Genomic DNA, 131,820 nt, shown 5'->3' on the forward strand with positions numbered 1-131,820 from the left:
CCCCACTGAGACACTTATCTTTGTTCTCTGCTCTTCTACCGAGAGACAAGGGACCAGAGCGAGTGACCTCTGAGCAGCAGGGGAGCGAGAGGAGGACAAAAACACTCAGGGAGAAAGACAGAGGAGACTGAAGAGTTAAAAGACAGAGAAAGAAAAGCAGATAAGTGAAACAATGGGAGACAGAAAGAGAAGCAGAAGTGATTTAAGTGATATTAAAACCTCCACACACACTTACACACCCACACACACTCCTCCTCTGCCCTGGCTCCGACTATCAAACACACCAGACTGGCCTGTCAACTTGTTTCCCCCACCTGTTTAATAAATGACTTGGGCCTCCCCCTACTGTAACAAAGGCATATTTTAAGCCAACAGCCACAATTAGAAACAGATCCAGGTGGTGACCTACTGAACAAACAAAGAGTCCAGGTCACACTGGGGTGACCTTTGACCTGCACTGGCAAATAGGTTTAAGATTTTCTCCCTGGGCTGCATAAGGTCTTTTCTTCTTCAGATTGAGCATGTGTGTTTGGGGCTACTGTCATGGCTCATTTAACAAAATTTACCCTCCATTTACGGCTACTGTTAACCTCTTGTCTAGTGGTGTTAAACCTCAGCTGTGAACTGTGACGAGTTGCCAAACATGAACAGTGAAGGAAGAGGAAATTTGGGAATTTGGAGGGAACTGTCACACCATTGGTGACTGTACCTCTTTTAGGACTCCCTGTATATTTTAAGGCTACGTCAACACAATTATGCTTTCGTTTTAAAACGCATCTCTTTTGCTATTTTTTCGTAGAGTTTTCAAGCACCTAAAACAGACACTTTAGGAGATGTTGGTGACCGTTTTAGTTTGAAAACTCTCAGTTCGCACTGTAGTCTTCAAATTAAAAATAATGTTTTTTAAATTGCCTGTTAATTGCCTGTCACTGCACTTTGTAAAGCCTGTTTTTAAATGTGCTATACCAATAATGTTATTATTATGATTCTTGAGATGAAACAATGGGCATGACCACTGCACATGAATGGTGATATGTGTATGTGTTTTCAGGTGTGTTAGTATGGACAGAGATACTTTTCATTTTATAATAGTAGTGTGGACGTAGCCACACTAGCTATTCTGATCAATATTTTTATGTTTGTTAATGGAGCCAATGGTAGTTATCTAACCAGCAGTTAGCTAACTTAGCTTTTTTCAGTATGTTTTGTAGCTTGTTATCACAGAGTGTGGGAGAACTAACTTCAGTTGGTTGTTATCAGAATAAACCAGTAGTTAGAGCCAAATATGTTGGTTGTTTTGTTTAGCTAGAGAAGCTACACAACTGCTGCACTAACACTTTTGCTATATCAACTTTATAAAGCAATAATGTGTCAGTGTTGTGAGATATAATAAACAACAAGTGGCCAAAACATCAATTAATGCAGCATTAAGCAACATCATATAAGTAGTAAAAATACACAGACACTGGCTGCTGTAAGTAGAAAACCATGGACAGACAAAAATGAAAAATGTTAATATTGAGCATAAAAGGTCAGTTTATTTGGGTTCAGGTTAAAAATATTTCAAAGACAGACAGAGAGAAGCAGACAATATTAAGAGTGAAAAAAAAACCAACATGAAAAGAGACAAGAACAAAAGAAACAAGACAATTCCCCCATGTTTCTGTTTTTCCCCTCTTTATTCTTCAGTCTGTGCTAAAATTGTTGTTGTGCTCTCAAGTGGTCTGGCAGGGAATGCTGGGAATTTTGATCTACAACACAGTATAAGCAGCTCCATCTGAATTTTCTGCACACTCCAGCCTCAGAAACTCCTCCACAGTGTCAGTCACCGCTCTGTGTTTTGTTTTTACATATAATCATGTTTCCAATTAACCAGTTCTGTAACATCTTATACCTCATTTTATCAGCCAAAATCAACCCACACTGCTTTTCATGCATGGACTGAACGATTTCATTTCACTTTAGCCATATGATTTGAATTAATTGTGCTTCTATAGCTGGTGGCTTAATGGCACATGTCAACCTATAATGTCAAAGTACAAAAAACATAAGATATTGTTTCATAATGTTGAAGTCTATCCAGGTCTTACCTGATTTTGGCTCCTGTGCAAAACTACACAGAGAACAGATGTTAAATAGTATTGTAATGGACTGGGTGACATGTTAATGTAGCCGGTGTGTTTAGTGTTACTGTGTTAAGACTGTTTGTTCAGTTGAGGTACTGCAGGTTCTGAATTTTCCAGGTTCTCAGTGAATCTATGTTATGCTTAGTGGCTGTGAAAGCTGTCGGTCGTTGCAGCTACCTATGGCAGTGAATTGTGTGAGATACCATACCTGTGACGGGCAGAGAGCGAGGGGGACAGTTGTTGTTGTTCCTTCCTTGTCAATAGTAGGAGTTGTTCGTAGCGCTGATTAAACCAGTTTGGTTTATTGTTTTGGCACTGGCTATGGCGCACAGTATCCAGTGTTCAGTTGATGAATAAAGACCCACTAAAACAAGCTAACGAGCCCTAGCTTCATGTTGAAGGACGCTACAGTATTACAGAAGAGCATAAATAATAAAATATAGACAGGTGCTACAAATTACAACTTCAAATATAGGTTCATACTGTCCCAGTCGCCAAAGGCAATCAAAATTTTTGGCATCTCATGACAAGATGGTCACTCATGACCGTAACGATATTATATGATGACAGGAAAGACAATAAACCGTCTCAGTGGCAACTGACTGAGTTTTGCTGAACTCTGTAATTCATAGGAATTAAGTAAAGAAGAGTCTGAACAGACCATCCTGCATTAGTTCAGGCCATTCACTGGTCTGAAACACAGATGTGTGCTTGAGGAAAAGTGGATTCCCCCCTCTGATCCTAAGGCCTGTCGGCTGACCACCACACTCTCGTAAACCAGAGCCAGGCCTCCACCGCGCCTTTGATCACCTTACACCTTGAAGAAGGGCTTCCCATTTATCACCACTTTAAAGGGGGCGCACAGAGATCTGATGATCCGCTGCATTCCTTGTTTGTTCCATCATCGTGTTTTCTTAGAAGGAGTCTGTATTTCTTAGCATTCCCTCACAAACACAACACAAAGTATTATATTATTACTGTCTTATTATTGGTTAGTATTGCAGTTTCAGCATTACCTTCTTAAAAAATATCACATCTTAAAGCTGCACTATTCAATATTTTTATATTAGAAAATAGATCAAATAACAATGTGTGATGTGAAAGTTTCTAACCCACACTGGATTATGACTTCAGTCTGTAGTTCCCTGAAGCTCTGGAGCGTTTTACTCTTTCAGATCATTTTTTTTTAAATGTTGTATAAGGTTACTGTCTTCCTTTACTCTCACTTCTCTGCTCAGCTTCCTTTTCAGTTGCCAGCAGCTCTTTTCTCTGACAAGTGCACTGTACGCTACCATACCACCACCGCACAAACTAGCAGCTCCCAGGTTGAACACAGTGAAGCATTTAGTAGAATAAGATGCAGATATTTCCCTGAGCAGTTGGGATGGACCATAATATAACTACAAGGAGGGTCGATATTGTGCCAGGTAGACAGACACAGAATGAATCCTTTAGTTAGTCTGTATCAGCTGGATGTATATTTAGGAAATGGTTTGCTAATATCATATCATCTCTGTAGTCACAATATGTCAGTGACTTTGTTTCCACCCACATGATTTCTGCACATTTTCATGCAGGTTTTATGCTTGGCTGAGGTGGAAAAGTTGACGAATCAATAAAAGCAAAATTGGACAAAGTGCAATGGAAACAGACTTAGCAAATAAATCATGACCCACATGAAGCAAGTGACTTCTTTAAGATCCTGTTTCACTGAGGAGATTGAAAATTAAATTAGATTGAAACTTCAAATCTGTGTGGACCAATAAAGAGACTCTAATTCCTAATATTCTTCTAACTGTAGTGGATGCGCTTTAACTTATATTTCCTTTTGTTGATTTTCTTGAATTGCAGTTAAGATTTGTACTAAATTTGGATGGAAATCTCAGTGATGTTGTGTTTATAGTTTTTTTTCCCAAAAAATTTAATAAATGCAGGTATAAATAAGTAGAAAGCTCAAGATGATCATTCCACTATTTTACTTTCATGACTGAAACAAACCACAATTAAGTGAACACCATTCAACTTGTGCAGTAAGAGTACATTTAAAAAGAATGACCCCACTTTGGCTTTCTCTGTAAAAACCCCTGGTGTGTGTCTCTTAACATCTCTGATCTTACCTTCACAGGTCCCGCCTGGCGTTTCCTCAGCGGTATCATTTAGAAGCAGGAAGGATGGAGGCATTCTTCCACCCAGGGCCTCCTGTTCTCTCTGTTCCTGTCCTCTTTCGACTCCTGCTCTAAATCACAGCGGCAGGACCTGCAGGGGGCAGAGGGGAACATAAAATATGCAGCTCTGACATGCATGAAAGACTTTGACGGTGCTGCTCAGTGCAGGGGCTGAGGCGGGACAGATACAGATGAATAAATGGATAAGGGTTGGATGGATGGATACCCTGAACTAATGTCCACCCCCTCTGAGTTGGACACGTGTAGGGGGACAAGGGGAAATGTGAGGACGCCTGTTAGTCTTCCTTTCAAATAATGCTTCACCTACATCTCTAGAGTTTCAGTAAAGCTATATGGCATTTGGACGTCTGGAAAGTTCAAGTAATTGTTTCAGATTTGAAAGTAGTTCAACAGATGGAGCGTGGATAGCTCCTGCAGATATTTTTTAGCCTTATTATAATCCAGAATAATGGAGTTTACCAGATATGAGGATACAATAAGTTCCAGAAAGCGTTTCAAAATAATGTGATTGATAATTAACCTGATATAATCTGAATTGTTCTGATAAACCTTCTCATCTGTTTCTCTGCAGAGCACAAGAAAAACCGCTGAAAGTTATTGGCAAATGCTGTTTGACGCCAATCTGGTTTGAATCACCTTCAAAAACACATCACCTCTTCCAGGAGCTTCGCGGAGGCTTATCATAAGTGCCTCGCTGCTTTTGTTTTTAAAGGCCGATAACGGCATTTTCACTTGCTGCCTCCTTTCACCAGGCAGTAAAACATCCCGGGACAGATTGGGCGATCATTTAGGACAGGAGCAACACTTCAGATAGCACATTGTGTGTGTGTGAGAGGGCGAAGAATGAGGCTTTACATTAAGGCTAAGACACCTGGTATATTGTGAGAGAGAGATAAGCACACAGACATGAAACAACACTGACAGGTTTATATTGGTTCAGTCTAACCTCAAAGCCACTGCAGCACAGAGGATTTGAGCAAGGTGACGAGCATTTTAAAGAATAACTAACCCAAACTGGCCATAAAGACAATATCAGATACTAGGTCAAACTATTATTGTGATGTATGTACAATAATATTTTACAGACCATTGTGTGTTTTTAATGGGTTAGTTACTTTAGCTCTGTTTGTAATGTTGCCCACTGCACCACTTTGGTTCACCTGAAATGTCTCAACAACCGTTGAGGGATTAGCCACATGGTCCCCAGAGAACGCATCCTAAAGACTTCTGTAATCCTTTGACTTTTCATCAAACTTCGCCATTAGGGTTGACATTTTTGGTTTTGTGTGAAATATCTCAACAAGAGCTGGATGGATTGCCATGAAATCCGATACAGATACTTAAAGGTCTCCAGATGATGTATTGTACTGACATTGGTTGTTCCACCTGAAGCCATCGAAAGGTCAAAATCTAAATGTGTTTAATACTTTGGTTTATGACCAAATACCTACAAAACTACAGATATTCCCATCAGCAAAAACTCACTAAAGCTGGATTTATACTTGAAGCAAGGAATCCTGCTGTAGATACATATGGAGTAGGTTTTGATATATAGTTGAGCATTTCCAGCATCGATAACAACACTGCATAGGTGACTGAAATGTACAGGGCCATGCTAACATTGTATGATTGACTATAACTGTGCTGTACTGTTTCATTCACTTTAATATAGAGCTAAGACATATTTATAGGACTGGAGTTTCATCCTGGTGCCATTGTTTTATCTTGATTCATTACTGAGTAAGAGCTCACTCCTGTGCTGTTGCTGTCTTTATGTTATTTCACTCGCCGTGATAAGAGACTGTTGATTGAGTTTAGGTGTGCAGCAGAGATGTCTCTGGTGTGGGCGTCAGGGACAGTTGAAGCCCAGGCAACTTTATGGTAATGAGCTATGATGCAGTTCGGCAACAATCGAAAGGGACTTTAAGCAGCGTCGGTTCAACGTACGACTTCCTACCGTTGCAGCCCAACTGTCCTCTACAGGGGAAGGACTGGTAACCGTGTAAACTGTTGTTCTCAAGCACAATGGAGGAGAAATTTGTAGGTGACATCATAGGTGTTGCAGGTGAGTTAATGAAGTGTAGACTATAATATTTTTTGTGAAAATAGGACGGAGTTGCATGTTAATTGTGCAATAGCATGCAAAACAGTGTTGCATGTCAACTTGATGCAAATAAGTTAGTTAATGTCGCTAATTTATAAGATTTCTTGCTGTCTTAAACCCTACTTATGGTCAGTTGGCACAAAGCTTCCAGTTGACATACCTGTTTTCTTTGTGGGCCCTTGAAAAACTGTTTGCAAGACCAGGCATTTTGAACAAACTTGCTAACTGTTTATTTAATTTACGTCATGTGTGTCAGAGCACCCACGAACTTCAACGAATTTTGCAGCTCTCGCTCTGAATGTACAGTTAGACATACATTACTAGAAAGGGGACATTTACTGAGTTGTCCAACTTCCCTTATGTTGTCTTTGTTGTCAACATTGCCCACATTTACATTGGAAAGTTGCAGAAAACACAAGCAGCCAAAGCCGACCAATCACAGTTCTTGTGTTCCCCATGGGAATTATCTGTTGGTACATTTTTGAGGAGTAGCTCCGTAGCTTTGGCACAACCGCTAAATGTGCAACTATGAATTCAGCTAAAGATACAAATATAATAATTATATCATATCAGAATGTTCACATTGTAATTGAGTATGCTAGCATGCTGATCTTAGCATTTAGCTTAAAGCACCCATGTACAGTTTCACAGAGCTGCTATAGCATGCCTGTAGACTCTTAGTCTTGTTTGTCACTTCATGACAGTCACAGTTATTACACTGATCTCTGTGATCTCACCATGTGCAATAAGCTTTAAAGATTAGCTCCTCCCTCAGTGCTCCATCAAAACAGCTTTGAAGAAGGAAGCCATCTCGAGCAGTTACAGAAAAGCATAAAATATCAGTCGGACTTCTTCACAGTGCTTATACAGTGGCACACAAAGCTGACTCACAAAGACCAGTATCTTGGTCACGTTTCACTGCCTGAAGCACACAACTGACTGAGCATTAAGGAATAATCATCTAAGTAAAGTTCACATTAACTCTTTGGACCACAGTGGGATTGTTTGCACACAAAACACATGAACTAAGTCAGGAAGAAGCTAGTAGAAGTAGATTTCCAGTATAAAATGGAGAAATAAACTTTACCTTGCTCTTCATGACTTACAAATGAAGTCACCATGATTTGATTTTTAAAATATGCATCCTCACCAGCTAATGAACCCGTCATCCAGCCTTGCTTGAGGTGCACACCATGTCTGATTTCTGTATATAGTGTTGCTCCGTATTTAATTACGTAGTAAAGGTCAAAATGCACCAACTGAGAAGAAATGAAGTTGCTTCATTTGGCAGCATAGAGAAAGACAGGAAACACGGGAAGACGCAGAGAGAGAGCACAGTATGAATGCAACAAAGGTCAACAGCCAGAGTCAAACCAGAGGTGCTGCAGTTTTGTGGTATGTGCTTTAACCATCAGACAAATATCTGAAAAGAACCTTTTAAAAAGGTCTCTAGTACTTTATCTTGATGAAGTCTGAACTACATGTGGCACATGGTAGCTAAAGACAACGCTTCTGTTCCTGGACCCTGAAAAAGTGAGTTATTGGAGATTCAAGGTTTTCACCTGACAGCGACCGTAACTATCAAGTGACCATTGCCCCAAAAAACAGGAATAGGACTGTTTTTCAAACTGTCACCATGGCAGCTCAGAGGAAGTGTGGAGTGATTATACTGCACTACAGGGAGTGAGCGTCAAGCTCTGGGTTTTTTACTGGGGAGGACAGAGTGCAAAATGTGTTGGCGTGTGTGTGTGTGTTCGACGTGTGTATTAAAGTGTGTGTTACATTGTCTGTCAGGTCTGTTATTTCAGGACTGGGTAAGCTATGCTTTGTTGGCTGTCTGTGTGTGTGTGTGTGTGTGTGTGTGTGTGTGTGTGTGTGTGTGTGTGTGTGTGTGTGTGTGTGGCAAATTAACTTCTGTCTCTTTCCATTTAGTCTTGGGCCTAAACGTACATGACAGCCCCTCACTGTTGCTGCTGACCCCCTCAGCCAACAGCCTTCAGCTTGTGATCCCCGACCAGCAGGACTCCTCTTCTCAGCGCAGCAGGGAGAAGCAGCTACTGAAGCTGCAGTCACACACTTTAATGGCCAAACTGAGCTTGAAGGCCTGAAGTGAGGAGCTTCTGTTTCTCTGTTGTTCCAAGTTTTAAAGTTAAATTGTCACACACTGTGACAATGCAACCTTATTCCCTTTATTTCTTCCAATTCTGTCATCAATAATAATTGTTTTAGGATAAATTTCTTCTTAGCATCAAGTTCCTCTCCAGACATCTTTTAAATTATAAAACTATGCTATAATATATTATACCCCCCACCCAGTGTTCAGGGACACTGGTCTGAGACACTGGCCTAAGGTCCAGGGTCTGACAGCATCATCCCCGAAACAACCCCGAAAAACAGGCTCGAAGCACATCTATGCTTACTTCCTCAGGCCTTATGCCCCACCCACCACCACCACTTGCACGAAGTTGACAGGTGAAACAGCAGAGACTATCAAGATGATTAGTGGAGGAGTTAGTGTTAGCGGTTGTGCTAATGCAAACTCTCGCTCTCGTACTGACAGGGCTTCAGGGTTTATTTTGCCCAACCGCCCACCTGTACTGCAGGGTGACAGGAGTCTGTCTGTCTGAATTTGATTTTCTGAGATTGTCACTGGTTCATTATTTCACTCATGATATGTCTTATAGACACATCAGATGGACATATTAATAAGGTTAAAAATTATATTTCTATCAGAGGGGGTTTTAAAACACAAAATGCTATCGCAGCATATATAGCTGGAGCACAACACTACATCACAGTCCTCACAATGCAGCCACCTCATATCAGCACATCAGTGCTTGTTTGTGGCTGTACACATCACTCAATCAATTTAACACATTTATGAGCGTTTGGTTTATTTTAACATTATCCAGGTGTGTAACATTGTATTTCCTTCTTCTTCCTTCTGTTTAGACACATTGCTACATACAGTGTGTGTAGTGTCTGTTACTTTATTGTAACTTGTGGTTCAATGTTCAGTGTAAATGTATCTTAGGTCACTAGTCCTGTCAAACTGTCGCTGTACTGTTTTGTTTAAATCCAAACTGAAAGAGAAAAAAAACAGTATTTCTTAACAAATATTGCACCAGTGTGTGTACTTTATACCAGACCATCTCACACAGTTATAGTCATACTGAATATCTGTGTTGAGAGAGGCTGATACATGCAGAAATATGATTGAATGTTTGAATGAATGCTGAATAGATAGATACATAGATGGATAAATACTGTAGATGGACAGATAGATAAATCAAAGGCCTCTTTAGTTCCCTTTTTGGTTCATGGTCGCCTCTTTGGTGATTGTCCAGGTGTTCCTGCAGAGCCTCTCTGTTCTGCAGGGTCTGTTTCTGCTTCTCCTCCACCTCACAGTTCTGTTTACTCAGGATCTTGATCTGCTGGTGAAAGGTCTCTCTCTCCTTGTTCCAGCCCTCAAACTTCATCTTTCCCTCCTTGGCAATGGCATCCATTTTCTGCTGCAGTGCTTCCTTGTCGCTCCTTCTTTTCAACCTCAGACATCTGTTTTGTGAGGACAACCAATCATCTCCTTCTTCAGTTGCACCTTCTGTGCCTCTTAGGCCTCTTTCTCTTGCAGAAAGAGATTGTAGGCATTCTCCTTGTCTTGCCACATGCACAAAGTCTGGGTTCCCATTTCATGTGCTTTAGGGAGTGTCAACTTCTCTTTCTTTGTCTGTGTCCCATGTCCTTCCCCAACTTCTCCTTTTCCAGCCAGAACCTGTGACTCTGCCTGTAACTCTCACTAAGCTCTGTGCCTGTTCTTATTTCAGACACACTGCTGGGCTGCATCTGTTTATGAATATTTCCTCAGAGCCTCTAGGTCTTTAAAGACTGTGATTTTTTTTCGTACAGGACAATGTTTTTGTGGATGAGGACCTGGTTGTCCTGGCGGAAGGACTCAGTCTGCAGTGGTGGTGATTTGCTCATGGAAATCTGTCTCGTCTGTGTTCCTCATTTCAGGGACACTGCTGGAGCCCTGGTGGCCCTTCAGGTCATTCAGGTTTTTCTGCGAAGCCTCCTTCTTTGCAGTTAGGTCTTGTTTTCACATGGGATGACCCCTATTAGTTTTGCAAATTGATTCAAAGTCATCGCATGCTGTGTTGTTTTCCTAGGACTCTGTTTTGTAACTGTTTTGGGTCAAAATTTTATTTTCAGCTGGTTTTGTGAAAACTTCAACTCTGTCCTTCCCAAATTTCTCCTTTTCCAGTCAGAACTTGTGGCTCTGCCTGTAACTCTCACTGAGCTCTGTGCCTGTTGTTATTTCAGACACACTGCTGGTGGGCTGCGTCTGTTCATCAGTTATTTTTCTCGGGAGCTTCAGAGATTTTGTTATTTTTTGTTGGGTTGCTCTCCTGGGACTCTGTTTTGTAACAGTCAAAATGTTATCCTCAGTTGGTTTTGTAAAAACACTGTCAGAATGTATTTGTGTGTCAGATGTGCCTGTTGCTGTGTCCCAAATCAGGGGCCACATCCTTTGGAGGATATTATCTTCAAAGGTGTAGCCCTTCGTATCCACCGCAGACCACGAAGGCTGAACTGAAATGAGGCGGTCTGTCCTACGGAGAATTTTTCCTTGGCGTCACCAGCTGTCCCCACCCTTACTGTTGCGTCATAAAGCACTTACGGCTTCCTAGCAACCTTCACAATACAAAACCCATTTTTCACTAAAAGTTGGTTTTAAGGCCCTTGGTTTCAACCATTGTTGAAATGAGCTTAAACCCAATACTTATATTTAAGAGTGTAACTCTCTCTCTGACTGTGTTGTTTGCTTTCATTTCCTGTGTGCAATGAATCTTGGGATAAGTTGGGCTACAAAGGATCCACCTGTTGGATCCTTCGTTGTTCAGGAAAAGAAGGCTACATTTCTTGGCTGCATTTGAAGGAGTGGGACAGCCTGGTTGCACTGTTGTGAAGCAAACGGTTAAAATCTTGTTTAATCTTGTTTAGAAGAACCTTTAAAATACAAGTAAAACTAATGTATAAAATAAGTAAAACACAAGGAAAGCATATTAAATATACTCTATATAGAAACATATAAATATGTCACCTTTTAGTTATAGTCATGATCGTGGAGCATACCATTTTTATATGTAACATGTTGCAGCTGCATATATTAACAATATATATTAAATTTACACAAGTAAATGTAAGTTTATTAAAAGAACATAAATATACAATCATATATGCTTATAATATATATTTTTCTTTTTGGTCCCGTCTCCTCTCAGAACCCACTGGATATTATATCAACATATATTGACAGGCTTTGGGACGGATATAACAAATACATAAATGTACATATTTGTATTGGCTAGACATGTATGTGAATATATGAAACTGTTCCAATTTTTAACTGGGTTCATATACAATCTTTCTTATATGTTTTTATTTAATATGTACATATAGTATTTCATAAATGTAAAGTCATCATTACATATATTGCATTTGCGTATGGGACTTCACAACTATCACTTTAGCCATCAGCTGACACAGCTATCAACTGTCTCCATCTGTCCCCCTCCGTGTTTCTTGGCTGCGATCACGATGTAAGTCAGTGAAACCGTTCACAGCAGCCGAGGACTTGGATGAAGACTGAGCTGGAAACCACGGCTCATCTGCTGTGAGCAGCCCCAGAAGACAACACAATGACAAAGAGTCTGACAGCAGCGCCACAAACAGTTGTTAAACATTACAGTCAGTTTGTAAATGAGCCCCTTCCAGAGCCATGATAAAGTCAGAGTGGATGATCGGAGATGCTGCACAGGAGTAAACTGCCCGCAGCTGAAGCATCAGAGACTTGTTATAAAGACAAAACGTAGACATAACATAGTGACCCACAGAGAAAAAAACAGTATGAGGTGTCTGCTGTGATGGCTGGGTTGCTGTCACTGTGCCTGCAGGTACGTGTACTTCAAATAGATAAAGCAGCACGGTGGATTTTTCCAGACAAAGTGGTTGTGAGTTACTCACGGGTAGAAACACTCCTAGAAGAGGCTAACAGCAAAATGGACAGCAGGGAATGGAGCTGAATTGAAAACGAAGCTAGTTATTAAAGCTGCTCTATATTAACAACTGATTTAATGACCACTCATAGTCACTCATAGCGACAAACAGCAGTTCATTACAGGATGACTGTGTTAAGCATTAGTTCAGATGCACTTGAAACAGATTCAAACGGACGTATTTGTGGGCCGCTCTGGACAATAAAGGTTTGATGTGTTACCTGCTCTCGCCACAACTTTCTCATAGCTTCATCCATGTTGGCTGGCTTGACCATATTATAGGACCCCAAATATTCCCAAACAGGGAGTCCTGTACCCCCATGTTTCTCAGCTCAGCTGCCTGTTCTGCCTATATCGTCAAAGTTGTGGACCACAATACGTCACATTAACGGAGCGTCTCTGTGTTAGCTTAACAGAAAAGCAAGGCTTGTTTTTCAGATATTGAAAATCAGCTTTGGGATTTATAAAAACCTGAGCCTTCAACACACTGTATTCTACCTGCACCAAACAACAGCATCTAGCTGGTGAACATGGTGGAGCATTTAGCAGCTTAATACTTTCTCTGGAGTTGGTAGAGACCCAAAGTTATCTAAAGGGAGGGACTGGTGGCCTTATATTCATTACCTGGCCAGAAAATATGACTACAAATGAATGCTAATGTTGCTCAGAGTCTACAAGATGTGTAAATAAGCCACTGTTTGGTGGCGCAACATTATAATGTGACAATAAATAAAATAAAAGATCCCTTATTTCTTCACATAGAAGTTGGCAACCCTAAACAACGCTGACTCAAAATGATTGTGCACTTAGCCAACAACAAAAATGTTTGACTGACTACTGATCTAATCCTACGGCTTGAGTTTGAACATTTATTGAGTAGTAAGAAAAATCCATTTACTAGCTTTTTCTAGATCTTTCAGCTGCATTTCACGGTCATCATTAGTGAATGAAGTTTGCTAACTTGTCCCGGAAGATTTTTTTTTCAGCTGTTGCAGTCGAGGACTCTGTGATACCACTCTCCAACTTATTTCACCATTACATACACTCAAAGTTGAACGCTGAATACCGTAGAAGACACCACTTCTTATGATGCAAAATGAGCTTGAGAGACAACGATGGTGGCAGAAGTTAATAACGCTCTTGTGCAGATTAAATTCCTGTGTAAACATTCTCAGGTCATGAGCAACTGAAGGCAGGCCAAGGTCAAGTAAACAAGTTAGCTCGATTGCTTCAGCTCCCCAAGTAGTCGTTGGCCACCTGCTGCCTGTCTGCACGGCTACTGGGCCTCTGGAACCATAATAGTGTTTCTGTTACTGACACTATGTATGCAAAACACATTTTATTCACGTGGACCTGCTAACAGAAATCCACATCGTGCATAATTTGTTAAACTTGTTTTTGGTTATTTGTTGCCTTATTAATCTTTAGTATAAAGTAAGTTATAAAAAGATGTTTCCCAAATGTTTGGACACTACGGCATACATCTCTTCCACACTTACATAGACCTACACACACACACACACTCACACACACACACACACTTGCTCCAGCCTTGGCAGACACATTCATTAGACGGCCCTGGGGCTGCTGTCTGTGAAAAGGGAGATTCCCAAAGTACAGTGTGAAATTAAATAGAAGAAATAAGGTAATGTCCAAGGAATGTTTTACCATAACATTCGGCCCGTGGAAGGAGGTGATGACTCAGTGTGTATATTTCCCATAATCCAGTGAAGCATAAAGATAATTTAAGAGCCTGACGGTGATGGACAAATTAAGGCACAGAAGTTAAAGGGGAAACACAGTTACACTGCATTAATGAATCGTTTACAATGTCTTGAACCACTGAGCCATTTTTATTCCTTCACTTGAACCCTGTCAGACAAATGTATTTGAAATGCATCCAGTGTTTGGTGATTCAAAGGTGGTGATGTTATGAGAACAGTCAAACCACTCTGCCTGCCAGTTCTCAGAGATGAAAGGAAACTGTGTTCACAGATCATTGAACCCTGACTATCTCTGACTTGTTGCAGAGGTCAAGGTGGCTTTCAGGCCGACTCCCACACAGCTGGCACACACACAGTTATCTGCACTGGACACTACAGGAAACTTCTGGTACTTTTCTTTATTTTTCTCGGTCACAACAGCATATGAAACAGCAAAATAAGGCAAAATCAATTCAAATTCTGCAATTTGTGGATTCACTAACAAAGTAAAATCTACACAAGCTTCTTTGTGTTGGATTCAGTTTTTGTGTACGTTGACCTGCAAACTTGTATTGTTAATTAATAGCAAATTACTGATGATCTTTCAGGAAACAGAGAACTGGAGAGTCCAAAATGGAGGAAGCTGTTTAACCTCCTCTGTAACAAACTGACAATTAGCAAGGCTGTTAGCTTGTGGAGATGTATTTCCTCTCTTCAACAATTCTTCAATGAATTAAATGATGTATACTCTTGAAAATAAAAATAACAGGGGGTAATAAACTTTCCAATACATACTAGCAATACCCTGACTTGTTAGCGAGTAGCTTGCTAGCTGCAGTAGTTCACCAACTAGCTTCTAGAGTGAAATATTTTGCAAAGATGAGCAGATTATTATTATTTATTTTTGTTATTCTGATTAATTAAACATAATGTTTAAATAATTTGAAACCCTTGTCTCCAAATCCAAATAAGAAGAAACAGAAACTACACAGGCAGGTATTATATTATGAGGCAACCAGCTAACAGCTAGCTGTTTGGTTAGCCTAGTCATGGACATTTTTCTTTTCTTTTTTGGTAAATTTTTTGGGCATTTATGCCTTTATTGCAAAGGTTGGTAGTGAAGACAGACAGGAAATGAGAGAAGGGGAATGACACGCAGTGAATGGTCGGGTCAGGTGGGAGTTGAACCAGGGACTGAATGCTCCGGGCAAATCGCTATCAACAAGTCACAGTCTCTGCAGGATAGTTTTCCTCCTCAGTAAACTGAGGCAACCAGTGACCACAGGAGCACCATCACTTAAATGTGGTGATACGCTGCTGCTATTCCACCTCTACCTCCACACTTTGTCTTACTGTGATTTAGCTCCTTGTGTGTGTTCAGCTTGAATTCGACAATTCAAGTGAAAAGCCTCAACATCAGTAATAATATGCCACTAGATGACGAGCCGGCTGGGTGGTCAGCTGGCAAGCTGCCCCAGAAGTCGACCCAGTTAGTAGCAGTTAGCTCTGAGGGCTGATAGGGCTATTTTTAGTTTAGTTTAAACTCAGAGACAAATATTTAAATTAATTTTATGTTTATTGAGAAGCTTTCAGAGACCACTGCTTAGTATTTCTGCTGTAGTTCTGACATGGCAAGTACAAAGTTAGCATGACTTGGCCATAATTGTGAGAAAGAGTTAAAAATAAAGGGATTTCCCTGTAAATCTGCTATAAGCTGCTGGACTTTTTTCAAAGCGCTTCATTCAAAGCGATAAAGAGGCTGAAGAGGTCATTGGCTGAAAGTGGACTGTGTGCAAGAGGCTGGATTCTTGCTTACATTTGATATATGGTACATATCATCATCCTTTAAGTGGCTTCCCACTCAAGAGAGCTTCAGGAATGGGCACTGAAAACCACAAGTATAAATAACTGTCTCAAACCAAAACCCACAGACAGTTTTCACACAGTTCTTTACAGTATAAACACCTTTTTTTGATCCATTGGATGTACTGGAGTAGCTGTTACACCTTTGCTTTTCTTAATAATTAAAAGTGGTGGAGCTTGAAACACTGGTGTGTTGTTCTCAACACACAGCCCTTCAGACTTAAATGCTCAAAACGGTGTGTCGAGGGTACTATTCATTCAGTACTATTTGTGTTTTTCCTTTCCATGAAGTATCAGCTCTACGTCTCTCTCCATCCTGTTGGCTGCTGCTTTCTGTATGCTGTCAGAGCCGTGGGCGTTGAGGACGGTGGACCAACGTATGAATGCTGGGCTTTGTATGCTGGCACCTCTAGTGTTACCATTTAGGTGGAGGCTTGAGAGGGGAAAAACATAGGGTTCTCCCTTCTACTCCCATATAAAAACCTTACTTTTAATAGGAAATTCCAGTCTGGTGCTTATGATTTTTAAAACTGAAATGAATTTGTTGAGGTCATTCATTTCAAGGCGCAGGGAGGAGCTGGGAAAGTTGTAGCTTAAATAAAAAATAAGTTGTTGTAATTTGAGGTAGAAGCAGTAGCAGCAATTTACATCTCACCAGTCAAAGCCTTGGGCCTCTTGCTTGGAGGGAAAAATTGCAGGAAGGGAGGTGGAGGAGGAGGGTGGGGAGCATAGAAAGGTCTTATTGGCAGGTCTTTGAGGACCAATAACTAACTTTGCTACTAATCATCAGCGTGCATATTCAGGTGGCAGTATCTGTTTCAGCTAAACAACCCACCTGGGTCAGTTTTAAGTGAGGGTGAACTCCCACGTGCCTCGCCAGATCAATGCACGTCAGCTGGGACAAAGAGCGCCTTTTAGAAAACAAAAATTCCAAGTAGCGGGAATCCAAAGTGAAACAGAGGTAGTGCGGTGTTTGCTTTGGATGGGGTTTCACTGTTACACTGCGTCCTGTGCGGCTGAACTTGCCACTAAAGGCAACGGGAGGTGTAGGTGGCGGTTTATAGGATGGTCTCCTCCTACAAACACAAACATCCACACATAGAAAGAATCAATACATTTAAACATACTTTTCTCTCCCTTTTTCTCTCTGTCTCTCACACTCGTACTACACACACCCTCATAAAGGAGGGCTTTCTTCACTCAAGGCTTTTGCTTTTTTAACTCTTACTCTCATTAAAGCTCCTGCTGATGCTGCTGCTGCAGCCGAGCTCCCTGGTACATGAGGGAATCAGTTGAGCGGTCAGGTTGGTCCCAGTGCAGTCAAGCACAAATTTGGCCCCAGAAGACCCTAAATTCTCGAGGTTGGACATTCCCTTCTAGGGAGTTTGGAAGCAAAGCCAGCGGGGGTTTGGGATCAGTGCCGTATTAAATTTTGACATTTTAAAATGGGATTATGCCAGATTATTTCACTTTGGTGACATTTTTGTAAGAGGATCATCTCTGGGGTGTGTTCACACTGTGAACCTGCATATTTTGCTCTCTCCATTTTTATTATTATTTTTTTTTTCAGCTACCGTAGCCATAACAACTATCATTTCCCTGTCAAATTACCACTGTTGTTGCTGTTGGAAACATAAAACATATGACTTCCTGTGGGGATTTCTCCACTGAGGGACCCACCTGACACCAGATTTTGGAGAGTGTAAATGTTTTCATGAACTCGATATAGGTAGAATCACAGCTGCGTTATTTGAAAATGTCACACATATCAGTTTATTAATAACTACTTATAATAGAAATGATTTTTGCAGGAAGCAGACTCAGCACTCCTGACCTTCTGCTCTGACCCAGGGGCTTGCAGAGGTGCCTGTCCGTTGTGGTCCCGAATCATTTCTGTGAGACATCTGGTTGAGGAACAAGCTCTAAGTCTGTGCCATCCTCATCTTGTGTCAGGCAAATGCAAAACTTGGAGACGGGATAACAAGCCTTATCTCTTATTTCTTGTTCCGCACCCAAACATTTGACCTTCCTTCTCCATTTATCTGCACAACACACAAAGCACAAATAAGCACTGAGCCTTTGGTAAGTAGCGTGCAGTGTAAATGTCAGAACAGGCTGTTATTCAGCCAAGATCTTGCTGTTGTTCTGAGTTCAGACTAGTGTTTTCCCAGGAGTACTAGCCTCCGAGTAAAAGTTCAAATGCACTGAAAAAGCATCAAAATGGATAAAGTAAGCAGAGTTCAGATAAAAAAGACTACTTAGTTTCAAACAAGAGTAAGGCTTAGGTTTTTTTCCCATGGGAGAGCAATGCAAGAACAGCCACCGCAAAATGTGTGCAATTGCTGCAGACACATGGTAAACATTAAGTAGCAAGTGGAACATTTATAAGTGGAGAAATTGTGCAAATCTATTGTTTTAATTTACTTATTTTAACCATGTGTGCATTACGGTGTTGAACTTCTGGTTTATGTTCAGGGTTACAGCTTTGCAGATGGGTTCCTCACTGTTCTCTTCCTTTCAGTCTGTCTTTGTGTGTCTGTTTCTTGCTCCCCATCTGGCGTCCCCTGCAGATAGTGTGAGAAAATGACTTTTACAGCTCAGTTGCAGAGCACACTGAAATTACAAACAAAACACGCTAAGGTTATTTTACTGGACATAAAAGTGGTGTTGGTGAAGTTTAGCTTGGTAGTGGTTTCTACTTTTACTGGACTTTAACTGTGTGAGTCTGCAGGATGCACAACCCCAGAAGGTCTAGTGTTGCATGGTGTGTGTATCTGTATACATATGTGATTGCACGTGCATATATATGTGTGTCTGTGTGTGTGTGTGTGTGTGTGTGTGTGTGTGTGTGTGTGTGAGTGGCAAGGGTCCCGGTGCTTAAACCCCTGCGGTTCCTAATTCATTCTACCTCACATCCCCATAAACATCCTGCTGCAACTCCCTCGTGGTTTGTTTATGAGCCAAGTCTCTTCAAACAAAGCCCACACAGGAGGTCGGTTCCATCTTGTATGACGACAAAAAGCATCACATCATTCACACAGTGAGCCATCACTGGCAGCTATTAAGTAGTTTACAAAGTGCAATGAAATAAAAGAAACAAAACACATCAGCAATTACCTAAAATAGAAGAATGGTGCTAAATAATGCTAAAACCTTCATAGCACATGCAGAATGACTGCTTTCACAGAGATATGTGGCACTCAGGAGTAAAGTGGAAGCTTATACCCTGCAGCTACTTTCCATTCTCACTGCATGATTTCCCTCATAATACTAATAATGATAATAATCCCCTGTCTTCTTTTATGGTAGGACAAGATGACACAATTTGTATGAGTTGTGAAGCAGGGCACTTTGAAGGGCTGCCTTATGCAGTGAAAGTTTCAGAGACTGAACGCATCCACTGCATCTTCATCAGGAATAGTAGCATCATCCTCACAAGAACTGCAAACGCAGAACTTCTTGGACAAACATCCGTGATGATAAGGGCTGGGGGTAATGACTATAATGATAGAGAAATTGCTTCCCTTTCACCCCACTGGGACACCAGTTTCAACAGAACAGAATAGATAGAAAGAGCCAAAACCCTGGTCTGGGTATTTATTTCCTCATGTGATAGTGATGAGACATTATCTTGAGAAAACAAACTGAAGCGTGCCGGTGAGGGTTGGAGGGTATCACATTTGAAAAACTTTAAAAATAAAAGTACGACTCTTTTCTTGGATGTTGAGTTTGTAGATTGTAAAATTTGCAATCTGTTTTGAATCTGGCCTATTATTTTTTAATAATAACAATCAGTTAAATGACTGTGTGTAATGTGACAGACTCTGTAGTCTCCTCAGCTTTACAGAGCTCTTTAGCATCATTACGCTCATTGTTTTGCTTTTATGGCCACAACTTTACTGTTTTGTTTCAGTTTTACTGCTCTCATTGGCGCTGTTTCCAGCCACAACACACATCTGCCTCCAGCAAAAAAAGATCTGATAAACCCTCTGTATGCTACCTGTCTGGCATCAACACGCTGAGTTAGCAATTAGCTGGTAAACATAATTAATTACTGAAATTACAAGGAACTGTAATTAGGTAAGTTGCCAGATGTTGGCCTCCAAGTTGTGATTCCACTTCAGAGATATTGGAAATGTATGACAGATACAATAGCTTCATTTCATGAAAAGAAAACCAGATGTGTTAGCAAACCTAGAAAAATGGATGCAAAACCACCATCACTGGCAATTAGCCTACATCAAAAAAAAGAAAAAAGAAAAACAAAACCAGCAGAAGTAGTTTATTTAGGTATTTGCAATGGTGTGGCTACAAGGCAGGCGTTGGGGTGATGGGACAACAGCATTAGCAGCCAAAGAGCCACGTTTCCCACAAATTAAGAAACCAAAACAGGGGTATAATAAAATCAAATATTGGACTTTATCAGTTCATCTAAAGCATGTCTGTAAATGAATCCTGATGTTGATATTTGTCTGCTCTACATGTAAAAAGTAAAAGTACCACACATTCATGTACATCTATTCGCTTATGCCTGCACCATAGGTGTTTTCATTGGGATGGGAGACAGTTATTTTGGTGCTTAGCACACCCACTGAGCCCACCTTTCAGGACCATGAATGCAGGATTTTCATTGGTTCATTGAAGCCTCCTGGAGCTCTTTAGAAAAGACAGACTGTCACGACCTGATAGCTGAATGGTTAGGGCGCATACCATGTGACGCAGTGAGTCCCTGCGTCCACTCCCAGCTGGTCAGACTTTTTGCTGCCTGTCATTCCAACTCTCTCTGTCTCTCTACACTGTCCTATCATATAAAGATGTAAAATAGCCTCCCCCCAATCCTGGACAGACTGGGATGTCTGGTCACCATGTACTAGCAAGTTGGTCGTATCAACTTTATTAGGTGTTAATATGCTATTTTGTGTTCAAAGCTTGTTGCACCGCCCCCAAGTGGCTGAACAGTTCACTGTTGAGGTCTTTAGAAGTTCCAAATTGCTCTGAGCAGAGTAAGATATGATGTAAGTATAGTGGTAAATTTTTTGCAAATGGTGGTAATCTGATTTAGCAGGGCTGGTCATTTGTTTTACTGCTAAGTGTTACCGCAAAATGTTTGACCACCACAGCTGAATTCAGCAGGATTATAGAAATGAAACATTGCATTCATCATCCTAATAGAGCTGTAATGCCTTGATCATGGTCCAAGAACACAGCACACATTATGGATTGTTAATGTGGGACATAAGTCATGCTCCCATTATCCTCCATGTCCCGGCATCATAAAGAAGTGAACCAGTGGAGCCCCAGAGTTTCTCACAACAGAGGTTTATGAACTTGTGTCACTGCAAGATTGAATGTATTTACATTACCTTTTGTGGAATATGAACATGCCATTGCTAATTGTTTTCTATGAAACTGAAGCTTTTGACTCATTATTGTAACTCAACACAGTCACCTTTAATCTTATGTGTTGTTTTTCTCCGTCGGACAGGGAGCGGACTTTAGACTGTGGTAATTATAAAAGACTTGAGATATGTTTCAGAAACAGTGGCTCCTGCAGTCTGTGTAAAGTCTGAAAAAACATGACGCCACTTTGTGTGTAAGGGACCTGAGTTTGCTTAGGACTACTGTATGTTTGCTGCACACACACCACAGTGTGACGTTTGCTGTCTCAGTAGTACATGTGGTCCGGGCACCTAAAGCCTCAAAAAGGAAAAAAAAGTCAGTCAGTTGAGTCCAGAGCTTGATGGAGGCCTAACAGAAATACACTCATAAGACACCTCCCCCGAGGCTCCGGTCTTTTTGGTGCAGCGGAGCACAGCACACCAGCAGAGGCATTTTAAAGGTTCCTCTAAAGTGCGAAATAACAACTGGGGGTCTCCCGTAATAGTTAAAGCAAACAAAACACCCTGACCTGCACAAATGTGAAATGCAGGCCAAGCCTTTAAGAATGTCAACATGGCAGCCACAAAGCATTGGAAACATGCGCCGGTCAAACACCACACACACACAAAGTCTAGATAAAGCAGTGGAGGAAGCAGTGGGAGTAGACAGAAAAGAAATGGGGTACAATAGAAACAATAGACGGCAAAGAATACAAGTTTTCAAAGTACACAGCATTCAGACTTGTATACTAACTGTTTAGAGGAATTGTGCCCTTATCAACTCATATTGTATGTTGCTACAACAGAAATCCTTGTTTGTTTTGTTGTGTATGGCCTTATCCTTACTATTTATTATGGCAGAGATACAGTGGTCCCCCCGCAGGAATGTTAATCTGCCCAAGGGCTTTGGTCAAGAGTCCAGTGGCGCAGCCAGCGAACGCCACACAGTTGACAGGGTCGATCCAAGTACATCCCAACACAAGCTGGCTCTTTAAGGAAGATGCAATTAATCTAAAGCCACAGGAAAGGAAAGAAATGCTATCCAGTTGCATTTTTTACAGATAGCCTCATGGTGCAACCGCATAGGCCGACAAATGCGCCAGATTCCAGTGAAACGAAGCTAACTGTGAGGAAGGAAAGCAGAAGAGACTCATCAGCAAGTTTCTCCCCTGCAGCATCTGCAGCAGAAAATAAAAGTTGATAGCACATGAAGTGAAATAAACAGCCTGTCAAATGGTGTAGAGCTCCCTCTGGACAGGGGCTCTGGGGTATCTTTACCATAAATTTTACCCTGATTCAGGGAGGGTCCGACTGTGTGGGCCCTGAGCGACATGAGGTGAAAGTGTAGCACAGACATGAGGATACTTTAGGAGAAAGTTTTATATGTCTTGTTGTTGTTAGCCATGCAAGTGTGGATCTAGATGGAAAACAGTTGAATTGCCATTAAACTTGGTGTATTCATGGTGCCCAGAGGATGCATCCAAACTACTTTGACTTTTCCTTCAGTGCCGCCTTGTGGCTTTGAGTGAAAAGTTTTAACGAACATTAAATATACGGTCATGAAATTTGATAAACACATTCATGCTCCCTTCAGGATGAACTGAAATACACCTGTGACCTTTAACCTTTCATCCAGTGCTGTCATCAGGTCAAAGTTGTAATTTCAGCCTCAGTTATACTTTGTGTTTAGTAACAAATGTTAGCGTGTTAACACACTAACCTACGATGGTGCAAACATGTCATTATGTGGACTAACTTGAAGCATCTGTGTGGCCAAGTTCACCCTCCTGTGTAGACACCCAAACAGAGAGTGAGCAGAACACAATCACTGTAGTTACGTGCGTGAATGGGAGGAAAATAGACTTGAAGCATAAAAATATGTTTTCTGTGTTTATAGGCGTATAGCACGAGTAAAACGCGAGCCATTACACGCCCAGTGTAGTCAGCTGATATTGATTAAAACAGAATCGCATCTGTTCCATGAGATGCACGAGAAGGACGACTGACAAACAGGGCAGCCGGAGACATGGCATAGTCCTGTTAGCTGTGCAGCACTTTGAATGATAGTTAAGTGATTCAGCTTCCACGCAAGCAAACCTGTTATAGAATCATTATCTTCCTCTTTCATGGTAAAGGGAATTGAAAATAGCTTCAGAAAATCCTCCAAAATGTGGAAATACATTATGCTGTGAACAACACACAAAGTCGAACACCCCTCACTTTATTTGAAACGTGCAGTAGATCTACCGCTGAGGCCTGTCGCTATCGCAAACAAGCTGATAACGCCTTTAAATTCCAACTAATTTCCACATGTGATTCTGGAAATGTTACAGATTAATCTTCGCACGCTTTGGCTTCAGAGAAGGAAGTAATTTAGGGAAAGAATTTAACTGAAATTGAACAGGGTGTGACTGTGTCTATGTGTATCTGTCTAGATTAATTGCTGTTTTAAGATTTATAGTTAACAAAGAGGAGATGTGGGTGATATTTGTGCGTTCCAACATGATGAATGCCATCCTCCTCCAAAGCCCTCACCGGTTCTTTCAACTCCTCTTATATCTGGTTTGTGTCACGCATCACATGGTTTGTGAGGCCGCTCTCATTCATTCTCAGCCTTATCGCCAGCACCTCACACTAACCACAGTCCATTTGAAAGGTATAGGAGCCAACTTGCAGCCTGCAGCTACAGTTAATGAGCCATAAGAAAAAGTACAGTGAGCCTCCAATCACCAAACAGAGGTCATCACTCCCCAATCTGCTTAACATGTTCCAACTTCTGCTGGCAAGCATGTTAATGCTTTGTTTTGCATGGACCCAAGAAGTTCAGAGGTCTGTGTGCTTTAGCTGCCAAATACTCTGACTCTTTAAACTTTCAACTACATTAACTGTATATTGATGCTTAGGTGCATAAAAACCCAGACAAACGTAGCATTCATGGAACAAATGTGCCACTATTTTCCTGGCACTGTGTCTGCAGGTAACATACAATTTATTTAATGCATGTCCTGGTCGGTACGGATGATGTATACTGGGATTAGATACCATGTTACCAGGTGCCTGTTCTACATCATGCATGTACAAGTAGTGGCTGTATGTTTCTATTATCGTCTCATCCTCCTCAGTATGCCTGGCTACGCTCTCAGTAGGGAGTCACAGAGTCGGTGACAGAGCAGCTGGGAGAGCTGATCTCATTAGTGGGCTGATGGGAGGATTGCAGAGTTGGGCATTCCTCTGTGTCAGCAGTGGAAGAGATGCACGGCTTTCACTGAGTAAAAAAAAAAAACAAAAAAACTTGGAGAACAACAGAACAGTATGAAAAGTAAATAACCTCCTCCGAAAGTTCTCACAAAAGTTGATCATGAGGAAAAAGAAAGTTTGTCTTTCTGTTTGCATTTGCCCCACAGAAAACCCTCCAAAAAGTACAGTCTCATTGGTGCTCAGAAAATGTGCCTAGATGTGGTCTGTGATATTGTATCTCATCCGCTGACAATTAACTGTAATTATATGAGAGTTAAACTGACGTTTATTCCAGTACAGCATCTCTGACTGAACTGCTGAGATTGCAGAGGTCTATTTTTAACTTTTTGGCATGTTCGCTAAATTTGGATACAGATAATGGCTGGAAAGAGGTAGAAGGGGAAATGAAGTGCAATGTAAATCATGGCATGGAGTCAAAACTCCCTCTTGGCTCCGACAGTACAAGAGCATTAATCACACCTCGAGAGCAGCCCCTTTATCCAGCAGATATGGAGCTGCTACTACGTGCTCTGTGTGTGCAGCCTGTGTGTGTGTCTTTCCTTTGGGTCCGGTTGTTCGGTGTCATCCACTTCTCAGACTGAAATCTGCCATTCTGATCAAAAGGGCAGACAGGCCTGGACTCACATGCACGCTGAATGTAATGACGTTGCTGCTCAACCTGTGCACTTAAAGGGATTTTATTTTTATCTTCGCTTAATGATTAACAAATGCAAAGCTTCAGCCTCTCACCCACCCTCACTCAAGTCTTCTTTAAGGTCCTCTCATCTATGTTAGCTTAAAAACAGACTCCTCACTCTTGTCTTTGGGAAAAGTATGAGAAAAAATCTTTTGTTTTTTACTTTTAAGAGAGGAAACAACATCATTTCCTTGTTGAATTCAGTAGCAATAAAATACACCTATGCTCAGTTCAATGAACTCAGGGGTTTTGCTGTTATCGACTAACTTGGTCTGGTGTGACCAGAAGCTTATGTTGGCTAACGTAGCTAGTGTTAGCTAACTTTATGTAGATATTCCTTGTCTATAACTGACATTACTGAGCCAGTTCACTATAATTACATAACATTTTAGCCCAGCAAAGTTGCCTATTGATGATGTTGACAACAGGCTTCAGCCATTGTTGTGTTTACAATACACAAGGTTATAATTCGCCCTGTGAGCAGCGCTACAGTGAGTCGCTATCTGAAAGTGACGACATATGCAGCTAGCTGGTTAGCATGCTAACTTCAGCAGAAGAAAAGACATGACAGCGAGGCAACATTGGAGACAGCTCTTGCTGAGTAAAGGATGTTTCCTCGAGACTGGTAATTAAACAGCTGTTAATGCTAATGTAAGCTATGTAGCAATAGCAAAACTTAGAAATGGCTCCTAACAGCATTAATAAGAAATAGCATCTAAATCAAGAATGTTAAGAAATTAGAGGAAATTCAATGCACCGTTATCCAGTTGCCAGTTTAGCAAAAGTTACAAAGTCTCTTAAACTAACGTGGGCAACAAAACAAAACTTTGGTGTGTTCTCAAAAACAGAGATTTGAACATCTTCTGTGACAAACTCCGTCTGCGTGGGAAGAGCCTGTGATGAGACTGAGATCTCCAGAAGAGCTACATGGACCTGACGGTGCGACGGTTTCGTTTAGACGTGACAGGCCAGGTGTTGGTCAAGAAGCTGTTCAAATGTATGGATATAGATGGACAGCTATTCATTAAAAGTCAACTTCTGGATATAACATTTGTGTTTTTACTGTCATATTCTTTAATTCGTTCCTTTAATAAAACATTTCTGATGATCTTGAAAATCTTGAATGTGGAAAAAATATGTCATTGATATAAAGAAGCTCTAGCAGTAAGATATGTATAGGCGTAGTTTACCATCACATGAGGGCTGTTGGGGGAAAGAAAGCCCAGTCACTGCAGACACATGGCTGACTGTATATCATATGCTCTAATTTTAAACATTTTCTCCGTCCATTAAAAGTGGCACCTGTTTTTGAACTTTATGATGGGGGGGCTTTAAAGTTCCTTGGAGCTTGCTTGTTTTTCTTGGACTGTCTTCTGCAACTTTGTTGTTTTGACATAAAATTGCTTTGGCGAGGTCAAAAATGTCTTCCTGAAGCAGTTTCAGGTGAACTGAAGTGAAAGGGGTCGAGTCTCAAAGAGAAACAGAGAAAATGGTGGAGGGGAGAGGGTCTATCCATATGTACACAGAGAGAGAGAGAGAGAGAGAGAGAGAGAGAGAGAGAGAGACCCTGAGCTGGCACGCCGGCTCTTGGAGCCCCTGCAGGAAACTTTCTTCCTGTTGCTCGGCTCCTCGGCGGCAGGCAGAGCCCGCCGCTCCCTCAGCTCCAGACCACCGTCTGAAATGCACTTGACTGGACACCGCGGGGGTAGTGGGACTTTCTCGCGCTGTGAAGTCATGGCTCTCCATCCTCATTCACGTCACTGAAGATAAACACGGGAGACCGACTCTGGGACAAACTTTGGGACGAACTTATTTTCTCTTGAGCCGCACTCGGCTTGATGATGGAGACCTTATTTTACCTGCTTGCCTTCATGTTGACCCGGGTCTGCTGGGGTCTCGGATACGCGGAGTCCAGTGTTCAGACCGGACAGAGAGCGGCCAGCAGACACAGGTAAGGTCCACATGAAGCGTCACCAACCTGCGGCTCATTCAGACTGCGATGGTTCTGCAGCAGGGAGCCGCAGTTCAAAACCTTCATTGGAAAAATGCTAATTTAAGGTTTTCGACGATGGTGCGGGTCACCCACTACACTGCTGCTGCTTCTGGTGGGTCATCCCCGGCAAAGATAACACATTAGGCAATTAATTGATTAGTCGATTGATTGCTGGTTTCAGCCTCTTTTTTCTCGATAACTATGAAATATTAATATGTTTTGGACTGTGGACAAAATCACATTTGAAGACTTCACCTTGAGTTCTGTAAAACTGTGATGGGATTTTTCAAGATTTTATGACATTTTATAGGTTAAATGATTTAATGATAAGATAAAAATAATAATCGACAAGTTAATTGATAGGCTAATGAAAATAATTGTTAGTTGCAGCCCTAAATTAACTGAAATAACAAAATTTAACTACATTATTAATTAACGTGAGAATGACAAAGTTATCTTTTCCTGTGGGTTACAACTGGACAAAATCAATTTCATGGGATTGTTTCCCTGATTAAAGTCTTTTTTATGTCCACACTGTCAAAACATCTTCTTAGACGTAAACATGGTGTATTTTGTATTTTCAGAGGAAATGTCTTATTTGTGAGTATGTCTGTTAGTCAGCAGGGGCCCTCCCTGAATGGGGTGGGGGTGGAGGAAGATGTGGTTGTGATGATTCAAGGGCCCCAGAGCTGTACAGGGCTTACAGGGATTATAGATATTTACTGTTTCAGGGCCTCAAGTGTAAAGTTTTCAGGGGGCCCAGAATCTCAAGCAGTGCCTCCAGTGTCAGCCTTGTTGGGGGGGGGGTTATCATTCTTGCTGTCAGGCAGAGGTGAATGGGCTGCTGAGTTGCAAGGACAGTGAACTTTGTTTGAACATCACTTATCCAGAAGATGGATAATGTATAAAAGGAACTTTTTCCACTAAATTTCGTCTCGAAATTTCCACTTGAGTGATTCAGATTTATCACCAACTTGCCCTCTTTTATGGCACAGTAAGGAAATCATTTACATCTTAGCAACTGTTGATTAATAGTCACTCATAAATCAGTGATGGCTGCTTGGGTCCCCACTCATAAAGCTGTTCATATTGTAAGTGAGCCAACACATGTATGTTTTTATTGTGCTGTTGCAGCCGCATAGTGTGTTATTAGCATGTAATTGAACTTATGCCTGAGGGGAACGTGTGTGGAGGACCCCCTCACCTCAGTGGACAGATGTGTGTGTGTGTGTGTGTGAGAGAGACTTGTTTTTGGCAATTTGAATGACTGTGTGTGTGCAAGTGTATGAATACAACAGAATGTCTGACTGAGTGAATGTCAGAGCTCTCTCATATGGTGTGTATCTGCCTGCATGCCTGCATGTGTTTGTACTTAGTGTGTGTGTGTGTGTGTGTGTGTGTGTGCAAGGCAGGCCAGGCTTCTGGAAGCTGAGCTCCTGCAATATGAGCTTCAGTCAAGTTTGTCTCCACATCACAGCTGCACTGCTGCTGCTGCTGCTGCTGCTGTGGCTGCCTGAGCGATGAGATATGGATGGTTGGCCTCTCTGTCGGTGGATGTTGAAGCTGAACTGTTGGCTACTGTGAATGAGAGACGGAGGGAGGCACACAGAGAGGAGGACACAGGGCGGCAGACAGAAAAAGAGAAGAAAAATTTCAATTGATGAAGCAGAAGTGAGAGATAAGAAATCAAGAGAGGGATAGATGAATAGAAGAGAGGGAAATAGATAAACTATCTGGTTCAGAGAGAGCAAGATAAGTGAGCCGAAGATAACACAGAAAAGGGAAGAAAAAAGACGGCGGAAACTGGCAAGAGAAGAAAAAAGAGGGTAAAGGAAACAGATGATCTGGAGAGAAGAGAGAGAACTCGGGCAGGCGAGACAAGAGGGGATGAAAGAGTGAGTAAAGACTGAGAGCAGTGACCCAATGAGAGAAAAGACAGACTGTCAGGAGCAGAGAAAAGGGCCTGGGTCCTTATATGCCTCACTCCTGCTGAAACCAGTAGGCTATGAAGGAGTCAGCATGGCTGGGCTGTGGCATACACACACACATACAAACCACACACACACTCAGAGTGACGCAACAGGGAGAAGAATGCGCTGGCCTGGTGCAATGCGGTTTGCCCCTTTGACATCTGTTTGAACTCTATCGATCTGTTTTGACAGATGTGTGAAGTATTCCATAAGTGGTAAAGGGTGTTGAATGAACTGAAGACATCCAGCAGGGGTCTTATGGGGGGTGGGGGTGGACAGGAGGACCCGGAGTTGTCTGACACATCTTCTGCCAAAATGTCAGAGCTACACGTCATCCTCTCTGCTCCAGACAGAGGCAGAGGGAGGAGCTGGTGCATCCATGCAGGTGCAGGTGGGCTGCAGCTTAAAGGACAGAACATCAGATCACCACCGGAGGGAAGCAAGGAGCAGATACAGAGTATCATCATCATCATCTTCATCATCATCATCTCTGTGTCTGACTAATCATACTCATCTTCCCCTGCACTTTGTTACATGAGGGTGCTCACTGCAGGGGCCATAAAGGCAGACAAATGCACTGTACTGTTATTCAGCCTCTGGATGTCCAGATGTTGTGTTGACATGAATTTAGATAACAAAAAATAAACTTTATGATATGAGGCATTTAAAGGCCCAGTAATGCAATTGCACTGAAGGTAATAAGACAACCTACATATTTATTTTTTCATGATCTGAGCTATTTCATGAACAAATCCTATACACTACAGGATATAATCATAGATAATGCCTCCTTTGTAGCCTTTTCCAGTTTCAATATGACAGTACCCCTTGTGCTCAAAGCCAAGTCCATGCAGACATGATTTTCCCAGTTGGGTGTGGAAGAACTTGGCAGACCCTATCCAACCCTATCCAACGCCCAAAATCAGAGCCAGGCTATTCCTGATGGCCGTACGTATCATGGTCCCGCCTGGATATCTGCTGCATCTTTTAAGTCACAAATTCATTCATAACATTTATAACAGAAAGAATGTGGCAAATACAAAGTCACCAGATGGTAGAAAATCGTCTTAGAGATCGTCAAGCTTGTAAAGGATGTCATCAGGTGACTGTGAAGTAATGAAAACATGACTGAGAAAGGAGGAGGAGCTCTTCCATTAAAGACAATACAAGCCATGTAAAATCAAAGATGGTGCAGGACTCCATGCTCACTCACTGACTGAAGATAGAGGATTGAGTCCATTGATTGTGTTGGCCTCAGAAGAGATCGTTTCTGTCAGATATAATACTGTTTTTGTTACTTTACAAATCCATGATTTAGCCGTTTTTCCCGGCTTCAAACTGACTAAGATTTCCTGTCATCCAGTGACTTTATATTTTCAACACAGAGTCTACACAGAGCCCTGTGAGTTCTGTAAGTTATCCATGCAGGACTGTGATAGGTGATATATGGTCCCAGCTCAGGCCTGTGCCCTCACTCAATAATGCTCCCATTACACAGGAGCATTATTGAGTGATCCCTGCAGCCAGGTTTTGCAGCCAGGTTTCAACATACTGTGGAAAACCTCCTCAGGAGGGTGGAGGCTGCTACAGCAGCAGATTAATGGCCATGGTTTGAGAGCGAGACAGTCAGATATGATGCAAGTGCACATACTGTGTTAGGGTGTCCAAATACATTTAGCCATATAGTGTAAGTACTACATATTAAGCTTCTACAGCTCATCCATTAGGACGTGCATTGAATGTCATTTGAGCTGAAAGTCAGTGGAGAATTTTTTTAGCTGTAAAGAAAAAAACTTTTGTTGTTTACTGTTGTGTATTTTGTATTCCTGTGGATAATCGTAAACAACAAACAAACAAACTCTCAGTTCCTCAGAATGAAAGAACATGGGCTTCTCTGTGCTGCTGCCATTTGGCACCAACATTTAAGAATCACAAGGAGAAATCAATCAAAACAGAGGCACAGATAACAGTAGCCACATTAGACCAAGGTTTATCTCTGTCTACATAAAGTACAGGACCAGTGCCATTTAGTTTGCGCTTCTTCTGTTGTGGAAAGGAAATCTTGGGAAATGTAAAAGGTCATAATAAAATAACCAATAAAACATCAGTAATTCATACTCTATTAGTTATACGATCTAAGGACTGGAATTGAAAAAAAAAGTCAGTTTGGACTCAGAGAGAGAATAATTGTCAGTAATTTAGCTTCTTTTAATAATTGCCCCAGAGCAGACCAATCACCCCGGTGCCTCCAGTGCAGCAGAAATCGACTGTGGTTGAACTCTCTTCTGTTGTGGTTGCTCAGAATTTTGCTTGCATGCAAAATCTAATGTTGGTAAATTACAGAACCTTTATTATTAAGTCGTTGTTTAATTTGCCTCGTGTCCATCTGAAGGAATATAGTTGCCACTAATCATTATAGACTATGAGTTATAAGCTAAAGGAACATGTTATGAAGTGCTCATTAAACTGACCCTAAGACAGTTAAAAAATGAACACTGACTCCCAGCTCCACTTCTTCCACCACTTGGGTCCAGACTGAAATAAATAGACTGAACAACTGTTGGGAGGATTTTTCCCCTCAGACCACCATGAAGCCAACACAGAACTGCTAAAAACTGCAGTTCCTCAAATGACCACTTGAGACTGGCTCCAAGTGAGTCGGTCCCGATAAACTCTCATGTTAAAATGTCCAACTTTACAGCAGAAATGAACACATTTACAGCCTGGTACCAAAAACAGTTTCGGTCTCTCTGGCTCATGTCCACCTTCATGACAACTGAGGGGTGAATTTTTATATAACTCACCGGTTTAAATTTTAGGCGTAAAGTTCTGCATAATAGAGGACATACTGGTTTGAGTGATAGGTGGGTGAGTGTATGCTTGCCACAAACCAGCATGTACCAAAGTCTTGGCTTCACACACTGCCCACCTGTTTGCCTATTTTTGGATCAGCCTGGAGTCAAGTGGAGTTAGGCTCTGCCAAGATGGCGATGGTGGAGCAGCCCACTCTGAGCTTCAAAACTGCTCTTCAGAAACCTGTGGGTGACGATACGGAGGTAACATCTATCTTTAGATACAGTCTGTGGTATCACCATGATCAGGTCAAAATTTTAATTTGTCCAATTCTTTGGCAAGTCAAACTAATTTAAGGTAAACTAATGACACTTCCATCAGCCTCAGCTGTACATGTTAGCATGCTTAGCTAAGATGGTGAACATTGTAAACATTACACTTGCTAACTTTCATTATAGCCTTGTCATTTAATAGCATGTTAGTGCGCTAACATTAGCATTTAGCTCAAGTTGCTTAAGTAGATATTGTCTCAAAAGCTGCTAGCATGTCTCTTGTTTCTTTGCATCTGAATTTTAACACGCAACTGCAGCACACTTTCAGAGAAGTACGCATTTCCCACAATGCACTGTAATATAATAAAGAATCCTGGTCACTACAGAGACAGCATACCAAAATGCACGAGTGTGTCGTCAGGCAGTTGGACTGTAACAGGACTGTCTTCATCTTGACCAGTCTTTGGAAAGTGTCCAAGCTCACTTCATGTGTGATTTTCTGCTTTCTGCTAACTGGGCCAGTAAACAAATCTCCTTACATATGGTAATGGAAATGTGGGAAAAGGGATCCTTTCCAGTCACAGCCATTGTAACCTAATTACCATAGTTCCCAGTATGCATAGCATTTGAGAAGACCTTCTTTACCTCACTTAGAAAGGGTAAAGTTACGGAACAGTGACACATCCCATCTTAACACACATGAACAACTGAAACTATAAACAACCTGACAAGACTTACAGTTACTGAACTTACTATTTTGTGCTTGGGAGCAGCTAATAAAGTTTTACCTGAATAAATAGTCTGCACTATTTTGGGAAACTGCAATTTTAAGGCTTTGAGGAGGTTTATGTTTCAAACACACATGCCTCCATAAATGGGTAAAATTCAGCGGGCCTCGAAAGCCCCCTGCAGACCTGTGAGTGTGGCCGAATCTGAGCAATAATGTAAAAGCAAATGGCAGTATCATGGACATTCTCTGTAAATCTTTGTGACCGCCAGGCTAAACAATCAGAGAGAAGTTTACACAGTCACGTTGTTCCTTCGTGTTGGAACAGGTCCAAAGGGAAAACTGTGTGCTCGTGCGAGTGAAACTGCATTTTAAGAGCGAACAGACAGACTGGAAGAATGTGTGCGTCTGTCGTTACGTGTGTTTGTCTGTCGCCATTGCGATCAATCAAGCATGAGTGAGTGCACTCGAGTGTGCATGTTGTCGTTTGTGGCAGTCTGTGTGCTCTGCGGTGTGTGTACAGCGGGATACCTTTACAAGGACGTTGGAGGGGTGCTTGACCTCTGGGTCACAGTTCAAACACTGAGGCACTCCCCTTTTCATCCACTCATTCAGGTCGCTGTCAAAGCCTTCCCTTGAAGCTAAATGAAAGATCCGACGACAATGGGCGTCACAAAGTGATTTCTTTGTTTAAGTATTAAACCTTGGCTTCCTTTTATTTCCTTTCATTCCTTCTTCCTCCCACTTAGCTATTTATGTCACTGAGTATTCCAGTTTTACCCACAATCCTCCGCTGTAGGGCTCATGCAGAGGTGCTTTTGAATAAGATGAACCTGGTATGTGTGGGGTGAGATGTCAGGCGGTGACTTCCTGCCCGACTATGAGGTGTCTGACTGCCGTTTTATAAGGATGTGAAATTTACAGGGGGATAAAGAAATGCTGAGACAGGTGCAACAGTTCCCCTCACGCTGTGTTATGGCTCTGTAAATAAAGTGAGATGTGTACAATGGAGGTTTCTCAATGAAGATGTTGTGTGTATGTGTCTGTCTGCAGGAGGACAAAGTGTGTGTGTTAAATAACATGCATGCAAGCGTGTCAGTATTTTTATGTTGTCAATGTGTAATGTGAAGACGATAATCATAGTCCTCCTCCTCTCTATTAAGCATTTTAGCATCTCTCAGCACATTGTTTTGGTTTTACTGGTTTACTGTTTTGTTGTTCCCTGCTCTCATCAGTGTCGTTTTCAGACATAGCCTTCAGCCCTGTCTTTGCTTGTCAGCTCAAAAACTCTTAAAACCCACTAAACCCACACCAAATAGTCGACAGACAAAGTTAGGAGAACACAGTGGAGCATTAGCAGCCAGAGAGCCAGATATTTTTCTAATGTTGCTCTGCGTGTGTTGGTTATGTAAATTAGCAAATGTTTGCTAACACGTTCGTCATATCAGCTTCAAAGGTGATAAAATGCCACTGTTGTGTTTACAGACTGTTTTCCTTGTCTACATGTAGCAAAAATACAGGTTTGAAAGTCTCTGATTACTTTGTTCCGACTCTTCATTGAAGCTATAATATTTACTATGACTATTCATGACCATTCAATTCCAGCAAATGGAAATTGTCTGAATGTCTTGCACATCATTTTACAGACATTACCCAGCCCCAGCTGCACTCTGTTACATTAAGGAAGTTAACTAGATGTGGATTTGCCAAACCAATCAGTTAGACCTCGTCCCTGAAATCTTTCCACTTGTGAAACCGAAACATGGTGTTAGGAAACTCGTGGGATATAAATTCTAACACCGTGTTTTGGTTTTATAACAGAGAAGGCTATAATGATGAACACTAACCAAAATGGTTTGCCAAATCCACGTCTGGTTAGCACAGCCCCTCTTAAGGGATGCAACTGATGGTCCCAAATGAGGCTCAACATTACCCCAAAATTAGCTTTAAATATTTGATATCTTTGGAAGCTCTCCTCAAGAATTTCCCCAAAAGTTCATTAGGATTTAACAATGTGTGGCTGCACAGCAGGAGCCTGTAATGACCGTCCCACTGGAGCCCACTGAGGTTTGAAGGCTTAGACAACTTGAAAGTTTAAATTCAAAGAAATCATTGTTCTCTAGTTTTACATGTCCTTTTTTCTTTAATCTGGTGCTATCTGAGAGACACTGTGCAAATACATATTGTAGTTATAAACATCAAGTAATATGTGCAGGAACTGGACTGTTTATGTGCTGATAACGTAAAGGAAACAGGGAGATTAGGTGCTGAATACGCCATTGAAGGGAGACCAGGCACACACACCCACACACATGTTCTCTGTCTCAGTAAACATGATGCTGAATGGCCAAAGTTACAGACTTAAATTTGAATGTTTACCTGGCGTGAAGGTGTGTCGTGTAGTGAAGTGGAAGTGTGAGTGTCCTTGTCTGCCTGTGTGTGGCTCTTGTGAATGGAGGGCTCTGTGTGTGTAGAATGACATGCATGTGTGCTTGTAATTGTATTTTATACTTATAGAAGAAATGCCAAGTGTAGTTAGTGGACTTTCATCTGAGCGATTTCTTTACAGCCATTTGGATTAATGGGACTTTACTGGATTACTGTTGGGAATGCTTAACTTCACACTGGTTAGAGAGAGAGAGAGAGAGAGAGAGAGAAGAAAAGGCCAACGGGTTTGGGGCTGAAATGTTCTTTTGAAGGTGTTATACATGCAGCCGAAAATATCCTCATAGGAACACATGCAGGAAGTACATCAACAAATTCACTACCCTCTCACTGTGAAGGGCATGCGTCTAGGCACAGGCACACACACACCCACCCACAGACACAATCTTTCAGTGCTACACTAACACTTAGTCATCCTCCTACTAATATAAAGGCTCCTCTTATGCATTTCGTTGGAAAAGCCAGTGATGGAGTGATGGAAAACGAACTGGCAGGGAGGGCGGTATGTACAAAACTGTGAGTGTGGGTGTTTGGAAGCTGCAGAGAAGTTGTGGGAGCTGTGTGTTTGTATATGCATGCATATGTGTGCGTGTGTCTGTGTGTGAATCCACATCTGTGTCTGGTCTGTAGTGTGAAAAGTTAGATGCTTAGGTTTATTTATATAAGACCCAGCGCCTGGTCTCCATCAGAGGAGATAGGGTGTGAACGTTGCCAAAATGTATTCTTTATCTGCTGTCGGTGGCCCTGAGCGTGAGTGAGTCGGGATAACAGATCAGCAGAGCTGGTTCACTGAATCACAGTGACAAAAAACAACACCGTGGAACTGCAGGGGGAAGAGACAGAGCTGGTTTGATTTATCACTGCTGTCTGATATCAGATGTTGCTGTTCCTATCTGCACTGTTTCCTCTCCTGATGGAGATGTAAGAGACGATGTTTCTCGAAAACTGTTCAGCCTAACAAACACAGTAAAACAAAGATAACCCTGGAAACCCTTACACGGCATAATGCAATAAGGATCCCTGTGATGAGCTGCAAGACTGTGGAAACCCATGAGGGGAGAAGCAGCTGTGTTTGGAAGCACTGACGCCGACTGACTTCAGATGTATGTTGGCAGAGTTTTGCTCTGAATCAACAGTCTCCAAGCTCTTACAGACACGTTAAATATAATATAGCAAACTGCAGAAAAGCACAGCACAATGTAATTCAGTTGGATGCATAGCGTGAGGAGGCTGATCGCTGTGAAGAACCGCAAATCTGTGGAAATACACGGAGCAAGTTACAGCATTTGTTTAGATGCACGACTTGGATGGTTTTAGCCAAATGACTTTCACTTATGCTCATCTGGCTCTGACCCCAGACTCAGCTGAACTCCCCCATCCATCCCCCCCTAAAAAAAATTAGGATTCATTTCAAATCTGTTCAAAGCAACAAGATATACTGTGAATATACAAAACACAAAGTCTGTATCTGCAATCCATACTCTGGGAATCCACTGGAAAAGCATCCATCACTCACAGCAGGACTACAGCACTGTCTGGATCATTAGCACCAAGATTCACTTGCATTTAAAATAAAATATCTAGAGCGTTAGTGGTGAAAGGTTTCTTTTTGTTCTTTAATCCAATGATCTGATCTGACGGCAGATGGAAGAATTTTTCTAATTTGAAACTGATATATATTTTGACAGGGTTTTGAACAGGGCTTTTAAATCCCACTGAGTCATTGTGTAATTGAGCAGACAACAGTACAAGAGGAGGAAGAAGTATTCAGATTCTTTACTTCAGTAAAAGTGGCAACACTGCAGTTTGATAATACTTAATAACAAGGTCCTACATTCTTGATTTTATTCAGTAAAAGGTATTTACTATATGATTTAACTGTTATTTTTATCACTCTCATCATGCATGTAAGTTGTCAAATATTTTGAATGCAAAATCTTTATCTGCAAAGTGACTTGTTACCACTTACCTCTAGTGTTGTCTCACAGTGCGACATCGTGGAGTTTGGTGGCCAAACTTTTTTTTTTTTTTTTTAACATAAAACATAATATAACTATATTTTGAAAAGGGTTAATTGAATTTACTGCCATAGACAAACTTTGTAATGGAGACACTGTTTTCTCTCTTTAATCTCAAACGACTGTTTCTGTATTTCTTGCTGCTTATTGGCCAACATATACATACTGTGACAGTCCAGCGAATTCATCAGTCTACTTTGAATACTTGAGTATACAGATAGTTTTGGTTTTATTTGACCAGCAGTGAAAATGAATGGACTGCAGTTCTGAAAAATTATACTTGAAAAAAATCAAGAGCATGTTTTTGTACTTCCACAAACAAGTCAACCACCAGTAATTCTATAGTTTTTTATAAACAATGACATTTAGACGTTTAATTATTCATTGCTGTTAGAAACAAAGTAAACTCTCACACACATATATATATAAATAGCCTCAGTTCTTTGTGGAGTGGATTACACAGTCATGTTGCCAATCTCCTGATCTACCATATTCCAAAGATTTTCTACGGGATCCAGATTTGGTGACTGATGAGGCCACTGAAGTTCACTGACCCCATTGTCATGCTCATGAAACCAGTTTGAGACGACTTTTGCTTTGTGACCTGGTGCAACAACACCCAGATAGACTGTGACATCCACACAATTATTGATGATTGATAGAAGCCAGGTTGGATCCACGATTTCATACTGTTGAAGCCAAATTCTGACCCTATATGCAAGTTTTAGCAGAAATCCAGCTTCATCAGTTTTTCCAGTCTTCAACAGTCCAGTTTTGGTGAGTCTGTGCCCACTGCAGCCTCAGATTTCTGTTCTTGGCTGAAAGAGTGGAACCTAATGAGGTCTTCCTCCCCTGACCTGTATCTGCATGATTTTATAGATTGCTCTGCTGATTGGCTGATTAGATAATTGCATAAACTGGTCAATGAGAACATTATCATAGCACATACAGCTTCCTCCAGGCTGTCTGGGCTGTGGGCGAGAGACGGGCTACATTCTTATTTAGCTGTCTTCTTTAATCACCACCAACACAGAGGGACAGTAATCACAACTTTATTCTTCCCTTAGCAATGTCAGAAAAGACTTTCACACCAGTCCTCCCGGAAACAACCAAAGGTACCCCACATACTAAAGGGGGTTGTATATAAACTACTTAAATGTTACACCTACAAAATATATATTTTATATATTATATATTTAAAATAATACATTTTTGCAACTCATAATTATATGATTATAAAATATCAATTAATATCAACCAATAATATAATAAACTCAAATAATATTGCATCACTTCTTAAACACGTAAATTAATATGGTAACTCAAATGTGCACGATAACTAAGATTACATATGTGTATATGTATACACACTCATTGAACACTTCATGGAATTATATATTTATTCTATTATATATGTGTAAATCTACGTGTGTGTGTGTGTGTGTCTATTATGTTCCTTGAGAAAAACCTTTGCTGTAGAATCTGACAGCTAATTAGTGATTTTCACTTTCCCACGTAGAGGAGGAACAGGAGCAGCAGTCATGTGGGGCTGGGGAGGATTGTAACAAGATAAACTCCTTCTCAGTCAGACAAGCTCTGGGATGAAGAGGAGGATCAGGGTCTTAGGGGGAACAGGGCAGAGGTAGACAGAGCGAGGGACACGGATCGGAGGGAGAAGGGGATAAACAGAGATGGACGGGGAGGGACGCAGGTGGAGAGGGATGAAATGAAAGAAACAGCAGGAGTGACAAAAAGTGTGTGGGAAGAACGAGACAGATCCACACAGACGAATGTAACCTAAAAAATAAAGTGAGTTACACATAGAGCAAGAGAGTAAGAGTGGCAGACATGAAGACAGACAGAAAAAAAGAAGGAGACATAGAGGGACAGACTGACAGACATGAAGCCCGAGAGATGAAAGCCGCTGATTGACTTACCAGTATGAAGGAACTCCTTGTACGCTCCAACTCTTATCTGTAAACCCTTAGTTCTGTTCAGATGAATGTGAGAGTGACACTAATTGGCCATAATAACCACCAGGGAAATAGCAGTGGATGGGGATTCTGGGTAATATGAAAATGATGATAGAAAGTGACTGAAGGACGTCTGTGTCTTAAATCTATCTGTAGTTGTTATCCAGAGAGATATCTGAGGGTCAGGGGAGGTCAGGGGGCTGAGGACAAATTGAGAAGCATGCAGACTGAGGGGGGGGGTATGGGAGTGTATGTGTATGTTGTTGTCCTGCATCTTTGGGTTTAAATACATGTTTTTGAGAACTTTGTTATGTGAAATCATTTTTTGACAGCCTTCACTTTACAGGGACTATTTGAGAATTAGCGTTTGAGTTAGGGTTAAGACAAGGCTTAAACCAGAATGAACCCTGAAGCTGCTGTAATCAGTATTTCTTTATTAAGAACTGATCAAATGTAATGTGAACAGTTGGTTGTGGTGATGATCCCGCCGCTATTTTAACAAACTTTACCTGCTCAGCATCAAGGGGGACATACAAAGTTAGTGACTAGCTGGTGCAGGTATTGGAACATCTAACAGCTATGACTTCAATATTTCCCGAAGAGGTTGGTGGCAAAAAAAGTAATAACTAATATGGGAGTGAATGTGCTACCTACATTTGCCAATTGGTCAGAACATGACTCCAAATGAATATTATCGTTGTCTCCTGGACGTGTAAATAAGAAACTGTCCGCCAACAGGTTCACTATATAAATGTATGTAAATGTGATAAATTTACAGTTAAGCCAGGTTTAAATTTGAGCTACGTTCATGTTTCAGTAGCTAACATTAGAAAACTCATTTGAATGGCAATAGCTGATTAGCTGACAGATTAAACTAGCTGCTGAAGCCCCATATTAATTAGCTTCAGCTGAACTTTAAGATGCATTGTGCAGTATGAGGACTGTCAATGTTGTTCCCCATCTTACGTTGGCATTATCTTTTCACAGTTTAGGAATTATTATAGAGACTAGTAACGCTGTCAATGCACTTATGAGCAAGTGAGTATTATATTAGAACAGCAAATCTATGCTTCAACTCACAGACTTGACCTTGATATCTTTCTTCTGGTGTTATTCTGGAAAGAAAAGCAAATAAGTATATTGCAAAAAATGTTGAACTATTCCTTTATCCAGCGGCTGGTTCTGGACACACTCTAAATTTGATTTCCTGTCAATTATTTCACAGGGCTAAAGATTAACTTGAGATTATACACAATTGAGAGGCAAAAAATTGTATTATCAGTATCATATTAAGTGTTTGTGGAATGAATGTGGTAGTTTCAGTATAAACACTACAAGGATATGTGTGCATGTGTGTGTGTCTTTGTGTGGGTTGGTCAATGTGCAGTTGTGGAGGCATACAATGGGAGCCATTGTTGAAATCATGCAGTTATCCTGAACTGATCTGACATTTGCACCAGCGGACAATTTCTCTTGAATGTTGTACAGAATAATAATCAGTCCGGGGGTTTGAGATATTGATCTCAAAACCCACTGGAGCCTCACATTCAACAAGTGACCAGATTTCTGATTGTTATTTTTCCAAATCTTTCCTTTTCTTTGCCCAGAAACAAAGAATGGCAGCTGAGTGTATACTAACAGTGTATGTGTGTAAGAGGACTGCTATGTTTGTGTGAAGGCCTGACTCTAAAGTTACGGTCAAACTGCCAGTCATCACACAGTTATTCATTTGTCATTTCCTTTTCCCTGCTTGTGATTTCATAGGAACTGGTGTGCTTATGTGGTGACACGCACAGTTAGCTGTGTGATGGAGGATGGGGTAGAGACGTACATCAAACCAGACTACCAGCGCTGCACCTGGGGCCAGTGTCCAAGAGTGGCGTGAGTATCTGTTACTCTCCTCTTCAGTATCTCATATATCCTCTGATTCTCTCTCTCTGCTGCTGGCATCTAATCTGTATTCAGTCATGTTCCTCCAACTTCCTGTCAGTTTCACAGAAGTTTGTATCCTCTATCTGTGCATCTTCTCTCCCCCTTTCCTGTCTGTGGATACTGATCTCACTCAGCTCTTTTCATTTTCTGTTCATCTTGCTCTCAGGAGAGTTTCAGCAGTCTGGTCAGGAAAGTGATTGTTCGGAGCTGTGCTCGTGTGAAGCCAGAGCGTCACATAATTGCAGCAGAAGTACTGGTCTCAAACAAACACATATTACTCTGGTGGAGCTCTGGTTTGCCTGGAGCATATTCAGTATTATGAATGTTTATATTCATTCAAGATAGCACATTTACCATAGATATGATTGATTGAATTATTTTTCCAGATGTTTACTTTATGTTGTGAGACAACATTAATCAAGTGCTCCTTTGAAGTTTTGACCATGTTGTTTGAGTCTGGCCTGGCTGCTTGATCCCCATGCCTGCCAGGGACCTCAGCCTAAACCTGGGCTATGCTAAGAATGAAGCCGACAGGGGTTCCAGGCACCACAGTCTAGTACCCTACCCCGTAAAAGCAATCTCTCCTTCTTACTCTGTCTGTCTTTCTTTTTTATGACTCTCCTCCTTTCTTACTGTTTCACTAACTCTACCCAACTCCTCCCTCCATCTCTCCAAGCCCTGTTTTTGTTTTTCCTCTGAGAGTACGTTGGATCCCTTTTTCTCACGCTCCCGGAGCAGGGAGCTGGAAGATGAAATCTTTTCTATGGCACAGAAACGGCTTCGCAATACCTACAGTGGTGTTTGTGGGTTGGCATAAGGGACCTGCAACCTGCTGAACTCTCCCAATCAGGGCTTCTTAACGTGCCTGTGACGCTGCCATAAATCTTTATGGAGACTTCCGGCCAATTCTGGTCTATTTATTGCATTGTTACTGTAACAGGGACTCTCTTCAGTGGCAGAGCAGAATGACACATCATGATGATAAAATTATAGAACAACTTGCCAAATAAAACATTTCTTTTCAGAGGGATCATCTATTTGCAAGAAATTAAGATTTAGGGCTGTCTGAATGCAGTTGATGTCTTTTGGAAAATGGGACAGGAATAACATTTAAAGTTTACAAAGCACTCTTAATCTCATCCATCATCAGTAGACGATTTGTAGCTATTTCCAAACATTTAAAGGCTCAATGCACATTAATATGAACAGATTACAGAGATTATATTCAGTACATAGTTCAGGGACTGCTGTAGGTCCTTGACATCGATACCAGCATCACACTGGAAATTTTAAATCTCATAATTTTTGTGATCTGGCACCAATCAATTTTGTCCCAAGTTGACTGGAGTTTTAAGACGCATGTCAACACGACTATGTCTACAGCCATGCTATCAGCTCTCTGAGGCTGTTCTTAGGCACAGCTGTCCTTTGCTTTGCTAACATTTGCATTGCAAAAGGCGCAAAAAAAAAAAAATGCTAACGTGCTAATGGTACAATGTCTGCTATATTCACATTCTTAGTTTAGCGTATTAGCTTGCTACCATTTGCTAATTAGCACTAAACACATAAATCCAGGTCACCAGCATGGCTCAAAGATCAAGTGCTACATGTAGAATACCAACTTCAACCAACGTCCAGTCCATGTCATTAGTGTTAAATGTTTAGTCAGTGTAGAGAAGCAGCATTTGTCCTGTCCATCCAAAATGACATTTCACAACTGTTTCATCCTCAGCTACCGGACATACAGGAGGCCAAGGTATAAGGTGGCTTACAAGATGGTGACAGAAATGGAGTGGAAGTGTTGCCATGGTTACTCGGGGGAAGACTGCCATGACGGGCCACAAGTAACCACAACGGGTCACAACACAGGAGGCGGGCAGAGAGGAGAGGGTAAGGAAAGAAGACTGAAAATTCAGATTTAATCCATTAAGGATTTGGATGTACCTAATTTTCATCATAAAAACTGAAACATGCTCGAGATGTGCGTATTCTCCCATGTGTCTTGTGAGTCTTTAGAGCTTAAAAATGAATGAATGAGTGAATTCGTCTGACTTTTCAGGGAGTCCTATTAACAGTTGCATAACTGTAAAATACAGCTGGAAATCTCTTTTCAGAAAAAGTCCGTAATTGAATCCAAACCAATCCAGTATGCTGACTTTGCTTAAAGCCCTTGAAAACTCAGTTTCAATCTTTGTTATTTCTCTGTTTCACACAAAGCAACAATCAAAGTTAATGTTCAGGAAATTATGTAGAGTTTAACAGTCAAAAACTCAGCTAATCTGCCTCATCTGGACTGTTGGGGTGTGGTTTGATCAGATTTGGTGGACAGTGCTGGCAACAAAAGCAGACAAACCACTGACTCATCAGATCTGGATTCAGATGTTGCTAAACTCTGATTGGTTCACAGAACTAAATGACATCATCTTTTCCCAACTGAGCGACGGTTATGAAAACAAAGCGGTCAAAGTTTGGCAGAAAATGTTGTGTTCATGAAAGACCACATCGCTCATGTCAAGAATCCAACTGAGAAAAAAGGTTTTCAGGGTTTTAGCAATGTTTCATATTGTGTTGATTGTGCATTTTTTTTTATATATTAAACTCAACATTTCCTCTTTTTATACTGGCTTTTCATTTTCGTTGTCTCAAGATGACACTGAGAAGATTCGACAGCTGGAGGAGACGATCCGTGGTCTGACCAAGGACCTCCACAACATGCAGACCACCATTCACGGCATAAACGAGAGGCTGTATGTGGATGTTGTTTTAAATTGATCATGTTCAGTGTTTTATTTCATGAAGTGCAAAAGGCTGAAAAACATCCTGAAAACCCCAAATACGCTGATACAGTATCACCCAGCATGCTGGAGATTGCACAGTGTAGGTCTTTTCCTGTTTATGAATGTTTATTGCAGCAGGTCAGTTTATGGAGAGAGGATACACTTGTTTATTAACATATATGCTAAGACAGGTAATTACTTTAGGAAGACATATATACGTATCCTCAAGAAGATGTATCCTGTGACTTCTGCCATGATGGTCAAAGTCCATCAGCTGAATTTAGACTAAATCTTCTCTCCACATGTGACATTCATGATTACATGATACATTTTTTATTTTCTCACCCTGCTCTTTGGTTTAACACACGTCTCTTTTTATGACAAATTTTAGCAAGAATGAATGGAAATCTCATGTCTTCCTCTATATAGGCCTGGTCTGAATGGGGCGATTGTCCCTGCTGATTCAGCTCAGCCACACATGACAGAAACCATCAACAGCATCCAGACCAAGCTGGACCACCTGTATAACAGGACACAGGTAAGATATTTCTGTTTTTCTGCCTGTCCAGATATCTACATTATAAATGTAAGGATAGACCGATTTATGTGAATATTGTTGTTGGTAGGTCCATGATCAGACCCTGCTCAACATCAACAACCACCTGGTGAACGGTGGGGGCAATGAGCTGGATGGAGTGGCCAGAGGAGGAGGATCTGGGGGGAACCAGCTGAACACTCTGAAGGAGGAGATACTGACTGAGCTGGAGAGACGGGTGTCTTTGTCCTGCTCTGCCTGCCAGGTGAACCACAATAACTGAAAATCTGGCAAACAAGGCAAAAACATTAAAAAAAAAGACACAAAAATGAATTTAATTTCTGTTTGTTTTGCTGCTCAATTTTCATGGATCTACTCTGTTCCCAGTGGTGCTCCGTCAGTGATTTGTGCTGCCTAAAGCAGTAAAACCTAATGGCCACATGCAGACTGTAATACAATAAAACAGAACTCCCACATGAACCACTGCACAAACAAATAGTAAAACTAAAGAACAATACTGCAGAAAAGTCAATAATCAGGCAGTGAAAAAAACTGGCAACAAACAGAACAACCAGCTGTTTGAAATAACTGGTGGGTTAGGACTGGGCGTAAAACAAGTTTGTTTTTGTCTTTTTTACTCACAGTTTCTTTGCATCTTTTTATGCCTCTGCACCAACCAACAGCCGAGCCAGAGGCATTATGTTTTTGGGTTGTCTGTTCCATTCTTTGGAACACGATATCTCAGGAATGCCTTCAGGGAATTTCCTCAAATTTGGTGCAAACATTCCCTTAGACCCCCTTCCCTTAGAAGATAAACTGATTAGATTTTGGTGGAGAAAGGTCAAAGGTTAAGGTCATTGAGCTCACATCTGCCCCCATCTTGTGAATGTAATATATAGGAACAGCTGGAGGGAATTTCATAACATCTGGCGCAAATGTTGACTTGGACTCGAAGATGAACTGATTAGAATTTGGTGGTCAAAGGTCAAAGGTCAAGGTCACTGTGATTTCACAAAACACTTTTGTTTGTGGCCATCAATCAAGAATTCATACACTAAGTATTACACAATTAAACATAAACATCTGATAAGATGGTGAAGTGATGACATTTTATATTCAAAAGGTGAAAGGTCAACTTCATTGTGACATCATAATGTTTTGCAAAGACACTTCTGGCTTTTATTCAACACAGTAACTCGGGAACAGAAGAGGATTGTGACCATATTTCACATTTGGTCAGACACTGAATTAGCAACACTCATCTCAGGTGTCCACCTTGAAACTCTTGTGATTGGTTAGATCTTCTGTGCTGTCTGTGCTGTCACTACATATGTTATATGAATCCGGACAGACATGGATGTAAACTGCAACTTGACTGGTTGGCAGAGGTGTACAACTGTGAGGCAGTAATATTAGTTTTTATTCTGTTGTTGCACCTGAACTTCAGTATTTTTGTCATTCAGGAGATGAAGAGAGGCTGTGTAAATCCTTCCCAGACCTTGCATATCAAATACACCTCAGATATTATATAAAGTAGGCCTATTTTATCACAATAAAGTATTATGGAAAAGCAACAAAGGGAAACTTGTGATGCATTTTCTAATTCCTTAATCGCTCTATTGCTTATATAAAAACATGTATTAAGTCTTTTGTGCCTCCAGAGGCAACTGTATGAAATCTAATAATTTGCCTCAAGTGATGTCACTTGAGTCAGCATAGTTTGAAATTTGAAAATGAAAAAACTACATTAGCCACTGTTAGCATAACACATCCGAATCTCTGAAACAAACTCTTAGTGGTTAAGTTGCATTGGGTGATGTAGGCGTACACTTTACACCACTTTCAAATCTAATAGACCACAGACTACTTTCAAATCAAACAATTTGGGATGGAGTATCATCTTTGCATGGAAACCCCTTCATGATAAAACAGAGGACATAATTGATACAAGCTATACAGCTAAGAAAAACAATCACAGCTTTTGTAATCCCTTTTCTCTCAGGCTGGTGTGGAGGACCTGAGGCGCCAGCAGCAGGAGGACAGGGAGAGGATCAGGGCTCTGGAGAAGCTGGTCAGCTCCATGGACCAGCACTTTAGGCAGAGCCTAGAAATCTCACGCAGTGACAATGAGCGCTTCCAGACTTGCTGCAGAACAGTCACGGAGCTGGACAAGAAGCTGTCAGATGTAGAGGTCCAAGTCACCTCCACCGCAAACAAGTGTGACACCATTAAAGGGCGTCTGGATAAGGAGCTTGCTGGGACCGGTGGTGGAAAGGGAAGAGTGACAGAGGACAGGTTGAATGGCAGACTGAGAGAACTAGAGAAGAGGGTGAATAACACTGTGAGGAAGGCAGAGCAGAGGTGTACAAATACCGGGAACAACATGAAGGATACTGTCCAGAGGGACGTGACACAGCTGCGCAACATGGTCCTCAGTCGGCTCGACGACCACAGCTTCAAGATAGGAAAAATAGAGCTGGACGTGGCCGTTCTTGGAGACACGGTGACAGACCATAGTCGACGTTTAAGTCAGCTGGAGAACATCACAACTTTCCTGGACAGAAGGCTAACGTCGACCACAAAGATGTGCAATGAGACCTGTGGGCCTAATGGAAAAGGCCAGAAGACTGATGACACTGTGAAAACCTTGCAGTGGACAGTTGTGGCTAATCAAGAGGAGATCCAGAAGTTTAACACCAAGTTAAATAATCTGTCTGTGTCAGGAGACTCCCTGAGTGAGAAAGTGATCAACTTAACGGACGATGTTAAAAAGATAATAGCTGTGACGGGGAAAAACGGCGAGAACTTCAACCGGATTGTCACAGAAGTTGAAAGTTTAGGCCGTGACTTTGAGGACTGCTCCATTTGCAGCACTATGAAGGAGGACTTGCGTTCACTCACCAACTCCACCATCACCGGTTTCAACAGGTGCCAGACAGAGCTGACGGATCTGCGGAGAAAAGTTGACTCGGGAGAGTCTGTCTGCTCTCAGGTGTGCTCCAACCTTCAGGAGGAGGTTGGACGACTCAGAGAGGAGGTGGAGGAGTGCACTGGACAGTGTAAAACCAACATAAATGATATCAAGACACGTTTGGATGGTCACGCTGTCCACAATGGTAAATTAGGAGGCGATCTGAAGTCCATCCAAGGAGAGCTGGCTGGGTTCATGTTCACCTTTAACTCCATTAATGATACTCTGAAGGGCCTGGGAAGGACTGTACAGACACATGGGAACATGCTGACTGATCTGACCAACAACAAAGACGATATAGTATCTGAGGTAAGATTCTGTAATGATGAACATAAAATCACTGCCACTTATACTGCAACTGTAATTACACTTTGTGTACATTATATTTGGCTTTTGTGACCCCTTAAATTTACATTGACTCATGACCCTCGTCATAGGTTATTTTCCTATGAGTTGCAAGCACTTCAACCAAAGACTGACTAATTTAAATAGATTTTAGAGGCCTGAAGAGGTTAAACCATCCAGGTATTCATAGTAGCTACAGTGAAAGTCTACAGCAGCATTGAGCTAAATGCTAAGGTCAGCATGCTAGCCTGCTCACACTGACAATGCTAACATGTTGATGTTTTGAGGGTATAATGTTCATCATCCTAGCTTAGCATCTCAGCCTGCTAACATTTGCTAATTAGTGCTAAACACAGTGCTAAAGTAGAGCTGAGGGTGACTGGAATGTCATTATCCTAAGTGTTGTTCAATTTTATCTTTGTGGTGGCACTAGATGAAAAGTTAAGGAATCACTAAAGTTATTACAGTTCATCCTCTGGGGAACATGAATCTGTTTATCCAATATCATGATCCATCCAATAGTTGTTGAGGCATTTCATTCAAAACCAAAAATGTCAACATGCAAGTGGAGCAAGAGAAAAGACCAGAGGGCCACCAAAGTGATTAGGACTCATCCTCTGAGCACCATGAACGTCTGCAGAAAATTTCATAGCAATTCATTCAACAGCTGTTGAGATATTTCAGTCTGGACCAAAGTGATGGACGGACTCACCATCATTGTTCAGAACTGTGCTGCAAATGTGGCTTAAAAAAAGCAAAAATTAGCAAAAAGCCAGAAAAATAATCATTATTTGTCAAACAAAAAAAATTCACCAGAATTCCCTCTTGTTTCTTAAACAAGTAAACACTTGTGACCGCTCATATTTTCTTGTGACCCCTTTGGGGTTCCCTTGCCCCAGTTTGGGAACCACTGTATTATGTTAAACTTTAAACTCGTCCTTCAGAATTACACAGACAAGATCAAACTACTATTATGATAACGATGGTAATTAGCTGATCATCTGTGTTGTTATATTAACCGGTACACACTGAAACATAACTTTTCTTTATGTACTGTTAAAACAACATTATGTCAATCAAACGTTTCTCATGATTATCTTGGCAACAGTGTTTTCACATAATGTTGTTATAGTTATAGAAACATCTGAGCATATTACAAATATTTGAGTCTTCTTGACAGACATGGCCTAGATGATATGCTTGCATATATTTGTGTGTATAAGATACCATAGGAAAATAAATCATAGCAAAGATGGAAAAAAGTATATTTATAGAAGAACTTTGTCAAAGGAAACTCACCCAAAATACACACGTTAACAAGTATCTACATTCTCTACAAGGTGAACAACCTGCAGAAGGAGCTGACAGAGCACGTTGATGACTCAGGGAGTCGATTTGACATCCTGGGCAAAGAGATCGAAATAATGAGGAGCAACTATGTGATAGAGGTCGGGGAGTGCCGACAGGCCAGCGACGGCCTGGACCGGAGACTCTCCAAGCTGGAGGGGGTGTGCGGACGCTTCGACTCTTTCTCAGACAGCCTGGAGAGGATCAAGGAGGGCCTGAACCTACATGTGTCTGGACTGTGGAGCTGCGTTAACGGGCTCAATGTCACGGTAACATCTCAAGGAGATCTTATCGACAATATCCAGAACGTGCAGCTGGAGAACATCCACACCAAGATACGCAGTGTGAACTCCTCAGTGGTGGACTTGGCCAAGGAGTTCCACAGTTTCATAGAACAGGACTTCATGGGTAAGTCAGAGAGGATGGAGGCCATGGGATTTGACTTTTGGTTAAGAGATAGCACCCAGTTGAAGGGAGGCAAGGTCAGGGTGAGGAAAAAATAGACCAAAGACAGAATGCAGCCTGTCATCCTGAGAAGCATTTCACTTAAGAGCCCATAAAGTCTGCGATCTGTCTGAAAGAGAAGCTTTAGTAAACATGAGGGTGAAAAGCACGTCCTAAATCACCCCGGGTTAAATGTCTTAGCGTTCTTGGCTTATTGTACATGTTTTTCCCCTAAGAGACACTATTCCTGGTAAAAAGATTTTCGTCTGTCAGTTGTGCATTCTCACCAAACATTCTGCTCCTCCAGGTCCACCTGGTCTGCCAGGACCCCGTGGAGAGAGAGGCGAGCGTGGACTCCAGGGTCCTGTAGGGCCCCAAGGGAGGGTGGGACCTCCAGGCAGAGACGGCAAGCAGGGACCAGTGGGACCACCAGGTAAAGACAACAGACTCTTTCTATACTCTGTTTACTTTAATAACACTGACTGATTTACAAGTTGTATTTTTTACTTTTTTTTCTTCACATCTACTGTAGATACAATGAGATAAGAATAAAAAATAAACAGTACGAGTGATGTTGTTGGATGATGAACTCACTGTTTTTATCTTTCATCTGACTTCTCAGGTCTCAGAGGTGAACAGGGTATGTGTTGTTCTTACTAAACAGCAGATGAAAGCGCTCATTACTCTTTGATCTTTATTTCACTCTGACTCCTACTCTCTGTTTCTGCTCCACGTTCAGGTCCTGCAGGGTCTGATGCCCACGTGCCCCGCCTTTCTTTCTCTGCCGCCCTGACTCGTCCAATGAGAGGCACAGGAACCATAGTGTTTAACGAGGTCTTTGTTAATGAAAACAATACCTACAACCCCAAAACAGGTCAGTTTCACTTCAGCTGGAATTTCAGCAGGTTCTTGGAAAGATCAGTAAGATCTTGTTACTCCTTCACTTTTCTGAAAAATGTAGTGATTTTAAAGGGCCATATCACCCAAATTACAAAAAAAATAAAAATTGAATAAAATAAAAAAAATAATAACACAAATTAGATATAAAAAAATAAAATTAAATTAAATTTAAAAATAAATAAATAGAGACACACATTTCTTAGAGGGAGGCCTTTTAGCCCTGAATTTTGTTCTAGATAAACTCAGCATAAATAGTGTTTCTTGTTATTTCTGTAAGTCAGCATGCAAAATATGTATACCTGTGTTACCTGTGTTAACATCAGCCACATTTGCTGCCCGTTGTCTGTCACTATTTTTCATGAAAGAAAGAAATGTGTCTTTGAAAGTTACTCATGGAACATATTGACAGAAATATGGAAATAAATGTGGCTGATATTCATTTTTTTCCATCATGATATTAAGGAAGTCTGACCTCTATGTGCAACAGGAAAGGCACAACATTAATATCCTCCTCGTTACCTGTTTCCATTCTCCAGGTTATTTCACAGCTCCAGTGAAAGGGAAGTACTTCTTCAGTGGCATTCTTACAGGCCACAAGAACATGAAGATCGAGGCTGTGTTGTCCAAGTCTAACACCGGCGTGGCCCGAGTGGACTCTGCTGGGTATCAGCCCGAAGGCCTGGAGAAACCCATGGCGGAGGCCAAACACATTCCTGGAGCTCTGGCTGTCTTCAACATCATCCTGCCCATGGAAGCAGGGGACACAGTGTGTATCGACCTCGTCACGGGCAAGCTGGGCTACTCCTCTGAACCTTTGACCATCTTCAGTGGGATGCTGCTGTACGAGACCATCTGATTGGACGCAGTATCGTCATGACCAGTCAGTCTGGGTGAAAAGTTCGGCACTCAAGCATCTAATTTGTCTGTTGAACTCTTAAGAGACAGAGTCATTGACTGAGCAGTCAAAGAGACTGAAATAACTGGACTGGATTCATTCAGCAAGGAGAAATACACTTTATACTTTATGTGCTAAGAAACAAGGAAATTTCAGCTACAATGATTTGTTTTGTGTTTCACAGCTTTAAGGAAACTATCTGTGCAAAAGAAATGTGTTTTTTGCTATTTGACATATGTTTGCTTCAGAGAAAGCCCCCCCCAGGGTTATCTTATAATTCCATATTTCATGCTGTGCTATAAACTTGAATTCTTCACTGATCACACCAAGATAGCCTCCAGGTCTCACTGGTGTCACTGAAAGGAAGTTGGTAAGATGATAAAGGATTAAGGATGTGGGTTTTTTTGTTTTTTTGCGTGTTATCCAACCACAGCATATCAAATGTTCAGAGGTTATTACTCATTCTTCTTTTTTTCTAATGTAGTTTCTTTTTTACCTCATTGCTCACAGTTTCATTTTGACCACAAGCAAATTCTCAGAAACATAATCCTGAATACCAATTGTCTTGGAAAAAAAACTGCAGAGTGATGTAGGCGGAGGGGGGTCACAGTCCAAACCACTATTCTTCAGAGGGAAATGCACAAATGAAGTCACTGACGGTTCAGACGAGAAACCACAGGATTTTATAAATCATACGACAGCAAAACAATAAGACCATTTTAGGACATTAGCTATGCCCAGAAACACAAGGGGAGGAGGATGGCCAGGGAGGGAGAATGGGGATTTTTTTCTGTGTCCTAATAAGGGCCATCTAAACTTGGTGGAGGATCAAGTAGTTAAAGTTATGAAACTATTACCATTAGTCCATCTTACAATGGAATTCTTGTGTAAAGCTAGCAATAACAAATAATGGAGCTACACATACCACTGTCTCTATTCTACAAATCCCACCTCTTTCATGAATAAACACACATCCTGCTTTTAGAAGTCTAATTGAAATGCCTACAGAGGAAAATATGTGCATGGTATCAAGTTTGTAGATATTCTTGAATGTTTTTTTAAAGGAACATTGTACATTTTCTGCAGAGATGACACATCAGATTGGGCCACATGTTGCATTATATTTATATTATTGTTGAAGTAATACATCAGCATATCAGGGTTTGCTCACAGTGCATATTGTTTGACTTTTTTTTTCCTCAGTGTTCAGTGTGGAAATGTATTTTTATATGTTTCTATGCTTTGTATGACCTTGAAGGAATGTAAATATTTTTCAGCTGTTTTGCCCTTATAAGATTTTTTATGAATTACCACTTCACTTTTCCAGGTACTGTATATGTTTTATATGTTTTTGCCATGTGTGCCTCGAATACAGATACCCAGTTTTACACAGCTGCTGTCAACAGTCTCACTTTTATCTGGATTTTCTTCCTTTATTAAATGAACAGGAACGTGCCAGATTCTACACACTGTTTAGCCTGCGTGGGACTTCACTTATTTAATCTGGCACTTTTTTGGCTTTCACAAGTACACACAGCTGGGTTAACTTTTGTTCCTGGCTCGTACTTAACCCTCTTTCAATCTCTTTATCTTGATTCCAGTGGGTTATTTATAGTTGAAGACTTGAAGGAAAGCCATTTCACATGCTGCACTGCAGTGACACCTTGTGTTCAGTTTCATTACTTTCTTGCTGATCCTTGAAGACTGTAGGAAGTATGTATGACTGTAGAAAGTATCACTTTTCTTCCAGTCTTTGCACATCCAGTACTTATCAATGGGAATTACAGGTAATCTGTCTGAGCATCTCCACATTCAATAGCTGCCATTCCACTGTCACTCACGCAAACAAAGTCATCCTCCAGACAATGTAAGTTGATCCATGCACTGGCGGTCAAGTGCAAAGAACTGGTAATCCTACCGATGCTACTTAAGGGTGTAAGGATTCATAAGAGGATGGGACATAGATATACATTGTATTTATGATGGAATAATATAATATATGGTGTCCATTAATGGCAAACAGCCATTAGAAACTATAGATGTCCAAAAAAGACTGAAGATTACACAGCCCAGTGCTGTCAGGATGAATTCCACAACACAAGTGGTTATTCTCTGACACCTGACTGTTGTTGAAATGTGATGTTTTTGGGACTGGTTGAAAGTTGTCCATTATTTAGTTTAATATTATTCATATTAATTGTATTTAGTGCATTTTTGTTTATTCAGTACAGATTTTGATATGATGTGCTGTAAGGTGTATCTTTCCTCCCTGCAGTCGTATTTGTAATTCTAATCTTCATATTTCCGAGCTCATCGCCAGCACTTGAAAGCAGCATCAGACACCACCAAAACAACAGGTCCTTCCCGGGATTTTCACGCGTTCCGTTGCTATGGAGCTGAGTTCGTTTCCTTCCTCCGGCTCGTACAAAGTGAAAGGTTGTGCTTTAAAATAAAGTAAGGAGCCTGTGAAGAAACTCGGAATAACCGTGTCTGTCCTCACTGTCCTGGCGTGCTGGAAATGTGGACAACGTAACGTAAGGATTTGTAAAGTTTTCCAGCATGGTAAGGAGACGCCAGGTGGCTAGCTAACAACACAGTGTGGATGTTGTGATGACCGTTACTGTTCAGTTACTGCTCATTCAGCTAACGGCACCTAACGATTTAGATTGCTTTTTAGACAAATTCAGGTTTATTTTTCTTGCTTTATTTAAAAGTTTTACATTCAGTTAAGGGTCAGATGGGGTCAAATGGTCAGTAGCAGTCAAAATTTGTCAGTTTATGAGATAAAAATCTAGCTTACAAGAAATGTGCTGTACTAGTTCTCAGAGAGGGAGATGTGAGTTAAATGAAGGTCAGACAGATTATTTTAGCTTAAAAACACGGAGAAAAAAACAAACAGCTCTCAAATAAAGCCAAGCACAAAGTAAAGCGGGTTTTGTACTGAAATGCTCACTATAATGGCTCCACAGACTGTTGTTAGTGACTAACTGACATCTGTGGTCTGATTTGACATTATAGAGTGATTTTAACTACACAATACTAATCTCAAACTTACTGTGATATAATTTTACTTTTAAAAAAGCTATATAACTGCTTCCTCCCTTGGTCACATAGATGCATATTTGTCAGGAAGTTATATCTCTGTTTTTCTTACTTTCCACCAGCCTCTCTCTGCATCTACAATGAGTGGCAGGGTAGCAGAGGGCCGCCTCCAGGTCCTTCAGATCTACCGCCTGCTGCAGTACGTCCATGAAGGGGATAAGGTGCAGATAGAGAAGATTGTGAACCTTGGGGTGGAAAACCTCATCAACCTCACTGAGCCACAGGATGGCACAGGGGTGCTTCACGTGGCAGTGTCATCCAACAATGAGGGTGACGGGCCTCTTCATTGCTCTGTCAGATTATATGTAGTCTAGTCAAGTGGCGCTTCTGTGGTCTGCTGTGGCTAACAGCTGGGTAGAAATTTGACACTTTTCAAAATTCACTCACATTTGGTAGTGGTTAACACTGAAACAGTTGGTTCATATAATCACTCTGATTATCCATTTAAGGAAATAGTTGTCTACAACTTCCAAAAACCCCAGTTTATATGAGTTCTTAAATAATCTCCAGAAAGATGTGTAGTATCTTACAGACAAATAGAAAATATGATTGTGAAAAAATGAATTCTCGTACATTCTTACAATATTCCTATAGTAATGTTGATGAGTGGTAAGAGTACAGTGTATTAGGCCAAACAAGGGATGAAGCTAAATTAAAGGTATTTAGGGCTATTGTAGGACATAATTGACAACCCTGCCAATTTTTGTGTCATTACTTTTAAATTTCATCCAAAGAATCTTAGAGAAATCAAGCAGTTCATAGTAATGGAGATCATACTGCAAACCAGTCACTTCCTCCCCCTGACGGTTTCTCTATCCTTCCTGTGTCCTCACAGACCTGGTCAGCTTCCTTCTCTCTCTTGGAGCACAACCCAACATCCAGGACAAAAAGGGTCGCACCCCAATCATGTTAGCTGCTGAGCTGGGCAATGATGCCATAGTGGGACTGTTGGCACAAAGCCGTGCTAACCTGAGGCTCCAAGACGCTGAGGGCAAAGGTAAGCAGTAGGAGGCATTGATATTTGATGTAGCACATGCTAATGGTGGGTTCTGGAGACACACAGATACTCTGGGAGAGCAGAGTACTACAGTGGTGTTATTTATTTATTTTTTTTGATTTAATCTATTATTATTTAATCTGGTAACCTTACTGAGATTAAGATCTTGAAAGAGACACCAAAACATTTTGCCAAGACGTTACAGATTAGCACAGGGCCGTCTCATATTTTAACAACTAGGATAAACAGACAGTTGCTTTGATTATGGGAAAAGTTGGTAGCAAACTTTTCACTATAAACTAGTTGACAAATAAAGAAAACAGCAGATTGGATTACATGAGGATATCAGAAATTAATGCTTTGAAAACACCTAGGACAGAACAGTAGAAGTAGTAGAGAAGAGTTTTGGCTGTGTCCAGGCTAAATATAGAGCAGGGATTTGATTTAATTCATTGAAACAAAGAACAAGTTTATATACAGAGCCTAAATGATAAGGCAGTTAACCTGTAGTTAACAGCTAGTTTACTGGCATAAATTGAACAAACTATCTGCTGAGGACGATTATGTAATGAGGTAAAAAGCTCAGAGTTGACAGTTGTTTTTGTTTCACAACTGTTTACAGTACCAAGAGCAAACTTTCAGGCTCAGCTGGCAAAAAAATAAGTTACTACAGTTTTGGTAATTAAGGTCCAAGCATTCAGTTCAAAATACAAATATCTGCTTTTAACAGCTTCCTCAAATTCCCTAAAAAAAACTTTATATTTAAAAGACCATTTGTATACTAACTGATGATATAATAATTGTTGTAGTTCGAGTTAATTGTATAGTAGGCTAGTTGGAGTGCAGCACATAAGTGATGTATGTGTAATGTAACCTGGCCACCTCTGTATGTGTTCCAAATGTAAATAAAAAGGTTGCATTACTTCTGGATACTTGACCATTTTTCCAGTTATATATTTGATTATTTGTGGAAGTAAAACTCTTATAGAATCCACAGGTCTCTGCTTATAGTCTATAAGGTCAATAATCATGAGAGGTATTGGAACAGCTTCACTTCCACTAATATATTCTCATTCGAACTTGGAAGCATCAATTTCTCAAATAGACGTGTTTTCCATCTCACATTAGAGCCACAGCTTCGTCTGAATGCCCGGCCTTGTCTTACAACTCATGAAAATGCATGGTGCTTCTGTTTAGATATTGATGAGGAGGCTGTATCCCAGACAACTCCAATCAGACGGCCTACAGTTCTTCTTCAGGACCTTTTTAAACCAATTGCGATAATTACCCCAATTACAGCGTGTCTGGGGAATCAATTACTGCAAATGGCACTCTTTTGAGGGTGAGTGAATGAGAGAGGGCGAGAGGAACAGAGAGCAAAAGAGGGAGGGAGAAGGCTTGAGTTAGGCAGAAAAGTTTTCACGTGTGTGCTTGTGGTCATAAGTACATGCTTTTGTATAAAATACTGTATGCTGTATGTGTAGTATGTGTGTGTCAAGACGTGTGGGTACATCTAATTACAGATCAACCCCTAATGGTGATCCTCTCTTGTGAAACACGCTGAGTAACCTGATATCCCCCTGCTCTCTCAAAGCACTGACTTGGCCCAGTCTCAACACTCACAGCCAAGCCTTTTCTCCAGTAGGCTGGGTGTCAGTAATCACACGCTTCCTTATGTTTTCCTTGAACATTAGAGGAGTGGGCTTGTGACACCAATTTGATTTATACATCAGGATTTCTCTGGGGGGGTACCATAACTGATTTAATGAGCCATTCGCAGTTTCACTGTACCGGCCGTGTGTACTTAGACTTGCATGGCTTAATCTTTGAGACAAGCATATGCTACTGGCAGGATCAACCAGGTAGCCCGTTCTGAGCGCGGGAACCCGGCGTGGGGACGCCCGCCCAGGAGGAGGCCCGTGCCCCCCTCTTGTCTTCCCTCTGTACATGGACTGTTCTCATCTGTTCAGAATTTATAGAATTATAATCATATTAGAATTGGAACTGGGCCGTTGCATTCACAGTATGTGTCTTAACTGCTTGGCTCCCAGGACGCCTCTGATAATGTTGATCCCTCATTTGCCTTAGTCACTTTGTCTTTCCTGTTTCATTAACTTTTTTAAATCTCATTTTAGGTGTGCTGTTCTACTGTATCTACCCCACCAAGCGCCACACCCGCTGCCTACAGGTGGCACTGAAGTGCCAGGCAGACGCCAACAACTTGTCAGCAGACGGGACTCATGTCTTCCAGCTGATGTGTGAAAAAGCTCAGGAGTGCACCACCATATGTCTCGTCATGCTGGATGGTGGGACAGACCCCAATGCAACAAACCAGGTTAACACTGAGGAATTATGGGAACTGTATTCTGAAGGCATAGAGTACGAGGAAACTGATCGCTGATCCTTGAGTACACAACACAGAGTGATGCTGTTATACTTGAAGCTGGAATGCTGTTTGACTTTCCTCTCCTCTCCTCTCCTTTCCTCTCCTCTCCTCAGAAAACTGGTGTCACAGCCTTGATGGAGGCAGCCAAGGCAGGCTCTGTGCAGCTTGTAAGAGCCATTCTCAAGACAGGAGGAAACCCCAATGCCCTGGACCGGAAACGCCTCACAGCCGTGCACTACGCTGCCATGGGGGGCTTTTTTGAGGTGCATTAGCTGTTTAGCCACCCAGCCTCACTTTTATAGTATAGGTGAATTGAATGATATAATAAAGAATTGTCTCGTAAAACATGTTTGAATATAAGGATGTCGTTAAACAATTTTCCTGTAAGTTCAATGTCACTTAGATGTACAATATACAATATTTCTGAATTATTTTCAGTAAGTGTTTCTTTTAAGTTACTTATTTTCCACATTTCTGCTTCAGTCACTATCAGTGTAGAAAGAATTTTAGATGAAGAACTTAATGATGTGTTTCTCTGTGGTGTTTTGTGCCTTCCAGGTGATTCAGGTGCTGTCTGCATACTCAGCAGACATGGGTGTGATTAACCTTGAGGACTGCACACCCCTACACTATGCTGCTGCCACGGGCAATGCTAACTGCTGCAAGTTCCTGGCACAGAGAGGTGCTGTTAGAGTTGAATAACCACACGCATCCTGATGTTAATGTCGTGAATTTCAGCTTTTTAGGTTTTCAAAGTTAAGGCAAAGATAGCTCCTTGATCACTCCTCCTAATGATGGCCCTCACAGGATCAATACAGGCCCTCTACTGGTGTCTTTATGTTTTTGTCTGTTGTAATCTTAGATCACTGTTGAGCCAGGAAATTAAATGAAATGGCAGAACATGCAGCTGCAAACACAGTCCCAAATTAAATTAAGTAATTCAACCTATATTTTTCATAAAACTGTGCTCTATGTTCAGGTTGTAACCCCAAACTAAAGAACCAGGACGGTTTGCTGCCTCGTCAGATTGCCAAAGACGCTGGTCACAAAGCAGCAGCCAAGGAGCTGAAGAAAGCTGAGAGGCAGCAGGGGAAAGGCAACAAATCCAGTGGAGATATGCCCATGTCAGATCTCTGGGCGCTGAACCTCCATGACTGGTCTTATGAATATGAGTCTGAACTATGGCAAGCCTTTGGGAACAAATCAGACACAGTTACCACAGAGATGTTTATTTCGGTGTTAGAGGAGCTAAAAGCTCCGGTTGAACTGGACCAGCTCCACGTCATCATTTCAGCACACGACAAGGGAAAAGAGGGGTGTGTCAACATTAATGAGTTCCTCAAAGGTGTCAAGTACATCAAGAAACCTTTCCTCCTCTCCTCTTATATGCCAAAAAAGAAAAAGGGGGAGAAGGGAGGAAAAGGAGGTAAGAAGAAGAAGGGTAAATTTGTTCTCCCAATGCCCATTTGCACTCTACCACCGGAGCTCATGCCCCGACGATCGGACGGAGGCCCGCCTCCCTTCATGATTGAGACCTACTACAACTGCTCAGACATCCGTCGATTTGACCGTGATCACCCACCAGAACATCCCATAATGAATGACTCGGGATGGTACATGGACAAGCCAGAGAAGGTCTACGTCAACATCAACTACTGTGTGAAAAGTGGAGACCTGGAGTCTTTGGACCTGGCGTTCAGTCAGGGGGTTCCTGTGGATGTTCAGGATCAGTTTTATAAAACCCCGCTGATGGTGGCCTGCTCCAGTGGCAACTTAGAGGTGGCTCAGTACCTCCTCAGCCGGGGGTGAGGAAACTCGTGAATTCTTTTCTTTCTGGTTTTAAGAAACACCTTTAATATGAAGCTGTGGCAGCACAAAGTGTTTGTTTTTTATGCAGCTGTGATATGGCTGTGGGAGAGTGAAAGTAAAGAGGGAGAGGCTGATATCAATGAGCACTGTTTTACTGTGCATACAGTAGGAAGGCAATTTGAATCCCACTCAGGAATGGTGGACCCCCTCACTAAAACTAGAGAAGTCAGATCTTGAAATACATAAATACACTGAAGTAGAAGCAGAAGAAGAAAAAATAGCATTAAATGCACTGTAAAACATTTAGAAAAGTGGAAACTAGAGCAGTATATTAGAAACATTTCGTCACAAATAAGTATGTATTTGCACAAAAACATAGAAATGTTGGTAAAAAAAAAAAAATTCAACTGCAATCTCAACAGGCACAGCAGGCAGTATTGTTAGATTATTGCTAATGCAAAATAAGCAGAGTTTCCCAAATGTGTTTAGTTTTATTTTCAAGCTTAGTTTCTATTAATATCATCACTCTCTAAAATTAGTTTTCAGAAATTTGAAAGTTGTTTAGAGTATGTGATCTACTCTTGATCAGCAGGGAACATTTCAGCACCTTTTCTTACAAAAAGTTAAGTTTTTAATATGTGATTCAACCAGGGGCCATTTGGCCAACTATGCTTGCTGGTGTGTTCAGGGACAACTGGATATTTAATATTTGGTAACTAAAATTATAAATTAACTATATTAAAGAAAGACAAATTTTTAAGTGATCCCATGATATGAACTCTTCCTGACAGGGCTGATGTAAACGTGTGTGACCAGTTCTTCTGGACGCCGCTCCACCATGCAGCTCACGCTGGTCAAGTGGAACTTATTGAACTTCTGGTGGAGGCCGGGGCTGCTGTGGATGCACAAGCACTCAGTGGAGGCACGCCGCTTATGAGGGCCATCGAGAGCTCTCGACCTTCCTGTGTGGACTTCCTCATCAAGGCGCGTGCCAATGTTAATGCGGAGAACATGAAAGGTTTGACTGAAATATATCAAAGCCTAATGTCAAATATGTTTTAATATGAACAAAAGTAACACATGAATATAAACATCTGGAAGTAACTGTATTCAGTTTCATACAATTTAGAGGGAGTAGGTAACAGGAAACAGGAGCAGGCAGTTTTTATATTTGTTTATTGAACTGTCCTTTGAATCAAATTCACCAACAAGTATCCTGTAGTTATTGTAGTAATTCCTATGTTATTCCTCTGTTATACTGAACACTGTGACTTCTGCTGTTATTATTTGCCTGTATTTTATTTCTTTTTAGAACAAAACTGCCTGGACATTGCTAGAGCTTTTCCAGACTCCAGGATAATTGACTTGGTCAAAGACAAGATGGATTCTCAGCCTAAACCAAAGGAGGCAGGGAAGGGGGGCAAAGGTCAAAAACCTAAATCTGCTAAAGAGAAGGTACCAAAGTAACTCTATTCAAATCTTTTTTACCAGCCACCTTCAAAAAAAATTAAAGTGGTGTGGCTTCAAACTTTTTCTGTTTTCTTTGTTTGTGTACTATATGTGTGTGCAAAATGAAAATTGCCACAAAACCAAATCAGACACATTCAGAAAGAAGAGCATAGCTATCACTGTGGGAGTATATGTAGCTTAATACACGTAGCATAAATATAAAAAGACAGAAGCTGACCTCTAAATGACGTTTAGAGATTAGACTGAAGGCTCTCACCCTGGTTTTCATCTGTGGACTGCAGCCTCTTTTTTCAGCATGAGAAACCCAAGCCTGTAAAGAGATCTGGTGACTGTAAGGCACCGACTTGTAAAGCAAATTAGACCAGATGTGTTGTGTTACAACTAGAGCACACTGGAGCTTGAATTTGCATTTCCTATAACCAGGTCACCATTAGACAAAATGTATTGATTTTGTCATTAAGGCTCTCAAAGTTGCAGGTGGTGCTGTGTCACAAATTCATCAGGAATATTCATGGCTCAGTGTAGCTGCAAGCACCAGTTCTAGGGAGCAAGAAAGAGTCTATCAGGCAGAATAAATTGCACACAGGTGTAATATGGAGCTCTCTGCCCTCTAAGCATTTACGATCATAACAGAAGAAAGCACGGGGAAAGTGACCCTGTGCTCTCTGCTAATGACAAATAATAATGACGATAATTCTCAACAGAGCAGCAGGAATTCACTCACTAATGTAAGAAAGTGATCGGCCTATTAAACTTCTATCCACTGTGACTCATGAGCAAGTCAGTCACTGTAAATAATACATGCACCCTCAAGCCAATGTACATGCTTTTCATTTCAGTGTAATACTCACCCATGGCTGTGAACCTGTGATCCTGAGATAAGAGCCATCCTCTCTATTTATCACACTAACAGACAGATGCAGGTATCACATGTTCTATGTTGGTAAAAGACAAACAAAAGCACCATGGACCTCTGTAAGATCTCTGTAAGATCTCTCAGAGGATGTGTTAGCGTATTTAAACCAAGTATTTTTCATAAAAGTCAAACTTGGTGATTGTATGAAATAGCTGATGTTGACCACACTCACATTCATTAAACACAAAGTAATCACAAAGAAATTAAACTAACAAAAATAAATATATTGAGACATGGAAAGGTTTGAGTTTATCTGCCAAATGTGAGCTGGACTGTGAAGATGATGTTGTATTGACTCCAAAATTTGAACCTTCTTGTCTTTCACTGACCTGTCATAATTGATTAATAAATCAGTCTGTTCACTGTCCTGCTGTAGACGCCCACAGAGTTCAGACCTTATCACTGTAACATAGATCAGAGCTGCTGAGTGGCCTGAATGTAATTAGTGGTCTTCGACTTCCAGTTGTGAGAACTGTATATGAAACTAAATGATTTTAAAGCAGGGCAGTGCTGAAACAGGGACACAGTGGCATTGATGCAAAGCACTTGAAACCAGGTCTAGATAATATCATCCAGGACCTTCAGTTCCAGTCCAACCAGGCAGGAGCAGCAGGTTAAAAAAGCAGATATCTGGATATACAACATCTACAGGCAAGGAAAGTAATAGATATTGCCATAACTGTAGTCGTTTGTAGCTTCTGTGTGTGTGTGTGTGTGTGTGTGTGTGTGTGTGTGTGTGTGTGTGTGTGTGTGTGTGTGTGTGTGTGTGTGTGTGTGTGTGTGTGTGTGTGTGTGTGTGTGTGTGTGTATGAGGATTTGTGGATGTATGTCGGGTGTTTTATATTTGACATTTTAAACAATTAAAATGTGTTTAATCATTACTGTTCTCATAGGTACTTATTTTAGAGAGTAGAGGAGGGGTCCTAACCAGAGCTTATTTGTCCGAAGTAAAAAAAAAAGTTTGTTCTGTTTAGTTCAACTATTGGAACCTAGACCCACATGTCTGAAAAAGTGTTTTTCCCAGTCTTCATCTTTTTCCCCCAAGCTTTTTGGATATAAATGTTGATTTAAATGTTTTTCATAGCTCATCACCCCTCCCAACCCCTCTCTACTGCAAACCTTTATATGATTTATTTAAAAAATCAAAAAGGTAACAATTTAAATCTTCAAAGCGACTAATTTTACTCTTAAATTGTGCAACCTAATTTGTGTATTATTCTTGATGTCTCTGTCTGTCTTGTTACAGCTTAACACTTCTAGCCCTGTTGAGTAACCTCTCACTCTCTCTCTGTCTCTCACTCTCTCTCCCTCTGACCTGAATCTGACACTTGGTGACCTTTACTTTTGTAGCAACTGCACAGAGAACTTGGATAAAATAAAGCGAATCTGAAAAACGTGGTGTCCCCTACAGGGCGTTACTTCAGGTGGTCCGGTGCACACAGAGCCGTCGACTTCAACAGCAGGGAGGACTTCTCAGAAGGATCCAAACAGCATCATCCTGCAGAACACCAGGATCACTACAGAGAAAACCAACAGTACAGACATCACCTTTGTGCCAAAGACGGTAGGTCACACCACTGTTTACTGTAGGTCGCCTCACTATACTGTAACATCTGACTGCATAGCATAAGTTATCGGTTCTTACTATAGCTGATGATGTTTTGCTGCTGCAAAGGGTCACAGTATGTAAAAAGTCAGGTTTAAGCAAATGTTTTAAGGCCTTGTTATTTACATTTATTACATATTAAAGTAGTCTTAATTCTGCTTGTTCTTGTTGCAACAGGACAGCTCTGTTGTGAAAGTAACTTTTACCAAGATAAATATGTTTCCAATCCAGAGACACTTGAAGAAGAAGCTTTGACAGAGAAAATTCATGCATATTTCACATTCAATTTCAGCTGTTTACCTTATCACCAAACATGTGCTGTGTAAGAAAAGCATTATCTGTAGCACACTTGTTCAGCTTTCCTACTGGTGCGCATCAGTTCATCACCGTAACCAACTTCCTGACTAATTTCACACAGTCTCTGTATATATCTTTCGGTGACTTGTCTGTGTGCCTCAGGTTTGGGGGAAGCCGCCCACCACCAGCCAGCTGATGTCAAAGATAGAGAGACGGAAAGAGCTCTTATCCCTGGAGGTTGACTTTGATGACTTCATGATGCCCTTCAGCCAGAACATCCAGAGGAGAACGCAGGAGCCAGCCAAGACCACAGAGTAGACTGGAAGTAGGTTAGGCAGGGAGACACTCGTACTCTGGTACCTGAGCTGCTCGGCCACCTGCCGCAGTTATGGACATTCAGTTTATTTTGAATTAGTCTATTTACATTACAGCTGCTTTAATCAACACAGTTGGACGACATGATATTAAACCTCTTATATTTATGCCTCCACACCAGTGACTGTCAGGGTCAGAGGCATTATGTGTTTTGTCCATCTGTCCGTCCATCCCATTCTCGTGAACAACATATATCAGTAACGCCTTGAGGGAACTTCTTTAAGTTTGGCACAAACATCCACTAGGACTCAAGGATGAACTGATTAGATTTTGGTGGTCAAAGGTCACTGTGACCTCACAAAACATGTTTTTGGCCTTCTGAATGTGATATCTCAAAACCACCTTGAATTTGTTTAGATTTGGCTCAAACATTCACTTGGACTCAAAGATGAACTGATTACATTTCAGTGGAAAAAGGTCAAAGTTCAAGGTCAAAGTGATCTCACATTTTTGTGAATGCAATATATCAGGAACACCCAGAGGAAATTTCATTACATCTAGCTAAAACCTTCAGTTGGACTCAAAGATCAACTGATTAGAATTTGGTGGTCAAAGGTCAAAGGTCAAGGTCTCTGCAACATCATAATGTTCTGCAAAAACACTTCTGGCCATTATTCAATGCTGTAACTCAGGAAGGGAAGATTGTGACCATATTTCCTGCGACTTGGCAGAGGGATACAACCACGAGGCGGTGATTCTAGTTTATTCTTGTCACTTGTCACAGACAGTACATGTACAGTTTCATCATGCTAGAATCTGAATCTTAGGTAGAATCTAAAAATAATAGTGAATAATCAATTAAAAATAAAGATATTTATTAGGTGCACTCTGTTCAGTACTGTATATCCACAGTGCTCATCAGGGACTGTTTGTGTCTCTTGGCAACTGTCAAACAGAAAAAACCCAACAGATATGGATTTGTCAACACACTGGAACATACTGTTTACTGAATATCAAGATTTTGTACATGGACACAGAGCCAGTGATCACTGTGTTTACTCTGCTTTCAGCCTGGTCCAAATCCAGAACCATTTTCTGTCTAAAATTACATGGTCCTGAAAGTAAAACACTCTGATAGGGCAGCTGCAGTAAGACATTAATCACATTACACTCGCTCAGCGTAACTTAGTCAAATGATCCTAGCAGCTAATAGTCCCAGTTAGATGGATATCAAATAAAGTATGCAATGAAGAAGAGTTTTAATGTTACAGGCTGTGATTGAACTAAAACTCGGAGTTGAGACAGGAGGAAAACTGTACTGACTAAAGACATACTGCAGTTAGGAAGGTGGTTAAAATCCTCCCCTGACTCTGCAGTGTCTGGAGCTGCAGTGAGAAACATGGGGAGTCTGGTATTAGTGGCAGGAGGAGGAAGAGGAGGCAGGAGTCTGGTGGCACATTTAATGATTACCTGCTCTTTCCTTCTTTGTTTGTTTGTTTGTTTCTTTCCTTCTTTGTTTCTGCTCCTGGAACATACTTTATAATTTGTGAAATGTGCATTTGACCTCTCCTGCATCCCCTTATAAACTCTAACTGTAGAAAAACCCACAGACACTATGAGACACTGTTCCTCCTAAATGCTGTGATATTTGTTTTCACTACTCCATGTTGCTGCTATTAACTGCAAGGCTACACTGCTCTCCAGCCAGATGCAGTTCCATGTTGAAGCCAGCGAATGGCGCTGTTTGGCAAATTTAGCAATGCAGGGGTTTGGTTGTTTATGAAGCTGCCAGGACAGAAAACTTGGAGGGAGCTTTTGTGTTTCTAGCACAGAAAGACATCAAAATGGCAGCCATGTGTATTTACTGTCCTCAGACTGCTGAGGACACTGCTTTGCCGTTTCACATATTACTATTAATGAAAAGAGGATATCATCATAAGATGGTGAAGGATTAACTTTCTCGCTCCCGGTTTTATCTTTGTTTTGATGAAGTGACTTCATTAATGGCTTCAGGGCAGCTGCCTCTGACGCCGCCAGTGTTTGGGTCACATTTTAGTTGTTGATGTGCATTATCAGGAATCATGTGAGAAGATACACATCCTTTTTCTGAATTAAATGTCGCATCGATGCTCACTCCCATCATCACTACCACCATCACCAGATAAAATTAGATTGCAGTGTCCTCAAGGTCCATGGGGACTCAGTTATATAATCAAATATACAGGCAGAAGGGGGCGGGGGGGTAGAGGCTTTGAGGTTCGTAATACAGGGCCTGGATTGTTTAAATATACATAGTCACAATACCATTGATGACAAGGATGTGAGAAAAGAAAGAGGCAGTGGATGAGAGTGATGATAGAGAGGAAGAGGACAAGAGAGGAATCAAAGGCAGCAGGAGGAGGCGCGCACATATGTAATGATACACAAAAACATCCCTGAAAGTATCAGCAGAGCCACAGACTAACAGCAAGGGAAGGCAAAAGGACACGAGGATAGGAGAGGAGGAGAGGTGGAGGTTGGGGGGGTTGGTGTTGTAGAGGATGGGAGGGAGCACGACGGAGGAATGAGAGGGGAAGCTGAGGAGTGGGCGGGAGGAGAAGACGAGGGCTTTTCTAGCACAATCAGTGGCACACAGGTTAGAGGGGGTAAACAAGGCTGCTGGCTCTGATTGCTGGCCATGACGCAGTGTGTCTGTCAGGGCGTGGGCTCGGGCTTATATGGTCATGCAGTATGTGTGCTTGCGCGCGCGCGTGTGTGTGTGTGTGTGTGGTGGGGTGTATATCTGTTGTATGAGTATGTGTTTATGTAAAAGTGAATATAGAGATAAATGCGCCTGTGTCATTGTATGTACTTGTGATTTTTTATGGAAGTTGATTCTGGCTCTTCTGTGTGAAAACATCACAGTTGTTATATTTGTCTGCGTGTGCGTATGTGTGTGTGCGTTGTGCTATAATTTGAGTGTACATACATGGTAGTAGCTTATGTCCATGGGTATTTTTACAGTGTAAGAGCCTTTTTCTCCTCTCCTCTCCTCTCCTCTCCTCTCTTCTCCTCTCCTCTCTTCTCCTCTCCTCTCCTCCTCCCCCTCCTCCCCCCTCAGCTGAGTATCAGTCTGAGCTCAAATCAGTGTGTGTTGCTGCCAGCAGCACTGCAGTCTCCCAGCTCTGGTCCTGCACCGCTTACTCAGCACTCAGGACTCCAACCCTTCACTTTTCAAAACAACCCACTGGGACGTACAAACACACACATATTATATTAATGCTGTTAACCACATTATTGTATGGTATTATTACTTACATTAAGTATGCATGCACACAGTCACAGATGTGTTTAGACATGCATGTAATCCAATAATTGTGTACTTGCATACAAAGACAAACATGCTGGACATCACGCCCACTTGCACACACATACACTGAGATACACACAGATGCCCTGTCAGTACTGTCTGTTTCTGCCTGCAGCCTCCTGGAGGAAGCATAAACATTATGAATACATGCAGACTGGGGCTGCAAGGAATGACTATCTTCATTAATGATTAATCTGCCAATTGTTTTCTCCATTAATTGTCATGTCTATAAAATGTCAACAAAGTCATATTTTGTTTGCCCAGCAGTCCAAAACCAACAGATGTTTATTTTTTATTAAAGAAAAGCAGAAAAATCTTCACATTATAAAAGCTGCAACCAGAGCATTTATTTTACTTTTTTGCTTGAACAAGTTATAAAACATAAGAAAAACATGAATGAATCATCAAAATACTGTCCAATTAATATTCTGGCTACTGATTAATCAACTAATAGATTAAACTCTACAGTGAATGGACATAACACATATATACTCTACATACATTACACTGAACAAAGTGTAAATTCCTAGATTACAGTACATTTCCCAGGTTACCTAATTTTGAATGGAATATAGTAAGTGGTGAACTTTTGCATTTTTAATCAGATTAATTAATAATATTATATACAGCACATGCCAATATCTAAGTGAGATGATAAAACATATTTCATATAAATGCAGGTTTAAAGAAAATCAATTTTCTGTCATTTCATGCCAGGATGGATTCAGAGCTCAGTCAAGTGTCTCTGTTTCCCAAAGAACCAATAACTGTAAACACAGTAGCAGTGGTATGGAAATGCTGTGTCTAGTGAAACAATGGCGACTTTGTACGGATCCTGGTTTACATCCATTATTGATGAGGGAGTCGTGTTTCACGCCAGCCTGACTGACTGTGTGTGACACAACAGGACCACATGAGTGTGGACTGTTTAACATGTGTGTGTAAGCATTTTTTATCTATGAAGGTTTGGTACCTGTGCAGGTTTACTGAGTAGGCAACTGTATTTCTGTGTGTGTGTGTGTTGCAGTGATTCATCATTCATTAGCACAGCCTTGGCAGTGCCATAGATCTCTTTAGGTTTCCAAGCTATAGATTCCAATTTGCTGCAGGCCTGGGACTTTTATTATGAGGATATTGATTTGAATTTCATAGTGAGACCAATAATGCTGGGTGGTGAACAGAGGATTGGGTCCTGGCTCAGATAAACAGACTAGTTCCTGGGAAAGAAACCCAAAACAGATACAATAAATATCCTAGACAGATTACAGCTGCAGCATTTTACTGACTAAACTATTCCTTCATAAAAATGTCATTTCAGAAGGCGTTAATTGTAAAGGATCAGTAAATACATCCCAGTTTATCTCTATCTTTTCTACAATAAATGTTCATAATAGGAATCAAACCAGTGTTTAGCTTTGCAGGATCACAATAACCCATAATAATGTTACTTTACAACAGATTCCAGCATCATGAAAACACTAAGATAGAGAACCCTTTTGTGGTGTAACTCATTATGCTTTTTCTGTAACAGATACATTATCTTTACTGAGCTTTTCTTACCCTGCCTACCTCTAATTGTAGAAACAGAAGTTTCCTCTGCCCTAAAACAGCTCATTAGTGTTGCTGGTAGTGATCATGAAAACCAGAGGGGTACCATTAGCCTGAAACCACAGTAGTTTCTGCCTCATTTTACTTTGGCTTTCAGTGATACAGTAAAATGTGAAGAAAACTGAATGAAGAATGGAAGCACAGCTATAGCATGTGATCAGGGTTTTAAGGAAGAAAAGCAAAAGTATAACCTCTAAGATGTCCTTTGGAAACAAAACAAGAAATATGGATAAATTAAATCTGATATAAAGAATCAAAACAAAACTTGTTTTTCCTCTTCTCCCATTAGAGGTGTCCCCTCGTTGTATTTGCTTTCTGTGCTATGTAAAGTTGCTCCAACCATTTTTTTTATATACATAAAGAAAAATCTCAACTCATGTTCATATTTTATTATATAAAGGAAAAAGCTCTACAGGGATTTTTAGCATCTCTTAGCTCTTTGTTTTGGTTTTACAGTCCATAACTTTAAAGTTGGTCTGTGGCATTATCTTATAAACAAACAAAAGTTCTTCATCCTTGAGGTCTCACAAATGCAGTGAATGCATTTCCTTTCTCAGAAAACATTTGCAAGGCTGATTAAAGCTGATCAAAGTATTTTAAGTCCAGCATTGTTTGCATCTATATTTACTAGCTTGGAGTGTTCTTTCCTGTCTTTGCTGGCACATTGCAGCACATCACTGTCACTGGTCAGTCAGTGGAATAGTGAACCGTGTCATCGACATGTATCTAATAAACAACACAGGGACCCACACATAGTGTAACAGCACCCTAGTTCTTTTACAGGTCAACAACTCCAAACAGATCTTTGAATGTTTTGTTTGGGTGTCATCACTCTGATAAACTCACTGCTCTCTGTCTGCCTGGCATCAACCAGCGGACAAAGTTAGCAAATAAGCAGCCAAAGAGCCAGATATTTTTGGCTTGAACATCACAGCGGGGTCAGCCCTACAGTCTGGAATGTCTCTGACTGACTGACTGACTGAGTGATCATATTTCCACTATTAGTCAGCTGAATGCCTTGTCACTGAGTTGGATTTTCTGGTGCAAATGGGTTCTGTTAGGTGGTGTTTACAGCCGGCAATTTAGCACATTGTTGCTACATTTATGACATTTCTCAAACAAACTGGGTATAAACCTGGTTCATGACTGGACCATGTATGGATGCTGACGGCGGGCTTAGGACTACACCTCCTGTTATGGGCAGTCACCCAGCCACTGTGGTCTCCTGGCTGCTTGGGAACCGCAGGAAAGCGGAAGAGTGCTTCCAATACACTGAGCCTCGCCTCCATGTATCAACATGTATCATTGTTATTAAAGGAGGCAGAGGAATAGCTAAATATAAGAAACACAGAGCAGAAGGAACAGGAGAGAGGGAGGGAGAGAGAGAAGTTATCAGTAACTGCTAAAGAAACTAACAGATCTGCAGCATGGAAACAACAAACACCAACAACCAGAAATGAGACAATATGTTTACTACAGCACAGCATTAAAAGTCATGTTAAGAAATAATGGGTTTCTGCACGCTGAAACACTAGAGAGCTTGTAATTTGATTACAGGAAATGTTGAGTTTGTATTAACATGTAATGCAGTAACTTTAACACAGCAAATGGGAGCGACTGGAAACAAGGCTTCGTACTAACATACCGTTATGACCAATTTTACATATCAAACAGAGGGAGTTAAAAATAAAGACCTGTCTCTAATAAACATCTAAGTTATAATGGCCACATACTAGGTATTGACCTAGTCTTGTTCCTCAGGACTTTGTGGAGACCAAAAACTGGGCTAAGAGAGAGTGAATATTGAAATGACATTCATCAGGTGGACAGAAAGATGACTCGAAATAAATGGTAATAATAAAAAAGTCAATTGATGCAGGTTTTATGAATTCTTTTTATTATTTATCCCTTGTTACAAACACATTTCCTATTAAGGGAAATAAAGGTTTAACCGGAACAGAATTACATCATTATACTTGGTCTGATGGGTTTTACAATATTATCAAAATGAAAAGGGCACTTTAACCTATTAAATTTGATATTACATTATTGACGGCATGTGTTGAGATACTCCTACAGGCTACAGCATGTCCACTGTTGGAGAAAAGTTTAGCTGTTGCTGGCTCCATTCTACACTGCAGTACCATCTGCACCCTCCCCAAACTGTCTCCTTCAGTCCCTCAGAAAAAAGGAGAGAGGAGATGGGCTCAGTCTCTCTCTCTCTCTCTCTCTCTCTCCCTTTCTCTCGCTCACACACCCATTTATGAATACACACTCCCTGTTGATTAAGGCCTCCTCAGTGGCCAATCGCTCAGCAGCGGCTGGATTCCTGTGCAAGAGGGGCATTTTAATCAAACTTCAACCAGGAAACAAAGTCATAAAATATGAATGTTATATAAGGAATTGTCAGCAGGGCTTTCTGATAAGCCTATAAATAATACAGATGGATGTTATGTAAAAAGGAAGGGTGACAAGAGGAGAAAACAACTTTCTGAAATCCTCCTGCCACTCATGCATCAGCACGTGACTTGTACCTTTCAGCATAATTCCCATGATTTATTTAAATCTCTGGAGAGTTTACTGTCACATCAGCATGCATTTTATTCTAATAGCGAGAAAAAACTTGTAATTATGAATGTATTGTTTTAGAAAGAAATAACTCCTCCGTCCTTTTCCGTCTGTGATGCATTTATCTCGTAAAATATCACTGGGCCTAATGAGGAGTCTGAAGAGTTTTTGTCACTTGTGATTATGTTTCTCATTAGCATTATTGCCCTCAAAGCTCTGCACATCGCATTCATCATTCCCACAGTTTTCTCCCACTGCATGGTAATGATGCTGCATCCAGTTTGCTGCATCCGGAAGAGCGAAATATGCTAAGAGAAAACAATTAACCCAACAACACCAAACAACCTGAATATTCATGTGTCCCTGATCTTATCATGTAGAGATACAGAAACATGCTGCAGGGTAGAAGAGCATCACAATGGGGTGAGGGTTTGCTCTCCAGCAGCCTGTGAGGGAATAAAGAGGAGTTAAAGTGAGCAACAGAGGAGAGGGAGGAGAGTGAGGTGACTAAAAAGGAGGATCTGCATGGGGGCTATTGTAGGTCAAGAGAGGGGAGTGCTTTGTTTTTCCAAGTCAGGCACAATAGAAGTTGAGGGGAGATTAAGCTGGATTCAGAAGCGTGGTTGTGTGTATACAATATGGATGTGTGTAATGGAGGGATAGATTAAGAAAGGTGAAGTGACAGAGAGGTGTCTTCTGAAGAATTGGCCTCTTATAATTGATTAGGAGGGGGGTGTAGGAGGGGTGGACAGGAGGAGGGGTGGGGTCGTGCAGAGGAAGATGAGTGCAGGCAGCAATAAAAAAAAAAAATTAAAAGAGGGGTGTTTTCCCAAAGCTGGCCAGCCACTGCAGAGCCTGTAGCGGAGGAGATTTTTTTTTTTTGGTTAGAGTTTTGTTATGCTGCTGCCGCTGCTGCACCACTGAATCGATGAGGAGAGGAGAGGAGGGAAGGGGAGAAAGGGGAGGAGGAGGGTCAGCCTGATCGGGGTTGTTTCACTGCAGTAGAGGCTTTTTGTCCTCCCCTACTTGCTTCACATTGATAGACCCCATCTCTCTCTCTGTTTCCCTCTGCCCTTCTCACTGGAGTCTCATCTGTCTGTCTTTGCTTGACTCTCTTGTTTCTTTCTGTCCTTATCCTCATTTTCCTCCAGGCGGGACTCTGCTTTCTGATACCTGGCGCCCTGCTGTCCAAAACTAATCTGGCAACCTTGGGGTGAAGTTGTCTCACAGTCTTGCTCTGTGTAGGTATCACACAGCTAGCCAAGACCTACACTTTTCCTTATTAGCTGCATCAGCGTCTGCCAAATGGTAACTTAGCACAATGGCACAAAACTTCTTCTTCTAGAGTTTGTCTGTGAGGCAGTTTAACATACTGTTGGCGAGTGTGTAAGTGGTGGCAGTCCTTCAGCAGGAACAAACTGCTCCAGTCTGTTGGATTGGAACCGGTGCAGATGCTGACCTAAGCATTGGCTATCAGTGAGACATGACGTGACATTAAATACATCAGTTGTTTAAGTACGTGCCCCAAAACATTTACGTTTGAGTGATCCTGTGGTTGTTTCCAACAGATAGTCAACTTTTTTTAGACATGACTATGATTCTTCCCTAATTGTAGCTACATATTTATTATTGTAAACATGGTGACAACAGTCTCTTAATCTTAACAAAAACGCCATTTAAACCCAAACCGCGCCCTTTTCCACTAGTTTTTAACAGTGATGTGTAATGTCTTCAGAAAGCTCAGACAAATATTGTTCTCCTGCTGATAGAAGATGTTTATAGAAGTCATTCTGGAGGGCATGGGCAAACATAAAACACATATTTTGTTGTTTGATTTGGAGAACTTGTAATGTTAATATTACACTTCCTGATTGTCCTTCACATGCATATGTAAATGCATATTAATGTGAGTCAGTGGTTGGCCTGTACTGTGAAACCAGAAGGTTTGAAAGTGACATTCAAACCTTTACTCAACAAGATTCACTTAAAGGAGCTATTTGTAAGCTTTGCAATTTCTACATAGCCAATGTTATAATTAATAGCTGTTTACATCAGCCATTGTTTATTTATAAGAAAAGAGGTTATAATACATCCTCTGAGCAGCGCTACTTCTTCAGGGCAGCCTGGATGCTATAGTGACTGTATTGTTTCTTCTGCACCAGTAAACAGCTTTTAATGGTAACGTCGGTACATAACATTGCTAATGTTAAAACTTACAATTAGCTTCTTTAACTAAGATGTAGTCTTTGCTAAAGTAAATTCAGAAATGTTCTGTATTTTTAGCAAAGGGTTGTTTTGAAACATTACATGGCTGAAATACATTTTATTACATGATTAGCAACTTGACAAAGGAGATGAGTGTTTTTTGATGCTAACATTATATCCAATTAACTGAAGTATAAAACGCCAGGTTATGATTGTATGGGAGATTATATACCCTCAGAGAGAACCAGTTCTATCTGTCCCCCCATTTCAAGTATTTATGCTAAGCTAAGCTAACTGGCTGCTGGCCATAGCTTCATATTTACTGTACAGGTATAAGAGTGGTATCAGTCTCCTCATCGACTATCAGCAAATTACGGTGGCCAACATAGCAAATTGTTGAACTACAGCTTAAAAAACTGATGCACAGTTGCAGCCTCACCTTAGAAGAATAATTTTGGGAAGTTCCTTGGAAAGAGGGTCACACATTTTTAATATCACATCGATACTCAGTTTCAGCTGATACCCTGAGTTTAGAATCAGTTATTATGTCATATTATTACAGTCACATTAGTATGCTTCTTTCAGAGCTGTATAGTCCCAGCCAATGATCTGCACCAGGTCACACCTACTGCCCATGTGAATCGCTAACGTGCTGTTTTTCCCACTATAATCCTTGTGTTCTCAATATATTTCATGTTTTGTTTGTGTTAATGTTGTGTGTATGACAACTTGAGGTTGTGTGTGTTCAGCTTGAATTGCGCTTGGTGTATAGCTTATGCAAATGTACTTATTAATTCATTTGGTTAACAGAAGGCTGCGGTTTGTGTCCGGTACTTGATCTGCGTGGTGTGTGTGTTGTGTGTGTTTGTGTGTGTGTGTGTGTGTGTGTGTATTTCTGTTTCAGTGTGCGTGGTTTGGACTACAGAGAGAGGGAGAGAGACATAGGCCGTAAATAAGGACAAGAGAGAGAGAGAGTGAGAGGGAAGCTGATAGAAGGGAGCAGGAAACCAGACCAAACATGGGCACAGGTGACGCACAGAGGATACCCAGTTTCCATAGCAACAGGCAGGTGCAAGACACTGGGAGCTAATCTAGCTTTCGATCTGCTGAGGTGAAACATTTGCATGCACAACGCAGTGTGAGTAGCCCAATTCACACACACACAAAATGTACACTAACACAAAGACAGAGCTTTGTGATTCCTGGAGGAAAATAAACACACACACACACACACGAAGAACCATGCTGAGATAAATAGTGAGCTGAATGCATAAAACTGAGCAAGACTAGAGCAGAGCATGTATCATGACAAACACACATACAGTTTAACATGGTAGCAGTAACTGAGAAGATGTGACTGGCCAACCGGGACCCTGACCTGGATGACCCCGCACACACATACTGGGAAACGCCTGACGCATTGAAGCTAGAGAGGGAAGGGAGGAGGATGAAAGAGACACGACAAGAAGGGGAGAGGAGGAGAAGGATGAGACAGGAGAGTGAGATTAAAGGGGAAGGGGAGCTAGGGGAAGAGAGTGTTGATCTGTACCCTGGGGGTGTGAGACATGATGGAGAGGAGGGGGGGGTGATATTGCATGTTGAGAAGGAAGTGAAAGAAAAAAATATTTAAGAGGAAGGTGGTGAGAGGAGGAAGTAGAAAGGAGGAAAAGTAAAGGGAAGTGAAGGCAGTCATTTAGCCCACGAGCCCCCATTGTATCAACATGTGATGTTTCTCCTCTCTTATTTTGGTTGAAAGCCACTTCGTGAAGAATTGATGTGATTAGAGCATCATTCAAATCATTCCGATTGCATAGTGTTTTGAGTGTAGAACAAGAATAAGGCCCTTAAAAGAACAAGTGTGTACAACATGTTCCATGACCATGTTGAAAGGCAAAAGTGTGGTGTCCCAAAGATCAGTGAAAAAACCGTACATCATAGAGAGACACAGTAATACTTTAAATATGTGGGTAAGGTCGCACACTTTGAGAATGTCACTCCTAGTTCTGAACTCATTTCTACACATGAAAAAATGTTGGGTTAGTTGAATTGAGAATGAAAAGAGTGCGTTGGCACCTGGCCAAACTCTGTGTAACGGGGCACAAATGTCAGATTGTCAGTTCAATAAAGTTCAGAAATTGTCAGACACAGAAAAGTGTGTGGTCAGAAAGATGTGAAAGGGGTTTCTGTATTTGTTAGATTATCGGATTCTGCTGAGGCTTAATGACCCCTTAAACGTTTACAGCCTTGCTAGCGGCTCTGTGAGGCTGCATTTAAGGACAGCACTGCTTTGAGCTAAATGCTAACAACAGTTTTAACACACTAATGTTTATCAGGTGGACAAACTTTGACCTAATGATGGTGCCATAGATGTAAAGTTAAGTGATATCCATTCATACTGAGGAGGGTATGAATTTCTGAACAAAATTTCATGGCAGTCCATCCAATAGTTGTTGAGACTTCACTATAAACCATAAATGTCAGCCTAACATTAGTGCTAAATGAAAAGTTAAAGAATCACCAAAGTAATTAGTATTCATCTTTTGGTCGGCCATAAAATTAGTTGGTAATAAAAATGAAACAATCCTGATGAAAATGGGCGCATTCATGCGCTATGCTTTCAGCCCAATTATTCTCATGGTCCCCAAATTATGTCTGTCTGTGTGGATTAGTCTGCCAGACTGTCTTTTTATGATCCAGCCACTAGGGGGTGCTGAAGTCAGGAATTTTGAAACTCTACACATAGGGACTTTAATGGACCTGTTTACATTTTTGTTTGCACTAGAATGAGTAACATAGCTTTGAAAGCTTCAGTGTTCCTCCACCTGTTGTCATCCAGGGGGGTAATGATAGACTATAGGAAATTTAGAGGGAAAGAGGAGAAGCTTTTATTACTAGAAAAGGGGAATCCAGCAGTTTTTACCATGTGCAGTAGCCTCTAATTCCCATATAAGCACACAGTAGTGTCTTATTGTCTCTGTACAGATTCACACTGTAGCTCAGTGCATTTCTCTGCTCACTGGGCATTTCAACCCCGGTCATGCAGCACAGCAATCTCAGCTGCTCCAGCATTCCCACACACACAGTTAGGTGCAACTTTATATACGCACTTGTGCACATATGGGAGATTGAGAGAAGACACATTTTGAGTTCAGTCAGCAGTAGTGTTCCACTTCCTGTGAGCTCGCGAGGAGGGACGTTAGATTCTGGGCCAGTGCACCCTCACAACTTCTGTTCTGTTTGTTTCCTTTTCCTCTGTTATACTGTTACATTACATCGTGTTGCATTATGTTATAATACCTTATCTTGTGTTACTTTATGTGACACTACCTAGGGTTTGTGTATGTTTTATTGTATGAGATTAAGAATCTTACATAACTCCATGTTGCATCATGTGGTGCTCGGTTTTTCTGCTCTGTCCGGCTGCTTCGCCCTGCTCCGTCCTCTTCTACTGTTCTCTGCGCTGTATGTTTAGCTGTTTACACACAAGCCTCCTACCTCAGGCTTTTGCTGAATACAACATACCACGTAAAATCTGTTTTATGTGCTACACACTAGCCAGAAAGGATGAGAGGAAAAGAAATTCAACCAAAAAGGAGATAAAAACAGTGAGGAAACAGTGAAGTCAGGAAAAGGTAACAAAAGGAAGAAAATAGAAAAGCCAAGGATAGAAAAGACAAGAAAAAATAGGCCAGTGAGGTGTAGAGCTGCAGGTCGATGTGGATCGATTCTCCCTCTGACAACCATCCTCACCATCGGATACAAGACCTTCAGTCCCACACTTATCAATGTCGCCACTCACTCCCAATCTATCAATACTTCAATTATCAGATTGAATATCACTCTCCCCAGTGGGCTGGATGAGACCGAGAGCTATTCTTCATACACGTCTTTGTTAATGTGCATTCACTCACAGCTCAGCACCACTGTAAACACAAGACTAAACAACAGGCCTGCAGGTAAACGCAATGCGAAATGAAGCAGAATTGGAAGGTGAGGAAGCAAAATTGAGACAGTTCTGGTGCAGTTTTATGCTGCTTTATACTTTTATATTCAGAAAGTAACACTGTACTTTTTGCTGTGCTGCATTTATTGGACAGCTACTATGGTCAAATTACAAATTAAGATTTTAAAAACCTATAAAATATGATGCATTTTTATATAGTGAATAAAACTACGAAACAGCACACAGTATATACTTAGATTACAGTGGGTGTCCAAAAATCTGAGACCCATTCTCAGAATAGGAAAGCTGCATGGCTGTGTGCCAGTTCGTGGCTACATTAAAGGTGCCCTGTGTAAAGGTTTTTTGTTTATAAACAAACATAAGTTATGTTTACATCTGTGTATCCTTAACATCTAATAAGGATTAGATGTTGGCTGCATTTTTTGCCTCCTAAAACATTTGTAAAGATTACATAATACGATTTTGAATTGTGCTTTTCTTTTACATCCAAGTTTGCTAGTTTGTATTCCTCCTGCCTTTGTACATGCTTCTTTGCATGTTTCTACCAGAAATTGTAAATTAGTGTTTATAAGTATGCAAGTAGAACACTATTATCTATGTTTGTAGCATTGTAGCATTGCAACTTTTGCTTAAGTAAAGGATCGGAGTACTTTTAATTCCACAGCAAATAATGAAGACAAATGTACAATTCATGTTATAAAAGCTACATTCATATACATTTAGTCACATAAGTATACACAAAACATATGTAGCTTTTGTAAATAACATTTTTACAATGATGAAAGAAATATTCAGAATCTTAAGTAAATGAAATATTACTACAATATAGAAATATTCCATCTATAGCAAAAAATCATGTTTTAAAGGCTGATTTATGTTTTGTATCAGGAAACAAACATTAAATTAAGTTGTCACGTGAATATTGTGACGTAGAAACATTTCCTTCTGAATTGTTGTGAAGTTGAAGCATAAAATAAAAAATATTTAAGTAAAGCAAAAATGGCAATTAAATACTGTACTTTCTACCTCTGGACTTAAACAAATATCTGTAGCAAATACAGAAACATATATTTAAATGCACTCACTGCTGTTTTATATGTGTTGAATCTGCCCGCAGAAATCCATACAACCTTAATCAGATGTAACATTTCAACTCGACAGTCAAATCATAGATGCACTGTCGTGACAAGCTCTCCAAAGACTGACAAGAAGGAGGCCTAATAGTGTGCTTGGTACGATGACTAAGGTCTGATATTTGAGGGAGAGGAGAGAGAGAGAGGCAGATTTTAGTGCTGAGTCACAGCAAGGCTGCCACTGCTGCTGCTGCAGAACCCTCCCCCACACTGAACCACACAGCCTGGCTGACTGGTTTCATCTCTCATCTTGCCCTCTTTCTCTGCACACACACATATATATATGCACACAATCCCCTCTCTGTATATCCCATGGAGTGTGTTTCTCCACCTCTCCTCATCTTTAATGTCATACTTCTGTCTCAGTCAATTTTGTCCTTTCCGGATCTTTCACACTTCTTTTTCTGTTTGTAGCCTATTGTTTTTTTTTTCCGCCTCGTCACTCTTTCACAAATCACCCCCATCTCCTCCTCCTCCCTCGGTTCCTGCAGCCTCTCACCTTCCCTGTGAAGTTTAATTAAGAATGAAATCAGTCAGAGAGGGGGAGAGAGATCAGAGTGCGCGAGCTTGTCTGCTACAGGGCTGATAATGCTGCTGCTAATCTTCTCCACTTGCTGTGTTTTGCTCTTTGACCGTGAGATGAAGCACCGCTAAAGCCAAGCTCTCCATCCCCTGAGTTCCCCAGACACTTCACACATACACACACACCCTCCCTGCAAACATCACTCTGACTTCAAAGGCCTCCTCTGAAAAGTTAGACATTCTCTTTAATCTCTGCAAAATACAGAAAGCTTTAATGGATGAAAAGAAAAAGAAAAGCGGAGAAAGGATGAGTTGCTGAAGATTTCGTTCTCCCAATGACAAGCCTGTTTATTTCTCTTTGAATAATCAACATCTTGCCATCTTATGGCATCATATTATACTCAAATGCTAAATGACAGTGACAAACACAAAACACAAGCCAACAAACTACGAACCTGCAGCATTAACACTTCATCCCATTGTTCAGTCTGGAGCTGCTGCATGGAGGATAAAATGGGAAAGATAAGCAGCAGAAGTGCCAGGGGGATGTTTCCAACAATAAGCCGACAATGCCTGGTTCACACGGCTGATAACCTTGTTAGACAAAAAATAATACAAATTTGAAATTCTCATTGTTAACAGAATAACATTTAAAACTGGATTAACCTGAATCAAGTCTGATTAATATTCTTTCATAAATCTGGTGCTCTGGGAGTAAAATGACGCAGATATTTCTGGATATTTCTGGATGGAGGAATATGCTGAGTCATTGGAAGACATATACAACTAGTGCAAGTTCTGGATGGCATCAGATATAGCATGAATGTGTAGGATCCATGTCGTGTAGAAATGAAAGGGTAAATAAATGAACAACTGCAGGATATAATGTATGTAAGTTACCTACAGCACAGAGAACAGTAGTAAGCTTTCAAGACATATCTGGATAATGTTAATGACATGTTTACCATTTCAAAAAGAGATTCTGTGAAATGTTGAAGTAAATCTGAGTCTTGGAGATTGGAGAGTAATATTACCATAACAAAGCATTTAGCAGTTTTTTATGAAGGAGTTGGGGCCCATCAAAACAGAGCTACAAGGAAAATGATTTGATCATTTTGCTCTGTATCAATAGCAATTAACCAGTATGATGTATTCTTGTATGACATACAGTAGCTTCTTGTATTGTGAAACAGCTGTGGTGGGCCATCTTGACTTGAAAACCTGCTAACTACAAATTAATTAGTCTGGGTTTCAGGGATGAGTGTCAGACCCCCTGAATAATCTAAAGCAGTGATTCCCAACCTTTTCCATGTCATGGCCCATTTGAAAATCTCAGAAATGTTGGTGGCCCACATCCAACACCGAGGCCAAATTATGTTTTCTCAGAGCACTTTATTTTGATGATAATGATCGAACATTCAGGATTGAACTGAAACCAGGGGAAGCTCAATTTTTTATTTTTGTTTGACAGTGAGAGATCACTTGTCTTTTCACCATCTGTCTCTTGACTCTCTTTCCTTATGATTCTTCCTGTTGCTAACCAGATATCCATTTAGATTTATAGCCATGGATTTAATCTTTTAGTGAGCAATCCGACTGAGATAGCAAATAAGTATACGATGTGGTCCGGCTAGCGACAACATAAAAGTTCTTAACATTGGCTTATCACAGTGACAGGAGAAAGGAGTTATTTTGCAAATGATTTGTCGGCCCACAGGTTGGGAATCACTGATCTTAAGGCTCACTAAAAGACATTTTAACCTCGTGGTAAACTTAATGAATACTTGTAATACTGCAGGATAACAACTAAAGGACTAAAACCATTAAAACCCCACATTAAACAACTAAATAATCTGAATAATAATCTGGTATCTTTACAGCTATTTTAAAGTTATTTTCACTCTAAATGTGCAACATCGGCCATTTTAAGAGAAAACTACTGTGGTCTACACTTACCAAGGACTTCATTAGGAACACCACACTAATACTGGTAGGGCCTGTCTTCAGCCTCAACACAGTCTCAGTTTTTCATGGCATGGGCTCCACAGGATGTTGGAAACTTTCCTTTGAGATTCTGCTCCATGTTGAAAGACTGCATCACATCATTTTTCTGCAGATTTGTCAGCTACACATTCTCCTGTTCTACCACATCCCAAAGGTTTTCTACTGGATTCAGATCTAGAGACTGTGGAGGTCACTAAAGTTCACTGACCCCACTGTCATGATCATGAAACCAGTTTGAGATGTCCTTTGCTCTGTGACATGGAGCTTTATCTTGCTGGAAGTAGCCATTAGAAGATGGTAAACTGTGGCCATAAAGGGATGAACAGGGTCAGTATCAACACTCAGAGAGGCTGTGGTATTCAAGCCTTGATTAATTGGAATTAAGGGTCTCAAACTGTGACAACAAAACATCCCCACACCATTACACCACCACCACAGCCTGGACTGCGGGTCCATGGATTCATGTTGTTGATGCCAAATTCTGGCCCTGCCATCTGTGTACCTGAGAAAAAAAATCCAGATTCATCAGAGCAGTTTATTTTTTCGAGTTTCAGCTGTCCAGTCTTGTTGACCCTGTGTCCACTGCAGCCTCAGATTTCCGGTCTTCTGCTGTTGAAGCTCATCTGCCTTAAGGTTGGACGTGTTCATTCAGATACTTTTCTGCTCACGACACTTATAAAGAGTGATTATCTGAGTTACTGTAGCCTTTCTGTCCTTTCTCCTCTGACCTCTCATCAACAAGGTGTTTATTTCCACAGAGCTGCTGCACACTGGATGCTTTTGTTTTTGGCTCCATTCTGAGTGATAAATCTAGAAAAATATCAGCATTTTTTCCCATTCTGATGTTTGATGCGAGTATTAACTGAAGCTCCTGACCTTTATCTGCAGGATTTGATGCATTGCAGTGCTGACACCTGTTTGGATGATTCGACAGTTTCATGAATAAGCAGGTGTTCCTAATAAAGTGCTTGGTGAGTGTATTTGCCACCTGTTTCTCCCGACATTGCCTTATCAAACATATAAAATATAATGAGCTAATTAAGCCCATATGAGCACATTTTGCTCATGTCAATGACCACAGTATTATCAAAGTCTGTTACTGTGGCTAAAATCTGACCAGTGATCAGAACATTCACCCTAGCACAGTCTATTAACTGTGGAATTAAATGATGTGTTGTGTATTGTGCAGGTACACATGCACCTGTCCCAGAGACCCTTAGAGGCCCTTAAACCTCAGTTTGGACAACTCATCTACTCTAACCTAATTATGCATGGTTCCTCTTGCCTCCCTTCAAGCAGAACCACAATTCTCCACTTCCATCTGTTCTTAATTTGGTTTGTTATACTCCTGTAATATTGTTTTAGAGGAGAGTGAATGAATGAGAGACCTGTAGATTCATTCTCCTCACTTTCTTCACACACACACACACACACTCACACGTGTACACAGGTCTAATCACACCTACAACACAATATACACACATACTTTCCTCGCAGACATACATGGAGTCTGTACGCACACTCTCTCTCCTCTCTTCTCCTCTGGCTTCCCTCTCCAAATGGATTTTTCATGCAGAGTTATCATTATCATTAATTTAGGAGACAGGTTCGCTTCAGAGCAATTGAAGACACATTTGTTACAGTGCCAAGCAGAGGCAGCTGCTGGAGGAGAAGAGAGAGGGGACATTCCCACGATGCAGAGTGCACATATGATCCAGTGTGGACGTGCTGAGAAAACATCAATCGATCTCATTTTAGATGTTTCAGAAAGAAGCGGTATTCTGCAGGAGGTCAGGCCATCTGTCTGTTCTGAATGACTGACAGGGGAAATGTGATGAATGACAGGTTTTGCTGATATGTGGGCCTGTAAAGCTCATTGAATCAACAGTATATGACACTGAGCTACATAAAAATATCAACTTAAAAAGGTTTAAGTCCAAACAAGAAGGAAAAACCTTAAAGGAAAAGGCTGGTGATATCTTATATTTTTTCTTATTGTCAACAAACCCATGTATTAATCCATCTGTCTGTACTTCCTGGCTCCCCCACCCAGTCTGTTGCTCCCCGCTGAAGATGTCAAGTCACAAATACAAACATATACCTTGATTATTAAAAGAGGCTGCCACCCAATGCTTTTAATCATTCTCAGACAACAACAGAGCTATATGGCACAGAGGAATAAGCTATATCAGGCTTTGGATACACACACTCACACACACAGTACTTATGACTAGTGCCAACACATTGTTTGTTTTGGTCTTTTCATGGATCTGTTAATAATAAGAAATAAATATCACCCTTTTTGTTTTTTAAAACCTTGGCCTTACCCATGAAAGAATCTGTTCTTCACAACAGACCTGTAATTATTTTTAATATATGTTCATCTCTGTCTATCGGACCCTAAAAATGTTCTCAAAGGTCATTAGGACTGGAATACAACTGGTGAATACACTGTATACATGCTAGACCTTGTATAATGTCTTCTAGTCACTGCTCTTACATGAAAATGCATGAAATCACTAACTAGCTCCGTGGCTGTCACCATAGCCAGATTAATCTCTGGTTTTCTGTGAGATCATCTGATAAAACAAATATGCAACATTTGAGCACAGTATCAACTGTAATAATGAAGGGCATGAAAAACTTGCCCTCACAATCAAGTTGTAAAATGCCACCCACCACTTTATTATGTCGGTGTAGATTGTGCTTTAGTGGTGCATATTCCCATATTCCTAAACAATTAATCAAATTAACCAAGATCCATCACCACACAGAGGCTCAGGGGGCCCAGTGGGTGGGGTTGGGGCTGTAGGGCAGTTGCCCACTTTGCCTGATTAGTAATCCATCCTTGGATGCCACAGACACTGTCACATCAATCACTGAGACATGATTACTCATACTGATGGAAAATGTCTATGACAAGGCTTTAATTTTAAATTTTGTAAAGATGTTGCCATTAAAATCCCACTGATACTGAATGGGAGATCACCTTGGTGCACAGGTTACTTTTACTGGAATATGGACACATTTTATTCTGCTGTGTAATGAACTTGTTCCTATGACATTGTTAAAAAAAAAAAAAAAGTGCAAGTGGCAAGAACCAGATGCCTGAAGCCAAGATGAACCTGCCAGCAGTCTGTATTAATATACAGTAACACTGATAATCATGAATAATGTACAGTGGGGTATCTGCATCCTACTTATAGACTGAGGCCTATATCCAGTCTGCATGTAGTATATCTAGCATGACTTCGCTTAGATGTAAAACATACAACAGCAGCATTTCAAAAACATCTAAAATATTCAGTTGTTGTTTTGCTATCCGTGCAGCTGCCCATTATAACAAAGACTTTTTGAAGTCTCTCTCTCTCTCTCTCTCTCTCTGTTTCTGACAGATATCTATTAAAAGCTGCTGATGACGTCAAAAGTGTCCGCCATCTTTGACTGGAGCTGCACCGCTTTACCCCCATTGAAGAAGAAGTGAGGAGGACTCAGCCGACGCGCAGTGCCTTTGCAGCATCGCAGTCATATACAGAGACAGACTGGTATCGGTTTGCTGTTGATATAAGCAGGCATTTCCTCCCATACTGACTGCGGGGCACCGACAGCAGGCACAGGTAAGACTCGGGACGTTTTCTCCTCCCTTTTTACCACTTTTATTTCTCTCTTTTTGCTCGTCGAAGCGGCAGATGTTTGGTGTTTGTGAAACGTGAGCGGCGGACCTGTGTTTTCTCTCAGCCCATGAGATGCTTCTGGGTTTTATTTCTATTCGGGAGGATTTTCAGCTGTGTTTGTGGGTAAATGAAGGAAGAGGGGAAAGCAGGCAGCGAAGGCGATGCGTGAGCTCCCAGTGGGTCGCGGAGAGGATGGGTGCGCTGCGCTATAATGCGTATGTGCGGCGTGGGCGTTTTCAGTGTTTCAGCACCGTGGACAGCGGCAGGGAGGTGAACTGGACATCCCAGCAGGTCTCATCTGGGTCCAAACACCGCATTGTTGAGAGGGCGAGGGGGGGTTATTTTAGCCATACCCCCCCCCCCCCATCTATTTTAGAGGGGATTGCTCTCTTATAAACCAGTGTCGTGGCTGAGTGAGAGCCTCTCTTCCCGCCTCCGAGCTGCAGCAGCGGGCAGACTGCTGATGTCGCAGCAACACGGTGAAACATGCATCAATCTGTCGCACACATGTCAGCCGGGGGGGCGGGGGGGGGGCACAGCAACTAAAACAGCATCACGGCTGATTTGTGATCTGACTGAGAGAATGTCATGTAATAGTAAACTGCGCCATGGTGAGGTCGGTGGGTGGAAGGAGGGTAGCCGATATAAACAGCAGGGAGGGTGGGGGGGTGAAGCATGATCCAGCTCCGTGAATGCGCCTCTTCCTTTTATTTTTTATTTCTTTTGTTTTTTACGCAGTAGGCCACCTTCGCATCACTGGCGGCCACATTTACGTGACCGAGGCATGAAGGGAGCTCGGAAATATCCCGGTGGTGGAGAGGTGGGCGGGGGTTTTTACAGGCGAGAGACGGGGGAGAAGAGCGCCGGGGAGGACCGCGGTGAAACCCGCACTATGACACCCAACGCCCCCCCTCCCCTTCTCCTCCTCCTCTCCTCCTCCTCCTCCACCTCAGCATCCCATCCAGCCGTCTCCGTAGCGACGCGCATAACTGTCAGTGAGCCCCGCAAGCGCTGTCTGTCAGTCCCGCATGTCGCACAGTGGCTGAGTGGTTTGGTTTGCTGGATTTATGATGCGGGGCATTGAGCTACCTACACACTTCATATCAATCTCATGTGACCTTATTACCCATGTAGAAAGCACGCAGGAGCAGTGGAGACCGGGTTAGGGTGGCGATAACGTGGTGTGGAGGTGTTGGTGACAGTGGAAGGACTGTGTGCGGTGGACTGACGCCCTGCGCTGCCGGTCACGCACGGCGCACATTACCATGTCTGCTGTGAGAGGTGTCCGAGCCTCGTCGCTCACACATAGAGACTTGATTGCTGGTCATCCCGGGGTTTGACGATGCGGCAGAGCAGATGCTGAGGTCGTGTTGATCTCTGGCGCATCTGGAATTGTTTAATACCACCACATGTGGCGGTGGGCTGGCTGGCTGACTGATGGTCACTGACAGATGCCTTCACTTGAGCTTGTTGCCACATCACTGTGTATCTTGCAATGGGCACTACTGCATGAATAGACCGTTATATTTACCACAAGATGTCCTCCGATCACATTCCTTCAGTGGGCCTGTGGTGATTTTTTATGACCTTAAAATAGTAGATTTTATTTTAAAGGCAGAAGGAAACAGAAATATGAGTTCATATAGAAGAAAGAGAGCCCCTACAGCCTTTGAACTCTGACAGCTGTGCATTCATGACAATGGCAGATTATAGCCTGCAGTATAAAGAGCAAAGTAAAGCCCCCCAAGGATGCTCCAGTTGCCATGACCGCTATACCATATCGCATTATGCGGCTTGCACTGTTTGGACTGCAGAGAGAGGGAGAGAGAGAGAGAGACAGAAACGGGGAGGGGGTGGAGGTGGTGGGAGGGGGTGTCAGGCCTGTGCTGCACACACTGTGAAGGGGCTGCTCTCTGGATAAATGGTGACTCACGACACCATCACCATCCACTGTTTGTTCCTCAGAAACACCCTGGCCGTTGTTCATTTGACAGGGGCACTTTCACACACGCTGCTGTATTGTGCAGCTCTGAAATGGAGCTAAAGCCTCTGTGATCGATGCTGGTGAATACTGAGCTGGCTGGCTGCGCATTGCGTGCTTTGGCGCAGGTATATTTGTTTCTCTATCTAGCAGCTCTTCTTTCCTCAATCTTACAGACTCAGGCTCTCAGCCTTAACAGGCCCAACTGTTCGTCTCATGTCTGCCTATGTACAACCAACTGTACACAATATCCTCATGCTGCAGCATCTTACACTGTGTCACTTTGATCTTAAATGAAACAAGTCATATTTGACAGTCTGAGGGATCTTTGGCATTTCTCCAACTGTGGCTCTGCAGACTGGATGAGCTGCTGAAATGTTATATCAGATACCTTTAGTATTGTTTATGTTTCACACCCCAGTCATTTACAAGAAAAGGTGCTGTTTTTCCTTCACGTGGTCGATGTTTCATTCAAGAGAAAACGTCATGTTTCACTCCACAAATGACTGACAACACAGCAAGGACAGCAAGGAGGTTAGCTTCTGACTGCAACTAAATGTGGATAAAATGACTGCATCTGCTTGAGGTAAAACAGAAACATTCATACTTCTTAACTCAAGGACATTTATAAAGTGCCCTTGAGCAAAAGAACTAGGCCCGCTGCCTCCTTCGTGAAGTGGTCTTGATGTGAACTAAAAGCCGACTGCGGTTGTTTCTCTCAGTTCAGGATTTAGCTGCACGACAAACAAAATCATCCTCATGGACTCAGCAGAGCTTGTTATGCTGCTGTCGCATTTAGCAACTCTGAGATATGCTGAATGATTCCCTGTGGTGGTCAAAGTTGCTGTTTTTTCTCTCCTTATTTCTGAATAGTGAAGCCTATTCTGGGCCCTGCTCTTGTCCAGAGCCAGAGGAGACGTGACTGTTCTGTCTGAGGTTACAACAAGGGATTATGAGACATCATAACAGAGGTTATTTACTTTTTAGGATATTTTATTTTGCACACAGCAAAGTCACTGTGTGCTCGAGAAGTGTATCATCAATAGATAAGAGTCTCTCCTGAGTTTTTTCTTGTGGTCAGTACATCTCAAGTGGATGGGCTTCACTGTTTGCTTTCATGACAAAATCCAGTACATGGCTTCAGCTTTGAAATTAAACAGTTGTCAGGCTCAGATATTACACTTATTATACAGCTACGTACGAAAATATTTTACCAAGGTCTAAACATTACAAAGGAATTGTAAATACACAATAACTGTGGAACAGATGACAGAAACAGAGAGGCTTCTCAACAAACCAGTTAATTAACGCTGCATTTTTTTAAAGGAAAAGTCAAACGTTTTTGGAAGTGAGTTTATTCCCTGTCTCATCAAGAGTTAAATGAGAAGATTGATACCACTCTCGTGTCTGTTTATTAAATGTCAAGATAAGTAAGCTAAGCTAACAGGCAGGGGAACTGTTAACCTATCTCTGTCCAGACATAACAAAATGCGTCAACCAGCCAGAGATATAAACCAGATATGATATGTTTACTAGTGAGCTTTAGAGGTGGTGGTAGGAGACTTTTGTCACCTCGGGACAGGGCTGTCTCCCTCTGTTTCCAGTCTTTAAGCTAAGCTAAGCTAACCAAGCTGCTGGCGGTAGCTTCATATTTAGCGTAAAGCCTTGAGAGTGGTATCAGTCTGCTCATTTAACCCTCAGTAAGACAGTGAATAAGCGTTTTTCCCAAAATGTCCCATTTCCCTAAAGTGCTTCAAAGGAAACAGGAAGGAGAGAGTGTTTTCTTTTTGCAGTGGGAGTGTGACCTACTTGACAGCAACAGCTAAGCAGCAGCAAAAATGGCAAGTCAGGCAGTCAGGTTTTTCTTTTTTTTTTTGTTTTTGTGTCCAGTCAGCTCGCATGGGACGACTTCTCACTTTCTTGGAGACACTCTGCATGTAAACAAAAACAGAGAAACAAAATGGCCGCTCCTGAGGCCTCAAGACTGTGGCAACGCACGCAGAGAAAACGCAGTGGTGCATTTCTTCTCTCACCGAACCACATCATGAAGACTTTCTTCTCTACTTTCACTACGACACACCACTAATTTGCAGATTTTATTAGACAGAGATGGTTATTGGATTTATTTTCATTCAGCTATACTGTCTTTCAGTGTTTGGGACGTTATGTTTTCTAAAACTAGTCAGGCTTTATGTTGGGTAGTTAAATAGTTATTAATGGAGACAGGTAGAAGGTATGAGCAGCACACCTGTCATGAGTCTTTTCATGCTCACACAGAAGCAAGACTTCTCTAAATTTAGTTTCATTTATCTTACCTCAGTTGTACCCTCTCTCAGAAAGTGATGTGTTTAATATTATCTCCCAAGTGATGGTCGCTTGCTTTTGAAGCTTTTCTGGAACCAAAAATAAAAAAATCCTCCATGATTTTACCTTTTAAAGACACATTTATGAGACAGTCACCAGTGAGGCCCATCCACCGTACTGTCAGGCTCTGTCATCGTTCTGCCATCTGTCCTCTCTCCTGCTCTCTCAGGGTTAGATTATTATTCTTTTGATTAATGAAATGAATTTTAGGCAGAGAAAATGATTAGAAAGAGAAGGGAAGGAGAGAGAGAGAGAAGATGGAAACAGGGAGAGTATAAATAATGCCAAAGTGAATAATTGCCAGGATGATTCATTTGAAGAAATAGTGTGTATGTTATCTATGTGAAAATGGCAAAAATGTCTCATATACAGATCGTTGCTGCTCGTAAAATGATCCTAATTATACATATATTAAATTCCACAAAATAGCCAGAAATCAGAAGTAGCTATACTAATGTATGTCCAGAAATAAACTTTGGGTGTCAGATTGTGCTATGGCAAGCTGCCACAGTACAATCACTTGTATGTGTGCGTGTGTAGGATATGATGCAGCCTGCTTCGGTTTCACATTGATCTGTAGCTTCAATCATATCATTCTGACCTCCAGCATTAGCCGTGGCTTCAGCTGTGTTGTATTGTAAAGCATCTCTACACAACTAAAGCTTCCATTTCCAGAATAAAAGCACGTATAGACATCTTATCCCGGCATCAATGGAGCATGAAGTCACCAATTTATCTGCTCGGGTCAACATGAATACGCCCTCTGTGCTCTACATTACATGGGTCTGGTTTGTGTGCTCAGGTGCAGGGACAATACGACTGTATCAGTCTTCTGCAAACACGACACTGTGTGGTCTGTGGGGATGGTTTTAGTTCAAGGATTAGTGGAGTGTGGTGTGTGTGGTGTTTTTTTGGTGATGTTGCTGTAGATCTGTTCGTTGGGCTGGGTAATTTATGATGCTGCAGTGCAGCTGACCACAGTTGTTGGTGCAGGTCAGCCTCTGCAATGCTTTTACATAGACCTTTAACAGTCTGGTATGTGTCAGAGCATTAGCATTCAGAGGATGTTTGATTTTTGATTTTTACCTATCAAACAATACACATGCGCTATTACTGCATGACAGTCAGTATGAAGACTGCATGCATTATGGGGCAAAATGGCATGGTGGGATGTATTATGTATTAGGCATCTGATTTGACGTAGTAATACATTTGTTTTTAGCTATGCAGTCACCACACAGGGTATCAAACCTATCAGTTTCTCATGCTTAACAGTGAATTTTAACATGTTTATTATTGTGCTGGTGAAAATGAATCCATGATCTGCTGCATTAATGTCTGTGTACTGTGTATATAAAGTCTTAAACTGCCCTGTGAGCAGAACAGAGTATCAGTATTAGTGATTCTTTTACTTCTATGATTGTACACTCAATATCCTTGGGTTAAATGATAGATGGACTGCATTTATACAGTGCTTTTCTAGTCTTAATAATCATTATACACTCACACTCACACACCAATGCTCACTGATGGTGCTTTTAGGGTTCAGTAACTTGCCCAAGGACAATAAGACACAAGGACTCAAACCAGCGACCCTCCGATTAATGGACGACCCTCCCCCGCTCTACCTTCTGGGCCTCACTCTAGATGGATCTTTGCGGACTTTGGATTCTGAAAACTGCTCTGGCATTTATTACCTTTTTTTTACTTTTTATAAACCAAGCAGTTAACCTTTTTTCAGCATCAATAATTTTTGCTGCATATAAATATTGTTAATTAAAAATATTAAATATTAGAAAACATCAAAAGGAAGACAACAGAGGTGTAATTTGATATTTTTGTTTGTATTCTTTCAGAAACTTTTTCTCTTCCTCTGAGTGCAACTAATTGCTTTTTAATGTCTTTGTTTTTATGACTTCTCAAATATTTAACAGGCTCTTATGTGACACTGAAGTGGCCCGGCTACTGAGGCCCATGACCATGAATGAAGTAGAGAAAAATTGAATGTGTCCTGTTGGACTGTAAATTAAACTTCTGGGCTTCACTAATTGGATTTTTTGCTAGAGTCTCATGTCATAACCCTCCAGTGTATAAATATGCTCCAAGCCAAAAAGCAAAGGCGTAATCAAAGTCATCAATATTGATTAGGGTATAACAGATTGACGGTGTTTTACTGTTGCATTGCTAAAACATCAGGGACTGTGCCTTTTCACTTGAACGTTTCCTGCCCGTCAAACATGCAGACATAAAAAGGACATCTGCTGCATTTTTCACCCGGAGAGCCTTCACATCTCTCCCCCTGACATTTATTACCTTGTAAAACACGAGAGGTTGTGCTTCTAATTCCAAACCAGGCTGTGGCGGCCTGTGCAGAAATTGCTTGGTTGATCTAATGTTCATCTGTACCACCAACCTCCTAAACCCCCACCCCTGCCCCATCTGAACCCATGTCGTGTTTTGCTTGTCAAACGTCTCCATGGTCCTCTAGCAGCCAAATCATCACAGCTACATGTTAATAGATGCAGCTCTGGTTGCTCCCATGAGTGGACAGATGATGAAACCCCTCTCATACACAGAAACCACAAAGGTGACTGTGAGCGCGGAGCTGAAGGGCGTTGGCAGCGCTCATACTTGTGTGGTGTGCTGTGAATACTGAATTATGGCCTCATTTTATTCTCTTTTTCATCCCTCTTTGTGTGAGCTCTCATCCTCCTGCAGTAGCTTAAAATAAACACGTCAGTCTGCACCACTGAGATCTTCTTGTCTTGTCTGCCCATGTGTTGTCCTCTCTGCTCTGCTCTCAGCTGGCTGATAAGGAGCCATACAGCTCAGCACCAGTGAGGAGAGGGATGAGGGGGGGAAATCACCAGACTTGCCCTTGTCTTCACCCTCAGACTATCTGGTCTCTATTAGCAAATGCAGCCGCAACGCCTCCTCCAAGAGACGATAAATAGGATGATGACATTGTTTACGGCAGTTTTTACATTAACATACACACAGGTCATCGTGTGGCTATCCCTCAAGCTGCTTAGAGCAGGCGGTCACTCTGGAAAGAGAGAGTTTATGAGAGTAGGTGTGTGACTGGAATACCAAGTGACCAACATCTATTCATGTAGTTTGGGCCCAACACTTCCAGAAAGCTGTAAACTGTAAGTTGCAGCGTCCATGAACAACACTCACTCTCCATGCTGATGAGAAACTAATAAACCCAAGGACCAACTTGTCTGTCAGAGGCTCCTTAAACACTTCAGAAACCACAGTACACAGCTCCAACAGTAATTTCCCACAGTAACATCCTTTGTCTGCCTTGCTCTATTGTAAATAGCTTAGTAAACTGCCATGGGCAGGGATGAGATGTGTCTTGTTGGATTTAAATGTGTGTTGTGTAACATGCCTTGTGGGATATTGTGAATAGATTATGTCTGAATGTTCTGAATGTTTGTATTTCTGTACATAGAGAGCACAGTATATGAGATCTTCACCAACCCAGTGGTTATGACTGTGATCACCATGATCCAGTCATACATTAGGGAATTTATTCATACATTCCTCTATATTGTAAAGCTGTCTCTGCTGCCTAGTGAAACAGACTGCTTTGGCATCTCTTCATATTTCCCAAAGTTGACGATAATAAGGCAAATATTCTTATTCTGAATTCAAACCCCATGTTCTGTAATCATATTCAGCTAATATAATAGAAGTTAAAGAAAAACATTCAGACATATGACGGAAGAACTAGTGAATTTTTTAAAACTCTGTCTGTTAATAACTACTTGTAAATGAACAAGTTAGTGTATTTAAAGGAGCTATTTGTTAGTTTAGCTATTGCTACATGGCTAACATTAGCATTAACAGCTGTTTACTTACCAGTCTAGTAGAAATGTTGCGTTCAGCATCAAACTTCATTCCTCTCATGGAAAGCAACACTCTTGATCAACTCAGCACTCATTGTTATCTCTTTTCTCTATCACATCCTTTCTCCTACTGAAGTTAGCACGCTAACCAGCTAGCCTCGTAAAATACAATGATGGCCGAAGCTCCTGTCAAGTGCCAATCACCACCACCTGCTCTCAGCAAGAAACCACATTCGGCAGCAGAGAAAACTTAAAAGCAGCTGCTTTAAGTACTGAGCATCTTCAGCCAGGCTAGCGGTGCTTTAAGCTAACTTAGGTATGCTAACATGGTTACGGTGACAATGCTAACATGCTAATGTTTGGCAGGTATAATGTTTAACATGTTCACCGTTTTAATTTAGCTTGTTAGCATGCTTACATTTGCTAACATTTGACCAACCCTATAAAGCCATGTTGCTGGCTTGACTAAAATAACTAAAACTGGCTAAAAGTGATCAAATGCTTCCTGATTAATGTTGTCGTGATCAAGTAGTGGACAAATAGTTTCACCTCTACCTCCTTAACCTGCTTCTCCCTCTGTTGCTCACCTTCATTTCATCTCTGTAAGGTCATAACACAGTTTTTGAAGTGCTGTCCTGTCTGAAGCAGTTAGCTTGCACTGTTATGATCCTCTGCCTCCTGCTCTTTAGCCACGTGTTTCTGAGATGTAAATGGCTTCACTGGGGCCGGATGAATAAGTGATGGGGTTTTGGACTCCTCAGGTCAATATTGCAGGGCAGGCCGCTGGGATGTCGGTTCAGCACTTAATGCTAGCTCCCCTGTGGAGAGAGAGCTGCCGCTGTAGCGACACTTGGGCTTGTTGAGGTAACTGTTATTCAGGCTCGTTCTGGTTCCTGGAAAGGTAGCGTCATCTTTTTGTCATGGTTATCATGTGCTGAAACTTCCAGACAAAAAAGCCTTTCACATACAAGACGGATTGTAGATTACAGAATTATTTATTGTTCTGTCAAGCTGCAAAATGGCTGCTGCAGTTTTTACTGCATTAGATATCATTTTACATTAACAGTGTCATCTGTAGAGAAATGACAGTTCAGCTATGTCAGTTTAAAAGGGAACGCCCACCCGATCCATTTCAGTTCAGTGCTTTTGTTACTACAGTCCTCTGTAAGGAGTGATAACAGCCGTACCAAGTGAAGTGAAGCTATTTTACATAACAAGATTTATTTTTACAAGGCCAATTCATATCAATCTTTCATCTGGTGCTGTAGCCACATAGCTAATTTTAAACTGCCCAGCCTTAAGATGACCTTTATTTTCAGCTGTTACAGCTTGAACGTAGTGTTCATGTTTATCTAGCTCTGAATTCAAATCATGAGCTGGTGATGTAGAGCAGAATCAAAATACGCATAAGGGAGGCTCTCTTTCATCCTTATCAGCTCGAGAGATATTTTTAAAACTGGCTAAGTGTATCCATCACACTTGAGCGATGTTTCACAATTATCAGTGTGTTGTGTGACATACAACCCCACATTTCCATCAAAGATCTGACGTTAAGAAGATGTTAAAAAGATAGAAGGAAAGAGAAATGTTGATGACAGACGATGAGAGACGAAGAATCTGAAACTAAAATTGGAAAGCAAACAAAATGGCAGCCAACACACACACAGACACACACACACACGTTCATATACTTTTAGAGCCAGAGAAGAAAGAAACACACATCCAACTCTATATGCATGAAGCAGCGAAAAACAAAGATCTATTGTGTCTCTTGCCACAAGGCACAACAAAGCTCTACAGTATCTCACCCACATGGCAATATGTCTGTCTTGGTCAGACGAAAATAGACCATAAAAACGTCTGTTTCGTAACAATGATAGCACAAAATGCACAGACGTAGCCTCAATTTTGTAATTTTTCCTCATAAATTGCATTGTAAAAATGAAAAAGGAGCTACACTATGTAATGTATGAATGGATGGAACATGATTTGTGTTAACTGGGGATACCATACTACTTCTTAATGTCAGATTGAGTCAAATACTTCTGGATACATTATGTGGTTGGCGGTTGCAGGTGTGGTCAAGTCCAAGTTTTACAGAGGAAAAGAGGAAGAAAAAAGACAAGATGTAAAAATGGACAGAGGAGATGAGAGAGATTAAAGGAGAGGGAGAGGAGGAGAAGAAATGAGAGAGAGTTGAGGTGGAGCAGATGGTGGGGGCTGGTAATATTCTCCAGGTAGATGTGATTGGACAGGGTATGAAATATGCCATCCTCCAGGAGGGAGTGTGAGGGGAATGGAAATAAGGGCATTTTCATATCTTTGGTTATTGTTCCCATGGTGATTACACCCAAGGTAGTAAACAGGGTGATGGATGGATGGATGGATGGATGGACATGGTATTAAACATTCATTTTTGCCACACAGAGTGCAGTACAGTACATATATGCAGGTATTAGCCATGTTTTATCGCTCAAGCAATCTTTCCAAATACTGCTGATGGATGTGCAGTGTTCTGCCTTTTTCCAGTAATTGCCTTGAAATCTGTGGTAACTACAACGCAAGTCATATATCACAGCACCTTTTCTACAGTGCCATAAATTAAATCATGCTTCTAATCAGCAAACCTCACTCTGCCACAGTCCTCAGGGCAACATGGATGTAATAAAGTGTGTGTATATGCCTGCATGTACAGGACAGTGGGTACTTAGATGGGTTTGTGTGTTTAGTGCACCATGCTACAGCCTAGTTGTGTGATTTTAATAACTTTGAGCATGATTTTTTTTTCCGTCGAGCTTTCCTGTCCCTGGTTTTTATTACCTTCCTGTTTAATTCAGGACAAAAGGTCACGGTGCTTACCATTTCCTGCCATAAATGTCAGAATCAGAGTAACACATGATGACAAGGTGACACAAACTCAGGGGCATAGGGTGTGTTGGTGTGTGTGTCAACACACAGCAGCAGACACACAAAGGTGGGTGAGGACCTATACAGTATGGCTGTTGATTTCCTTTCACATCTCCCTGAAATCCTGTGTGTTAACAAATGGACCGAGGCAGCTGTGAGCCAGATGTTCGGTGATGTTACACTGTGTTAATTACCTAAAGGATTCAGTCAGTGTCTATAGCATTCCTTACACTGACAGATGGAAAGCAATATGCAGTACATTAGTCTGTTTGGGAGTACACATAAGTGGATTACTGTAGTCTGATTACAAGATAAAGTGATTACTGTTGCTGTTAGAATTAAGTAATGTCGTTTATTTGAGTGGGCAGTGTAGATTTTCCTAGTTACCACCAGTTTGTAGCACATTATATTGGTATAATTCTACGATCTATTGCAGCTTTAGTGTGTAAAAACATATTATATTAGGTGTTATGATGAATATAGTACATGCACACTAGAGGCCCTCCTTCAACTGGATCAAGGATTTGTCCAGGCAGAAGTTTATTATCCTCAGCCAAACTGCTGGCAGACAGAGGACTTTCTGTGAGTGATTAAAAATTAAGTATTTCTCAGATGGGCTCCAAAACGTTTAATCAGATGGGAATCTCCAGACAAATGAGTTTCCTTTGAGAGGGAGCGTTTGATGGCTGACAGGGCGGCCTGCTGGTTAAAGATTCTCATAACTCAAAGGTCACAGTTTGGTTCTAGTAATGGTGTCTCTCAAAGGCATTTAACTCTTTCAGGTGGTCTCTACCTGTTCTGTCTCTATATCCATGTATATGAATACCTTGTTATTGCTTTACAGGATCAGTGACTGTTGGTCTGGGGGAAAAACAGATTTGATGCAATTCCTCATTTGCTACCTTTTGGGTGACATCAGAGTTAATTAGCTTAGACACCTCTTAAAATGACTCCTTCATTTGTTTTAATTGACACTGGTTGAGCACCTTGTAATTTTGCACTCCAGCTGAACACAGAGCTTCCTGTCAGTGCATGAACAAATGGAGCCTGCTCAAGTGTCATCACATGACCTCGAGCCTGAGTCATTCACTGAAGAAGCAGCAACAACAGATATATTGTTGGAAGCTCCAGGAAGTGAACCTTTAGTTTCCACTTTTAATCAACTTCCTTCAAATCTGCATGTTACTCCTCATTTCTGTAATTATGAACGACTCTACTCGCTGATCTGGCTCAACTAATTACTGTAAATGTTTCATTGTGTAATTACGCTGCTGTTTAATATCATCTGTCTTCAACCATTTTATAATCAGGGCTCTTCTTCTGGGATCATTTTTGCAGCTTTGCCAGTCTGCATGATGGTGATCATGAATATAATCGGACCCCAAAAACATGCACACAGATGAATGCATTGATTATAAAAACGTGTTCTTATGTAACACCTACTCCACCAGTATTTTGTGTCTTTCCTGATGATGAAATTGGTCCGGTGCTGAAACAGGCAGTGCTGAGGGCAGCTAAGATGCGAAATGTGAAGCTTGTAATTGAGATGTAAAGTAAAAGGTCAGAGTGGCCTGTTAAAACTTAATTGCCTGAATTTAGTTACGTAACTGAACAGGCAGGGACGCAGCCCTCTCTTCCTCCAGCCAGTCGTTCTAAAGTGTTTTTCGATTCGGTTCAGACATTAAGGACGGCACAGTCCAGTCTGAGGTTTATATAACCCAACATGGCTGCTGCTTTTGTGAAGCGATGCAGGAGAGCGAGAGGAAAAGAGAGAGGGAGAGGCACGTGAGGAAAGCAGAGCAGGGAGAGAGGGAATAAACATGATGCATAAATATAAAATAAAAAGCACTGAACTATCTCTGATTCAACATACAAATTGTATCTGTAATAGTGGACGGATCTATATAAACTGGCCGCTACAAATGCTCTAATAAAAAGCAGCAGGACTTTTTTGATACAGCCATCGATCAACAGACGTAAACATGACTGAATCCATCCTCGCAGATGAATGTAGATGGATCTATATACCACCCAGGGAGGCTTTAATGATTCAGACCGTGATGCGCTGTGTGATAGTGCCATAAAAAAATTTTTTTTTTAAATGCCTTCATATGCTGTATGTGCTGTGATTGTGTGTGGCCAGCAGATGTTGTTGTGAACATCTCTGGACACACGAGCGGATGAAGCAAACACACAGGGTACATGAGGACCTCTGTGGCAGAACGTCAACCAGATTGATCGCTAAGTCACCATGATGAGACACGTCAGGTGGGCGAAGCCGTCTGTCCGACAAGAAACACTGACTCTCGCCATGTACTCGATCAGTGTTCACCTGACATCTTACTGTGGATTTGGACAGTTTGGGACTGTAATATTTTGTGGTTGTGGTGATGGAGGATAATGTGACTGTAAACTACCATATGAGTTTGAGATTTTTAGTGACATTATGAGCAGTTGTAGTTGTTGTTGCCCCACAGCATCTTTACAAGCAACACATTTACTGCCTTACCAATAAATTTTACCATTACATACAGAAATGGGAGTAGCACCTCATAAAAATACATTAATATAGCCTCATTTGCAAGTGAAGTTTGTATGTTTGTTCCCTCTAAAGTAAAAGTATGACCTGATTTAAATGTAACTAAAGAAAGCTTGTAGTGTCAGGCAATACTGAGGAAATCAGTCTGCTGCCTGTTTTTTTTCTCCACCATGTTGTTGCTAACTCCCACTCTTGCACTGCAGAGGGTGGAGACCCAACAACCATTAGGAGGGCTGTGACAAAGTCAAGATGCCATCACACCCACCACTGCTAAATGAACTTGGGGGAGAAAGAAACAAGCAACAAACACTGACATATTGTCACTTTACTATGCTGATGGGGCAAACTGTTTACATTTGCACATACAGCAGATACAGAGCAGCGGGGAAATATCTGCCTCTTTGTGGCAGCTAAATGTGTTCACCAGATAATTTTCTTCACCACAAGTGACACCTTTTCCATGCATGTAGTCATGTGATCCAGTGTTAACATAAAAATATTGACATGGCCAACTTAAACTGCAGTTTGCTTATCAAGTTGACAATGGTTAAAATGTTGTGTTCCTGTCCATCCGACAAATTCAAATCTAATACTGACTCACATTCAACTCCTGAAAAAAATATCAGAGTCTTGTTGGATGGTTGACTTTCTTTACCAGCCTCACTGCTATTAAGTGCTTAAAGGATATTATTCACTCAATTTGTCTGAACTTATTTGAAGTAGGTTCCTATGGTTTCAAATGTGAGGTTGAGAGCTATGACCCTCCAAAACAATGGACCAAAAGAGTGTAAAACCTCTGTGGAGCTGCAGTTTGGTGTTGATTCTCAGTGGGATTGGCACTACTAGTGGCTTTGTCATATTTCCATCATTTGATTCAGTGTTAATGTCAAAAATATCTCTTAATGAAGCTTTATTGATGCGCATATTGTCTTTTTATTTCCCTGAAGATATGTGTAAAACATATGCTCCCTCTTTTCAACCCAGTATCCAGTCATTCATCATTATTTCCCCCTGGACACTAAAGGTTATAATTGTAACAGGATTGTCTCTTAGCCAGGAAACTGTTGAGAGGAATTATATTTGATTCTTCTGAGGTTTCAATTATTTGTCAAGCTAAACTCAGATGCTAGTTTGTGTGGATGTGTTGTAGACATATCCACTGATAATCTCTAACTCATCTGACACATGACAAATTGTTTCAAGATCATCTTTAGAGTGAGCTCCCAGTAATCCTACATCTGCAGCTGCCCCGCTGTTTGTCTGGTGATACTCGTGTCTCGTGAGCCACAGAGGGTAGGGAAGGATCACAGCTACAGGGCTAACAGGCTGTTTGTGTCTCTCTGTGGCTAATCCTCCAAAATCCCAGTCAACCCTGTGTGTCTGAGACCAGCATTCCTCTGCAAACATCAGTCGCCTTTTCCCTTCGCATTCACTCCCCAACGAACAAACACTGCTGCTGCAAGAGCTTCTTAATCCTCCATTATACCACCTGCAACAGTAAACCGAGACTTGGGAGACAGCAGCTCCCAAATGGCAACCCCCCTTGGTTTCATTTGTTTTTTTGTATGACTTTTATTAATATGGTCCAATTTTATTTGGCCTATTCGTTGCATGCCACGCTTTTTTGTTCTCTCATTTTGCAGAATACGTTTCACATTTTGTACCTTTGGCTTTTAGCTGCTGTTGTTATTATTCAGGGCGACTGGATGCCAGTGAGCCACTTTGCTCAAGGGCATCTTGACAGGACACACAATGATGGATGATATATAACCTGCATGGATAAACAAGATTGACTTGCTTTTGAATTTCTCAATTATTAATTGAGTTTGTCATGAATAAGTCATAAAGCAATTAGCAACCCTAATCAATACATTTTCGGTCAACATTGGGTCGCCTCAGCCCCCAGTCGAATGCTGCTGCTGGTTCTTCTGGCTAATCCTTTGTTTACTGGTACCAACTGTTCAGAGAGCTCAGAGAGAGGGGCATGCAAGTATGATGTTGTGGGTGTGAATCCTGCGAGTGATTACCGGCACATGTTCGCTCTTTGACAAAACAGCAGTCACACATCAGATTATCCAAATTGTCCAAAGTCTGGAGACTGTTTGTTTTTCACTGGACTCATCTATCCATCCTAAAAGCGTTTGTTTATATTTTGTCTCTCTTCCAGCCCTCCCCGGATTCCCACTAGGATCTTCTCTTCCTTGTTGGAGACCTTCTCCACCCCTCACATCCAGCAGCCATGGCAGATGACGCAGACATGCGCAATGAGTTGTCAGACATGCAGCAACGCGCTGACCAGCTTGCCGATGAGGTGAGAACAGTACGCTCGCTGCATCACGGCTGTTTGACTTATGATGACATAAAGATGTGCACATTCACGCATACTGACTCACACAGACCTGACCTGAGCACAGTCAAATAATCTGAGCATGGATGAAGAATATAAAGAGTAGAAAATAGTTATATGAACTGTTTTTAGTGAAAACATTTTTTTAATTCAATTTTCCAAATGTAAAAGTTATTTAAGCAAATAAAAGCCTCGGTGCACTGTCATAATATGAAAGATGTTTTAAACCATAACCTCACAATGATTTTAAAACAGTTACAGAAGAGCTGCTTAAATCCTTGAATGCATAATAATAGAAATGATACAACACAATGTTATTGTCTGCCTTGGGCTGTATGTGTGTGTGTTTGTGTGTTTGTGTGTTTGTGTGTGTGTGTGTGTGTGTGTGTGTGTGTGTGTGTGTGTGTGTGTGTGTGTGTGTGTGTGTGTGTGTGTGTGTGTGTGTGTGTGTGTGTGTGCAGGCGATTTCACAGAATACTGCGTGGTAACATCTTGAGTATGTGTTTGTGTATATATATCTGATTTAAAAGACACAAATGTGCAAATCTGATTGTGTGAATGCATCTGTGTTCATGTGTAGGAATGTGCTACAGCCTCTGAGTGTGTGTGTGTGTGTGTGTGTGTGTGTTCAGAGAGAGAAAGTCTCAGTCATGGCCCAGAGCAGATCAGCCCACACCCCTCCAGCTTCACATATGACTCACACTGGCACAGCTGAGCAGAATATTAAACACTCACACACACACACACACACACACACAAACACACACACACACACACACACACATGCGTGAACATAGGGAATGCACAAAATGGCGGTGTCAGAATAACAGTTTTCGCCTCTGTTGCATTGACTTACACAAGCTCTCAGATCCTCAGAGAGGACAACAGCTCATGTAAAACCACGTCAGATCAAAGAATATGAGGAGAAGCTGTAATTTAGCAGCGCAGCTGTGTTACGGCGGCTTGACTGCAGATGACAATAAAAAAAAAAAGATGAAAGACTGAGCAAAGATGAGCTGAAAAGAAGGAAGAACAGAAAGAAGACTGGCTACATTAAAGATGGCCGCTCACTCTAAAGCTGAGCCCCATTCGATTCCTTACCCAACCCCCCCCCCTTCTTCAACCCCCACCGCTCCGGGAGAGTGGCCGTGCTTGCAGCGAGCACAGCGAGGCGAAGCTGTGTCATTGTAAGAAGGACGAGATATCACAGAGCGCCATCCCTGCCGAGTGGCTCCCGCCAGCAAGCTCTGCAGCCTCACGCTTGTTAGAGAGGGAGTCGAAACGTGCAGCTACATATCTATCACCACACAGGCTAATAATAGACATCCAGCAGTTAGGGAGCAAGGGACAGAGAGGAGGGATTTTTTTTTAAAGAATGTAGTTATTTTTATTGACAGAGCTGCTGTATTCTTGAGTAATTCACTGGTGAGTTATTAGATCTCAAACCTGCCTTGAAGCACTTCAGATTCAGTTTAATTATTCAAGTGATTCCTAATGTGAAAATAAACTTCTTAGAAATCAGCCTCTGCTGCTGCTACCTTCAAATTTCCCATCATAAGGTCGGACGTACTCAATACTCAAAGTGCAGACAGTCTGCCTCTGTGAGTTCATGTTGAGTTCATGTCGATAAATGTCAGATATTGATCCTTTTCATGTCCTGCTGACTGTACAGATTGACTCCACTTTGTTGTGATACATGCTCGCTTATGCTCAACTCAATGACCATACACACACACACACGATTGAATAGGTTTATTTGCTATCCACTCCAGATGTAACACAGCTTGTAAAAACCCCTCTTTGATGACAACAGTATGTCTGAATGTGTCCTGTTCTCAGAGGGAAACTAATCATATCTTTTATTTGTCCACAGTCACTGGAGAGCACTCGTCGTATGCTGCAGCTGGTGGAAGAGGTAAGAAAAACCCATAGCACTCTGAATCATGGCACCGCGCTGGTGCTAAAGTTTAATTTGTCATCACAAAACTCAGACAAAATATGACACAGTAAGAATAGGAAGTGAATGCAGTGACACTGGAAGTTGCCATCTCTGATTTACTTTGGGTGAAGTTCTGCTGCACAGCACCAACTGATTTACTGTTTATTGTGTCAGAGGGAAGAAATTGCTGCATCGAGTCCTGGGTTTAATCAGGGAATTAACTTTTGAAAAGGAAAAACTGCTGCACCCTGTTAAATCATACGGCTTTAGTGGTTTGAACATTATAGCTATGAGGCTACTTCATTTTGTGACTGTCTTATAATTGTGTTACTGCTATTGAAATTTTCATTTCAGTAATTTGGTAAGGGAAAAGTGACTCCAACAGTGAATTGGTATAGTTACAACAAATGTTCATATTTTGTGCATAGTTGGTATTTTGAGCCATTAATACGTAGACGTTTACAGACAATTTACAAATTCAAATAAATTCTTTAGTCGTGCTTTCACTGTAAATTTGAGGGAGCCAGCATCAGCAGGACAGTTTTACACAAAGTCCACATTATTCTCTGTGTTCAACAAAGAACTACAGTCCACAATAACTGTTTGATAGAGGAGCTCAGTATGTGGCGACACACATGAAGCACGCCAGAGGAGGACAGTTCTGCTGTTTGTCCTACAGGAGCAGAGCTGACTGTGTCCTGGTACAGTGAGGACAGTGAGAATCTCCTTGTTTTATCCTCAGACACATGGGCCCACTCAGTAAACCTGTAACAGGTAGCTAAAAAATGTAATTCAGCTGGTCTACATCACAGAAAAACGTAATGATTTAACAAGAATGAGACTTTATTTCTTCTTACAACAGAGGTGCACAAACTGAAAATAAGTTAACACCGTTGGGATGTTGTGTCTCACACTGATTTGGGACAATAACAGGTCAGTGACTTGGCTAACACTGAGTTCAGTATCTTGGCAGACACTCTTATTTGCTATCTGCAGCTTGGTGAGGAGACTGATTCCACTGTTGAGTCAGGAACCATTAGCTTAGCACAAAGACTGGAGGCAGGGGGAAACCACTCGCCCCCTTTGTCCAGTTTTAAAAAATCCACTTACCAGAACAGAAGAGCTCAGATGTGAACACATTATGTCTCATTCATTTAATATGTACAAAAAACAAGGCTTTTTGGCTGAGTGCAGTTTGCAGTTAGCTGTTTCATTTATAAGGGGAGTCATATCAACCTTTTTCAGTAAGAAAACAAAGCATATTTCTGAGAGAGTCAATCAATTTCCCAACATTATTATTATCAATAGTTTTTTTAGGATCTTGAGCCAAGTCTGTATCTCAATCCACAATAGCATTTTGTGGACTTGTGGTTCTTGAAGTGGGGGTCCAGGAGTCTTTGAGGGGGTTCCTGTGGGCCCCAGCAAAAAACGAATAATAGATTTTCACTATAATTCCATCAATAAGCAACACAATCACAAGTTTCATGGTTTCAAACACTTTGTATAATAAAACATCCAAAAGAAAAAATCTTGTCAGATGGGGGTCCGTGGTCTAATTTATGTCCGTTCAGGTCCTTGAGGTGAAAAAGTTTGAGAACCACTATTCTAGACAATAAAAGCTTTTGTAGATGACTTAATGACAGACTGCTTCTGGTCCAGGTGATGAGTTTCTGGCCACTTGACTCATTTCTGACACCACTGAATCTAAAGTCAAGAGCTGGCTTTAACACACGCTGTATTATTCTGTTCTAAGTGCCTGAGTCCATTAGTCCTGTCAGGCAGGACTGAGCGAAGCATGAGTCAACTGAGTGATGGCGTGAATAACACATTATAGGAAATGAACTAACGTCAGAGAGAGAGGATGCACACACACATTTTTATTTACTCATGTAACATTCATGCCAATAAATAATACTGTAATAAACTGAGGGTGAAAGATGAGGAGAAAGAGAAACGGAAAGGATGAGAGCGACACGCCAGAGAGCAGACGGAGGGAAGGAGGGAATAAAAGAGAGAGCGAAGGGTAGAAAAGGCATGGACAGCTGGGGGGTGGGGCAGTCTGACAAGCTCCCGGTGCACATCTCAAGGTCATATTGATCATCAGTCGACATATCTCACGGCGCAGCTCCTCCCCTACGACTGTACTGCGGGTGGAGTGGTACAGAAGGAGGGAGGCAGAGGAAGAGGAGAAAGTTTGCAGCTCCTACAGTTGAATAGACGGTCAGAGACTGAGGGGAGGGGAGAAAACCGGAGAGGGGAGCCTGAGGGGGCTGAAAGAAATGCACAGTGAATACAATCCTTATTAAAAAATAATCTCAGAGAGGAGACAGTGATAGCTCGCCACTACTGGAAACATCACTGGGTGAGAAAATGGAGGAAATGAGGAAGACAGTCATCAGTTCAGTGATTATGTAAGTCATTCCTCCTGCTTTGATGAAAATGAACACAGGAAGAGTGGCTTCATTAACAAATTGCTTTGGATGCCATTACCACACAAATAGCTAATGTGAAGCTGGAATTCACTGGACTGTAGATAACATCCAGTGGCATTCATGAGATCATTCAGGATTTCTCTTATCAGATCTTAACTTCAGAGATGTGTGGTAATATGACAGCAAAAGCACCATAGCAACAATTTCAGATGTTTTTTCAATATTTTTGTCTATATTTGCCCCTCTGCAGTATATAAAATGTAATCTGTCCACTGGGTTTGAAATAGTAACCTCCATTGAACCATCTCCAGTCCTGAGTGGGATCACGGGTGATTCCTCTTTCCCAGAGGGCACATTTCGACTTCTCTGGAATATCTCTGGGACAGAGGCTTGCTGGATTACAGAATAATTGCTCCCCTTTCGCCTCTCAAACATCAATGTGTAGCTTTCCTCCCAAACTGCTGAGGAGGCAGGGGGGGATGTGTGTGTAATGGGGTGTAAGTGCGAGCGTGCACACTGACACACCATAATCTTATTTATGCCTATCAAGCCAAACCAGGTGCCACATTAGTGCTGCATTACTGAGAAGCACAGAGGAGGAAGGGTTTCATATGAGCAAGTGTCGCTATCTTCATCCTCCTCCTCCTCCTCCTCCTCCTCCTCATGCCATTTCTACCAGCATCAAGACCCGTAGCCAGCCCAGCCCCTCAGTGACTAATAGCTTTACTGTTGAATGCTCATGTTACAGTCAAGGAAGAATTTAAATTAAAGTCGTAAAACTCAAGGAAAACAGACAACCTCCATTTTGAATTTTGAGGGAAAAATGGTCTCACTTACAGTTTAGAAGCAACACTAATGCACAGTCCAGAGGTCCAACAGCTGCTGACAGAAGGGGTGTTGGGATCCTGTGTTATTAATTGCATCATTTGTAAGTGGAAATTCGGTGACAGGCCTCTCACTTAATGAGAACTCCCCTTTGCTGTCAGCATCATTATTGTTCATCTCCTGGGAGCTATTTCCATGTTTCCTGGTTAGGTGTAATAGCCAAATGACCTTTGCTCCCTCTAATCAATAGCAGGCTACATGCTGATGTTGGGGGAGCAAAAGTTTATCATTTGTCCCTCCAGAAGGACCGGAACATCTACATAGGTATCTCAGGGTATCAAGGTGTTAAAATTAGATGTTCTTTAGCTTTTGTGGTAACATGGTACTGGATCTATAAGACATCATACAATATTTGTGTTAAACCTGAGGGCCACTGTTTCCCTGAGCTGTTTTGGCCTAATTACTGACCTCTATTTCATTTTGTCTTTCCTCCCTCCCTTTACCCGTCCTTCCTGCCCGTCTTTGGGGAGTAGAGCAAAGATGCCGGCATCAGGACTTTGGTTATGCTGGACGAGCAGGGAGGTAAGTCTGCAAGAGCTTAGTTACAACACATTAATTAGGTATTAATAACTAAATTATCCACATTTAACAAAGCTGCTATAATGATTCTGCATTAGATTATGATTATATTCACATAGCAGCAGCTCCACAAGTGACAATATTATTTATAGATAATGTGACTGTTAAGTTTATAGTATCAAAACACTTGTGAATGGATGAATTGTTTCATATGCAGTTGCTTGTTTTCATTTTAATGCATTTCCAAACTAATTCATTTTTTTCCTGCTTTTTTTTTCTTGACTAATAATTTCTGATTTAGGTTTTGATTTAACACATGGTTTATTTTTATTGGTCAAAAGTACCAGTTTAACTTTGGGGAATTTTTCTTTCTTGCAGCTTCCTTTAACCTTTGTTTCCTTTGGCTAACATTTTTCTTTTTGATTTGCCTAACTGCGTTTGATTTGCCAGCAGCTTGGTTTTTTTTTTCATTAGCTAACAAAGACAGCGAAAGGAGATCTTGAAAGTGCCAAAACATCAAGAATATTTAATGCCAGCCACTGCAGTGCCAGAACCCTACAGCTCGACATCAAGATGAATTTTTTCTTTTTCATAATCAGGTTGGGTTAACGTGTTTGTCCCTGTGGCAGCCAGTGGCAGGAGCTGTTCTTCTGTTTGTGCTTCTCCAAAATCACTACGGAAAACTACGAGGATGCTAAAATTAACTTGCAGCCATGTTGCTGTCACAGACTTGTAACCTTGAATTCAGCGCCAACAGATTTTACATTTTACTACATAAATTACTGCGAATGAGCCCCCTCCCCCATAAATACGCTTCATTATATGGCAGGTCACTTTCTAATTATTACAATTTGGCCAACCTGTCTTTACTCCTGTGCCTCTAAATACAACTGGAACGCTAACTGTCCAAAGAGGCCAGAGCACAGCTGAACTGACCCTGCCACTCTGCTGACAGTCCACAGCTGTAAGAACACGAGAGGAGGATCAAAACGATCGATTTAGCTGGTAAAGACAAAATACTCACTTTCTCTGTCAGCTCATACTCTGCTTTGTACAATCCCTGGTAACATGCAGTTTGTTAAAGAACAAGCCAGCAACCCACATTAGATTATATGGTTCATAGTGTGTAACATCAAACAGTTAATATTGGTACTATGAAAGTAGGTATAAAAAAATACCTTGAGTGTCACTTGGCTGTGAGGGGGGAGCATGGGCCCTCAGATCTCCCACTGGCTGGAGGGCAGGTAATGCAGTCCTGTGAGAGGGAGTCTTGATTGTACCAACATTGGTGTTCACTCAGGGGGATGAAAGCTCTATCCCTGCTCTGACCATCCATTTATTCCCTCATCCCTACTCAGTTTCCACCCACAGGATCACTCCTCAAAAACCAATTGCAACGGCTGACTAAACACACAGGAGGCTGTAAGCCTGAGCTGACCTCTGACCCCTGTGTTATTGACTTTTGTGCAGGCAGAGCTGTGGAGCACTTGACACTGTAGACAGTCATTATTATTATTATTATTATTATTTTTTTATTATTATTATCATTATTGGTATCATTATATGCAGTATTACATTATTATTAGTTTAGGTGAAATAAAATAAAAATTTTAGCCACTGACCATATTTTCTTAATGGTCTTTAATAAGTGCAACATGCTGTTACCCCACTTCACTCTATGAACAGTGGCTCAGCATGGATCCTTTCTTAGCTGAATATATTTACATAAATGCATGACAACCAGGGATTTTACAAATCTGAAAAAGTCAATGAACTAGTTTCTCAGTCCGCTCCATTTTTAACTGTGCCTCACCCTCTCACACTCTGCCTGCACCGTATTTCCTTTAGTCAGAATGGAAACAGTCACCAACCCACCATCCACCACATCAGCATGACAAAGGCCTAACACTCATAAACCAGAATACAGTCGTACTTTAAATCCTTTGCGTTACCTTGATGATTTGTAAAACCAGACAAAGAAACACAGTTAAAAAAAAAAGCCAGTGTTATTCGTTCCAGTGTGGCAGCAAAAATTGACAGTGTGAATCATCTTAACTGGTATTCCCAGGGTTAAGCAGCCTTGCAAAGATTCGCATAACTAAAAGACAGTATGTCCACCATCCTCATACTTGATCCTCAGCCCTGAATGGCCGTGTAGCAACTCACATCTATTCCAGTAGCTGCGACGGCTCAGTCAGACCAGAGCAGATGTAATATTTCACAACAGTGTAAAGTTGCTCATATACTGTCATTTGTTGTCATTGTTTCAACATTAGCTGACATTATTTTGCCTGAAAGTAGTTGGATGTCTGGAAAAAAAGATTAAGCAACTGTAGCTCAGCATCGTAATTTTTACAATCTGATTGTAGATCAGCAGACAGTTGAAAACCTGTCGGGCAGCGTACGATGCTGTCGCTGCAGTAAACTGCTCTCAACTGAGATTTCTTTGCTTTGGTCTGATGAAAATTAAAAGTATTTGCCCTGATACAGTTGCAAGGATCTCAACTGCACTTTGACACTTAGCATTTGTTAACGAGGAATAGTTTGGCATTCTAAGAAAATACATTTATTCGCTTTCTTGCTAAGAGTTAGATGAGGTCAACACTACTCTGCATCTTGGTTCATATTTTGCTTACAGAGATGAGAGTGGTAGTGAGTTTTTCATGTGACTCTCTAGCTAGTAAGCAGATAAGTATATTTCCCAGAATGTCAGTCTGTTCCTTAATGTCACCATTGAAAAATTTTAACTTTCTACTGAATTGTCTGGCTACGCTGAGAAATTATATTCACTGTCATTATTTGATTTGTTGTGCTTTTTATATCATTTTCTGGCCCTAAAATTCAGTTTGTGCACATAATTGTGTTTTATCCCACAAAATCGATGCATTCAGTTCAGTCTCAGTCTCTTGCCCTGACACTCACACACACACACACACACACACACACACACACACACACACACCAGGGTTCACACACGACTCAGTTACTGCTCATCATAACTCATATTTCTGTCAATGAAATTCATTCCACTACTGTCATCCCTTTGTCCTGACCAGAGCAACTCGATCGTGTTGAAGATGGCATGAACCATATCAACCAAGACATGAAGGAAGCCGAGAAAAATTTAAAAGATTTAGGGAAATGCTGTGGGCTTTTCATATGTCCATGTAACAAGTAGGTACTGACAACGTGCCCCAAAGGTTCTTTACATATGTGGTGGCGTCCAGTTTTTCCTCTTTTTTTTTTTTTGTTTTACTTTCTTTTGTCACAGTGAGTGTCTGAAGTTGTTGTCTTCTCTCCTTTGTCCTCTCTTTATCTCTCTCTTCCTCTCCTCTTCCTCCCTCTCTCTCTTCTCGTGCTTCGTTCTGTGGGGGATAAATGACTTGTGTTTAATCAGAGCAACTGGAGCGCATCGAGGAGGGAATGGACCAAATCAATAAGGACATGAAGGATGCAGAAAAGAATTTGAACGATCTAGGGAAATTCTGTGGTCTTTGCTCCTGTCCATGTAACAAGTAGGTGCTGCTTGCCTGCCTGCCTGCCTGCCATTCAGAAATGAGAGTAAATATCTAAGAAATCTAAAATAAATAAATAACCGAGGTAGAAGTGACATCACGATGGCCATCAGCCAATAGTCCGCTCTGCTCCAGCTTCAAATAAACACTGACTCCGCCCCTTTCACAGCTATATGAGGTGGACACAGGAGGATATCAGAGATATGATGTGCTTTAAAATACTTTCCATATACACACACACACACACACACACACACACATTCATACACACTATAATTAAAGTCGAACTGAAATTTTCACTTAAGGAAAAATGATGCTGCAGCATTTGTGCATGATTTTCCATTTTTTAAAAGAGGCAAGGCTTCTGGGTGGGTGTCTCCCATAGCAGTGGTTAGCTACCATTGCTAAGAGACGAGCTGTTAACCTCATGGTGCCTTGCTAACATCGATACAGGACATTTTTTTAGCCCACAGAGTTACTTATGCACCAATACCTATTTCAGATATCTGTCCCTTCACAACATTTGATACTTGGAAGGACCAATTCCTATTCAGAAAGCTTGCAAGCTAAGCTAACTAGCTCCCACTTGGGAGCTAGTTAGCTTAGCAGTAGATGTTGCTTTCATTGGTGTAATTTGAGCACCGAACCCTTGGCAGCTCCCGTTCATTCTGTGCTGCGTCCATCAGGCATTATACGAAGACGGGGGTTTAGCTAGCTTTAGCGGTCGCTCTTTCATGGGTCTAAATGTGATGATGAGACTGTCAGAGCTCACAGCAACGAGTAAGTCTCTGTGACTCTATGTATAGTATAGTGCTCAGTTCACAGATGGCAAACGTTGGCCCCCAAGCTGGTTAACCGCCTGTGTGTGTGTGATGTAATTGAAGTGATATAACAAACCGTTTTTAGTATCTGCCCACACAGATATTGCGGCGATCAAATTATCAGTACTGACACTGTCAGTTACAATCTGCCCTCTGACACTAGGTGTAGGGGACACTATTTTTTTTTTGGTAATAACAATTTTGACAAACAAGTCAAACTGATAAATATACTGATTACTCAGCAGAAATTATTTTTAATTTCAGTTCGACTTCAGACAATATATACACATACTGCAGATAATTGCGGGCACATGCAGCAGCCTTGGGTTCTTTAAGAGATTCCCCACTGGACTGGCCTCTAGAGATACAGTACAGTATCCCAGAGTTCATAGCCCCACAACTGGCATGCATCCCATAATCCATTAGTCTGAGCCATCGCTACCTGATTGGCCTCCAAGAAGTAGCATTGATGCTTCCACATTACAAACTGTATCATTAACCATGTAAACACTCGCCCAAACGTATGTATCTCTGTCCTGCTGCCGTGGTGCAGTGGAACCAGATGTGCAAATAGACTGACGACACCCGAATCCTATAAAACCAAGTTTAAAAAGTCCAGTCCTCCACATAAGCTCTCCTCCACTCAGCCAAGGCCGTGGTTCATCAATAAGTGCCTCTCTTAACACTCTTCTACCAAGTGCCCTTCTCCAAGTGCCCTATTCTCTAAGCTTCTACTTCTCCAAACACCTTTATAATGGGAGTCATATACATGCAGGTGTAGCTACTGTAGAAGTCCCTCTTCTAACATTTCTACTGATTCCTCCTGAACAGGAATTATTGTTGTAGTGTTAATGTAAACTGATGGATCGAGGGGACTTCTACAATGATTTCTCATTAGCTGTTGGCCCTAACCAACTGTAATTGAACTAAAAGAGCAGGGCTGGGGCTCCCGAAGCATCTTGGCACTCAGATCATTTTATGTGTTGACCCAGTTTGGTAAATCAGTGATCTTGGTTCCAAAATGCCTTTGGTCAGCCTGGTCCAGGACTGTTTGACACTTCTCCTCATCTGCATGATCTCTATACCACCACCACGCCGCTCTAACATCCAGTAGATCCTCACCTTTTTGCAGACAAGGTTACCTTTTTGCCCCCCTCCTCTCCCTGAACACCCCCTCCCCCACCACCACCATTTTTTAAAAACCAAGCACCAATGACATGGAATGACTGGCGAGCATGACCCTCTGAATGCTCATGCATGCATGATGATGCAACTCATAACAGCAGTGCTGCACATGAAGATGCTAAGATCATTGATATTGCTGATATTAACAATGACGATGATGTTGATGATGTTGATGGTGATGATGAACAAATCTTTTTATGTTTTATTTACCGTGAGAACGCCTTGTCTTATTTTGAAAAGGTTTGAAAGAAAATAAAAGAAGAAACCGATTCAGATTAAACCAGATACATTTCCAAACAAGATGATAAATTTGTTAGTGTGGAAAAACTATGCCTTAATATCCAAGCAATGCCAATTTAGCCTTGTTAGCACTGAGAAATAGTTAAATGTGCCTCTTTCAGGATGGTTACAGCCATAATTTTGTGATTTTTATTGACTGGACCAAATCCAAAATCATACAGAATCAAAACAGATGTTTGTTGCAGTGCTTGTATGAGAAGGAAACAAAGAAAGAATGGTTTAGAAAAGCAAACAAAAGGAGAACGCTACATGGCAACATTGTCAAATGCTAGAAGGAATGCAGTGGAGAGATCTCAAGGAGGCAAAAATGACAGCATGACACATTCAGACGAGAAGAGACAAACCGGAGTGATCTGTGTTGTTCCTGGGAGCTGGAAACTGGGTTAGGACACATGCGCAGTGAGATATTTTCAGGGATGTAGCCATGTGTGCTCTGTTAAATGGGTACATCATGCCACTGAGCATGCACTGCGTGGTACCCTTGTCTTTACACGGCTCTGTGTGGTGATCCAGCCCACTGCTGCCTTGTTTTTCCCCCTCTGGTTGTGCTGCAGTTTCTCTGCAGTGCCACCTCTCCTGCAGAGCGCTGTGCTAAATTAGCCTTCATCCTGCACTGGCTGTTCAAAATTACTGTTCGCTGAGCTCCCTCTCCCGAGGGGAACTCGCTTACATGTAGGTCAGCATATCAGATAGTGGCATGAGGGCCTGCTGGGAAGTTGACTCATACTGAATGCACATATAGATGGATGCTAGAAAGAAAAAAAACATATTTTTGTTGTATTTTTTTTCCACCTCTCAGAAAGTGACTTTTTATTCCATTATACATGCTGGGATATTTCTTTAATCCCTCCAGCATGCAGGCTGTCTGTCAGAATTAGCTGGCTCTTGGTTTTTTGGTGTTTAATGTCTTCAGATTCTGTGTCCTGCTGTGGGTGGATTTTGATTGGTAGGCAGCTCAGCTTGCAGGTCACTCAGGGAATAATTTGGATAGAATGAGTTCAGTTTTACCACGGTATCCGCAATATTCATAGCATCTAATCAGATCATCTGAGTTCAATCACAGCAAAGCTGATTAGGGAAGTGCATTAGATCCATCCTGAGACTGGGGAAGCAAACGGCACAGGAGAACAAACGGGATATCAAATGAAAGGAAAGTGAGAGGAAAAGAAACGACCATATGTTAAATATTAAGGAACAAGATAAACAGCACAAAAAAAGCTGAAAAGAGGAACAAAGTAGGCAGAGAGAGAAAAGGACTCAGACAAGGGTAGCGTGTGTGTTTATGTCAGTGTGGCCAGGGAGCTCAGCGAAGCCTTGCCTCAGTCCATTTCTATTAATAAAAGCAGTGTAGGAGGCTGAGCCATCGCCATTCCTGATACAGCCTGGATACATCCACACAGCACTCCAAGGTTATTCGGAAACTCAGCAACTGACACCACAACACAGGCAGACGAAATGACACAATGTTGTTGAATAAAGAATGTATAGATATGAGATTAATTGCTCAGGAATATCAGAGTGAATAGAACTGGTCGACAGGTGACAGATGTGTGGCTGTCCTGCCAACAGAAGTGCCTTAAGTTCTGGAGATAAAACAATAACTAAAGGAATAAAAAAAAACCTTCCTCTCTGTTGTGCCAAAACAGATGCTGAATCTGATGGTGTGAGGTTTGACATTTACAAAGCCACACAGCTGTGTTTGCTTATCGTGTCAGCACAGCTGGATTTCTCAGCGCACTTTTCTACTCTTGAAACAGAAGTTTCAGCTGAGGGATGTGTTAGTGTCAAAATCTTTATCACACTCTTCACTCCTCCGCCTCACTGCTACCTGACAGCCCGGCTTGTGCAGGGATCCGAACCTGGAGGAAAAGCAGTGATACTTAAAAACACAAATTGAAGGGTGGGGGGGTTAGTTAAGCATGGTGTTGTTCTCTGTTGGCTCCCTCCAGTTTCTTGCTTTGTTTTGTTTCCTTTAGTCGTTTGGCAGTTTGTTCTCCACATTAATCGTCGTCCCTCCCAACAATGTGACAGTCCTGTACACTCTGTGTTGTGTGTCTGCCAAAAGCTCGTCTCTTCTCTGTTTTCTGTCACACTGGGACATCTAACTGTGGGAGTGGGGTGGGGTTTATCAATGCAACAATACAGAAGTGCCAGAGGGATGGTTAGAAGATAAAAAAAGAAAAGGATCCTGAATGTTGCAACTTTTAAAATGCATGCCTAGTATATGCAGAACACACAGATGTGACTTAGCACACAGGGCTTGCCTGATTCTGAACAGTATGTTATATACAAGATATAACATCACACACATTACTACTGTGTAACAACAGAATGAGCCTGTACCAAACCCAATCTACCAACCAGTCCATGCCTGCTATGCTTTGCTTGACTTAGTCTAGTCCCCACCATATATTTATGTGCTGAGTGCATGAAACCAAATAACACCTTTGTGTCAGCTGATCACGCCACATACTGATATTTATATATTTATATACATGTGCTGTTGAAGTACCTCAAATCCAAGGCTCTCTTTATAGATTTGACTAATGGGAAGCCAGCCTGGTTGAGGTAAATGATTCGTCATTCCATCAAAACTGTTGAGTAACTGTTCCTCCTCATCCTCGTTCCCGTCGCTGCCGGTGGCCAGGATGAAGAGCGGAGCCAGCAAGGCCTGGGGGAACAACCAGGATGGGGTTGTGGCCAGCCAGCCCGCCCGCGTGGTGGACGAGCGTGAACAGATGGCCATCAGTGGAGGCTTCATCCGCAGGTAAGAGGAGAGGATTTTAACGTTTTAAACGGACGTACGAGGGGGAAGGAGATGGAGAAGATGCACCCAATAAAAACACTGCTTATCATTTTCACACTTTTGTTTTTGTATGGATTAAACAAACAAGATACAATATGTTAATTACTAAGACTTGAAGGTGTTTTTTTTTACTTTCTGAAAGCCAGGCCAAACCGTTACTTACTTCCAGCCCTCTAGCGAAGCTAAGCTAATGGTCTGCAGACATGAGAGTGATATCAAACTTATTCAACTATCAAGAAAGCAAAACATTTCCAAAAATGTTTCAAAAACAGTTTTTTTAAATGAGACCTTTTGTTGTTTTGTGTGAGAATAAAAAAAAGCGAATGCAAGTTTTACATGTGAGAAATCCAGCTGCATCACCAGGTTAATGATTCTACCTTATCTATCTTATCTATATGGGGAGGCCGTATGTGGATCATGGAGTTATGGTTGCAATTTTATTTACACTATGTGACGCACAGTGCAGCAGTTGTGTTTACAAGGCTATAATAGTATATGATAGATATGACCACCACAGACAGATGAAGTCACTCTTCCATCTTCATGTTTTCCGTCAAACGCTACTTTTTAGTGTCAGAAAAGAGAAAGAAAAAGAGAGATGCAGCACAGGACTCCTCTGTCTGATCAGACTCTGGCCAGCAATAAAAAGTATGACAGGGAGGGTTGTGACATGATGTATTAATATGGTCATTTTGATTTAATGTGATCATCAATGCTACTGGAGTTAAGGTCACACACTATTGCAGCATCTTGAATGTGGGGTCACAAATATTCATATTCAGAGATGTGAATAAATAATTTTTCCAGACATCAGAGCTGCAACATGTAGAGTGGAGACACTTGTTATCTCCATTGTACTAAACCAATAACATTATCAGCATTGTAGCTAACCATCAACTTCATGCACATACGTGTGCGCATGATCATGTGACATGACGTACCTGCTCCTGTGCCCTGGAGTCTCATGTTCCCTTTATAAAGTCTGAGAAGACAGTACGAGATCTCTCCTGATGATGTCATCTCAGAGACTACAAATGTTTAACTTTCAAACTGCGTGTGACTGCAGTTTGGTGATGTCACTAGTCATCTGGTGACATCATTAGGTAAGAATTTGATTTCATTTGGCTCATGACCAAAATACCTGCAAAAGGAAAGACGTTCCCATCAGCCATCACAAGTTGTGCTGGACTGTGCTGGTTAGCAAATGTTAGCATGCTATAAATGCTAAACTAGCTAAAACATGTTAGCATTGTTATTATGAGCATTATAGTCTTACTGAGCTGTTAGCATGACCTGGACTGTTGTTCAAACCTGGTCCCCACCATTTGTATGGACGTGCAGTACTACATCACTGCAGGGTCCCTTTAAATATGTAAATGAAGGCGTTTCAAATAAATCACTACAAACTAGAGCTAAAATACTTTTTCCAAAGAAGGTGTTTTACATTAGCTAAAAGTCCTGAGGAGGTCAGAACAGCCAGTGTACATGTGAGGACACGGGAGAAAGCTGGAGTTAAGAGGATGCGAGGAGAGACATAGAGGAGGTGAAGAAGTTAATTAATTCTTCTCGTCTTATTTCTACATCAGAATTTCCCCTCAGGATAGTTGTCGCTGCAGTGAGAGGTGGAATCTGTACAAAATGACGCAGACTAGTGACTGTTCAGAGGACATTTTCAACACCTGCTAAAACGTCCATTTTATCATCTTTTAACATGTGTCATGAAAAAGGTTTCATCAAAATTATTACATTATTACATCAACCTGTCCTGTCACAAACATCACTGCAGGTCAAATCTATGTCATAGTCTTTTTAGGAAATAACACTAAATCAGTATTTTGTGTTTGGTGACTGATCATAGTTTACATCTTTTTATTCATTTTTCATTCTCTTATGTGTTATGTGCACAAAATAGTGTTTGGGATTTATATTTTACTGTAAATTGACTTGGACCACTCGTGGGTATCAGGCAACATCATATTTAATGCTCACACTGCTTATTTATAAGTCTACAGCAGTAACACAGAATATAAACTGCTGTGCAGAGGAGTCTCCTTGAGTCCGGATGCCTGATCTGAGATCAGACTCTGATCCAGAGACAAAAAAAAAAGGATCAGAGGTGAAATATGGGTGAGAACATCACAGAGGGAGCGGGCAGCACCTCTCTGAACCTGCTCAACATGGCAAAATGTGGTGTGTGAGACCTGGTGTGTATGAAGACATGACCTCTAACCTTGAGTGTGTGTTCGTGTGTGTGTTCAGGGTAACAGACGATGCCCGCGAAAATGAGATGGACGAGAACCTGGAGCAGGTGGGCGGCATCATCGGTAACCTGCGCCACATGGCCCTGGACATGGGCAACGAGATCGACACCCAGAACCGCCAGATCGACAGGATCATGGAGAAGGTACACACGACGAGATCTAGATTCAGCAGCGTTAAACCTTATTCACTGTGCTGTACAGTTGGCATCTTATGAACATAGCTTTAATGAATTAAGTCTTACTGCATTCTGTCAAGATGACGGTCACATACCTGAATATTTCCCCTTAATTTCCTGATTTCAGTTAATCACCTGTAACTACTTATTGCATTTCCATTGATATGAGGATCTTTTTACTGATGCTCTGGCTAAGACATGAAGCGGCATCAAACCCTGATTCATCCAGGAGAGGCTGACTAATCTTCACACATTTATACAACACACTTTTTGACGCTCAATTACCTGTTGAGAGACAAGTGCACATCACTCACTCACCTGTTCCTCTTTCCTTCAGTCCAAAGAGCCCTACTAAAGCCTGTTCTGGCAGGGTCGACAGCTTTCATAACCATTTAAATCTTGCAACACCCTATTAACAGCTAACAGCTACAGATTTTCTAATTCAGTTTAGAAAAATGGGACATTTTTTATTGTTTCCCTCCACAGTCATATAGAGAGCTGCAGGACAGGCAAATTAAAACACAGACACCAGACATAGTCACCATTAAGGAAAATCAATAGCAGACGTCTGCATGAATCTTGGAAACAACATCATCAAAGCAAGAAAACAAGTACGGGAATGCAAATATTTGGACAAGAAAAAAAATTGAATTCAAGTCAGGCCTCTTCAACGGTCTTTAAAAATACATGTTGGGAATGTGAAGCACAGGTCTGCTCTTTGTTCATTCACATGTGTTTCTCTCAGTCTTATTGTAAGCAAGTGTCATTAAAAGGTGTGTGAAACACACACTTATTATCATTAGAAATACAGATTTTTTAGTGCATTAGTTCAACTGTAATCTCTAATGGGGGCCAAAATGCAGCCACAAGTACAGCAAGTACCTAGTTTGAGTCGAGGGTAGAGAGACCTTTTTTCCTGTCACATATCTGTAGTTACTTATAATTAGTCTATATTAGGATATCAGTTTTTATACTGGGTTATGGCCCAGTCTTTTTTGAAAAGGTTGTTCATAATCAGAGCCACGGCAGTTTATGCCAAACAGAAATACTGAGATCCAACGTCCAAATCTTCTCTTCCCCGGAACAGTGTGACCACACATCAAAAATGATGACTAATATTAGTTGGATAAAAAAAAAAAAAACTGATATTCCACTCTTCTCTCTTTCTCTCCTTTTCCTCCACCCAGGCTGATTCCAACAAGACCAGGATTGACGAGGCCAACCAGCGCGCCACAAAGATGCTGGGCAGTGGCTAAGCGCCCTGTCCCGAGCGCGCTCACCCCGGCGTCCCGCGCCGCACATCGACTGGCGCTGACATGCTTTCATCATGGTATTGACCTTCTAGGTTTGCACACATGCACATATCACCTCCCCTCCCCATTGTAAATGTTGTTCTGTGTGTCGTCTGTCCAGCTTTTTCAAGATGATTGTCCTCGTAAAAAGATGATTTCTTATACTCCGTATATCATTCTTTCCAAAGGTTGTATATAGTGCTGACTTGATGGCTCTCTAGCTCACCTGTGAAGTTTTTATTCTCTTTATCAGAATATATATATATATCATATATTATTGTATATCATATATAATATATATATATATGAAAGTACACCGCTCTGGATGACAAGTATATAATAGGAATGCTATACAAGCTGTTTGTTTTTATTCTTTTTTCCTTTTCAGTATCTCAGTATCGTCCTAGTAAAACTGTGTCATTCCATTTAGGCTACTGTCATGCTCCTTATTTTGGTGTTGTCACGACAAAAAGGCAGAAGACTGATGGAAAAACATGAGTAAGGATTTACTAAGTGACGTTGCAGATGAATAGGATTGCAAAGAGCACTTACAATCAAAAGGCAGTCGTTGGTACATTTTCCTTCATCGCAATCATACTGTTCATACTGAGTTACTGTTTAGACAATGTGCAACTAGACTCTCTGTAGCTGTATTAGACATTGCATTCCAAGTGATGTGAATTGTGCGTTCTCTGCATGACAAATGGTAGATTTTAGTCTTATAAATAAAACTTGTCTGAAAAATATATATAAAAAATGATAACATGGCAGTAGCAAATTGACAAAACGCATGCTCAGTATTAGGACACAGTTGATCGTTCCATACTCCTGCAAGTTTGCAATAGTGCCACTCTTTCTGTCTCGATATATTTACCAACTGTGACCATCTCGTTGTACAATAATGCAAAAGGGATCAAAAAAGTGAGAAAAAGATGAAAAAAATACGAGGACTTGGGGTTGTATTGCAAAAAATGACCTGTTTTCTAAATGATTATGCAGTTCAGTGATGAAGATGTTGATTATGTGCTGAAAGAGGAGGACTGGTTGTGTACTGTAACATAGGTTTTGGATGCTCTGAAAAAAAAATAAACGTTTGCAATGTAAAGCAAAGACGCATATTTCTGAGAGACCTTACTTTTATAAGAAGACTGTATCTGTAAGTTTATCCCCCCCGTGTGGTTTGTTATTGGTAAAAATAATAATAATATTGAATAACAATAACTATACTCTGAAACAAAAAAATACATACAAAAGGGTTTTTTTGTTGCTTCTGTACTTTAGAGCTATGCACACCAAATCGCCAAAATGTTGAGTAGTTAGAGTAAGGTGATTAAATACCTAAACCTGAATGACACAATAGGTTAAACTGTGAGATTGATGTCCTCAACGCATGTAATATTAAAGACTCCCTCTCTGTATCCTGTCAGTGTGTGAAGTGGTGGACATTTTGTAGCTAGCTGAATTGATTAAAAGTAATAAACCCTAGTCACACCAGTGTCTGTCTTTATTGCTCCTGTGAGTCGAGAGGCTTTTGTCTCTTCCTGTAAAGTCCAGGGTGACACTTACAAATATTTCCACTCAGTTCAGGCATTTTTCTCATGTAGATAATCACAGATGTGGCAGACAGTCCACCCAGAGTCCAGGAATGTGACTAAAATCATGATTAATACACTGACAGTCACCAAGATAGAGGATTTTGATATTTATGTAGTCTGTGTGCAGCTACAGTTTGATTCTGCGATTCATCATCCTAATCCCCTGAAATTGAGTCATGAGGCCATTTTGAAAACCAACTACAAGTTATACATGATGCTTGAAGGCCCTGAAAACAACCTTAATTGAGAAAAAGCATGCTTGAATAAATTCAGAAATCTCTCAGACTTTAGCAAAAAGTTAACCCCACCACTCATAATAATAAACTGATTGAAAAAGTAGATTTTTCTGGGGCCTTTCAGAAGCAAAAAAGTGCATTTTATTAGTTCATAATTTATTAATCTAACTGAAAAAAATTAATTAAATCTATACTGCTAAATCCTTCCTGAAGTTTCAAGTATACATATTTCCTTTTACATAGTTTTTTAAAAATTATTTATCAAGTATATGATTTTAAAAGACATTACATTCTCTTTTTTTCTTCTCTTTGATACTCGGGTTATTCAGATGAAGTACAATTTAAAAAAACATCTGGAATGAGGCAGCATTCACATATTCAGGATAAATAATTTAATCTTACATTTCTGGTGTGTTTGGGTTATTTTTCCTATGTGCATTGGAAGTTGATTATTTCTGGACATATTCTGATGTTCTCTGGGTCGAAACAGAACAAATTTGCATTAGAAGAAGAAGAAGAAATACACATTTGTTTTCTTGCCAAAAGTGTAATAAGAAGATTGATACCACCATCATAACTGTATGCTAAATATGCAGCTACTGCTAGCAGCTAGCTAACCTAGCTCAGGAACAGGGAGCAACAGTTAGCCTCGGTCCAAAGGGAAAAAAGTTCACCTACCAACACCTCCGAAGTTCAAAAAGATATAAAGACACATTTAACATTTGTTAAATCATCTGTTTAATCTGTACAAAAATCAAAAGAAATGACAAGTTATATCCTGTTTGCAGTTTATACGCTCAGCTAAGCTAACAGGCTGCTAGCTAAAGCTACACATTTACTTCAAGAGAGCAAATAAGCATTGGTCAGAAAGTGAAATCAAAAATAAGGTTTTCACTTCCTGACAATATTATCACCACTGTGTGACCTCAGTTTGATGCTAGCACAAAGTATATAGAGCTAAAGTTACTGCAGGTGTCTGAACAACAGACTGCATGAGATCAGTCAAACGTTGTCCTGATGTTGTTGAACGGTGTTCATGGATCCAAAATCAGTACTGTAGCTTTTATTCCTCTTGGGTGCAGGAATGACTAACGTGTCAGGAGGCACGCTTTTAAAATGAAAAGAACCAACAGAGAGTCTGTATGTTTAATAAAATCAGTATGTGAGTATATTTTGAGACATGTTGGTCACAAACAAACACACAAAACACGGACGGACGTGGATGGACAGAAGAACTGAAGAATGGACGGATGAACAGAGGTTACCACAAAACATCTGCTCAGTGGTGGAGGTAAATATTGTTTGAATGTAAAAGAAAGCATAAAAACTGTAAATCAACCTTTCCCCTTTATTTAGCTTTAGTACAGAATAAAGGTGCATTTTGCCCACAGAGATCATACAGAATACTGAACAACGACCAGATTTACACATTAAAGGGACTTTTTACTCACTACAGATTAAAGATAAAGATAAGATTAAAAAATACTTTATTAATCCCTCTGGAAATTCAATTCAGTGTCTGCAAACAAGATGCACATTATTACGTTAATTCATTAATTGATTATTTTGTTTCACGCAAACAAATTAAAATTAACAAGTAATTTAATTTGAATAAAATCAGATGTTTTTTAAGTGCTGCTTCATTAAGGAAGTTACAAAGTGATTTCACCCACATGATATAATTAGTTGAATTTAGGTGATTCATTAAGATTGATTAGACTGATGTTGAGCTGAGGACTTGAGGATTCACAGTAATCAGATTTTACTTCAGGATGAAAGTGACAGTGTGGTTTACAGAGACCTGCTCCACCGCTCAGATGTTACTAAAGACTGTAAGATTGTAAAAATCTAACGTCAGCATGCTGACATGCTCAGTGCAGTGACATGTCTATCATATTCACCATCTCAGTGACGCGTGTTACTTTTCACGCTAAAGCTAGATTGTTATTTTTTTGTGGGGGGAAATTCAGCTGGAGGAGAAACTGATCTGACACAGAATTTTAAACCTGTACACCTCACTGTGTGAAACTCACTGGGACCATCTTTATGTGAGGTAACACAAGGTCACAGATTACTGAGGCAATAAAAACAGTCAGTCAAACACTCCTCACTGACTGAATGACTGTAACATGGTGGAAACATTGAAGTTTATGACAAAGAAAGTGTGTTTAATGTGGATCAGTCACATCGTGGCTCTGGATCATGGATCTGGTTCATCGAACTGATGGATCCTTTGTATGTGGGCTTCATCACATGTTGAGCCAGTCCACAATTATCCAGAATACATCAGTTCTTAAGTGCTGCCATCCCATGGGTTGTCAATGTGACAATTACAACACAAACACAGTTCAAAGTCAGGATAGATGACCGACACAGCAGTTTAACAAAGTCTGAGTTTGTTCAGTATTTAGGTGGCCTCTTGATGAACACTGGGTCACAGAGTGACTGCGTAAACCAGCTCGTCCATTTTGTCAGTGAGCCCCGACAGGAGTGGGGCAGGGGAGGGGGAGGGTCACTGTAGCTGCAAGACGATAAGCTGAGGCAGCAGATCAGCCCCGTCCTGCTTGTGTATCCATGATTATCAAACAATTCAAATATGTAGTATGTCATTGACACCTTCTGGTCGCACATGAAGTGATATTGCTTAGCAAAAATGTGAAACACCTTTTTATCTGGCTGAGCTAAATGCCTGGCAGAATTTAAAATCTAGGTAATATGTTTGTAGTCCTTTGTAGTTTTTAGGTCTGCTAAATTATGTTGTTTCTATAGCCTACCATATATCGTTTTTCAACTTATGAATTCCTGTACATTCAAATTCGCCTTTACATAGATATTAGAGCTAACCATCCATCCACTGGGCTCCACAACCACAAATCCAGCTTTAATTTGCCTGTGACCTGATGCAAGAATTGGTGAAATATTATGACCTTGTCTTATATTGTTGGTGTTCAAAATTAGAAATGCAGCATAGCAGAGGCAAAAGCACCAAAAAATGGTGGTATCATCAATCATTACAATACAAATAGGAACCTGTCTGTAAGGGAAATCCAAACATTGAGGCTTTTTGAGACAATTTTAAAAAGATCCTAATTATTACAGTACTTGGAGCCAGTCTGAAAACCTTCCTTTTTAGGCCAGATGCTTTTGTTTCAGATCAAACAGCAGAGTTTTGGCTCAGAGGAGGACAAGAATCAAGAAAACTCCTGAGCAAAGAAAGTGAAAACAAGTGCTGCAATACGGCTCAATCGCCAAAGGACTCTCTCTCTCTCTCTCTCTCTCTCTCTCTCTCTCTCTCTCTCTCTCTCTCTGTGGTTCATCCATTATTCAGCAGGATAACAAAAATACCCTTGAAGGAGACCAGAGGATAGTACTGGAACATTATGGACTGTTCTGGTTTCTGGAGCGGCTGTAACACATTCTGCCTCATCATCTCATATTGCCTTTGTTTCATTAGTTAGTTTGCTGTTTTCATGAATCCGTCCACCTACTCCGCAGTCGTTCAAAGGGAGGGCCCGAAGAGCACAGGAGTGAAATGAGACCGCGGTTTGGCCTGAAAGTGCTGACACATGGGCCTGGATACAGGTTGATGCAGCACTCCTGACTGAGAGGTAAAACACAGAGCATCAGTCTCCACTCTAATAACCGGCTGAGGGGAAACCACAGTTTAATCACAAAGCTGCAGAATGAAACAGCTCTTTCAAAAGTTACAGATTTCTTTATACTGCATACTTCTACTGAAGGAAACTAACTTCCTTTTATCAGAGCACACCGTTCCCTGTGATGACCCAGGGTTAGGATTTCACATATGTCGGTTTTATAGATGAAAAAAAGATAGAAGGGATTATGCAGCTATTAACACTTGTGCCAGCCTGTCTCTCAGAGTGAGGGAGGGGGGGCACAGATAGAGGGGAGATCACAGACACACTCCTGCACTGTCAGCACATTCGTACAGACACTAATGAGCACAGCACTCTTTATCTCCCCAAAACTCAGCGATGTCAGCAAACAGCTAACGTTAGAATAATTTGGAATCAGGTTTCTGGCCTCCTCGCTCTCTCTCACTCTCCTTTAAGCTCTGTTTTGGTCCCCTCCATCTCCTGGGGGGAGTATCTGTGACTTTAGCTGCTATAAATGCTCCACTATGTTGATGCTAACTGTGTCTGTGGGAATCTTTTGCAGCTGCATAGAAACTATATGCTAATGCAAGAAAAGAGACTCCAAACAGTCAAAACGGTGAAGCTGTAAAACAAAACGATGAGCTGAGAGACACTAAAACGCCCCACAGAGACTCCTTTCATGTTCCAGTGATTTGATCCACTGTTACTGTAAAACCATTTGGCTGCTGCAGCTTTCATGTAGGAGAAGAAAATAACACAGTGTGTCTCCCTGCCACAGTCCTGTCTCCCGACTTGATCGACTAACACTTCAGTCGTGATGCAACTGGTTCAGTCAAGAAGCTGCAGGTTGAGTTTGTTGCTGTGAAGCTGTCTTCAGTGAGGGATGGAGGAAAGAGGAGGGACAGACTGTCATTCTGCAAAAGGTCTGAGCAGCCAGTGTGAGGCGAGAGGCTTCAGCTGTTCACTCTGAAATACAGCTAAACAATAGGCTCGAAGCTGTAACATGACACATTTTCACAAGTTACAAACAAGGGAAAACAAGTTACAAAAAAAGGTGATTTTTTTTTGCTCTCTTTTGCTTTATTTAATATGATAAAAAATTAGTTGATGATGAATTAGCATTTTTCTAAATGTAAATTGTGACGATTGTGAAGTTACTAAATTTGTTTTAGAGGAAACATAAATTGGAGTTTAGAGCAAAATTGTAAAAATTACAGAAAAAGGCAAATAAATAATAAAATTTGTCACTGACTTTAAAGGTTTCACAAAAAAAAAATTCTACTTAATGTCCACTTACTTGCTTTTTCCTGAGCTTTCCACTACATGGTCTTCAGTCAGATTTTTTTAATGTTGTTATCAAACAATATTATTCTACACACAGACATACATGTGCATATTTATGATAGTGTATTAAATACGATTTAAGATTTAAGATGGTCCTTTATTTGTCCTGCGGTGGGGACATTTGCAGTATTACAGCAGCAAAGTGGACAGTGGAAAAGAAAAAAACTGAAAATGTCAGTATCAAATGCTTAAAATAAGATACATAATAGAAAATAATATAATATGTACAATTAGATATTTACAAAATATGCAACAATAGCAGCAGATAAGGGATATTGCACGGTTGGTGTGTGAAGTTATGATTGTAATAAATGACAACAAACCTCATTTAACCCATTGGTTAATTGGCTTTTGTGTCTCTAAGTATAGCAAAGTAAACTATGAATATTTACACACTGTAAATGAGAATTTCTTTTTGATTATTATGTTCATGTTTAAAATATTACAGCATGGTACAGAAAACAATCATATATGAGTCACCAGACAGGCAGTGCAGTGGATCTACAGTATATATCTAGAAATCTGGCTGCTCTGAGTTCTGGTTGAACTCATGGCTGCTGTGGGATGTGTGTGTACATGCTCTCACTGTGTCTGCAGTCAAACCCCCGAGCTCTCCACCCCTCATTTTCTACACCTCCTCTCCCTCTCTGTCTCTCACTCTCCTCTAATTCTCTCAGACTCTCCAGCCCCTCCCTCCTCTCAGCAACATCTCGAGCACCATCACTTCTCTTTTATCAGCGTGTCGTCTCCACTCATCCCTCTTCAATCTCTGTTCCCAGCTCGCCCGAGTGGTGTCTGCAGCCTCTCAGCCGCTGACACTGTCTGGGAGTCAGTTTTGTCAGAGTCAGCAAATACAGGCCGCAGAAACAACACTTCACACACACACACTCACAAATAAACACAAATGCACATGTGATTTCATGCGCCGACACGTTCTCAAATCCAAATGAACAAATGATTTGTCACAGACATATTTCAAACACACACCTCAACTTTTCACTCTGTGAAAAAGGGAGAGAAACTGCAGCCCCTTCCCCACAGTGTGTCACAATAATATAACAGTGTTTAATCTTATACACCAGTTTAAACCTTCAGGGAGCCTCTGCTGTGAGCTACACATTAATAAAACCCGACCGAGTGCAGCCACAGAGCTGCTGTCCTCTGCATGTGGTGAATCACATCTTTATGAGCAGTGACTCAGGTTAAAGTGCTTGATGTTCTCAGGTCTTTGCTCTGGCTTCCAGTCAAATACAGAATTGAGTTCTTAGTTCTTAGTTTATTTGCACAGAAGTTACAGTCATTAAGACTGTAATGTATATATATATTGTGCAGGAGAGGAAGGAAGTGAAAGTCTCTCCAGAAAAAGTTTTACTTATTGTCTATAAGTCATTAAATGGTCTGAGCCCTAAATATATTCCATAAATTTTAGGTGTATATAAGCAAAATATAGGTCGCTAAGATCTGCAGGAAATCTACCCAAACTTTAACTGGCTTTAAAAAGGACAGAAAACTGTTCTGTTCTCCGTCATTTCATCTTTTATTCTCGCACTTTAATTAGATATTAACTGTTTTATAATATGTGTTTTTATACTGTTTTCTTATTATGCTTTTTACCTCTATTTTTTATGCATCTTTTATTTCTGTTAAGCACATTGAACGATGTCTGTGTATGATAATGTGCTGTACTAATAAATTTGCCGTGCTTACGTATGAACTATGTTGCACAGGAAGGTTAGACTGAAATAGAAATTTATGATGCAAAACAATAAATGAAATTAAATAAAACCTCTTCCCCTGCTCTCTCAGAAAAGTCAGACTACCCCACACACACACACACACACACTCTCTCTCTCTCTCTCACAGTATACACACATTGGAGTCACTGGAAATGGTTACAGGACTCATATTTGTTTCATAAACCTTTAATTGAATAACAAAGTTGAATATATTGGAAACATGTCGTGTCTGTATGATACCACCTGGAGCTCCCAAATGCTCCTGAATCTGCAACGTGATGTTGTACCTGCGCCACAGTGAAGCACACAAACAGCATCGTGGGCCAGAGCGTGTTGAGAAACCACAGAGCAGGTTCAGCTTCAGCCACAGGAGCCAAATTCAATCAGTCCACCTTAAATCGATGTGATCGACAATTCTCAAGTTAATGTGTTAATTAAAATGACGAGATACGGTGTCCTGTTTCCACTCCCCACGGTGAGCAAACAGGATGAAGCTCTGACATGTGCAGGACGCTGGACGCAGCACTTTAAAGAGACGCATCTGGCTCAGTTATCAGTTGGCTGCTGCAGAGCTTTATACAAGTCATGCAGTCATTTAAAGGGACAATAGAGAAACAATGAGAAAATGTTTACCTCAGTAATTTGGCTGAACTAACCGTCACCTTAACTAACCTGATTTATAATGATATACAATCTAATGATCTCACTTTGCTTTATTTACATAGCACAGAAAAACTCCTGCGACAGCTGAATGGGTTATTATGGGATGTGTCTTTTGGACTAGACCAGTTTATTCTGATCAGTGTGTGTAGGACAGGCCTTTGTAACCAGATTATGTTACTGTAATTATGAGTAGTAGTTACATAAAAGGCTCAGTGTAAGTGGGATGATGGATCTTCTCAGTGCCTGTGCTTGTTCTGACCTTAAAGCTCTTTAAGTGTAAATTTGACAGGACGTCCCTGTGGAGAGACGGAGACACAGAGACACAGTGAGACATCGAGCAGAGCAGAAACACAGTGACAGATTCAGACAGAAACACACAGTTCCTGTATGAACAAGAGTCAGAGCAGCTGCAGCCTGTATGAACACACACGCCATGAGCGTGACACACTCTCAGACTCTCAGACCAAGACAAAATCCAATATTTACTGACGTCGTCGTGGAAGCAGAGAAACATGTCAGAGTGTGCGAGAGCCTGAGGGGAAACAGCACAACACATCAGTGCACTCAGCTTCAAAATCTGACAAATCTCCTACACTTTTATTTGATCTGTCTCAGAAAGTAAACTCCATTATTATACATGTAGTTGTAAACCTATAGCCGCTGTTCATGCTTTTAGTCTTTATTTTAGAACCTTTTCTTTCACGACAGCGTCGGCTGCTACTGTACGGTAACATTGCTGTAACATTGTTAACAGCTGTAGTTACAGCTTCTGTACTTCATAATATATAAACTTCAAATTAGCTCCACTTTCTCCAACTACAACAGTAACATGCTGTTTACACATGAACACATGAATGCATCACTAAAGATTATTCTATAAAATGATAAATTAAAAAAAGTATAAAACACAGGGCAGTCTTTTTTTGCTTGATACTTTTATTGAAGCAACATTTTCAATGCTGGACTTTTATTTATAGTGGAGCATTTTCACAGAGTAATGTTGCAACTTTTACTTAAGTAAATGATCTTTATATTTATTCCACCACTGTTTATACATTAAGAGAAGTTGGATTGAAACAGTAACATAATTTTAGGCCTGGTAGTGTGTTTATCTGTGGAAATTATTTTATTTATTTTTCCATATTGCCAATTTTTACAGCGCATATGATGCTTTTATAATGTTTCAACATGGCAGAACCATTCTTATATACCAGGCGTTTAATAGCTCATAAAACTAACAGTAAACCTTTACATAAAATACAAATAACTGAGGGAAACTTTTGTTTCATCATTGGTGCACAAGTAAACTTTAAAGCACTGTCAATATGTAACTCTCATCTTTTTTTATTTGACCTCTTTTGTTTTCTATTCAAATGCTCCACATAATTTGTAACTGAAATATTTGCATAAGTTTTGTTTATCGTGAAAACAATAAACTATTAATAATTCACATAATTTCACGTAATTATTTTGACGGACGTGTCTCTTGTCTTTTGTAACCATCTACACAGGTGTGAAGGGTTAAGATGTTTGATCATCTGAATTATTACACTTTTATTGTAAACCTGGTGGTGGTTAGGCTCTGCTTAATTAACCAATGAAACTAATGAGAGATTGAGAGAAGCAGGCAGATGATTGGTCAGACAGCCAGATCCAGAGAGGCGAGGAGGAGGTGGTGGTGGGGGGGTGAGGAACTGTCTGAGGTGAGGGACATGACATGAATATCTGCACAGCCACAATGGCGGACTGGAGATGTGCATGGGCAAGCGAGAGGGGTGGGGCTGCTCTCTGTTACGCAATGGGAAACCACTGCAATCCCCCCTCATCTCTCTCATTCTTATACATCCAAACGGGCCAAAAAAATCACACCCCACCCAACCCCACCCGTCCCTCCAACTGCTTCTCATCCCACTGTACTTAGGAGCTATTTAACATACAAACCACCCCACTGACAGTTAGTGTCAGCAGATACTGTTTCCACTGCACACACACACAGCTACAACCAGCTTTGTGTGTGTGTGTGTTTATGTTGAGAGAGCGGTGGCGACAGCTGGGGGAAGGGAGGCACACGAGACAGGGAGGAGGACTCACAGTGACTCACAACGAGGAGGAAGAGTCAAGGAGAGCGAAGAGCTGCCGGCTCTCATTCACCTTGATGTCCTCCTCTCAGATCTGATCTCAGACCTGCTGCCTCACAGTAGCCTTCCTGTGGTCGTGTCCCTGTTTCTCCTGGTTTTCGTGGTCGCACCCTCAGCCTTTCAATGGAGGCCGTGCACTGTCTGTGTCTGTGTCCTCAAAGGCACCAAATGACCTCTACTGTTGTGTGAGGCTGTGTGTCGGGTAAATATTTGTCAGGAATGAAGAGCAGAGCAAACACTGGCACCTGGTGGTGGGAGAGGGAGGGCCGCAGCCTCACTGAAGTTTGAAGCCACAGGATGTTTGTTGTGTTGCCTATCATTTTGTTTTTGTGAGGATACAACAGTGGAAAATCATTAGAAAAAGATGCATGAAACTGGAAAGTGTTTTGTCTAATGTTGTCTATTAAAATGATCAAATCTCTGCACGTCACATGAGAAAAAAGTCACTATTTGTTGACCTGTAGATTTAACTTTGCACTTTAGTTAAGGTTGTGTATGTTTAAAGGGTTACAGTCAATTTATTTTTACACTTTTTTATTTTGCAGTACTTCCTCCAGACCCAGACAGAAGATATCACACAACTGAGTGCTGTTCCTTATGAGTTCATTTCCCCTTTAAGGTGCTCAGAGGTTTGCTTTAGAAATAAGAAATAAATCAGGGAATATACTAAAAATGCACAGATGTGTGAATTCTATTAGGACAGTGCCGTCAGAGTGAGTTTTAAATCTTCGGTCAGTTGTAGTTCCCAACCACTCG

General features: G+C 41.1%; 3 protein-coding genes across 8 annotated transcripts; all 3 read left to right on the forward strand.

Moving 5' to 3' along the window:
* The first annotated feature begins 26,998 nt into the window (after positions 1 to 26,998).
* Positions 26,999 to 53,079, forward strand: emilin1a (elastin microfibril interfacer 1a). Its single transcript, XM_071478605.1, has 12 exons — positions 26,999 to 27,301; positions 41,306 to 41,422; positions 43,206 to 43,363; positions 44,121 to 44,220; positions 44,680 to 44,788; positions 44,877 to 45,050; positions 46,788 to 48,065; positions 49,442 to 49,856; positions 50,200 to 50,325; positions 50,515 to 50,532; positions 50,632 to 50,766; positions 51,329 to 53,079. Exons 1-12 carry the CDS (start codon positions 27,189 to 27,191, stop codon positions 51,646 to 51,648), a joined length of 3,063 nt encoding a protein of 1,020 aa, XP_071334706.1. The 5' UTR covers positions 26,999 to 27,188; the 3' UTR covers positions 51,649 to 53,079.
* A 962-nt stretch (positions 53,080 to 54,041) lies between these two features.
* ankef1a (ankyrin repeat and EF-hand domain containing 1a) lies at positions 54,042 to 75,811 on the forward strand. Of its 4 annotated transcripts, XM_071478607.1 has the most exons (12): positions 54,042 to 54,249; positions 54,852 to 55,059; positions 55,625 to 55,786; positions 57,922 to 58,121; positions 58,286 to 58,435; positions 58,731 to 58,854; positions 59,152 to 59,977; positions 60,773 to 60,999; positions 61,294 to 61,436; positions 63,779 to 63,931; positions 64,433 to 64,595; positions 75,220 to 75,811. In XM_071478607.1, exons 1-11 carry the CDS (start codon positions 54,247 to 54,249, stop codon positions 64,586 to 64,588), a joined length of 2,352 nt encoding a protein of 783 aa, XP_071334708.1. In that variant the 5' UTR covers positions 54,042 to 54,246; the 3' UTR covers positions 64,589 to 64,595; positions 75,220 to 75,811. The 4 variants fall into 4 exon arrangements, with proteins under 4 accessions (XP_071334708.1, XP_071334707.1, XP_071334710.1 ...); XM_071478606.1 differs by lacking the exon at positions 75,220 to 75,811 and having other exon boundaries at positions 64,433 to 65,471; XM_071478609.1 differs by lacking the exon at positions 75,220 to 75,811 and having other exon boundaries at positions 54,852 to 54,950; positions 64,433 to 65,471.
* Positions 75,812 to 85,377: 9,566 nt separating this feature from the next.
* On the forward strand, positions 85,378 to 121,220 carry snap25a (synaptosome associated protein 25a). Of its 3 annotated transcripts, none has more exons than XM_071478612.1 (8): positions 85,378 to 85,555; positions 101,425 to 101,568; positions 103,478 to 103,519; positions 107,334 to 107,382; positions 110,436 to 110,553; positions 115,848 to 115,967; positions 118,266 to 118,410; positions 119,631 to 121,220. In XM_071478612.1, the coding sequence occupies exons 2-8, from the start codon at positions 101,497 to 101,499 to the stop codon at positions 119,697 to 119,699; spliced, it is 615 nt and encodes a 204-aa protein (XP_071334713.1). In that variant the 5' UTR covers positions 85,378 to 85,555; positions 101,425 to 101,496; the 3' UTR covers positions 119,700 to 121,220. The 3 variants fall into 3 exon arrangements, with proteins under 3 accessions (XP_071334713.1, XP_071334711.1, XP_071334712.1); XM_071478610.1 differs by lacking the exon at positions 110,436 to 110,553 and adding an exon at positions 110,777 to 110,894 and having other exon boundaries at positions 85,393 to 85,555; XM_071478611.1 differs by lacking the exon at positions 110,436 to 110,553 and adding an exon at positions 110,777 to 110,894 and having other exon boundaries at positions 85,393 to 85,555; positions 101,446 to 101,568.
* Positions 121,221 to 131,820: the final 10,600 nt, after the last annotated feature.

Source organism: Trachinotus anak, unplaced genomic scaffold (assembly GCF_046630095.1).
Source record: "Trachinotus anak isolate AG129_WGS33_773 ecotype Australia unplaced genomic scaffold, CSIRO_AGI_Tana_v1 ptg000005l, whole genome shotgun sequence".
Taxonomy (NCBI): Eukaryota; Metazoa; Chordata; class Actinopteri; order Carangiformes; family Carangidae; genus Trachinotus; species Trachinotus anak.

What these genes read in the sequence shown, in the direction of transcription:
- emilin1a (XM_071478605.1), top strand. Translation starts at nt 27,189, where the DNA reads ATGATGGAGACCTTATTTTACCTGCTTGCCTTCATGTTGACCCGGGTC. An exon ending in AGAGCGGCCAGCAGACACAG is followed by an intron (nt 27,302 to 41,305) that starts GTAAGGTCCACA and finishes GTGATTTCATAG; the next exon opens with GAACTGGTGTGCTTATGTGG. An exon ending in CACGGCATAAACGAGAGGCT is followed by an intron (nt 44,221 to 44,679) that starts GTATGTGGATGT and finishes TCCTCTATATAG; the next exon opens with GCCTGGTCTGAATGGGGCGA.
- ankef1a (XM_071478607.1), top strand. An exon ending in TAATGCGGAGAACATGAAAG is followed by an intron (nt 61,000 to 61,293) that starts GTTTGACTGAAA and finishes ATTTCTTTTTAG; the next exon opens with AACAAAACTGCCTGGACATT. An exon ending in CTAAATCTGCTAAAGAGAAG is followed by an intron (nt 61,437 to 63,778) that starts GTACCAAAGTAA and finishes TGTCCCCTACAG; the next exon opens with GGCGTTACTTCAGGTGGTCC.
- snap25a (XM_071478612.1), top strand. Translation starts at nt 101,497, where the DNA reads ATGGCAGATGACGCAGACATGCGCAATGAGTTGTCAGACATGCAGCAA. An exon ending in TTCATATGTCCATGTAACAA is followed by an intron (nt 110,554 to 115,847) that starts GTAGGTACTGAC and finishes GCCGGTGGCCAG; the next exon opens with GATGAAGAGCGGAGCCAGCA. An exon ending in AGTGGAGGCTTCATCCGCAG is followed by an intron (nt 115,968 to 118,265) that starts GTAAGAGGAGAG and finishes GTGTGTGTTCAG; the next exon opens with GGTAACAGACGATGCCCGCG.